Below are 128,933 nucleotides of genomic sequence, written 5' to 3'. Positions count from 1 at the left end.
GTATTCTTGTTCCGTATTTGTCGAAGGAGATAGTTGTGCAGAAAGCTTGAAATGAGAAGCCAACGGGGTACTTACAGCTTTAGTCTGCTCGTTCATGCCAAACTTCTGTAGTATCTTCTTTAAATATTGCTTCTGAGATAAACTAACTCTGCCATGAGCTCTATCCCTACATATTTCCATGCCAAGGATCTTCTTAGGTTCACCTAGATCTTTCATCTCAAACTCAAGGTTGAGTTGAGTCTTCAATCTCTCAATTTCAACTTTACTCCTAGATGCTATCAACATATCATCAACATATAAGAGCAAGTATACGAAAAATCCTTCTTGTAGCTTCTGAAAATACACGCAATGATCAAATTTACTTCTTGTATACCTTTGCCCTTTCATGAACTGATCAAATCGCTTGTACCACTGCCTTGGAGATTGTTTTAATCCATAAAGCGACTTTGTCAGTTTGCAAACCCAATTTTCTTTATCAGCAACCTTGAATCCATCTGGCTGAGTCATATAGATTTCCTCTTCCAAATCACCGTGTAAAAATGCGGTCTTCACATCGAGCTGAACTAGTTCAAGATCATATTGCGCAACCAAGGCTAGCGAAATCCGAATAGACGAATGCTTCACAACTGGAGAAAATACTTCATTGTAGTCTATTCCTTCTTTCTGAGCGTAACCCTTTGCTACTAATCTAGCCTTGTATCGAACTTCATTTTTATCAGGAAATCCTTCATTCTTTGCATATACACATTTGCATCCAATTGCCTTCTTTCCTTTAGGTAGTGTCACCAACTCCCAAGTCCTATTTTTATGAAGAGACTGCATTTCTTCATTCATAGCTTGCTTCCACTTTACACTATCAGAGTTACTTCTTGCTTCTGTGTAAGTAGAAGGAACATCATCATCTGCAATTGGAAGTGCATAGGCCACCATATCATCAAAGCGAGCAGGCATACGAATCTCTCTTCTTGGCCTTCTATATGCAATTGAATCATGTTGTTGTAGAAGTTCTTGGGTCGAAACTTCTTCATCATTTGTTCCTTCAATATTAGCTGGATCATCATTAACCTTTTCAAGCTCAACCTGCTGCAAAGTGCCACTGGTTGTGTTATCCTTTTGTGAATCATTGTTCTTCATCATGGTTGATTCATCAAAAGTCACATCTCTACTGAAAATTATTTTCCTTGTATCAGGACACCAGAGACGGTATCCTTTTACTCCACCAGTTATACCCATGAATAATGCTTTCTTTGCTCTTGGGTCTAACTTAGATTCTTTTACATGATAATATGCAGTGGAACCAAAAATATGTAAAGAATCATAATCAATAGCAGGTTTACCAGCCCACCTCTCCATAGGAGTTTTTCCATTTATTGCAGCTGATGGCAACCAATTAATTAGATGGCACGCATATGTAACTGCCTCAGCCCAAAATTCTTTGCCCAATCCAGCATTGGACAACATACATCGAACTTTCTCCAGTATAGTCCGATTCATACGTTCTGCCACCCCATTCTGTTGTGGTGTATCTCGAACAGTGAAGTGTCGTACAATACCTTCATCGTGACATACTTGTAGAAATGGATCATTCTTGTACTCAGTACCATTATCTGATCGAAGTCGTTTGACTTTTCGACCAGCCTGGGTCTCCACCATCTTCTTCCATTTCAGAAATACATCCAAAACTTCATTTTTCCTTTTCATTAGATACACCCATACTTTTCTTGAATAATCATCAACAAAAGTAACAAAATAGTGCATACCTCCCAAAGAAGCCACTTTAGTAGGTCCCCACACATCACTGTGAACGTAGTCCAGAATTTCTTTTGTATTGTGAATTGCTGAACCAAATTTTATCCTCGTCTGCTTGCCCAGAACACAATGTTCACAGAATTCCAATTTGCAAGAATTTGCACCTTTCAACAAGCCTTGCTTCGCCAAACTCTGCAAAGCTTTTTCGCTAGCATGTCCCAATCGCATATGCCATAACCTGGTAGCCTCTGAATCTGCATCTTTCGTAAAAGCTGTTGATGTTGATCCAATAACTGTACTTCCATTTAAATAGTACAGATTATTCCTTCTTGTGCCTTTCATCACCGTCAATACCCCAGCTACTACCTTTAGTAATCCATCTCTCAAAGTGATTGTGAGCCCTTTAGATTCTAGGACCCCTAATGAGATAAGATTTTTCTTCAAGCTAGGTATGTAGCGAACATATGTCAAGACTTGAATTAAGCTGTCGTGATTCTTCAATTGGATTGTACCTACTCCCATTGTCTTACAAGCGCTATCATTGCCCATAAAAACAACTCCACCTTCTAGTTCTTTAAGACTAGAAAACCAGTCCTTATTAGGACACATATGGTAAGTACATCCCGAATCCAAAATCCACTCATCTGTATGACATGCCATTGCCATGCCAACCAAGCTAAAGTCTGACTCCTCATCATGCTCCACTACACATGCACCAGAAATAGCTTTACCCTTTTGTAACTTAGGACAATTCTTTTTCCAATGCCCTTTCTCACGACAAAAAGCACATTCATCTTTGGCAGGTCTCCCTTTGGACTTACTCCTTCTACCAGATTTGTTGCTGCGCGAACGACTTCTTACTGTTAAGACTTCTGTAGTTGTATCTCTGTGATCTTTTTTATCTTTCTTTCGAGTCTCAGATCTATACAACGCACTACAGACTGCATCAAATGTGATTGTATCCTTCCCATGAAGCAATGTGGTGGTAAGATGATCATATTCATCAGGAAGAGAATTCAACAACAGTAATGCCTTGTCTTCATCTTCAAATTTCTCATCCAAATTTAGCAAGTCTGCTAAAATTTTATTGAATGAGTTCACATGGTCATTCATCGACATACCGGGTGCATACGTGAATCGATAAAGTTTCTTTTTCATATAAAGCCTATTTTCAAGACTTTTTGTTAGAAACTTTTCTTCCAGTGTATCCCACAACTTCTTCGCTGATGTCTACCTCATGACAGAGTACTTCTGCTCTTTGGCCAAACATAGGCGAATTGTTCCACATGCCTGTCTATTGATCTTGGCCCACTCCTTGTCATCCATCTTGTCAGGTTTTTCTTCAAGGGCTATATCCAGCTCTTGCTGACATAAGACATCCAGGATCTCACATTGCCACATATCAAATTTCTCTACTTCAAATTTCGCATTGGTCACAGTAGTCTTTGACGATGACTTTTCCATTTTTTCTCCTCAATCCCAACTACAGTACGTGAACAGTGCCGTGAACGATCGTATTCCCCAAGTACGAATCTAGCTCTGATACCAATTGTTGTGCGGAAGCGTGTAAAAGAGTAAAATTATTGTACTAAAAAATCACACTAAGTTCAATTCCCAGGAAAGAGAGGTGGATCACAAGGATTGCTTAAGTACCAGGTCTTTCCTAGCCAGAATATCCCTCAATCGTAATTTAATAGCACAATAAATCACTACAATCACACATACAATTCATGCAGAATAATACAATAAAGAACACAAGAATTTAACGAGGTTCAGCAAATTTTGCCTACGTCCTCGGGCACTACCAAATATATTTCACTCCAAAATACAAGTGAGAATTTACAAAGAGAGAGAGAGAGAAAACAATGCCTTAAGTAGAGAATGGCAAGTTTGAGATGCAGAATGAGAGATGGTTATGCCTATTTATAGTTGAGGTTCAGGGATCAACTTGCAAAGTCACTTTACAATTTAGGGACCATATATTGCAAATATCTCAGATTTTATTATGCCAATATCTCGATACCCATATCTTTGACTTTCCAATATTTGATACCTATATCTTTGACTTTCCATTATTTGATACCCATATCTTTGATTTTCCATAAATATGGATAATTCCCAATACTATATATGGTTTTAGGGTTGGGGCTAAAGCTGAAGTTGTTGCTGGTGAACGTCATTCAATCGATTATTGTGATTCAAGTTAAGTCTCTAACAATTTATTATATAGATTTGTAATTCATTCACTGCCATTAAATGATAATTGGTGAACGAAATATTTTATATGAAAATATATATATTTATGTTATTTGAATTTGTTAATTTTGTATTGCTTTGTAAAATAATTTTTTTTATTTTATTTAAAATATTATATACAAGTGCTAAATGATAAAAATATCTTTACAATAATATTAATTACCCTCTAAAATAAGGGTAAATTAATAATTTCAGGACTGAGTTGATATCGATAATTTATTACACCAATACAATAACGAACCATATTATATATAATAGAGATAAAAGATACTTTACCAATACTAGCTTTTTATTAAAAGATATTATTTTAGATATAATTATATTTTAAGAAAAAATTTTATTTATGGGTTGAGAGGGGCTATAAATAGTTCTAAACATTGTGTCGAAAAGAATAAATATAATCAGAACCTATAATAAGATTGTTAAAAAAAATACTTTTTAATTTAAAAAATTTACATTAACAAGAGTGAATAATTTTTCATCATTAAAAGTGGATAGTTTGAATAGGTTGTTTTGAGGAATGGATAAATTAAAAAAAAAAGCATATAACATGTATAGAAAAAATATTAGTTTGCATGTTACGTGTATTATATGTTTTTAAAGTTTTTAAATAATATATTTTATTATTTTTAAAACATGTATATTTTCTAATTAAATGAGAGCTCTCTAATTTAAAATAAAAAAAGTGGGTTAAGGAATAGGATAAAATAACTTTTCATTTGAGTATGAGTCAAAATTTCACCTAAAAGAATTATTACTAATATTTTATTACCTTTGACATAATATTTCACAACACAATGGTAAACAACATTCACAATTATGTAAATATTATTAAAATCAAATAATAATAACTAAACATCTCAAATAATAATAAAAATCACATTTTTTATAGAACAAAACCTATTAAATAATGCAAAAATATAATTTTTCTGGTAATTTTTTAGATGTTTTCAATGAAAATATCTTGTTAATGCTTATAGTTTTTATTGATATATAACTGTAACACTAATTAAGTGATAATTATTATAAAATAATAAGTGTAATTTAATATGGATTCGAAGTCTAATTAAGTGATAATAACTACTACATTTATAATGAAAGCATTATTAACAAATAAATTTATACATTATGGATTAGATTACCAATATATTGATATTATTATATATATATAATGAGGATGGATCCACTTACACCAATGTAAAATTTAAGTAGTTTTATACTCTTTCGTAACTTTTTATATGATTAATAATAACCAACATCGTATTTCATGCTCCATTCATGTAGATCATGTATGTTAAGTAGACCTGATAATGGTCGAAGGCCGACCCGAAAAGTGGGAGGGCTTGGGCAAAAATAGAGGCCCAAAAAATAGAATTGGGCAAAAAAATGTGGCCTATTTTTTAAATAAGCTAGGCTTCAGGTAAGCTTTTTTTGGCCCAAATCCGATGCAGCCCGAATTTGCAAAAAAATTGCTGCTGTTTTTTTTGTTATTTTTCCATTGTTTTACTGTCATTTCGCTATTATATTGCTACTATTTTATTGTTTGAATATTGTATAACTCTTGTTTTATTGTTAATTTTGTTACTATTTTAGAGGCATTTTGTTTGTTAAGTTGCACATAAATTAGTGTTATTTAAGTATAAATATTTTTTTAATTTATTTTTAATTTGTTGGGAAACATTGATTTCAATGTTTTTAGTGTATGTGATGTATTATATTTTTTAAAAAGTTTAATATGTGAGGGTCAAGCTCAGGTTTTAGTATTTTTATCCAGGTCGGGCTAGAGTAAAATTTTAGGCCCATTTTCCGGGTCGGTCTTAGAAAATGGGCCTAAAATTATGTTAAGGCCCAGCCCATGACATGAATTAAAATTTTCTAACTATTCATTTTACGTAAAAAAAAATTCAATGGTTAAGTATATACTAATATATACAATATTTTAAATTAATATGTTAATGATCAGATCAATTTCAAAATATATATGCATAAAAAGTACTGATATCTTGATAAATTCAACAGTTGGTTTGTTAAAATACTAACCATATAAAAAATTATGGAAGGGTGTAAAACCAATTATGTTGTGCATTGGTATAAGTAGATTCCTCCTCATATATAAATTAATCTCACACATTTGATTTTTATTAATTGTAAAAAATAAATTTTAACATTATTAATTACTATCATATTTAAAATAAATTCATATTTATATATAAAATTATATTTATTTAATTAAAAAACTTAAATTTTTATTATTTTTAATTTATCTATTTATATTCAATGATTTTATAGATTAGTTTTATTAATTAATAATATATTATGTTATTTTTCATGTAAAAATTTTAAAAGATATAACCAAATTAATTAATTTCACATTAATATACTACCATATCAATTAATATTACTTTTATTATTATCACATAATAATTTAATAATATAATTAATAATAAAAAGTATTCTGATCAATTTAAAAATATTTCTAAACTCATACTTTTATGTATACTATAAATATAGATTATAGATGATATGAAAGAGTTTCACTTATAACAAGACAAAACTCGAATAACAACACAACTAGCACGACTCGAACCCAAGTCACATTAGATGTAGTAAACACTATTAACGATCAAGCCATCGCATGGGATCCAATGGTTGAAAGTTTTTATATAAACCAAGTAGAAATTTTTTATTTATTCCAAATTTAACATAATTTATGTTAATAGCACATTAATTGTGACCAGAGGGGAAAAGCCTCCCAACTATGTATGTACCCTACGCATGCATTCTCTCTCACATTCACACAACTGCAGTTTAAAGAGCTTTAACATGGTTCACCTAATCAACTATGCAATCACTTTCGATTCTACCAATCTTCCACGAATACACCAATCCGACACAAAAGGAACTGGATTCACTGAAACATCATTATAACATATTTACACACACAACTACACTTACGATATCTAATTGTTTGGTCCCAAAAGAGAGAGAAGAAAAGTTCTGTAGTGGCCCGATGTGTCTGAGTGAACTGCATCGTTCAAGGTCTTTTTATATTTCCTCAGGTACTCGGCTTTTATATACTGCATATCGATCTCGGTTCGTGTCACAATTATCCTAATAAGTGTAGTGTCGTCAGTTCCCAGACCTTTCATTGCCTTATGCAGTGCCTACATGGTTTCATAAAGTAATAAGATCTCCAAACAAGCATTTATGGCAACAAGCATTATATAATTCCCACAAGAAACGTTACAGCAAAGTTTTCTAAAACCATATTACTCGACCAACAAAACCAAGCTCATCTCTGGACAAGAACGGAATCAGCGACATGACAATATCCAACAGTAAAAAATAAAAAAGTTTAAGGAAGAGTGCATGATATAAATCACAACACATTTCGTGAAACGGATTCTCAAGGGTCTTTTTACCTTGGAATCATATTTTGTTTTGACAATTGTGTTAAACACCTACAGTCCATGTTCATACAAACACACATCCACCAGCATTCTACAAAAAAAGATGCAATTCCCATCCTTATCTACAAAGCTACGGCCAGTCATATTATTTGGCTCATCATACACCATCATTAAAACTGAATGCAGCACAGGAAACAAATTGCTATAACCTTAATGAACAAAAACTATATATACCTTAGCAAAGTACTTTGCAGGATTCTCTGAGCATTGTAAAATAGTCAAGAGACCACGCTCAAACTTCCCAGATGTTTCGCTCTTCACTGCCTGCAAAAGTTTCAATTTCGTAAATCATCACAACAAGAATTTAAATAAAAGAGATAAGAAGACAAGGAAAATTAACCTTTTTCAAGGAACCTCCATATATGTCATGATAAGCAGCGCTAATAGCTGCTAGCTGTGCCCTACTTCTTTCACTAAATATGCGGATAAAGGTTTTCTCATCAGTTCCCAATCTCTTCTCCCCTGCTTTATAGAGGGCCTTTGCATCCTTCATAGCCATCTCTCTATCAACTTCAAGACCTTCGTAACGGGAGGTGCTTACATATGCAAGCAAAAGCTATACACAGTATGTTTAAATCGCAATATCAGTCGCTTTTATATTTTCTTCCTAAGAGTTGGTGGAATTGATAACAATTCTTTTTATTTTCCCAAATGGAGGGAAAGATGAACAGGAAGTTGCCAGGGACATGTTTTTGACCTGACTTTTGTAAGCAATCTACAAAAACGGGGACTCTATTAATCAAGACCAAGGGCTACTTGAGGATATTTAAGCAAATACTGTCATTCTTTACGACAACATGTCCCTGTAATTGAGGTTGGCTCTGAAGTCTTAGCATGCTAAAGAAGATTACAATAAGAACCAAGTATTTCCCCACTATGTAGGGTCAGCTATATCAATCATATTCACCACTATGCCCCTTCCATCCATAAAAGTGAAGACTGTTTCAATAGTTTCTATCCGGGTTGTTTTTTGTCTTACTCTCCTCATATGTATCAAGTTGATAAGCCATATACGACATAAAGGAAAGGGTAAATTGACCAAAAATTGAGAAACGAAGCAAAAAAGGTATTTTGGAAACTTTTAGACCCTTACCATGAATAAGACTACCAAGGTACTGGAAGAACAATAAATCTAGAGGAAATGCTTGATAAAAAATAGAGTGCATTTCAATGTTACCAAAATAGGGCACCAAGGATGCTCAGCATACCAAGATCAGTATTCAGAAAGTGTACCTTTTTGTGATCACCTGAGGTGTGTCTTTCAATATCTTGCTCAAGAAAAACCCCAAACTTCGCTTGGTAATTTTGTTTAATTAATTGAATCTGTGATGGTGTGCGAGAACAAATAACTTCAGTTGCAGCATCAAGATTTGTCAAATCTGGTAAAAGTGCCTGCCTAATGACTATTGCATCACGTCCTGCAGGATCATGCATCCATAGCAAGACAGCCGTCTGAAAGGTTAAAGACAGGGTTCAAGGTGAAATTCCAGCACATTCACGTACACAATGTGCACAAATATATAGATACATACACACATACATACCATTTCTTACAATTTATAATACAAAGACTAGAGGGAAAAAAATACAAAGACTGGTACCTCCAATTTTCCACGAAGCTCCGAAACAAGTCGTTTGAGAAGGTCTTCAGAATACATTGCGCTATACTCATGTTGAATTAAAGAACGCTGAGTTGCATCTCGATGGGCAAGAATATTGACCACTGCTGCAGTATCGCATCCCAGCCCTAGAAGGAAAAAGTAGAATAGGAAAAATATGAAAAAGAAACATTCTTTTCACCCTTTTGGTTGTTTTTTCTGCACATATTAATGTAAAAGCTTGATGCCAAAGTCACAACTGAAGGTTTTGCACATATTGACCACTGCACATATTAATTTTCTGCACATATTAACTTGGAGGTTTTGCATCAACTAAGAAAATTAAAGCATTATAGCAAAATTTCGTCACACAAAGATACACAGAACAAATCAAACAGTCCATAAGAAACAAACAAATTCTTAAGCTAAAATATCAAAGGGTTTTAACCTTCTTCAAAGATACACAATACTGAAGTTACCCAACGAACATGCTTATATCATAGATTAATAAATCATACTGCTTGTAAGCTGAAAATCAGAAGATTGATAAACGAGGAGCATGCTTTCATTTTTATTTGACAGTGAGCCATTCAACAACAATCTACATAATAAAGTTAGCGGAAGAAGCATAACAATAGATAAGAACTTAGCACATGAAGGAGTTAAAGTTTAACTTGGAAAAACTTAAATGTCATATCTTGAAAATTAAAAGAACAATTTGATTTTATTTAAGAGGAATCCAAGCATATAAGGACGAATAACATACAAGTCAGCAGTAAAGGTTTGTAACATGATAAATCATAAACCTTCAAGAAAAATTTTAAATGGAAAACCGTTGCTCAGACACACAATTAAAACTCAAGGTCTAATCCCTCTACTTGATGAAAACTAAAAAGTTAATCTCTTTAATTTATTAGAATTTGGTCTTCATACATTACAAAAACTGAGAAATTAGTCTGATTGGCTAATATGCCAATCCTTCTCGTTAAATCACTAATTGAAAATCAACGATTCAGCCACTAACAACTAGACTACCTTGTTAATTTTCTAACAAATTAAAGTAAATGGACTAACAATCAATTTTTGTAAAGTAAAGGGATGAAATTCAGAATTGGACAGAAACTCAAATATTCTTAAATATTTAAAAGGGCAGAAGAGAATTTCAAATTTACAAATAAATTCTTATACTTATTTCAGATTCACTAAGATACGACAAATCCATGATTTTGAAAATCATATTTGCATATGCTTTATCATACAATTTATGCTAAATTTGGAATCTGAATCCCAATCCAAGTTTGCAATCAGCAATCAAAAGTAAACTCCATAAGAAATTAATGAAGACAATGTTTTCTTTTGAAAAGGAAAATGCTGTAGAAAATGTCAATAATCATGAATTAAGAAAAAAAAACTAATAATAATGAAATTTTTCAGGAAAAGGGAGGGAAAGGAGGAGGAGGTGGAGAGAAAAATGAGAAAGAAAAGGAAGGAAAACAAGGGTACCCTTGAAAGCACGGTAAAGCTGAATAGCATCGTCTCTAGGAGATGTAAGAACCGGCGAAAGGCTTAAAGTCGACATTTGCAAAAACCTCAAAACCAACAGTCAACTGTTTCAGATTTGGTGTTTGAAATTAAAGTTTGAACTTCCTACAAGCTCCTGCTCCTCCTCTGCAACAAATAATCGTCACCCAGCGACACCTAGCGGTAGCCTAACACGGCACGAGTTAAGTTAACCACTGTCCTTTTCCCATGTGTTCTTTTACTACATCAGAGTTTTATTTCGTATATTTAATTTATTGTCGCTTTTTTCGTGTCTACCAAATGTATTTGTTCTGATCAATTAAATTTGGGGTAAACTATAGGCTTGTGTAAGGTCGTGGATCAAGGTTGCTAGCACCTTTTCTTTCACTTTTTAGCTTAGTAATTAATAATTATTAAATATGAATTATTTAATTGATTTCATTAAAGTTAACATGGGACATAAAATAAATTTTAAAATTTAAAAGGGAGATAAAATTAATTAATTTTAATATTATAGTATCAAATCGATTGATGGTATTAATGTATAAAAAAAATTTAATAATTTATTTTGATGTTTTGAAATTTATATTTTCAATATTAAAAAATAATAAATTTAGAATTTTTGGTTGTGAGATAAATAAGTACAATTTGACAATTTTAGTATAGTATTTTAATTTTTATTGCTTTTTTACTTTAACCCTTGATTTCTTTTACCCAATCAATACTTAAAAAATATTTATTGGGCAATCAGAATAAAAGCAACCTAAAGTTGATTGACTAATATGAAAATATAAATATAATGTAACGTATACAATTAATCATCGTTAGAGAGTTAATGTTTGGGTGACTAAAATGAAAGCACCCTAAAAGTCAAGTGACCAACTAGATAGTTTATTCTTAATTTTTTATTTAATTTTATAAGTAAGATTAAAAAAATGTTATGCATTTTTAATTGGTATTTTAAAAACAAAAAATTAAATAAATGAAATATATAATTCTTGATACAAAGAGGTGGCGTGGAGAATATGATGGTGGAAATCGAAGGTTGTTCACCTAGAAGTGCAAAGAGCAATAAAATGTTGAAGGAGAGATAAGGTTAAGATGAGTAGAGAAGAAGAGTGATCGAGAGAAGGCAAAGAGAGGGTCGGGATGATTTGATGGTGGAAGGGCCAATTTGCCTCTCTCAAGTTTTGGTAAAAGCATGTGATTGCATTGAATTCCTCAATTAATCTCTCTATTAATCATTGTAAGGTTTGTAAATGACAAGTAATGATTGTCTCATTTTTCTATCAAAAATAGTTATAAACAGAATCAAGTCGATTTTTTTGTTTTTACAAAAATCAAGTCGTAGGACTCTATTTAGGTTTTTTTTAATTATAGGAAAATAAAATTTATAGTTGAAAACAAAGCTAACTTCTATCTTGAAGTTGTCATTTGAGTATAATTGTTGAATATTTATATTATTTAGTTAAAAGAAATTATTTTAATGCCCCTTCGCATTTAAAATAAATTATATTATTTGAGGGTATTTTAATCTTTTATTAGAAAAATCAATAAAAATATGCGTATGATGAGATTCAAACCTATGTTAATTGGAATAGTGAAACCTTAAATTTATCACTTAACTAAATTTTTATTTTAACATTTTTATACACTATATTTTATTATACACTTTATTATCTCCATCAATTGTGTATATTAATAATGTTGTTGATTAATATGATGTCACTAATTAACTCGACACCAACTTAGGACTAATGACAATACTATAATAAATAATTGTACTCGTTTAATAATCTTAATATAATGTATTCACGTGTTTAAACTTCATTTTACTTATAATTTATTTTATTTTATAGATGATTTATTGCTTTTATAGAAGCATGTCAATGACATGGAGTCTAATGTTTTGAAAATATATTCAAAACATAAATTTTCCAAACAATTAATATTAATTGCTTAAAAGTATTTAAAATTTATATTTAATATATCAAAATATTAATAATAAGATATAATAAAAAATTTTAAAATATTTTTTTGGAATGTCATAATATCTGAATTAGTAAGAGAAATATTTAAAAATTTTCAAACAATTTTCTATATATCAAAATCCGTAAAAATTTAAAATTAAATATGCTGAAATTCTTTTATATATATATATAATCAAACATAAATTAATTTTAAATAAAATTGCTTAGTATAGATTAATACAAAGAAACCCAAATTAAAGAAAATATTTAAGTGTTGAATTGAATATTGAAATCAAATTAAAGTATCAAATGGTATCCTAACCCTTTTCTAAATGATAGGGGATTACATTTTGTCATGTTTCTTGTCAAAATTAAGGCATTGTTTGATAAAGTGTTAAAATAATACATCAATTGGAAATTAATATTTCGGGTAACTTATTTTTTTAAAACATGTTGACAACTCACAACAAAAGGTACCAGATAAAATCTTTTCTATGATAAGTAGATAATGACCTACTCATCACTTTATATGTAATATATTCAATTATTTACTATTTAATTTTTATTTATTTTAAGATTATATTATTTTTATCAAATAATCTAAATATGTTTAGTATTTAATTTTAAGTAATATATCAAATAAATTTTATAACTTAAATTCACCACTTATTTTTCCAACCAAGGGTGAAGCCAATTTTTTTTTGGAGGGGTCAAATTTAAATTATAAATTTTTGAGTGAGTTAAAAATGTAATTTTGTCGTTGTATTTGTAACACCCATCGCCCGCATCCGAAGCCTGGACGGGGTTTGAGGTGCTACCTGACTTTTACTAACACTTCCATACTAAACAGGGTCATGAAATCTCAAATAATTAAAAACTTTTCTTTTCACATGCAATCTGTCCTTTATGCGAGCTTACGAGGCCCAATACATGCATTCGGGGTGGTTCGGGACCCAACCGAGAACTCATGAAAAACTTAGGAAATCTCTTGTATCAAGGCTCCACTCGCCCGTGTAGGTATAGAACACACGCCCGGGTGTTAAGGACACGCCCGTGTCCCGAACCCATGTCCAAAACCTGGACAAATACAAGACTATTTTCCAAGCCATTTTGTCATACTCACAACACATGCACGCATACTTTTACAATAGCATACAACATGGCAAAATTAGGCACTTAAACCTTCCTAACATGACATGACCATGGTAATTTCACATGCAACCATTACAATAAGTTTTTCTTTCATCTTTACCATATTAATGCTATAGCTATCAACATGTCATCAAACCTCATGTCCATCACAAAGCATGCATAATCATATCCACAAACCATTCATGAAGCATTATTAACTATTTACCAATCACTTAATCCTGCATTAGTTATTAGCTCATCAATGAATCTCAATTCAATCTCTAGGCATACATGTTGTAAGCCACATCACAAGAGATAATAACATAAATGCATAAGAATAATCATATGGGCCCATAACGATATTAGCCGACATAGGCCAATTTACATTGACTAATACTACCTTAATAACAAGCCAATGCCTTTAGCTAAATCATAATATTACATACTCACATTAAAACCCTATACATGCCATAGACTAGAATCACTTGAGTTTACTTACGCCGATAGCGTTAACTCGACAGTGTGATAATATCTCTGATGACCTCCAACCCGAGCTAACCTGGAAACTCTAGAAAACATGGGAAAGAAGAGGGGGGTAAGCTTTCGCTTAGTAAGTTCATATGAAAACAATAAGCAACTCATTAACTTGTTTTATCAATGTTTACAACATATTCTCAAGTTCACTACAAGCTGTCTTTCTGAGCAACGGTCACTAAATTATTTATATATGGAGCTACGAAACTCTGAATTAAGTTCCGTTAATTTTCCCTGAAACTAGACTTATTTTCCTTTCTTCAATAAAATTTCTAGAATTTTTGGTTAAGCCAAATAGTACAGTTTATTCCTCAAAGTTACCCCTGATTCACTGTCTGACAGTTCCGACCCTTCTGTACTAAAGTTCGATTATCTCATAGTACAAGACTCGAATAATGTTCTCGTCTATTTCTCTTGAAACTATACTCATATCTCTACTTACTAATTTTTTTATAGAATTTTTGGTGGGGCCAATCAGTACAGTTTATTAGTTAAAGTCTCCCCTGTTTCAGGGTATGACCACTCTGAACCCTGTAGACTACAAACCGAATTTCTCCCTGTACAAAATTCCAACGACCATGCCGTTTATTTCCCCTAAAAATAGACTCAATAAGGAATCCATGCATTTAAGGTATGACTCTTAGTAATTTTTGTACAATTTTTGGTGAATTTCTAAAGTCAGAAAAGGGGATCTCGAATTTATTCAGACCTTGTTTCACAAGAATTCAAATATCACACAATATGGAATTCTTTTTCTTCCCCTGTTTCTTTCATGTGAAAATAGACTCATTAAGCTTTAATGCCATATTTTATTCTGCCTCTAACTCATTTTCCACTATTTTTAGTGTATTTTCAAAGTTACACTACTGCAGTAACTCAAATTTGTCAAGGCTAAATTACTCATTCATGATCATTGTTCACAAAATTAATACAACATCGTTTGTATAATCATCACCGAGACATTCATATCATATTTTCATTTACCATCTTACCATCTTACTTGTTCAAAGTATCCATTTCACAACATTTACCAATACGTCCCTTTCATCTCGAGTATTCCTCCATTTGAGTAGAATTTTACCCGTTGAACGCATCGGAATATAATTCGGATACATGGAAAGTTTGCACATAAGTGCCACATATGTAGCCAAGCTACCATGTAACCCGCCAATAAGTGAACTCGGACTCAACTCAATGAGCTCGGGTGTTTGCATCCATAAGTGAACTCGGACTCAACTCAACGAGCTCGGATGCCTAGTCACATCTCACGAACTCGGACTCAACTCAACGAGTTCGAACATTCGCATCCATAAGTGAACTCGGACTCAACTCAACGAGTTCGGATGCTCAACCATCCTAGTGACATGTCACTTGTATCCTAATCTATTCCTAAGGTTCAAACGAGATTTTCCTCGAACACAGATCCTTGCCATCTTCCGTAAAATATCGAAACCAATACTCGGTAGCACTTTATATTTAACAGATAATACACATAACTTGCATTTCATTCGAAAATAACCACAAAGCATATATTTCATGATAAAAATCAGCATATCATATATTTAACATCAATAACTTAAAAATAACAATTATGCTACATTATTTACACATGAACTTACCTCGATACCACAAAGGTGAAAAAAAAGACGTAATTATCCCTTAATTAATTTCTTTCCGTTCTAGGTCCAAATCTCGATTTTCATCATCTAAAATATCACATTCAACTTATTAAAACAATGTACTGATCAAATTAGTCCATTGACACACTTGAGCAATTTTTTACAATTTTGCCCATATATTTTGCCAAAATTACCAAATTACCCCTAGTCTCGTAAAATAATTTTTATCACATTTCTTTACTCCTTGAGTCTAGATGAACCATTTTCATAACTATAGCAACTCATAATTTCAACTATTTCACACATTTACAACTCATTTTACAACTTAGCAATCTAGCCATTTTTAAGGTGTTTTCATGCAATTTCTTTCACAAAAGTTGTTTATTAGACAACTAGCACTCATAATCTTCCATAAAAACACAGCAAACAACACATTTACTCTCATGGCAAAACCCTAGACTCTTCATCATTTTCCAAAATAGTCCCATATTATGAAAGCTCATGCTTTAGGGGTTTCAAAAATGTAGAAATCATCAAGCAAAGACATTAAAATCACTTACAAGCAAGGGAAATATGTTGCTGAAATTTTCCAGCTTCAAAGCCCTTTCTTTGCTGCATATTTTGGTGAAGGAGAAGAGAAAAATGATAGCTTTTTCCTTTTGATTTGTTAATAATAAAACTAGTCAAAATTGGTGACCAAATTTCACCTAATTTTGACTTTTCAACAATTTTGTCTCCCATGGCCAGCCATCACACTTTCAATGGCCTAATTTCACTTTAAATACCCCCAATTTAAGATACAAGGCAATTTAACACCTTTAGGTATTAAAACACAACTTTTACCTTTTACGCGATTTAGTCCTTTTTCGAAATTGGACTAGAAATAGCTAAAATTAACTTACCAAAATTTACATGCACTTATAAAATTATATTATAACACATAAAATAATGCTAAAATAATTTTCTCTAGCCTCGAAATAGTGGTCCCAAAACCACTGTTTCGACTTGGCCCAAAATAGGGCTGTTACATTTTTTCCCCCCTTTAGGGATTTTCGTCCTCGAAAATCTTACCAGAAAAAGTTGCTCTTTACTTTCACGAGTCACTTATATCTTTTTCTCACAACTTACAAAACAACTCAGCACAAGCTCATACTCAAGATTTCCTATAGCTTTTCCATAGTAGAGGTATAAACCTCGGAGCTCAATTTGAAACACTGGAGACTGACATTCTTGGAACTATAAACTCAGAAACATACAACTCAGTCACATCTGTCGAATAATATATCTGTACATACTAAAATAATCATGTGGACTTCCATCATCAATCTATCACAATTCGACTTGCATCCCTCCTTTTTCTTGGAATGAGAGACATCCCGATACAAAATTCATAACAATACTTTCTCATTTTCTTCCCACTGTCATCACTGACAATAATAATCTCAAATACATTTGATATTCAGCTTTACCCTATAGACAATTCAACATCCTTTGAACGAATAGACAAGATACTGCTGTGAACTCTGTACTCAATTCTCTGTATACCCAGAGTTTCTCAGTACTGAAATCTTACTCTGAATTAATAGTAATAGAAACCAGAAATCAAATCCTCCCTGCAATTCCAAATTAAAAGTCGAATCATGCTGTACTTGTTTAATTTACCACTTATAGCCACATTTCTATACTCTGATCATCAACTGTTTAGAAACTTTACTAACATGAATCAAATGATTCCAACTTCATAGATGTGGTTTCTTTATTAATTAGGATAACTATACTTATAACATCCATCGAACAAGAGAAATCCAACTAATATGTTTCCATAACATACTTTCAAGAATAAAACCTCATCATTTCTGACTGTATGACTACTTACCAAGGAACACGTAACGGTATTCTCAGACCAGATAATAAACTTAAATGCACATAACTCAGATTTACTTTTGTAGAATAACCATTCTTTACCCCAGGAATTTTAAAGAAATCTCGACACTGAAATCCCCACACTTTTATGGTCGAGCCAGAAGCTTAATCATAAAAGATTCTAATATCGCAAGTCAAAGATTACTCGTAAAGATAAGCCAAGCTTGATAATTCTCGAAACAAGAACGAGAGAAAAGCTAATATAAGAAATTCCAAGATATACTATACCAAAAATCCGAGAATATAATCCAGAAGAAAATAATATAGATGATCTGGAAAATCCCTTAGAGAAAACCAGAAAGAAACTACTGTCTGTACGCTCTAGAATTTCTCATAACAGAGATAATATAATTCTCGCATATATAAACCATAGTCAATAGAACATCAGAATAATCTTACATAGATTTTTACTGTCAACTTCATTCCAATATATCAGAATAGAAATCTGAAGAGATGGGGAAATGTAGATCATAACTAACTGGACCAATAGAACTTTTCATCTAATATCACAGTCACTAGCATTCTCACACAATAGAATTTTCAGTCGAAAGGGATAACCATACGTATTCCCCAAAATTGAGGAAAACATAGAATACTCAGAAGAGAAAGATAGCCATCACTTTTGTTTAATTGAATTCGTCATACTCAGACATCTGTGCAAGTCCAACATTATTCCTCTAACTAATTCTGTCTTCGCTAATCTCATACTATTCCATTTTTGTACTCTTCAGTTTCACTTTTGCAAGCTTATGCAACATATCTCTCGAGAATCTCATCGTATAACTCTATTCTGGTAAGGGGGCGAAGATTGTAAAGCCTCTAAACTTTTGACTCTCAAGCAAATACATATTCAACAACAACATAGCTTTACGCATATTGATTCAAACATTTCAAATTTCCAACTTGCTATAAACACATTTTCACATATCTCAGTAATACATGCAACTTTATTTCATACGAATATTAGCTGAACGTAAGTGAATTTATCATAAATAAAACTTTCATTTCTTTTTCTCAAATTACCCTTAATGTTTTATCAAATTCCCATATTTAGTCTTAATCACTTGCCAATATTTATCAAATTGGAGAACGTCTTATGGTTTTGAGTACATCGTTTACTTGATGCGATAGTTCAACTATGGTATTGTACTAGCTCTCATCCATCTGTGTCGATGCCGTGTCCCAGACAGGTCTTACACTGACACATGTAACCGTGCTAACGCATGTCCTAGACCTGTCTTACACTAGCACATCTTGTAGCCGACACATGTCCCAGACATGTCTGACACTGGCTAACATCTCGAGGCCGATGCATGTCCCAGACATGTCTTACACTAGCCCTCGTCTTAATGCCGATGCCATGTCTCATACATGGTCTTACACTGGCACACAAATCTCATGTATTATCATGGTCCAACCATAGTCTTTTCCGTCAATTCATTAGTGACCGATCGTACTCATTCCCTGCGTTCCACCCAATTTGATCTTTCATTACAACTTTCATGCTATTGTGACATTTATGATTCTGTAAGTAAGATTATAAGGCATAACATTTCAGCATCTTGACTTCATTAATCTAGACATAAATGTCAACCTCATGTATATACTAATTACTAATCATGCAATAAAAGTATTCATACATACATTCTTTCACTTCAAACAAATTTCTTTCTTTTCCTAAACACTTGGTCAAATCAAGTTGGACATTTAACATCGTATGAATACTAACATGCATAAAAGCATTTTTCACATTCTTTATCTCAAGAGTATCACATAATGAATACTAGTTCATATAAAAAAAATATGGATTTCTTTTCATACCTTTCCCAATTTTTAGCATAACATAAGCATGATTCAATAATCTCAACTTTACTCTTATCTCTATCAAGATTTGCTCGGTTGGAACTCATTCCTGTCTTAATCAACAGTTTTGTTAGGACTGAGAGATATCACACTATCACCAGTAATACTATGGCATGTATAGCTAGACTCTCTTACGCTAGGTTAGTCCGAGAACCGACTAAACCATGCTCTGATACCACTAAATGTAACACCCCTCACCCGCATCCGACGCCTGGACTGGGTTCGAGGTGCTACCTAACTTTTACTAACACTTCCATACTAAACAGGGTCATGAAATCTCAAATAATTAAAAACTTTTCTTTTCACATGCAATCTGTCCTTTATGCGAGCTTACGAGGCCCAATACATGCATTCGGGGTGGTTCGGGACCCAACCGAGAACTCATGAAAAACTTAGGAAATCTCTTGTATCAAGGCTCCACACGCCCGTGTAGGTATAGAACACACGCCCAGGTGCTAAGGACACGCCCGTGTCCCGAACCCATGTCCAAAACCTGGACAAATACAAGGCTATTTTCCAAGCCATTTTGTCACACTCACAACACATGCACGCATACTTATACAATAGCATACAACATGGTAAAATTAGGCACTTAAACCTTCCTAACATGACATGACCATGGTAATTTCACATGCAACCATTACAATAAGTTTTTCTTTCATCTTTACCATATTAATGCTATAGCTATCAACATGTCATCAAACCTCATGTCCATCACAAAGCATGCATAATCATATCCACAAACCATTCATGAAGCATTATTAACTATTTACCAATCACTTAATCCTGCATTAGTTATTAGCTCATCAATGAATCTCAATTCAATCTCTAGGCATACATGTTGTAAGCCACATCACAAGAGATAATAACATAAATGCATAAGAATAATCATATGGGCCCATAACGATATTAGCCGACATAGGCCAATTTACATTGACTAATACTACCTTAATAACAAGCCAATGCCTTTAGCTAAATCATAATATTACATACTCACATTAAAACCCTATACATGCCATAGACTAGAATCACTTGAGTTTACTTACGCCGATAGCGTTAACTCGACAGTGTGATAATATCTCTGATGACCTCCAACCCGAGCTAACCTGGAAACTCTAGAAAACATGGGAAAGAAGAGGGGGGTAAGCTTTCGCTTAGTAAGTTCATATGAAAACAATAAGCAACTCATTAACTTGTTTTATCAATGTTTACAACATATTCTCAAGTTCACTACAAGCTGTCTTTCTGAGCAACGGTCACTAAATTATTTATATATGGAGCTACGAAACTCTGAATTAAGTTCCGTTAATTTTCCCTGAAACTAGACTTATTTTCCTTTCTTCCATAAAATTTCTAGAATTTTTGGTTAAGCCAAATAGTACAGTTTATTCCTCAAAGTTACCCCTGATTCACTATCTGACAGTTCCGACCCTTCTGTACTAAAGTTCGATTATCTCATAGTACAAGACTCGAATAATGTTCTCATCTATTTCTCTTGAAACTAGACTCATATCTCTACTTACTAATTTTTTTTATAGAATTTTTGGGCCAATTAGTACAGTTTATTAGTTAAAGTCTCCCCTGTTTCAAGGTATGACCACTCTGAACCCTATAGACTACAAACCGAATTTCTCCCTGTACAAAATTCCAACGACCATGCCGTTTATTTCCCCTAAAAATAGACTCAATAAGGAATCCATGCATGTAAGGTATGACTCTTAGTAATTTTTGTACAATTTTTGGTGAATTTCTAAAGTCAGAAAAGCGGATCTCGAATTTATTTAGACCTTGTTTCACAAGAATTCAAATATCACACAATATGGAATTCTTTTTCTTCCCCTGTTTCTTTCATGTGAAAATAGACTCATTAAGCTTTAATGCCATATTTTATTCTGCCTCTAACTCATTTTCCACTATTTTTAGTGTATTTTCAAAGTTACACTACTGCAGTAACTCAAATTTGTCAAGGCTAAATTACTCATTCATGATCATTGTTCACAAAATTAATACAACATCGTTTGTATAATCATCACCGAGACATTCATATCACATTTTCATTTACCATCTTACCATATTGTTGTTATGTCGAGTTTTCAACCCCAGGGTTAAGTACATACCTGTTCAAAGTATCCATTTCACAACATTTACCAATACGTCCCTTTCATCTCAAGTATTCTTCCATTTGAGTAGAATTTTACCCATTGAACGCATCGGAATATAATTCGGATACATGGAAAGTTTGCACATAAGTGCCACATATGTAGCTAAGCTACCATGTAACCCGCCAATAAGTGAACTCGGACTCAACTCAACGAGCTCGGTCGTTCGCATCCATAAGTGAACTCGGACTCAACTCAACGAGCTCGGATGCCTAGTTACATCTCACGAACTCGGACTCAACTCAACGAGTTCGAACATTCGCATCCATAAGTGAACTCGGACTCAACTCAACGAGTTCGGATGCTCAACCATCCTAGTGACATGTCACTTGTATCCTAATCTATTCCTAAGGTTCAAACGGGATTTTCCTCGAACACATATCCTTGCCATCTTCCGTAAAATACCGAAACCAATACTCGGTAGCACTTTATATTTAACAGATAATACACATAACTTGCATTTTATTCGAAAATAACCACAAAGCATATATTTCATGATAAAAATCAGCATATCATATATTTAACATCAATAACTTAAAAATAACAATTATGCTACATTATTTACACATGAACTTACCTCGATACCACAAAGGTGAAAAAAAAAGACGTAATTATCCCTTAATCGATTTCTTTCCGTTCTAGGTCCAAATCTCGATTTTCATCATCTAAAATATCATATTCAACTTATTAAAACAATGTACTGATAAAATTAGTCCATTGACACACTTGAACAATTTTTTTACAATTTTGCCCATATATTTTGCCAAAATTACCAAATTACCCCTAGGCTCGTAAAATAATTTTTATCACATTTCTTTACTCCTTGAGTCTAGATGAACCATTTTCATAACTATAACAACTCATAATTTCAACTATTTCACACATTTACAACTCATTTTACAACTTAGCAATCTAGTCATTTTTAAGGTGTTTTCATGCAATTTCTTTCACAAAAGTTATTTATTAGACAACTAGCACTCATAATCTTCCATAAAAACACAGCAAACAACATATTTACTCTCATGGAAAAACCCTAGACTCTTCATCATTTTTCAAAATAGTCCCCTCTTATGAAAGCTCATGCTTTAGGGGTTCCGAAAATGTAAAATTTATCAAGCAAAGACATTAAAATCACTTACAAGCAAGGGAAATATGTTGCTGAAATTTTCCAGCTTCAAAGCCCTTTCTTTGATGCATATTTCGGTGAAGAAGAAGAGAAAAATGATAGCTTTTTCTTTTTGATTTGTTAATAATAAAACTAGTCAAAATTGGTGACCAAATTTCACCTAATTTTGACTTTCAACAATTTTGTCTCCCATGGGGCCATCACACTTTCAACGGCCTAATTTCACTTTAAATACCCCCAATTTAAGATACAAGGCAATTTAACACCTTTAGGTATTAAAACACAACTTTTACCTTTTACGCGATTTAGTCCTTTTTCGAAATTAGACTAGAAATTGCTAAAATTAACTTACCAAAATTTACACGCACTTATAAAATTATATTATAACACATAAAATAATACTAAAATCATTTTCTCTAGCCTCGAAATAGTGGTCCCGAAACCATTGTTTCGACTAGGCCCAAAATCGGGCTGTTACAGTATTAATGTAAAATTTTTACAATTTTCAAGGGATTAAATTATAAACTTTTTATTTTTAGGGAGGGTATAATTTAATTTTAAATTTTAGGAGGAGTCAAAATACGATTTCACTATTAAATACTTAAAACTTTATAAATGCTCAAGGGAGTAAAGAGGTTAATTTTCATTTTTAGGGGACTAGGACCACTGTTTTCCCTTTTAGCTTCACTTCTGTACGGGAGGTAGTAATGAAGATTTTTTCTCAATGGGTGAAAGCCCGATAGAACAATGCTACGTGGAGGTAAAAAGCTCATGGGTTATGAACTTTTTTTCTCGAAGAGGAAGCAATGACGGTATATAAAAAAATAAACACAGGCTAACTCAATGTCAATAGTTGTGGTAATACATAGGATGCAAACATTATCCGAAACTAACTTATTGTAAAGCATCTGTAGATACTTTTTTAAGTCTTCGTCAAATCTTTGAGCTCAACCTTGAGTGAGCGGTGGAAATCATCAAACTAAAGTATGGTAGGAGTAGAGATAATTTATGATGGATGGATGAAATAAGTAGAGATAAAAAAAGAAGAACAACGACGAAAGTATTCTATTGGGCCGATAACACTTGTGACCAAGATGTTAATGATGTCAAAAAGAAGACCAAAACTAATGGAGAGAATGGGATTAGATACACTTGTGACCAAGATGTTAATGATGTCAAAATTAATCTCGAAATAAAAACTTTCTGGCAATAATAAATCAAATAATAAAAATTAATAAATATATGATCCGCGGCCACTTGTGATAAAATTGTTTTGGTAGGGCAATCTCCTATTGGCCTTTCGCCGCATAACCGTCATGTGCTTCACCATATCCTTTCGACACGTGTAACATGAATCTTCTCGTAATTGATTTTTGTTTTTGTCTTTCACCCGTAATTTCTCGAACCGTCCATTTGGCTGACGATTTCCCCCAAGTTTTCAACCCTTATATATTCCTTTTTCCACAGTAATTTAGTAAACTAAAACGCAAACCAAGAATTTGATTCTTTTTTCTTCTTCTCTTTTTTCTCTGCCAAAAATTCTTACAGATAAGCATCCAATTCATTCCTCATTTTGGTTTTTGATTTTCGTGACTCTACGCCTTGCCTTTGTTCTCCTCCTGCAAACTGAAACGTGTTTGGTTTTCTGCTTGTACTGCTACAATTTCCCAGTTCCCGATAACCTCAGCAAATTGTAGGAATAACAAAAGACTGGGTATTTGACGATTTTGTTTCTGTTTATATCTTTTGATTTGGTTTCTCTCCGTTTATGACCTGTTCATCAACTAGAACGATTGCAATACCCAGAGAAACTAAGTTTCTATATTTTAATAAAATTTACGGACATTCTCAATTTCATGTGAAACCAAACTATTGGAAACCCAAGTGTCTATCCAAGGATTCCAATCCCTTAATCTCATCATCAGCCGCTTCTGAAAGGATGGAGGCGGTGGAGCCATTGACCTCTGGAGCAAGTGGCCGCATAAACGCCCTCTTCTCCTTACGTGCTTTGAGGAGCCTCTTGTTGCTGCTAAATGCTGTCGTTTTGTTCTTGCTTTTGCCATTCCGGGGGCAAAGACGCGCCTCCGCTATCTGTTCCGGGGAGGAAGTGGGAAAGGACGAGAAACAGGACTGCCGGAGGAAAGGGTCGTCTTCTTCGTCGGCTGTGATGAGGGTGCCGGCGGCGATGGTGCTACGTAGAAGCGCGGCGGTGATTTTGGACCAGGAGGCCGCGGCCAGGCGATCACTGGCGATCCAGAGGGTGGTTGAGGACGATGATAACGGCACAGTGAGGGAGTTTTCGCTGTTTACTAGTGCACGAGGTGAAACGTTATTCACTCAGTCTTGGACCCCAGTTTCCGTCGTAGTCAGGTTAGTTTTTGACTAACTATTCCCTTTCTTTTTGAGAAGTTGTACTAATTTATATGTCAATTATGATGAGTAACACTATTGGGTCACTTTTCTTTAAGCCGGTGCCAATGATTTATTTTCTCTATTTAATTCATTTACTTAGAAAATAGCTCTGGAACTGGGGTTTTTGAGTTTGAGATTATTTATTTGTTTTGTCTTTTCCAGAGCTTAAATGAGATACATTTCTGCTTTGAAATTTAGTTCAGAGTGATGGGATTTATTTTTTCTGAGATTCGAGAGAATAAGAACATTGCTTTTTTAGGAATCATCACTATTGTTTGTTAAGCTCTCATAAACAAAATTTCAGCTTTTGGGAGTGGCACTTTTGGATTATTATACCATTTTTTTTATTTAACCTAGGAAAAAACAAATAAAATATGTTACCTAAGCCCACTAGAAAATGTCTCTATTATTCTTAAAATAATTAAACGGTATGAAGTTAATTTATGGAACTCTGCTTCTTCTGCATCTTTGAGTCAATGGTTTGGAAATTTTAAAATACAACAATTAATTAAAGAGATACATATCTAAAAACTGTGGTTATTGTCCTCACTTGGAAAGTTCACAGAAGCCTGCAAAAATGGTTGAGTTTCCAATGACACTAGTGGTTAAAACTATGGATAAAAAGAAACAACGTGTTTGCAGGCTATAATTCCCTGCAGCTTCGATCAAAAAACAAAATCCCTGCTGTTAGAGCTATAAATGAATGGAGTGTAAAATGACCAGTTCCGTTTTTTGTTCATTTATGTTAGTTTATCAAGCTAAATAAACAAACATTGGTGAAGATTTTGAGGAACTGAGCATGATCAGAGGCCCATTTGTTTAAGCTTGGTTCATTTACAGCACTACCTGCTGCTGGAGCATGCCCCAAGGACTGCTTTCTTATGATTATTCCTGCCCTAAATGTCTAAGCTTCTGCTTATGGTTCCCTACCTCTTTTTGTCTGCGTTATGCTCTGAATGTAGCTGGGAAGGCACTTGCTGTGGAGATGATATTTACAATACTCTGCCATAGTTTTTCATGTATTTGTCAAATGTTTGGCAGTGCCTAATCAGCCCCAGAGAGTCTCATAATTTGGCATATTTTTCTATCGAGTTGAATTTTTCGAAAGGAATAGCTGATAAAATAAAATGCTTTTATCACTAGTGCTCAGTTGATAAAATTGCTTTTCCATAGTTCAAAGAATTGATATTCTTGTCAAATGCTTGAGAATTGGTAAATATTGAGCCAGGACTTTTTGAAGTGTGCCGCGGACCTTGATGTCAGTGGAAACTAAAATAAACAAATGAAAAGGTGAAAAGAAATTTTACTAAAAGTGTTGAATGTGAAAAAAGGACAACAAATCGAACTTCTATTGGCCTGAAATTAGATTACCCTTTGTGAGCAGAAGTTTCAATTCTGTCTTTGCTATAAGTGTAAATTTCTGTATGGATAAATCCTGGCTGGAGGCTAAGCCATTTATATTTGTTTGCCAAACTTTAGTCACGTTGGGCACATTGGTTTTAGTGAAGCTTAGAGGGATGAGAACTTGCTTGTGCTAATTCCTCTATAATCAATTTTATACTTTTCATATCTGAAAGTTTAACCTTTAAATGAGTTATGAGAAATTCCTTTTCTTCTGTTCTAGCAATAAAATAAAATATTTATTGTAATTAGCTTCAAGCTACAGTCCTCTACAATTTCTACCAACCTGTTTTGATTTATTGATTACATTCTTTTAAATTATTAAATTTTAGTTTTCTTTTGAAGTTCAAATTCCCACTATGTTCACCTAGATAGTGAGTTATTCCCATATCTTTTGCAGGGGCGTAGTTGTTCTTTTGCATGGCCTGAATGAACACAGGTTTGTTATTTGGATCTGAGGCCATTGTAGAGGAGGTTTTAAATTGATTGGGTAGCTTTTTGTTTCTTTTACTTATGATGTTTAGATTTTTACAACAGTGGCAGGTACAGTGATTTTGCAAAGCAGCTTAATGCCAATGGATTCAAGGTCTATGGAATGGATTGGATTGGTAAGTTTAAGTTTCATATGCTGACCATCAAAATCACATTCTGCTTTGCCCAAAAATCCGTCTTTTATTTATGTTGTGTGTCATTTATTTTTTACATAGTGCATGTGCATCCGCTCCCCTCCCTCCTCCTCCTCCTCACTTTTGCTTTCAGTGACTATTTCATATAAGTGAGTACAAAGAAATTCAGAGGTCATATTGTATGGTCTACTTGACTCATTTCTGGTGAACTGCTCTCTTTAGATTCCTCTTTTCTGTCTTCCACGCTACTTCTCTTGTTGCACTGCTTATGGTCCTCTTATATGTATAAGTTTTTTATGGTGATTTCTTTTCGTTGTTATCTCAAGTGATTAAATATTGTTGGCCACTCTTTCAGTTAAAGGAAAGAGTAGGATGAAGAGGTATATTGTTCTTGTTATGCGCTCAGAAGGTTTTTTTGTCCTTCTTTTCTTGTATATATTTGAGGTTATGTGGATTTGAAGTTTTGAACCCCGACTACTGGAACTAGGTCCAACACTCTACCTTCGTAGTGCTTTTCTGACAACAATCAAGTCAATGTATCCTTTGAAGCTAAGTGTTAAATTTATTTCACATCAAGGGAAACGGGTCATATTTAAAATTTAATAGAAACTAGAATCAGAAAAGTAAAATTAAAGCCGCTGGTGAATTTTACCATTTCATCAGACATCCTGGACATAAAGACAAGTTTCCATTTTTTAAAGAAAAAGGAAAAGCCTGCATTACCTTTTGTTGATTTGAACTTTTTTGGTGAAGTTTTGAACTGCTAAAACACAGCTTCCTTCTAATTTGATTAGCGGGGAAAGGTGTGTTCAGCCTCAACATCATGGAATTATTGATCGTCTTGTTTATTACATGTATTTCTAGGTGACTCCACAATAATACAAATGTCTGACTCTAATTAGTATGTTAAGAAACAAACGACTACTTGAGGTCCTATTTAAGTTTTACTTTAGTACATTCATGAATAGGCGTAAGTTTAGGCCTAGAGCATCATGTTTTAACAAGTGTTACTTGCATATCACTTTTACAATCAATCTGATTGTGGACTAGAGACAAGAAAAAGGATTTAGAGTGTTTGTGACTGAAGAGAATACACAAATGGTAAAAGAATGCTTTGTCTTGAAAGGCATTTTAGTTGCTTCTGCTAGTTTTCCACGCTGGTGTAAATCAATTGTAAAATAACTTTCTGCACAACCAATTTAGTCTTGTCTTCATTCCTTCAGATAATCCTTCACAGATTATCTTCTATTTAATGTTGTTCATGGTATAGAGACTCCTTTTCTTCAACGATGCATCTATATTTGGATGTTGCAGGGGTTTGAGTATTTCTATTGGGAAGCCCATTGGTGCCAAGAAGTAACATTTGAAGCTCATCTTGATAAGTAAGCTTACTTTTTAGTGTTTATAGTAAGCAAGACCCGTGAAAACTGTCTTCTTGTTTAGCTGATCTGTAGAAACAAGAAGTATGGTTTTTGAAGATATTTTCCTCATTATTGGCTACTCAGATTTCAGTTTAGATGAATTTTCCACATTACATGGAAGTTTCACTGGTAAAAAATTTCAAAGGGACAAACACGCTGACCAATGTTGAATCTTGCAGCATGGTAGCATATGCCTCAAATAATCTGAAATCATTTATGTGATAAGTCAACCGAGACCTGGGTTCCCTTCCGCCCCCTTACCCCCCCCCCCACCAAAAAAAAAAAAAAATTAACAACAACACTCTATCTGCAAGCATGATTGGTATTTGTGGTTGACAGTATGCTTTCTAACTTAATCTATTACTCCCCCATGCCATGCCATGCATGCTTGCTTGCAACTTTCTTTTAAATGGCAGTTGATTATAAGCTTTCATCTTTTGTGGTTCGTTTGATGGCTGCTTCTATTTTATTGTTGTTTTCATTCTTAAACTTATTTGTTCCTCATATCCTGTAGGACATGGTGGAAGCGATGGGCTACATGCATATGTTCATTCCCTTGATCATGCTGTTGCCGATATGGTGTGTTTTAAGGTTCAGCTACAAAAGTATATTTGAAATAAATATTGCGTCAAACTATAATGTCTTTATTTGTCTTCCACCTTGCTACAGAAAATGTTCCTTGAAAAGGTTTTAGCTGAAAATCCTGGGCTTCCATGCTTTTGCTTTGGTCATTCAACTGGTGGTGCAATTGTCCTTAAAGTAAGGTTTCATGAAGAATAGTAGTTCCCCTATAACTTTTGAATCATTTATTAACATTGTTATTGTTGCTTTTCTTAAACCTACATGTTTACACGTTAATAACATATAACATGTCTCTTGAACGGGAAAGGGAAAACGTTAAAATCTTTTGATAATGTTCCGCTAAACTTTTTAACTTTTCTGCATTATAGGCGGTACTTGATCCAAAGATTGAAGCCCAAGTATCAGGCATTATACTGACTTCTCCAGCTGTAGGAATACAGCCATCTCATCCGATTTTTGTGGTAAGGAATTCCATTAGTCATATCTCATCCGATTTTGGTGTGAAATTATGAAACAGTGCAATAATGGCATTAGTTTAATATGATGACTAAACCAATGAGTATTTTCATTCATAATCTCTTTGTTTCTTCTACCTGTGACAGGTATTTGCCTCAGTTGTATCATTTCTATTGCCTAGATACCAAGTCAGTGTCACCAATAAAAAGAACATGCCAGTTTGTAGGGACCCAGAGGCGCTGGTGGCCAAGTATTCAGATCCACTGGTGTATACAGGACCTCTCCGAGTGAGAACTGGTTATGAAATTCTTAGAACTACATCCTACTTGCAGCAGAATATGAACAGATTGAGAGTTCCTTTGCTTGTTCTCCATGGCACCGATGACACTGTAACTGATCCTCAAGCTTCTCAGAAACTGTATGAAGCAGCTGCCTCGACAGACAAAACGATCAAATTATTTGAAGGCCTGTTACATGATCTCCTCTTTGAACTGGAACGAGAAACTATAATGGATGACATAATCCAGTGGTTAAATTGTAGAGTATAGAAATAGGACTAAACACAAGCAGGAACTCTTTAGTGAGCAATCCAAAAGATTGCTGCTAGAAGGTTTCAAGCGAAGTAAGATAATAGCAAATCACGTTGCCAAATAAGACTCAGCATTTCATTGTGGTTATAATGTTCAGAATTTTAAAGGGCTCTTTAGATTAGATTTTAATTTTCCTTGAGGGTTAACTTGCTGGTCTGGGGCATTTTACTCCACGATTTGTATCTAGAGCGGTTCTGCTGTGCTGGTGATGAGTTCAAACTCAACCTTCGCGGATAGTGACTTATTGTATTTGTGTCTTATTTTTCATGGATGATTTTATCACCGTGGTGCGTGTTTCTGTCTGTGCTTCATAAGCCAACAAGACTTTCTCATGCTTCATTCTCTTTTCCACTGTATAATTTCTTGAAGCTGCATTTATGTTGTAGTTGAGTGCAGCTGACATAGTCTTAGTAAGTTGTGGTAAAATATTGTTTATGGCAGAGATGTTCACGTGCTGGTCTTGAAAGGTCAAAATATAACAAGGGGTTGGGGAATATGTTGGCACTTCGGCTGGCATCTAGGGCTGGCAAAGGGAAGGCCATTGGGAGAGGGAGATATGCTCTTCCAATACCAAATCATATGAGATGTCAAAAATTTCCTCTCCCTTAAATGATTATTTTATTTCTCAATATTTACACCATCTTATGAATCAAGATTCCAAATATATTAAAACATGTAGGGTTCATTTGGTCTGGAGGAGTAGAAGGCATTTTTTAAATCAAGAGTAGTATTGGGTTATTGTTGATTATAATAGATTTTGTAGAGATAAGATAATTAACAAATTTGTTGCGATCATCTTTCAATAACAGATTAAAATTATTTCAATTCAACAGTAATAAAAGACTTAAGCCTGATAATTGTGTATATATAGGTTGGAATTTTCACCCAATGTTTGGTTTTAATATTGGAATGGTACAAAATTAACTTTCTAAACTGACTTTTGTCCTTATATTTATTAAACTGCAGTTTATAGTTGTATGAATTTAGGGTTAGATACGAAGTTGGAAACCAAAATATGAAATAAAGTTGAGTTGATTAAAAAGAAGCAAAAAAATGCCATCACCCTCCTAAATTATTATGGGTCGTACGCTTGAATGAAGATGGAGAAATGTAAAAGGAATAAACATAGAAATTAAAGATGTACTAAACCCCCAAACCTTACACTATTTTATTTTCATTTTTATATATTATTTGGCCTAAACCGGAATTCGTCAACTTACATTAAATGTTTTAGATGCGTGTGTTAATTCACATCTAATAATAAAATTAGTACTTAATTTTATATTATATATATATATTTGTAACTTTTATAAAAATATTAAAACATTCAAAATTTTAACAAATATATATAAACATTTGTATTCTTAACAAATAAAATTTTCCAACAACACTTTAACATTAAAACTGATGGCTGATGATTTATATTTCTCCTAGATAGGAGACCTTGTAAATAATTTGCAGTGTTAAAACATCAGTTTTGATCAGTCTTACCTATAGTTGTCAAGTCAGACCAGCTTTTGCAATAATGTTATTTTACTGTTTCAGTGTTTTCTAATTTAGTCAATCGATTGCTCCAGAACTGCATTCTCATGAATAACATCTTTTTGCTCCCCCTTTTGTCTTTTTATTGCATTGCATAATTTCAACATTTCTTGCTCACGAACTGAATGGCGAGGCTGATGCTGAAGCCAACTTGGCTGTCAAACTTGCTGGTGAGGTTTGGTTTTAACCATTTTGGTATTTATCATAATCAATTAAATATTGGATGTTTATGAGATATTTCCAACCCTTGCAGAAGGTCAAATCCAGGAGGAGTTGTTATAGAATATATTTATTTATAAAACACTTCTTGGGTAGGTGCAGAATTTTGCATTCAAACCCTAAAAGTTGGTGTTATTGTTGGCCTTCAACCTCAGCTCTGCAAAAGAACAATGCAAATACCATTTTAAGTTTTGTTTGTGGCAGAGGATTGTTAACGGCGTATCAAATTCAAATGGCATAAATTTTGGTTTTATTATAAAGCCTTATTCTACACATTGTTGTGGGAACCTAAGATCATTTACAGTGAAGGGAAGGGAGTGAGTTCCTTTTTGAGAAATCCATTAAGGTCTAGATTTACCATTCTTGAGTGTTATTTTGGGTCCCTCTTCACCAGTCTAAGTTTCCATCTTATCCCCATACAGAAAGATTAGGGTGTAATTGGGTGAAATTGTTCAGGCTTGAACCCGATGGCATACATTTAAACAAATGTGTTTAATTCCGTAGAAAATGTTCTTGGAAGATTTTAATTATTTTTATAAAAGTTTTTAGGATAAAATTGATAAAAAAATATAAAAATTGAGAATTAAATTTGTTATTAAATTAATTTATTCATAATTGAGTAACAAGCGTCCGGGTGATATATTTGTTTTATTCAACTTTCATTGGTTCTGTTATGGTTTTAACATAAGGAGAGGGCCGGAGGGAGCATCCGGCTGATAAACAATCGGCGATCTTTACGAAGAAACATAGAATTTGGACATAGGTATGTTTCAGCCTCTGACCGAAAAGTAAGAATTCATTGGCATTGTGTTATTCTTTAGGGTCTACATCTTGGGAAATGTGCATGCTAACATATTATAAGTTTTGAGAAAACAAAGAAGCCTGAGAGCGTACATAAAAACATGACGGATTTGTCTATGGGGTTGTAAGAGAAGATGCATTGCAGGTAGACACAGAGGAAGCAGTGGAAGTGTTCTTGTGGTTATGCATCCAAACCTTGAACACTTGCCTACTCACCCCTATTCCTCTACAAAATTTATCAACTTGGTCTTCCTCGTCTCTCCTTTGCAGCCTCCACCCCAGTTTTTCAGCAAACTCCAACATCTTCTCCTTCTGCTCCGCCGTGAACTTTGTCCGAAACCGCTTTTTTCCGCTTCTGGCTCCCGCCTCGGTTGAGTACTCCAGCAGGACGGGTGGTCTTCCTCCGTCATCTCCATAATCAACCCGCTCTACCGGATCCCCTCGACTCCTGCTGTTGCTATTGCAATAGCTGACTTTGCGGTGGAAATTGCGGTGGCAACCGCATGCAGCGCATTGTAGGGTAGAAAAAGAGGAGTGGTCAAGCGTGAACTCCCCGCAGCCGTCGGTGGCGTAGCTGCCAAGGCTGGCTGCATGGTTTCTCAAGCACTCCCTGTAAAGATCACTTGGGTACTCTTTCTCCATCTCTCACACACACTATCTCCTTGTAATCGCAGCTTCTGCTTTATCTCTCTCTCTATATACAAATAGATATGAAACAACCATATAAACATTGGTTGGAAATGGGACGGGAGGTTTGCCTAGCTAGGCAGCCTATTTACATGGTTTTGTGACCCTTAAATTTTTTATTTTGTAATTTTTGGTTAAATTAATATTAAAATTATAAAAAAAAAGAATCGAATCAAATTACTAAAATTAACAATGTCTACAATATTCGAGTTGTGCGATACTACACCTTTTAATCTACAAATAAAAATAGAGAAAAAGGAAAAGAAATCACTGCTGACATAGTAGACACTCAAGGACGCCATGGAAACTACAAAATCAAACGTGCTAAAAGATAAAAGATATGAAGATTTTGACAGCAACTTTTGGATATAATTGCTTTGCTTAACCATGGAGTTATAAATCATTTTAGTCATACTCATTTTTTAAATTGAAAATATTATCTAAATAAATAACAATGTATGCTTAGAATAAGTAATATTTCGTCCAAATAGAAAAAAAAGATAATTTATTTAAGCCATACATTCATTTCTTTGATCACAACCCAACATTCATTTTCATATACCACAAAAAATTTTCATTTCAGGCAGACACAAAATTCCTTACCTTTGTTAAAAAATGACTGCTCGAATCAAACAACCAGATTTTGAGCTTCATTTCCACATATAGAATCAATATATATAATGAGCATTCTTGAATATGGGAATTGCATGCATGATCTAATCCATCACCATGAAGTGGGCCACCTTTTATTTTATTAATTAAGTTGGTATCATTTTGTCTATCCTACCTACAAAACCTCTGCCTGTTATATATATATATCAATTAAATATTTTAATCACTTGAAAGGGTGTCTTGAATCATCCATCCAATCACAACAGGGATGGTAAGAAATAGTAAGGCATGGGAGATTGTCGTGATACATGAACATTGTCTCAACATACAACAAGGCATTTCTCTTTCAAATTTATGCGTTAATAATGATTATAGTTGAAAGATGTCAAAAGCTTTGGATTTGGAATCCCTTAGCAGCAAAATACAGCAAATATCATAGTTTTTCAAGACCTAAATAAATCAGTTGAAAGCTGTGATGGCCCGTGAATGGTATGGGGGTTTCTCCTCAATAATTGACATGGGGAATAGTGAAAACATATATATTTATTTTTGGTGTATATATTAAAAATTATTTTTTTTTAAATGTAAGACTGAATTTTATCTAAGACATCAAGGTTTTTTCTTGATCAAATCTTTCCCTTTTCTCTTATTAAAATAAATACAGCTAATTAAATATTTTTAACATGTGGTATTATATAATTCATTCCGAATAGAAAAAACACCAAATAAACTAAAAAGAGAATAAAAGAACAAAAAATCAAAACAGAAACAGTTTTGGTGGGGATAATTTCATACCGGAACCTTTTTATAGTTTGCTGTCTGGATTCATACATTTGTAGTTTTATGTGAAATGACGCAAGAGCTGAAATTTTGGCCACTAAATAGGGTTTTAATTCGGGTTAATATGAAACGAAGATGTAATAGAAAAAGGTATAATTATGGCCTGAAATGGAGGTGGGGAAACGAGGAACAGCAGAGATGGGTGTTTTTTTGCTGGTTTCAGTTGATGTGTCGGAAAATTGGCATTTAGCATTTGGGAACATCGTTTTGTTGCACTCATCACCAGCATTGTCTTGTCACTGTATATTTGTTTCTCACCTCGGGCTCGTGGTTTCCTTTTAACGTACAATCATACCTGAGACCTATGTTTGATTCATTCCTTTTACTTTTATTTTTTATTTTTTTATTTCAATGTATTTTCATTAAAAAAAATCTGTAAAATGGAATTTATTTCAGTCAATATTTTGGGAATTTATACTTGGCATTTTACGTGTAAAGCATGTTGAGGGCATTGCACATAGAGAATGGAAAAGGGTGAGTTCCCAGTTGCAGTGTTGTAGGCAAACTTAGTTTAGGACAAATTTAAAAATGTTTTAAGCACATATATTGCTAATTAAGGTTATTAAAAATGTTAAAAGTGGATCAAAATACTAAAACAACATGTGGGGCGGTTCCTTCAATATCTCATCGGTACTGGGCTTCATGCATGCATCTAACCTAAAGTAGTTCAAATTAAACGTGATAAACTTGGGAGAAATATTCCTTCAATTAACAACGATGCTTGGAACAATGTCAAAGTGAGATGTTGTTGACTGGGAAACAGGGATGCCTACTAGATTCTTTCTAACCTGGGGCCTGGGGCACAATGATATCAACACTGTCTGATTCACTTCACTTATGGCTTCGCTGGAAAATTCATTTTGCATCTATACTATTTACATACCTGTCACTGCATTTCTATAATTTTAATCCTTAAACTGGGAGAATAATCACAGTCAAGCACCATTTTGATTTTGTGAGATACAACCAGCAAAGATGGCCTCACTCATCTTCACCACCTTCTTTGGAATATACTAGGTACATCATCAAGGCTGACAAACAAAAATATGGTTTTGGAAATACACTATTGCTAATTTCCATGTAAAAAAAAAATATACCATTACGATTAGTCACTAAATTACGGGAAAATTTTTATTTTGGTCACTTAACTAAAAAAAATTTACAATTTGATCATTAAATTTAATTTTTTTTTGTCACCCGATTGTTAAATGACATTTTTTTAATTGATATAATAATAATTTTAGTCCTAAATTTTTATACTTTTTGTCGATTTGACCTTTATTTTATATAGTGATAAAGATTAAAATTCCATTTAAAAATTTATAAAATTATAAAAACTAAAATTAAAATAAAAGTAAATAAAAATATAAAAAATAGACAAAGTGGGAGAATGTTTATAAATCCTCCCAAATTTCTAATGGTTAGTTTACCAAAAAAAGAAAGAAAAGAAAAGAAAAAGTTAGCCCAACAAGCCCACTTCACAGGCCCTCAGCTTTGGGCTCAATTCCACCAACTTCTAGTTAACTCCAAGTCCTTCATGGATTTTTCTTCTTCTATTTTCTTATCTATGTATTTATATATGTGCACCATTTTTAAGAAAAAAAATAAAGGGATTTATGAGAAAATTAAAAATTATTAAACCAAAATTATTATTTAATCAACAAATTTATTAAAATTTTCAACCAATAAATATGTAAATTTAATCAACAAATTTATGTATTTTTAAAATATGTTATAATCGTAAAAGTATTGCATGGGTTTTAAACATTAAAAATTGAAATGTATAATTAAGTGATCAGTTACATTCAATTCAATAAAAGCCATTAATTATAAAGAATATTCAAATATGTCACAAAAGTGTAATTACGAACAATTATACCTATCAATTATTATGTGATTTTTAAAAAAAAGTTAGCTGGCAATTTTATTTCATTTTAGGAAAGATAAACTAAACAAATACACAACCTGCCATGTCCACTAAAAATGATAAAGTAACTTGATAGAAGCCATTAAAACAAAATAGAAAATTAAAAGCATTTCTCAAGATTGAAACAAAATTAAAACCATCTCTTTCCTCAACCAATCCTCCAACTAAATTCCATCACCAACAAACAAACTGAAACGCCTCTCTTCGATTCTTCATATAAAAGAAAATAATTACTTTAATCAATCAGGAAAAGAGAACCATTTTTAATAAAGTTGTCGTGCCAAGTTTTTCTCTTTGAAAAAAAAATTAATAAACAATTTTCACTCTAAAAAAGAGTGTTTTTATTTTTTTTATTTTTTTTCTAATTTGTTATTAAATCAATAAAACAATTCCTTAATATATAAGCGGGGATAGAGTTGTGAATCTCCCGCTAATAATGTTACTAAAATTACATCCAATATAGTAATTAATAAATAATGAAATAAAAAGAGATATGTTTAGGCTTTAACTTATTTAAATTCGATATTTCCTTAAAAAAAAAAGTAAGCAAGATATACTATGATTCTTCAAAAATATTTCACTATAAAATCTTATTATCAAATGTAATCTCAGAAATTATATGTAAATAGTCTAAAAAAATCATAAAAATAATTAAAATAATCAGATCAGAACATGCCAACAAATAAACAATTACATTGCATCCAATTGAATTAACGTAGTTTATGGAAATCTAAACCGAGGATTGTCAATAATTTGATTCTTGGTTCACGTGTGTAGAAAAAGAATTAGAAGCGTAATCTCATTCTTCTACGAGTAGACATTGTATCCCAAAGTAAGAAAACTATCCAAGACAAGGACCTTACCCTACAACTATTTAACTTGATTGCATTAGTCCACTCCCAAATCCTTCTACTAAAATACAACACCAACGTCACCAATATAAAGTTTCAATCAAGCATCAGTTGCCCCATTCATTCTTTTTAATAATATAGAGTTTTTTTTGCATTTATTTACATGTTTTTACAGCTTTCGTAAAATGAAGGCTACAACACTGTTGCACACTTTCTTTTATAAAGCAAAGTACTTATTGATCTTTTAGATTTGGTGCTTTGACTTTTGGACTTTGCCCAAGCAAACTTCTCTTTTTGGATTTAAAAAGTGTAAGCCCCCCCTCCCCCCCCAACTCACTCACATGGTTTGTTTCATGACCCATCGCTATTCTACTTTGAGGGGAAATTTCTAAGGGTTGGGTTGTGGATCAAAACGAAAGGGCCCCAACTTCCCATTTAATGATTAGGGTTTGTTAAGGATAACCTTTTAATTTCTCATCAATCCATTAGCTCCTTCATATATAAATAAAAGAATAACAAAACCAGTTGTTGTCAGGTGATGGAAAGCCCTACATAGGTTATATCCTTAATACTCTTGCTAGTGTGTTACATGTTGCCACTTAATACTTTTTTACTCTCCCACGTTAAAGGTTTGCAAAATTTGACGGTTTGAATCCACTTACAAACCATATGCAGGATAGTAGTACCATGTTTGAAGGCTGGAGGCAGGCACATGGAGAGTAAAAGGGTCATCATCTTCCAGAAAAGAAAAAAAGGTGATGAAAAAGGAAAAAGGAAAGAACAATATCCACGCTCCTTGTCTGCCAGTAGATACATAATTGTCCTTTTAAGTAACTCATTATTTCCTTTTTTTTTTTTTTTGGTTTAAATCTTTATATCACTCCAGAAGAATTCAATTTTGAAGATATAATGCTGGGATTTTATGTCTGTCTCTACCTGAGACTTTGGCTTTATCTCTTGTTTAATTGGCTTCTTCTATTTCCACTTACAAAACACTCTGGGTGGATGAAATTTCAGACAAATTTCTTGCCATCTTGTATTAAAATATCCACAATTCTTGGTTCACATAAGTAAATGAACCATTATATACAAGTCTCTTTGGCTGGGTGGTCGTCCTGACACACTAGAAAGTAGAAAAGAAAAAGATATATCGCCCGACTTGTAACTTCTCAAGGGAGTCAAGACCAGAATATCACTTTTCCTTTCAACAACTTTGATATCTATAATTACTTTTAAATTTTAATATAGATATTCATAAAAGTAAAGTAGATTTAGATAATGATATTTGAAGATTCATATTTGGATTCATAATATCTGAATCCGCAAAAAATTTGTATTAAATATGAGAGTTTGTCGAATTTATCTGTTAATTGCATCTTCATTTGCAACTGACCTTAGTAATTGAAGAGTAACAATTAGAGATGGACACAAAAGTTGGCAATGCAATTGAGGCCCTGCCTAAAGAGTAATCAATTATCGATCTGCTGTACAAGATATGTGATTTAAGTTCAATTCACTCACTAAGCTATAACCTCACCTATATACATTAAATAGATCACTTTACCTACAAAGACTTTCCATTTGAAAACTTAGTTCCAAACTGGACATAAAAAATAGTTTGCTTATAATGAATTGGGATAAATCTCAAAATTATGTATGAATTTTGGTTTAATGTGCAATTCTTACTAATTGTTATATGTTTATATATTACATACACAAATATTTATATTTATACAATATAAAAATAAAATAATGTATTTATTTCTTTAAATGTATATGGTTGAATCAAAATTAAAATTTCATACATAGATTTGAATCATAATCAAAGTTTCATTTGTATGATAGCACTAAATCAAAATTTTGTATAATTTTAAGATTTATCCCTAATAAATTTGCACTAAAAAATGTTCCTCGCAATGAACAATCAAATGCTTTCAATCTCTCGTACAATAACAAACCTTCTCTTAAATGGACATATAATGAGTGGTTGAATCTTCAATAAATGTATACTTTAACCCGGCCCCCTTATTGTGCTTGATTGATCTTCAATAAGAAAACAAGTATCTTTTAAAAATATCATAATCTCTTCAATAATGAGCTATCTTGCATATGGCACATGCAATTAGAACAAACAATCTCTCCTTTCTCATTTTTAATATAGGACATGGACTCTTATTCAACACTTTTTTTTATTTTAATTACGTATTAATTAAAATGTTAATATTATTATCGAACACATCTTAAAAATTAAACAGTAAAAATTTTCAATAGTTGATCGAGGACACTATTTTAGTTTAATTTTAATTAGAGATTATATTATTCTTAAAGAAATTGATTTATCTAGATATTTCTGAAATAAATATTTTTAATTAATTTAATTGGAGATAAAAAGTGAGATGAATTTAACATTTGCTATAATATAGTGAATGTATCAGTAAAATATATGTTTTTAATTCACTTTGTAAAAGATATAGATAAATAAATAAGTTTGAAAAATGTAAAAGTTGATGCAAACCTTAAAAATGATTTACCACCAATAGGTTATTGACAGTCGTGGATATATTCTGGTGGGAAGTGGGCATGTAAATTTATTATATTCCACTAGCGCACACGTTGTTTCTACATAAACTGGACCCATTTGCTACCTCCATCATTTGATAAATGATTTTGACAACAATAATTTACTTTTTTTCTTTTAAAATTTGTATTTTTGGAATTTGAATTTATTACCTACGGGGCAGTATAAAGCAATTACTTTTTCTGGAGGATATACGAAGCTGAGGAAAGGAATCTTCTTCTTTCGGTTAAAATCGAATTTATTTAATTAAGTCGGAAGTTAATTAATAAATTTTTAAAATTTTAATTATCAATTAATTCAGTTTAAAATTAAGTAATTAATCGAATTAACTGAAATAAATAGTATATATTATGTATAACATATTTTTTATATCAGCAATATATTTTATCAAAGATTATTCTTAATTTTATATATTATATATAATATATATTTTAACTATTAAAAAATGAATAACAGCAATGTATTTTTTATATATTTTATAATTATTTTAATCAAAAGATAAAAAACATATAAATTTTAGTTAATTTAATTAATTAATCGAATTAATCGAAATATTTTAATTCAATTAATATACTTGAAAATTTTTCAATTGGATTAACTATTAAAACTTTTTACAAATTCAATTTGATTAATAACCAAATTGTATATTTCAGCAGTCGTAAAGGGTAAACATGTTTGGATTGGATGTGTTGGTAATTGTGGGTAGTATTATTCCCTAAATTTGGCTTTAGTTACATAATACAGTTAATTTAAAAGGGTAATTGTAGAGCACAGATATGGAGTAAGATGGTTGTGACAGTGAAGAAAGGGGTTGAATGGCAACTGCAAAAATGGAAAATGGGAGTGCTTATTATTATTATCCTGTACAACAACAGAACCGAGGGCCCTGATTCCGATGAGAAAGGTAATGAGTGAATGAAGTTTGTTTGGGTGTTTGAGAGCTACGACTGAGTCTGCCATTAATCCATACAGCTCACCTCTTGCACTGAAAAACATGGCGTTTTTTGCATTTAAGTGCGCACAGCAGGTGAAAAAGGGACCATCTCATTCCCCCTTCCTCCTCCTCCTCTTATGCCCTCTGCACCGTCCGTCGGAATCGCTTCTTCTGCCCATTATACCCTTCACTTCATATCTTTAATTTTTCGTTAATTCAAGGAATTCTTTTAATTATATATCACCTGTCTTTGATATTATTATAATACTTACTATTACCGATCTATAATTTGAATAGGTCTGGACCAGATTCTATAGTTAAACTTGTAGATCGAGTTCGCATAATATTAAGTATTCGTAGGAGGGGTAATTACACTCTCTTGTGAGATCACACTTGGAATTGCGCATGAATTACATAAATACGTGTTAAATTTAAAATAATGTCGTATATTTATATGATATAATTACTGTTCATTTATGTGATATTTTAGAACAGAAACATTTTTTTTAGAAGAGATTTAACCTTCAATCCAAAAAATTGAGATTAATGGTTTTCTAAGCTCACTACAGACCACCATTGGAGCAAATTTCCCATTTTTTTGTTAGATGATACTTGAACAAGCTTGGAAAGTCCAGGTAAACCTCAGCAATGCAATGTACTAAAAATGGCGTCCACCGTAACAGACCCATGGTCGAACTGAAAAGAATGGGTCAGTTTCCACAAAGCATATGTCTTAATAAAAAGAGCATTGAATCCTATTTTCCTCCATAATTGTTGTTGACATACTCTTCTTCCCCAAGTTCATTACCATTCATCTTTGTGCTTGCCCAACCTAAAGGGGTTAATAATTTATCCTTGAGCCGCGACACCCTATTCACCAGAGAATCCATCACCATGTCCCCACAATTACAGAATTTTGTTAATAAAATAGAGTTTTAGATTCTTTAAAATTAGAAAACAATATTTTGAACTCCTTTTAGCCTTGGGACTTGGCAGGCCGAACGACCCCCAAAATCAAGCCTATTTATTATCTAATATATTATAGCAAATAATATAATTACCCAATTTATTAATTAAATAAATAATATCAATTATATTATAATTTAAATATTATGTTATCTAATATATATTATAGCAATTTAAAGTTTTAAAAAAAACAATTTTATTCTTAAATTATACCCTTCTAATTTAATTACCTAAAATAATACGAATAGAATCATAAATTATTCCCCTTTCAAATTTACACTCCGATTTCTAATAAAGAAAAACATTTCAACTTGACTAGCAATGAAATTTACTACAATCAACTAACTAAATTTAGGAAACAAACCTTTATATAATTAAGGTGATTCCCATCATTATTGCTCAAGAAATTAATTCCGAAAAAAATAATAACATATTACGTGAACTACTGGTATATGTTAAAATATTAATAACAAAAAAACATATTTTTAATGAATAATTATCTAGGAAATTTTTTGATATTTTTATTCTTAATAAATATTATTATTTTTAAGCTCTGATCATATTTGTTCTTTTTTATTTAATGTCTAGAATTATTCATAACCCCTCCCCAATTGATAAATAGGAGGATAATGTGCTTCAGCTCACTCGATCCCACCTCATCCTGTATTAGCAACAATGTCCATACTAATTGAGCTAATTTAATTTAACTATTCTTATAAAATAATTATAAATTAGTAATCAATGCTAAACTAATTACTTAGATATAATAAAATTAAATATCCTAAATAGATACAATTATTATCATTATTTTACAAAATAACACAACTAATATAAAAAATTAATTGTATAGTACTTTACAATAATGAATATCTGATTTTCTATATTTATTAAATATTTTCACTTAAAAGATGATTTTTTTTAAAAAAAATTATTCTTATGCTTAATTAATTAATTAATAGTTTATACCATAAATGCTTCTACAAATAATCTTTTACCAAATATGAATAATAATTTAAAAAATTAATATAAGTACATTGTATATGCAAAATAATTAAACAATTAATATAAGGACATCAAACTCGATTATTTTTTTCTAAAAAAAATAAACATACTTCAACGTGTTTTTAAATCTGATAAGAATAAAAAATAAAAATAAAAATAAAAATTTCTGTACAATCTTTTGACAAATTTGGTATTCTTTGAGATTTAAATCTCTAATACCAATATATATATAATTTTTTAAAAATCTATCTTTATATACTTTCATAAAAACAACATTAGGAATTTAATTTTTTTTCCGATTTCATATAGAATAAAAACGGTTTATGTTTAAAATTTTTATTTATTTTCATAAATAGATTATTTGAGTTTATTTTAAAAAATATATATAAATATATTTTTAAATTTTTTGAAAACTTTCATAACACTAATGTAGATTACTACCTTAGTCATTTCACATAATAAGTGTTCGAATTTGAGAAAATTTTTGAATTTATATGAAAATCATTCTTAATAATCAAAATATAATATTACACAATATATAATACTAATTATTATATAAGTATCTTAAATGTATTTCCACAATAAATAAAATTATATATTATTATAATCACTAACTTATAAAATATTCATAAATCTAGTAAGTTTAAACATTCCGCCATGTTGGTTTTCACTTTAATCTTTAATATACTTTATATATACGAATTACATTGAATTTTAAATATAAAAAATATATATACATAATCGATCTGCACATCGCACCAGAATACATTCAACTATTTGTTAAAAGGGTATATTTAAGGAATTATACATTTTATCAAATACAAATCCCTTTTAAAAACTTAAATATTTTCTAACATAAAAGATGAAAAGGTATTTGGTTGTGTATAATGCAGAAGAGGAAGGGCAACCCCACCATAATTTTCTGACTTTTTCAGGCTACAAAGATCTCCAAACAGTCCAAACACAAAAATCCAAACAAGAAATCGTTTTCAAGTGCCTTTGTCCCCATATTCAATGTAATAACTAGCTTAGAGTAGGAAAACCTAAGAGTTGTTCATATATAATAAATGATAAACAATTCTTGAAAGCACACCATTAATATCAACGCCATCATTATATCTTCTCATTTATCCAAATTAATGAACAAATTACATCAGCCACAATACAATACTTTCACTAATCAACTCCAGATTATAGAAACAACCATTTTTGGTATATATAAGAAGGAAAGACGAGTATTAACACCTTATACACACTCTCACACATACACACACATATATATTGGTTTATATGTTAGTAGGTTTTGTTAGATTTGTAAGACTATCGTTTTCAACTTCACCTTCTGTTATAGCTGACGAAATGTAACTCACAACTAGAGAGTTCTCTTCGGGAGGTATTGTTGCTTGAAATCGGTGTCTACAAGCATGGCAAGTGACTTGAAAAATAGTGGAGTTGATTTGCTTGACTGCATGGTTCTTTAAAGCTTGAGCCTTTGCTGATTCAGCTTGTGCTTGTTGCCTGATTCTCTTTGCCTTGGCCAACTCGTGCTCAGCTAACTCAACCTGCCTTCTTGCTTGCTTTCTTGCCTCTTCAGCATAAGCTTTTTCTGCCATCGCCAACCTTAATTGTGCAATAGCTTCTTCCTTTAGCCTCGATGCAACAAACACCGGTTTCTCATGAATCTCAGTTGATTTCTTGGTTGCTTCCTTTTCCGTACAAGTTGATTGAAATGAGCCGATTGAGAGCTGTAACTGGATTGAATGATGATCATGCTTTTTTGGGGGAACCAAGACCTCAGTGGGATTTGATGTGGTTAAGAGTTGAAGCTCCAGATCGTGGTAGTCCGCATTTTTAGGGGAATTATCTTTGGTAGGGTTCAACAACATGGTATCTGTTGTTGTGTTTGCCAACTCCAAACTACGCCAAGGAACTGTACTAAAATTGATATCATTGGAAGGATTGGAGCTTGAAGCTGTTTGCGACAAGCAAATCGGTTGCATTGCTTGTGATTGTGGCCGGCTACGACTCATATGGCAAGCATCCTGATGTTCAATGAAACTCTCAACTCTACAAAAATGAAGTTAAACAGCTGTTATAACTCACAATTCTACGTAAAACTCAAAGTGGCACAAGAGGAACTGTTCAAAGGGCTTGGTCTAGTTGATGCCTTTATTAACGAAGATGGGATATAAAGGATTGAATGCGAAAGTTCCATCAAACTGATATTATGGATTAGAGGAAGAAATGAATAAAATGCTAAGCTAAACTCAAACTGAAAGTCACTCGAGCGGAAAAAAAAATGCACGACCAATCAAACTGATGTTGGGGAAATGTGTTCAACTGCCTATAAACACAGCTGCTAAATATTGGATTAAAAGTTCCATCAGACACGAGAAACAAAGAAATATATGTTCCTTTCTTTCTGTCCTTTAGTTTTTGGTTTTTCCTCTTCCAGCCAAAACTCAAGTCACGAGCAAAGGAAGGTGCTTGGCAGAGAATTTCAATATGCAATCATCGTATGGGACTGGTAAAAAATTTTCCTTCAAAACAAAATATTACCGAAATATGAGCCAAAAAAAAAATCTAAGGAAGCTTAAAATCCATCAGCAAAACTCCAGGATGGATCTAAAACACTGTTGATTGTGTTTTGAGGATCAAGGGTTAAAAGAAGAAGATATTTATGGTATGTGAGAGGAATGGAGATAGTAAAGAACCTTGAAAAAACTCGGCCGCAGTCACAAGAATGGCCTCTGGTGCCGCAGGTTTTAAGATGGGCTTTATAATCAGATTGAACAGCATAGCCCTTGGAACATTTCTGGCAGACCCATTGCTTGTGGTTGCTGTGCTTCCGCCTGAAGTGTTTCTTGATCCCAACCAAATCGCCTAGAGCATGGCAAGGGTCGTGGTGCAAGCAACTAGGCTCGGGGCAAACGAACACCCGCTTTCTCACCACTGGAGTTTCTCTCTTGAGTAGCTTCCATGGAACCTTGTGTCGCCGCCTGTGCATCTGTAGGTTTTGGTCTCTTTGGAACCCTTGGTTGCAGATCTCACAAACGTAGCGATCCGATTCTAATAATGTTTTAGGCGAGAGAGAAACCACTTCTGCATCTGGATCTAACATCACCCAATTATATTTTCCAATTTGACAAAAAGAAAGCCAATCATGAACACACACACACACACACACATATATATATCCATTTTGGATTATTGGATAAAAAGCTTTCATATATATATATATAATACGTACCAGGTGTTCCTGCGGGTCTTCTTTTCCTCTTATTGTTGTTATTACCATTGTCTATGCAGGTAAATGGCTCCAAAGAAGGAAGTGAGGAACAAGAGTTATCGGGCAACATGGGTAATTAAACTGTGTAATATAAGCCAAAGAGGCAAAGCAAAGCAGTATGTTTTGTTTTGCCAACTGCTGCTGCTGATCTGAGCCAATAAACGATAGAGATTAGGTGAGAGAGAAATGGATATACATATAATTCGAGGTAGAAAGAGTAGTAGAACACAACATAAGATTAGATGAGAAGGAAATGGAAAGAAAAGAAAAGAAAGGAAAAGAAACTAAAAGCCTTTTTTCTTATTGGGGTTTGATGATCAGATCAGATGAGGTTTCTTTTTTAGGCTTTAAACAATCAGCTTTTGTATCATCTTTTCTCTCTTTATAGCTTGCAACCCTCATCTTCATGAATTGTGGAGTGCAGAGTGTCATTAGAAACTTGTTGAAAAGAACGGCCAATGAAAAAGCTTGAAACTTGAACCCCACGAGCTGAGATGGGCCAAAGTTGAGAAACATCCCACAAACAAACAAACACTTCCAATTCACAGTTAAAATTCATCTCACACACCGTAACATTTGTTGCTTCGCAATTCCATGCATTAACGTTACATATGAATGATTCTAAATTACAAGCCACCCTCCCTCCATTTTCCCCAACCAATGAACCTTCCTAATTTTCTAACCCTTCCAAGCCAACCCTTTTATTGTTTTGAGTTCTTTTTTTTTGTTAGTACATGTATATACATTTCATGTTTATTCCATCTTTTATATCTATATTTTACTATTGTGCTTCACGACTCACGTTTGATTGATTGTCTACCTGTATCAAATTATATAGCTTAGTCTTTGTACTTGTATTCCTATGTTAAGGGTACAATTGGTTGATTTGCTCATTTCAATGAATCGGAACCTTCCACTATATATATTGTAAATTTATTTACCTTCATATGAATATACTTACTATTTACCAATATATATATTATTTGATCTTTCGTTGTTGAGATTTAATATTTAAAAGCACGATTTTTATTGGAATTGCAGTGCAAATTGGTGCAAAACGCTCTAAGTTTAATTATTTATTACATATGTTGTTTTAATTTAATTTACTAATTTAGATGAAAATGGAATTAATTATCATTTATTATATATTTTTATCCGTTTTTAATTTTTATGTTAGTTACAAGTTTGATATTTATCTGTGACATGTTAATTAAAATTAATTTATTGTGAATTATATATTTATATCCAAACATTAAAATCTCTACTTAAAGATTTTTTTAAAATATATTTTTAATTTTATCTACACAACACTTTTAATATTTTAAGAGAATTTGAAGAGAAATTTTTACCTTGGTATGACCTTGGGAAATACCTTGGTATGTCTTTTACCAGAGAGTCACGTCAACAACTTTTGATTTTGTGTTCAATAAGATTCGTAGTAAGTTAAGTGGTTGGGAGGTTAGGAATCTTTTGAAGGCGGGAAGAATAATTTTGGTTAAATTAGTACTTCTAGTTGTATCGAATTATTTCATGTGTACGGTTCATCTTTCACTATCGGTTTGTGGTAAAATTGAGAAACTAAATTAGGATTTCATTTGGGGTTCAAGTGAGGAATCGAGGAAACCTTCTCTTGTGAATTGGGCTGATTGTTGTAGGCCTCTAAACAAATAGGGGGCTTGGGATCAGAAGCCTCTCAGATCAGAACAAAATTTTCTTACTAAAGTTGGGTTTCAACATTATTGTTGAACCTAATATATTATGGGTTCGAGTGTTGAGGAGTAAATATAATGTTCAAAGTTTGATGTCCAATTCTATCTCAAGAGAGTGTTGTTCATTTATTTGGAGGTGTATTATGAGAATTTGGCCAGATGTCATCAAGAATATATATTGGTTGATTAGTGATGGTCGGTTGGTGAACTCTTGGAATGACACATGGATTAGGAAGATTGGGCCACTTAAACCTTTCTTTGAAGGAATTGGTCAATCGGATGAGGCGCTTCGAGTATGTGACATGATAGATGCAGAAGATAAATGGGATTGGTGTCGGTTAATTTCTCTGCTACCTAACCATGTGCTTTCTCATATTACAACTATACTCCTTCCTTGTACAAAAGCAGGAACTGACCGAGTCAGTTGGAAATAGTCAACTAATAACTCCTCTATGGGGGAAACTTAAAAGAATTTTTCTGGTTTTAGCAGCGTTGATCCATTCGTTAATCGGGAGTTGCTTTGGAGGTGTAAGGTTTTGCAACAAGTTCAATTATTTCTTTGGCTATTATGGTAGAACTGGATTTTGACAAATGATGAATGAGCTCGAAGGCACATGACTGATAAAAGACACTGCCCTTGATGCAAAAATCCACTGGAATCGAGCATTCATGCTATACGTGACTGTGGTTTCTTGAGAGCAATTTGGCAAGTGATTGTTCTGAATTGGATAAGGAACAAGTTTTTCTTTGCTAATCTTAAGAGTTGGTTTGTGTGCAACCTTACAAACCAAGGAGGAGTTATCGATATTGAGGATTGGTTGACTTTATTTGCAATACTGTGCTGGCTTCTATGGAAGAGTCGCAACAATTTTATATTTAATAACAGTCATAGTAATGTTGATGATGTTGTCACCCCAGGGAAGGCTTGGACTACAAGCATTTCGAATTCAAGGTCAAGTGAAATTTATCGTGTCCAGAGGATAGTAGGCGCATATTGGGTGGCACTAGAGCGAGGGTGGATAAAACTCAACACTGATGGTGAAATTTTAGTTTCTAATGGTTTTACTTCGATTGGAGGGATTTTCTAAGATCATTATGCTAAATGGATTAGTGGTTTCACTAGAGAGGAAACAATGTTCAAGATTGAGGATAAAGCTATTTTAGAAGGTCTAAAGATAGCGTGAGATTTTGACTTCAGACAACTAGAGGTGGAGTGTGATAGCTTTGGAAGTTGAAACTATTCTAGCAGGTGGTGCTACAAATAGTAGGATGTCGGAGTTGCGTCTGATTCATCAAATTTTGGAGCGTGATTGGAGAGTCCATTTTCGATATATTTCGAAGGACCTCAACAAAATTGCTGACCATATGGCTAAGCTCCCAAGTTTATATTGCAATGAGGTGCAGATTTATACGGAGATTCCAATTTTGATAAAAAACTTACTAAAGTCAAACATTGGCCATTTGGCTAATATCACTTGGTAGTATGTTGTTATCTTTATAATCACATTACTAAAATAAATAAATTTATATATATTCATATGCCCTTTTATAATTAAACTTTCAATTATATCTATTTATTTTTGCAACGATATGATACAAAGTAAAAAACAATAATTAATTATATATAATACATTAAAGTACATTAAATGCTTTTCATTCTTATCATCTATAATGACAACTTTTTGATTGGGTAACAATCTTTAATCATTATAGAAGTGTTAACTATTATCAATAGTAAAAGAAAATTAAAAAAAAATTTCTCTTTTTTTTTCTCAAAACCGTTTACTTCTTATCTTTTGTTTTGCCCAGTAGCGATGTCAGCTTCGGACTGGCTATTACCCACTTTTTTCTCCCTCTCATCAATTTTTTCTTTTTTCTCATTCACTCCACATGTCTTTTCTCTATTTAGTTTGCAGATCCATTTTGTGGATATCTTTATTGTCTTCACAAGTTGTGATGAAAAGATGACAAAACCAATCTACTACAGGAAAACAGACTTTTAGCGGTGTTTTTTAGCCTTAGCGGCGATTTGACAAGCGCCGCAAAAAATGCCGCTATAGAAAACGCCGCAAAAATTTGCGGCGTTTATTTGAAAAAAAACGCTACAAAAGTTAATGGCTTTTAGCGGCGTTTGTGGAAAAGCGTCGCTAAAAGTCATGGCTTTTAGCGGCGCTTTGTTACAAATGCCGCTAATTTTGGCATATTTGTAATGTACATTTTTCACCAATATCCAAACCTTTCTGCATTAAATCCAACCAAAAAAAGCAAATATAGCATTGAATCCAACCAAAAACAACAAATGTAGCATAAAAAATGCATGATGTAAATTAATAAATGAAGTATAGCTCAAAATATTCTTACAATAATGTTAAATGTGACAATGTTAAAAATATTCTTACAACGAGAAAACAAATGTCTAAGATGGCGGCTTTTGCGACTGTTGAAACATCTGCATCATATGCCAAAGCTGTAGTTGGAGCTCATCATATTTTCTACTCTGCTCTGTTGCCATCGTTGTTGCCGCTGTCTCCCTCGCTGCTGCATCCGCTCTAAGTTGTTGCTGGAGTTCTTCATATTTTCTTTCAACCTTGGCAATTTGCTCAACTGTATGTATTGCTGGGAGCCGGATCCAAAATATTGGGTCAGGGTAACACCAGATCCTTGAAATCGAATCCGACTATACTTTTCAGGACCCAAAACTTCAGTAATAATTCTGTTATCAATGTTCTCAATATTAACAGAACTATCAGTCGAAGCAATCGCTTCATACTCCGCCTTCTTCTCTTTTAGTTTCTCCTAATAAATCAATTAAAGAGTTAGAAACGAAATATATAATAAAAAGGAATGCAACATAACTTAACATTATTTAAAACTACTAACGACGAATTAAACCATTATAATTAAACATTACAAATGTTTATAATAAATCAAATTTTATTAAGTAAATATATCATAATTTCTCCAGCTTCGGATGTTATAGGAGATCCATCTTTCTTCCTATGTGTAATCTCAAAAAGCTGAAGGCATCTAACTTTTTGACCAGATGAGACTTCCTACAATATAGTAGTAAAAATATTATTTAATAGTAGAAAAGTCATTAATATTTGATAGAATTAATAAATTCATAATACCTCGGCCTCAGCAACAAAAGCAAAACTTCTTGACTCTACCGTGTGCGTGAATTTTTGTTTTTGCCTGCTACTTGTTCCAACTCGCTCACGGTCCTACATAATGTAATTATTATTACATATATAGTAAACACTATATACCGAAAAATTTATAAAAATTTGGAAGTACGTAAAACCTTTCCTTTCTTTGAATTCCAGAATCTAACCGCATCTTCCCATTGGTATCTCAGCAATCCCGGCGAGATATTTCGCAATTTTTCTTTGAGGCTTATGTTTTTCTTAAAATATTGCTTCTTCAAAGTGCTTTTATGGTCTCTCCATTTTTTACCCAATGCCTTCTTGATATAGTCACCGAGACCTCTAAAGCAAATCTCTCCTAAAAAAACACAAGTTTAGAATGTAAATATAAATGAAACTTAAACCAAAGTATTATAAATAACAATTAGATGTTTTGTTACCTTAATATTATCGAGAGCTTGATTTTTATTGCTATCAGGCATGTGATGCCATGATTCGTAATTGATGGGCAACATATTAGCAATTCGTGCTATAATGCCCAAATAGCCTGCTAAAAGTCGAGCCTCAGATCCAACAGGCTGACCATGACTGTTTCTACTTACTTTGACACGCTCGACAGAATTTAAGTCGTATAAATATTTAAGTAGAGTATGTCCTCGACCTCTGCGCGTCTCACCACTTTCAGCTGAAAAACGATACGTTATTATTTATATTATAAATGAAAAAAATCAATAATAAAAGTCAACACACATGTAAAATAAACTTAACATTACTTTGAAATTCTGCAGGCTCGTCAAGTGTCTCCGGCACATTCAAAGATCCAATAACTGTCTACGGTTCACTATTTGCTTCTTCCGAATTTGGAGTATTCTGGACAATACTTAAATCTTGTAATCTTCTTCTACGTATTTTTCCTGCAATACACATAAAATAATTGAAATTTGAGTAACAAATTACAACAATAATAGTACATATAAAATAGTGAAATTATATAACATGAGTAAGATTAAAATTATAATATTACATATAATTAAAAAATCGTAAAATCTTACGACATCATGATTCGTAAATATCTTCATCCACATCCTGACGAACCCATTGAAATTGTGTACTAGTGCTAAGGATATTTTCATTTAAGTTTTGTTCTGGAAAATGCAAAGTTTCTGATCTTTCGACGATGTCATCTCTACTTCTATTGCCCATGTCAAACAAGTCTCTAAGGGTGTTTCGGAGTACAACATACCAACCCTCATTAGTTGGATCTTTTGAGTAAAAAATTTGTTTTACTTGAGAAGAAAATACATACGGCTCGTCTATCAATTGTTCTTCAGTGTGAATCAATCGAGAGAAATTCACCATTGTAAAACCAAATTGGTCGTTTTTAATTCCGCGAGCAGTATTAACATCAGCCCAATCACATCGAAATAAGACAACTTTCCATTTTCCATAGTAATCTAACTTAATAATATCAGTAAGAAGTCCGTAATACTCCACATTTCCCTCAACGGGATTACTGTCCCTAGCACTAGCATAATTTGTAATTGAAGAATTAACAACTATTCTACAATTTTGAGTTCTCCTCAATTTCTCGCAATATTTCATATGAAATCTGAATCCATTGATGATAAAGGTACTATAGCTTTTTACTACTCTATTCGGGCCTTGAGAAAGCCATTTAACTTCGTCATTAACGTCCTTCCCACTCCAAACCTATTGAATCAAAAGTAAATTGAGTAATTATTAATGTTATGAGAAAATATTATTATTTGTCAATAAAAGGTTGAGTTGCATACCGTTTGGCTTAACCATTCATGGAAAGATTCTGTGAATAACTTATTAATCTCTCGTTGTTGTAATCTTCGGGAGCATGAACGAGATCTCAAGATTTGTTTGTACTCACTATGTTAAAAAGAGGTTTAATTGGTTAGAAAATAAACAAATAAAAACGATGAATATTTGTCATATTCTAGAACTTACTTGCGTAATGGTTCAATTGAATCGTGGTGAAAAAGAACATATCTATGTGCTTGTACCCAAGATCTTTCATCTAATTCTGCAATTTCAACTTTACCAATTGGTTCTCCATAACTTTGAAATAAATAAGTTTCGGCAAAGTTGGGATCATTGAGCCCAGCATTTCTACTTGGTCTATTCAATCTTGTTTCAACATCTTCTAAATATCTAGAACAGAAGGTCATACACTCCTCTGCCAAGTAGCCTTCAGCAATTGATCCTTCTGGATAACGCTTATTTCGACTATAAGAAATCAATTTGCTTAGGAACCTAAATACGATATACAATATTATCAAAAGTTGTAACTAAATGTATAGAGGTGAATGAATGAATACTTTACAAATAAATTAGCACCTTTCTATAGGATACATCCATCGATAGAAAACTGGTCCTTTAATTATTGCTTCACGAGGGAGATGGATTACCAAGTGCACCATAATAGTGAAGAAGGAAGGTGAAAAGATTTTCTCCAAATTGCATAAAGTCAAAGCGGCTCGATCCTATACTTTTTCAAGTTATTCAATGTTAAATATGACTCCTATTTTCAGTCAAATTTGAAAAATAATCTTTCAGTTAAACTTTGTTTACCTGTTTCAATCAAACACTGATTAGTTTAGATTATTTTATTATTATTTGATCTATGAATTTAGCCTATAAATATGTTTTTTTACAACCTTAGAAAATATACCCATTAGAGATTAGAACTCATAACACATTTAGAGAATTTTGTGTTTACGTTTTGTGGGTTCTTTGTTTTCGGGTTTTCGAGTTTTCGGGGTTTAGTTTTTATCTCCATCTTTTTGCACTCTTCGTTCCTTTGCCATTATAGTAAAATTATCTTTGCCCGTGGTTTTTTATCCTCTTTGGAGAGTTTTTCCACGTTAAATTTGTGTGTTTAATTTCTCAATTTATTCCGCTATTTTCTTGTTTGTTGCTTAATCGGGTCAAAATCTTAACAAGTGGTATCAGAGCTAGTTCAATTTTCATAGATCAGCCCGTTCAGAGATGGCAACAACAAGGTTTGAAGTTGAGAAGTTCGATGGTGAGACAAATTTCAATATGTGGCAAGTTCGGATGATGGCAATTCTAGCTCAATTCGGTTTGAAAAAGGTTGTTATTGGGAAAAAGTTTGAGAATCTAAATAAAATAGAATTGGAAGAGCTTGATGAAAAGGCTTTATCTGCAATCCAGTTGTGCCTCACGAATACGGTATTGCAGGAGGTATTGATGGAGAAGACCTTATCTGCCTTGTGGAAAAGGTTAGAAACTCTTTATGCGACTAAGTCTCTAGCTAACCGTTTAGTATTGAAACAACGTCTATTTACGTTTCGCATGAACGAATGTAAGCTTCTTAGAGATCACATCAGTCAATTCATTACTCTTTTAAATGATTTAAAGAATGTTGAGGTTTATATTGACGATGAAGATCAGGCTATGCTATTATTGTGCTCTTTACCCCCTTTATACAAGTCTTTCAGGGAGACCCTGATTTATGGCAGAGACAAACTCTCGTTCGAAGATGTGAATAGGCATTTGTTGAATAGAGACAAACTCGACAATGAGCTTCATTTGGATAGCAAGACAGATAGGCAAGCTTCCGTTTTGGTAGCATCAAAGAAATAAGATAAAAGGTGTTGCTATTGTAAAAAGTTAGGTCACGTCAAAGCAGATTGTTATAAACTGCGAAATAAAAAGCTGCTGAGAGTAACGAGGAAGATGTAGCTGGTGCTAATTTGGCCGATGAAAATGGGGATGATTTCTTGTTAGTGTCAACAAGTGATAACACTAAGCTCACGTCCGAGTAGATCCTAGATTCAGGATGTTTTTTCCACATGTGTCCCAATAGAGAATAGTTCTCCACATACAGTTTGATTGAAGGTGAAGTTGTGCGCATGGGAAACGATTCATCTAGTAAGGTAATTGGTATTGGTACTGTTAAAATTAAGATGCACGATGGGACGATTAGGACACTCTCAGATGTCAGATATGTACCTGATTTACGAAAGAATCTCATCTCCTTAAGTATTTTAGACTTGAAATGATGCAAAATCAACATCGAGTCGAGCGATATTAAAGTATCTCGTGGAGCTCTCATTTTGTTAAAAGGTAAAAGAACCGGCAGTCTTCATATTCTGAAAGGTTATACAGTGACCGGTGAAATCGGACGTCCCTCGTCCGTTATGGAGTTAAAGTCAACTTGTTTGAAGTGGAGGCAACTTGGTCATAGGAGGGAAAAAGGTATGACTATTTCGTTGAAGAGAAGTTCTCTTTTGGATGCAGGTTTTGAAAAGTTAGGGCACTGTGTTCGTGAAAATCAGACCCGGGTTAGTTTTGATTTGGCAGTGTACAAGTCGAAGGCTAGAAGTCTTCCAGTTTTTAAGCACAAATTTGACTCAGTTAATTCCCTGCATAGTTCAAGATAGGCTCGTGGCAGGCTTTGGCAAAGATGGCGTTGTGGAAATATGAGTCAAGGTGGAGATTTGTTAAATATGACTCCAATTTTCAGTCAAATTTGAAAAATAATCTTTCAGTTAAACTCTGTTTATCTGTTTCAATCAAACACTGATTAGTTTTGATTATTTTATTATTATTTGATCTATGAATTTAGCTTATAAATAGGCTCTTTTACAACATTAGAAAATATACCCATTAGAGATTAGAACTCATAACACATTTAGAGAATTTTGTGTTTACGTTTTGTGGGTTCTTTGTTTTCGAGTTTTCGGGGTTTAGTTTTTATCTCCATCTTTTTGTACTCTTCGTTCTTTTGTCATTATAGTAAAATTATATTTGCCCGTAGTTTTTTATCCTCTTTGGAGGGGTTTTTTCACGTTAAATTTATGTGTTTAATTTCTCAATTTATTCCGCTATTTTCTAGTTTGTTGCTTAATCGGGTCGAAATCTTAACATTCAACATCCAAAACTTTGCCACAAATAGCTTTCATTATATTGGAAAGTTCAATTATACAGGACGTAACCTTTTTTGACATACAGCACCGTAAAGCAAGTGGCAGTAAATCTTACATCAAGATGTGATATCATGTGATTTTAAATAATATAGTCTTCGATCTTTAAAACTCACACATCGAGATATATTTGATGCATACGCATCTGAGATCTTTACATCCTTCAACATCGTGCAGAACACTTCTTTCCCTTCTTTCGACATTGCAAAAATTGGAGGCGGTAACCGAATTCCCATGTCAACTAAATCAAGTCGACTCTGAAGATTGTCTTTTGATTTTCCATCGACATTCAAAATTGTCTCGATGATATTCTCGCAAACATTCTTCTTAATATGCATGACATCAAGATTGTGTCGTAAAATATGATGCTTCCAATAAGGCAACTCAAAAAAAATAATTCTTTTTTTTCCACAAATCCGTCTCATTAGGATCATTCTCTTTATCAGATTCATCCCTCGATCTTCTCCTTGTTTGTATGTTGGATGGTTGATTCATCTTTCCATAACTAAAATCCATATCTTTTAATATGAACAAGATTTCGGATCCAATAGTCTACATAAGAGCTTCTCTAAACTCTTTAGTACCGTCAAATAAAGTCCCCTGAAATCTAAATCTATGATTTCCGTCCAACCATCGACGATGCCCCATATAATAGAACTTCTTCCCATTATATAACCATTTCGAATATGTTTGCGCAGCGCAACAAGGACAAGCATAACATCCTTTGGTACTCCAACCAGATAACTTGGCATAAGCCAAAAAATTATTAATTTCCACAACAAAGCTGCACGTAAATTGAAGTTCTCATTTCTTAACATATCATATGTCTCAACCCCTGACCATAATTGTTTTAACTCTTCAATAAGTGACTGCAAATAAATGTCGATATCATTTCCAGGACCTTTCTCTCCAGAGATAATCATAGATAATATAAAATAAGGTTGCTTCATGCAAATCCATGGAGGCAAATTGTAAGGAACGAGCACTACAGGCCAAGTATTGTAGGAAGTACTCATGATTTTAAAGGATTAAAGCCGTCAGTTGCTAGCCCAAGCCTTACATTTCGAGGATCGCTTGCAAAGCTTGAAAATTTACTGTCAAACGATTTTCAAGCTAAAGAATCAGCAAGATGCCTTAATAATCCATCATCGGTCCATTCATCATTATGCCACCTCATAGAATCGACTATCTTTGACGACATGAAAAACCTTTGAAGTCTTGGTATTAGGGGAAAATATCGCAAAACCTTGACTAGCTTATTTCTTAACTGTGCCCCACTTTCATCCGCATTCACATCTTTTGTATTCCTATTCATCCAACGAGACTTACCGCAAACATGACAAGATTGTTGGTTTTTCTGATCACTCTAGTACAACATGCAGTCATTTGGGCAACTATGAATTTTATCTACCCAAGGCCCAAATCTTTTATTAGTCTCTTCATATCTTGACAAGACTGGGGAATTTTTGCAAACGGAAACATCTCTCTCAGAAACTCTTGCAGTATTGTAAAAGAGTTTCCGGTCCACCCTCCCTAACATTTTAAGTGAAATAGACGAATGCAGAAAGACAATTTCGAATATTTTGATCCCTCGTAAAGTTCTTCGTTCATTTCATTAAGTAAATTGTAAAACTTCGCCGCTTCTTCATTTGGCTCCTCATCAGTTGCACTTGTTCCCGTTTCGTAAAAAATATTTCCACCAATATTACAATCATCAGATGCAATAAAGTCAGGTGGAAACGATTGCTCACCATGACTATGCATATTAAATGCATCCCGCAACATACCTTCCATGTCATCTTGTCTAACATACTGACGGTAAGCAGTATCAGGATAAGTTGGATTAATCGTTGAAGAAGTTCCACGAGATGTACACTCTCCATGGAAAATCCATTTTTTATACCCCCGAATAAAGCCATCAACAATTAGATATTCATAGACAACTTCACGAAAATGCCAATTGATGTTGCCACACCTCTTACACAGGCAAAGAATCATATTCACTTGGCTTGCATTTTGAAATGCGAAATTTAGAAAATTTTGTACTCCATTTCGATAGGCGTTGCTTACCCTTGACAAATTCATCCAACTCCTATCCATTTCGTAGTTCTTGAAATCTAAAGTTGACAATAAATTACAAGGGTAAGTTGTTTATTTATAAGTATAATTAAGTTATGTAAGTTATGATATGATATATATTTATATATTATGTAAGTTATGTAAGTTATGATATAATATATATTTATGTATTATGTAAGTTATGTAAATTATGTAAGTTGTTTATCTTATGTAAATTATGTAAGATATGATATATATTTATGTTGATGGGATTGTGATTGTGTTGATGGGAAAACACAAGGGAAGTGAAGAATTGGTTATTAAATTAAATTTACAAGTTTAGGGTTAATTATTTATTTTGAATTAAGTCCATCATGTGTGCTCAATTATGGTTATTTTTTATTGAATCACATGAATGCTAAATCAACTCAGGAATGAATGGGCTAATTCCTTAAAATAAATTAAAAAAATTATTTTCCAAGTAAGTCAAGTCTAATTTTTTGAACAATATTTAAAAATACAATTTAATTTAATTAGGTGATTTAACAATAAAATAAAAGTAAACAAAATATTTTTTGTGATTAAATTAAAATAAAATAAAATATTTAAAATAAAACTTTAAATACAATTTAATTTAATTAGGTAATTTAACAATAAATTAAAAGTAAACAAAATATTTTTCGTGATTAAATTAAAATAAAATAAAATATTAAAATAAAACTTTAAATACAATTTAATTTAATTAGGTGATTCAACAATAAAATAAAATTAAATAAAATATTTCTCGTGATTAAATTAAAATAAAATGAAATATTTAAAATAAAACTTTAAATACAATTTAATTTAATTAGGTAATTTAAAAATAAAATAAAAGTAGACAAAATATTTTTCGTGATTAAATTAAATTAAATTAACATATTCAAAATAAAACTTTAAATAAAATTTAATTTAATTAGGTAATTTAAAAGTAAAATAAAATATTTAAAATAAGGTTGAAGAAAAAGTCGGCCGTTATTGTTATTTTAATAGACATGCAAGCTACAGAAATAAAGCCATATTTGTGTTATTATCCAATTTACGTTTGTATGAAAAATAAGAATAATAATAATTGATATTAAAAATAAAATAACATAATCAAATCTTTACCAGGTAATTGAAACAAATTTATAGGTAGAAGCCGTACTGTTTAGTGAATGAAATGATTTCTATGGCATCAAATTCAGTTTTGCTTCCATATTTCATTTCAAAACTATATATTATCTTGTTCACAACTAATTTGCACAAAAGAACATGGTAATAAAATTTTACCAAAATAGGACCATAGCAAACTGAATGACAAATAACAGAAAACATAAGGTAGAAAACTAGATGGCAAATATAAAGTAAGTAAAATGATCCAATATTTGAAATGGGAATGAGCTTAGACTCTTGCAGATCCTCTGTGATTTTCTTGAAGCATGTATTCTTTCTTCATTTCTTCCAAAACAGCATCATTGGTGCTGCCGAAAAAAAGAGAAACTGAGTTGTTTCAAAATCTCATTTTATATTCAAAAAATTATTTAGCTGTTGAATAATACAAATAATAAAGAAAATACACCGAGTTAATGGAAGCAGCAGTGAAAGTAGCATTGAAGTAAACCCTACAAGTTTAGCTAGTGAAAGACGGGTTCCTGCTTCAATTAGAGAGCGTGAAAGAAATGAAAAATAAACCCTACAAGTTTGAGGATTCCACAGCATTGGAGTACTGCTATTCAAACTCAAAATTTAAGATCATCATGTGTCGAGTTAATGGTATTCACCTCATGTTCTGTCAGTGTTCTAAAACTACACAGTACACATTAACCGTACACACAGATATGACTCCAGTTTGAATACCAAATTTCGCAGAAAGATTTACAAAAATTAACTCTTTATGTCAATTTGAACACTAAATAGTAGGACTCTGTTCATTTCTCTCTTACCCTGTTTCTCGTATTCTACCTCCCCGCCAAGATTAACATGAAGCTCTTACGAATTAGAACACAAAATCAACTCTTTATTTCATTCAACATACCAAACTGATACTAATACACAAATATCAGTAAATAACTTAAATCTTACCTTGAACTATTTTCTTCAACCCCAAAGCCAACTTCTGAAACCCTTACTTTTCTTAATCCTATTTTCTATAGAAAGGAAATCAATGGCCAGTGGGAAGGGTGAATTTTAGGGATTTCAAATTAGGGAAGAAGGGGTTATTTTCGGATGTCGAATTGGGGAAAAAGGGGTGATAAAACTTTACGGATTTGGGACTAAGGAAAATAGGGGAAATGAGTGATAAAACTTTACGGATTTGGGACTAAGGAAAATAGGGGAAATGAACTGGGGAAAGTAGTGAAAATGTTTAATTGTTATCGTGTGGGTAAAAAAGAACACAGCAAAACAAAGCTGTTTTGCCTAAAATAATTTAACATTTGCGGCACTTTTATCATAGCGCCGCTAAAAGTGTAAACTATTGAGGCATTTTACCAAAACGCCACTAATAAACCATTAAAACGACGACGTTTTCATTTAAACAAACTAATCTTTAGCGGCGTTTATACACTAGCACTGCTAAATCCAAACCCTATTGCGGTGCTTTACAAAAAAAGCCACTAAGAAATCCTATAAAACAGCGCCGTTTAGTTTATAACATGATGATTGCATACCTTTTGCGGCTTTTATAAAAAAACGCCGCTAATGCCTTTAAAAATTAAATTTATTTAATATATAAATAAAAAACAATATAAATTAAAAAATATTCAGTTATATACTCAAAAAACTTTAAAATTATTTTAAATAATAGTATTTTAATTTTTCATTTAAATAAATAATTTTTTAAAATTTAACTAATATTTAAAAGAATTAGATAAAATTTGAAATCTTGAAAATTTGAAATTATTTAATATATAAATTAAATAAATCAGTCATATACCCAAAAATACTTTAAAGTTATTTAAAATAATAGTATTTCAAATTTTAATTAAATTTTTTAACACTAATTATCTTAAACCCTAAACCCTAAATCCTGTCCCCTTAATGCCTTAATCCGTAAACCCCTAACCCCTAAATCATAAGCCTTAAACCCTAAACCATGTCCCCAAAACCACTAAACCACAAACCACCAAACCATATCCCCAAAACACCTAAACCATAAACCCCTAAACCCTTAGCCATTATCCTTAACTCTTGAGCCCTAAACTATAAACTCTAAACCTCAACCTTTGAACCATAATCCATAATCCATAAACCTTAAAATATTAACTCATAAACCATAAACCCTTAAACCTTAAACCTTAAATTCTAAACCCATAATCCATAAACCTTAAAATATTAACTCATCATAAACCACATACCCGGCTAAACCATAAACCTTAAACCTTAAACTATAATGATAATTAATTCAATATTTTAAAATTAATATTATCTCTTTTATGATTATATAAGAATTCATTTAATACATAAATTGACAAGCAATCAGTCATATACCCAAAAAGTTTTAAAATTATTTTAAATAATATTATTTTAAATTTTTCATTTTTTACATATATTTTTATATGTTTTTATTTTAAAATTTTTTCTATGTGTTATTATTTTTTTGAAGAATTTAAATATTCAATTAAAAATAAATTGCATTTTAAGTAATATAAATAAACCATTAAAATAATAAATACACAGATAAAATATTTTTTGCAGCGTTTTCTAAAAAAGTGCCGCTAAAGCTCGATCTATAGCGGCGTTTTTCAAAAAGTGTCGCTAATGCCATTAAGGCTCAACAAAAAATGATGTCATGTTGATGAAATATTTTGCAGCACTTCTAAAAAAGCGCCGCTAATGCTCGACCTATAGCGGTGTTGGTTAAAAAGCGCCGCTAAATGCCTCTAAGGCAAAAAAAAGACGGCATGTTGATGAATTATTTTGTGACGTTTTTATAAAAGCGCCGCTATAGATCAACCATTAGTTCTTTAAAAACGCCGCTAATGCTCGATCTATAGCAGCGTTTTTAAAAAGCACCTTTAATGGTCGATCTATAGCGGCGCTTTTGTAAAAATACCGCTAATAACACTAAAGCTCAACATAAAACGACGGCTTTCAGCTTTACTTTTTGCGACGTCTGAAAAACGTCGCTAATTTTCAATCCATAAAGGCGTTTTTTGTACAAACGCCGCTAGAAACGCCGCAAAAAACTTGTTTTGCTGTAGTGGTCGTTCGCTAAAACTCTACTGGCCTTGGAAAGTGGGTGGCTCTTCGTCATCTTTTAAATATGTTTTTATTTTGAGAGCATTTCAAAATAATAAATGATTTCATGAGTCGATTTGGACCCGTGTTGTCTTAAGTTTTATATTTTTTTGTTTGTTTTTCCATTGTTTAGTAAGTTTTCAGTTTTATAAGTTTTTGCCTGCTCTTGTAGCATATTTTTTAGTCTTGCTTATACATGTAACATTAGTTTTACAAGTGATTTTAGGGATGATTTTGTTGTCCTCTTCTCTAGTTTAGTGAATGCTCGATTCTTTTGTCAATTTTTGCTTGTCGCTTTGGACCATCCGGGATTGATTTTCTTATTGTAAGTGCTTGTCAATTTTATATTTATATTTATATATTATTGTAATTAAATTTAAACTATTTTTTATTTTCTGAACAATAAAACAGGCCATTTGGGTATGTTTAGGCAACTTAGGCCAATCGACCAATGAACACCTCTTCTTGTATAATGATATAAGAAGCATTTTTTGCTAATGAAATATCAATTTTAGTTTATACCAAATGTTAAGTTTTTAATTGAGTTAGTGTCACGAGTCAATCAAATATTAACTCAGTTCAAGTACCAACTCAGTTAAGTGATAACTAAATTTCGTTGCTTTACAAAATAAATTATATTATTTTAAAAGTATTTTTATCTTTTATATATATATTGTATATAAAAAAAATTAAAAATTGCACACATAATGAATTTTAAACTTAAAAATATTATGAATTATTTTGTCTCGTTTATATTTTATATTAGTTATATAATTTATATTTTCATATATCATAATTTAGTATTTATAATGCTTGATAAGCATTATTATCTTCTTCTTCTTTTTTTATCAACGTTTTCCTCTACAAAGAAAGCTTGAATGCTTGATTTCAATAAGAGATTACACATTCATGTTGTAGAATTGTAAAGATAAACATAGCATGAAAGTGCATGATAAGAGTCTTCAAAAGAGAAATACATATTCTTCTCTTTCACAAACCCTAACTATATAACCATAGCCATACCAACCATTCCAATAAAGCCTTCAATATGGATTGTATGGACACTATTTTTAAAACTTTTTCTTTCATTTTTCTTTTCTCTCTCGAGTAGCGTCCCTTTTCTCGTCGTGATCGCCGACACGGTCGGCCTTCTGCTTCCCGTCGTATAGCCTTCTTCTTCTCCTCTCCCTTTTTTTTTTGTTTGTTCTTTATTTTCCTCCAGCAGAATAATGTTCAGCATCCTCCCCCTCTCGTTCGTCATACTTCCGCCGGCGATCTGAGAGCTTTTTGTCAGCCATCTTGCGGAGGTTCTCCTCCCACTCACAGCTCCTGGCCTGGTGTCCCCCCTTTTATTCGGTTACCCTACTCTCTGTCTTTTAGGCGCCGCCTTCACCATGGACCTCCCTTGAACGGAGCTTGTTGGAGCCCGGGTCTCATCGTACCAAATATTGCGACTGGTGGTTGTAGTCGTTTCGGCAATGAAATGCTCCTCTACCACTGGCTCCTTTAGCACCATGGTGTTTGACAGGGCTCCTTTTATGGGTTGTTGTGGCATGGCCTTCCTCCGAAGGCGTAACATGCCAGTGAAAGGTGCATCCGTCTTTGCCGTCGACTTACAGCCTTCCCAAGCATTCTTCTCCGACGATAGTGGCCATGACGTTTGTTGCTGGTTTTGTAGCTATGTTTTCATTTGGTTTTGTTGTGGTTGGACTTCTGGCCACTGTACAAAAAGAAGAAATATTTGGTAAGATATAATTTTTGAACTATGCCTGTTCATAAAATCTCGTAGAAAAATTTAAATTCGTTTAAAATATAGGTAAAGTTGAAGCTAAAGCATTCAAGAGTTGAGCTCCGCTTAATACATTTTCTATATATATTATATATTATATATTATTTTATGTTATTTTTATATGTTAAAGTAATTTTTATATTATAAAAATTAAATCTATAGTAACTAATAATATTATAATGAAAGCATACCATAAAAATTGTTAAATTACCTATATATAATTTTAATAAATGAAAAAAGTATTTAAGATTATTAAATATTAAATTAAAAATAACAAATATGTTAAAATTTGGTATAAGTAGGCTTAAAATGGTTTGTGTTAATCATTTACAAACATGAATAAACTTAGGTAATATGTTAAGTTTATATTTTAGATCAAGTTAGGTTAGAGTAAACATAAATTGTGTCAATATTTTACTTAAAGTCAACCTAACCCATAACACCTCTGAGTGAAAATGTACTTTAAATTTATATTATTTTTAATATTAATCCATATAAAATTAAATTGATATTCATGTTAAAACCATGAATAAGGCCATTTGAAAATGTATTTAGGTCTACAATTTATCATTCAAACAATATAATTAATATTTTATTACATATTAATATATGAACTTAAATAAAAAGAGCCAAGCTTTCATCTAAAAATTAATTTTTATTAACATTTTTACGCTTTTAATTATGATACAACATTAATCATTATTACTTTTAATAATTATGGTGTTTGAAATTTTTTCATTCAAATATTAAATAATATGAAGAGTACATTTTTTAATGAAAATATAAAATTAATAAAAATATTTTAATTTTTAAATATTAATAAATTCTTTTTATATATTGGCAAATTTTTTAAAGTAAATAAACATAAATTGAAATGAATTTTTTTTCGAAAGAAATTCTAAAACCAAAATGGAAAGTATTAATTTTTAACCTTCTTAAAATAAAAACAATTAGCGAGGTATTGCCAAAGTATTGTAGTGTGTCAAATAATCAAATAGAGATTCCGATGAAATCTTGAATGAGACCAATAAATGTACTTGTTTTCATCAATGGTGGCACGAGGCTCTGGTCATACTCCCTGCAATTGGTTTCTTGGGTACAAAATGTCTAACGCTTTTTTTTTACTGGAATATTTAGATGGGCCATTAAATACCAGAAAAAGTCAATGGTGGTCATATCTTGAGACAGCAAAGGTGTTTGATCTGAGATCAAGGTCAAAGCTTGGGGATTGGCTAAGAAATACTTCATAGGATCATAATGCTCTCCATTTTCTCTTCTTGGTGCATCATTTTCAATGGGATTTGGATCTTTCTTTCTTTTTTCCCGATCATGACGAGACATGAAATGGCTTTACAGGTTTGTCCTGGACTCCAAGCTGTGCAGATGTAATGACTTCTAATAACTCTTCAAGGGTTCCATTATCATTCATTCAAAAACAAATGATTAGTAAAATTACATAGGCAGCAGTAGGCTTGGTTCATGCTTATGTTTGTTTGCAAAGTTGGTTAATGATTCACTCATGCACGCACAAATGAATGCATGTATAGTTAAAATAACAAAATATTATGCATCTTAGTGAGCCTTCTAATTAATTGATGCTCATGACAATGGAAGTTGGGTTTCCTTTGTGATAGAGGACAGCTTAGGGAATTGGATGAAATTCTTAAGAAAATAGAGGAAATTGAATAAAGAAAAGAAATGGCAAGCTAAGCTTAGCTTCAAACAGGGGTTCCTTGATTGCATCATACATGTAACCAAAAAAACCAACCACCACCCTAGGTTGATTGCATTATACAATACGAATAGCAATCATGCTAAATTTCTCATAAATAATCATAATCAGTCAATTAAAGAATGAATTACATTTTTTACACATGCTGCTAGCATAGTACCCAACCCAAATCCTCTCAAATTTATTTATTTATTTTAATGGAGCCAATTAAAATTTTGATGGTATCATAGACCAAACTTAAGAGCTGATGGCTGAATGGTCATAAATACTACATAGAAAAATAATTGAAATCATCCTATAAATAAAACCTAGGTATCAGAATTTTCACAAATGTCACCTCACATTTTGTTTTTGTTTTTCTTCTCTAATTGGAGGTAGGAGATAATACTGCTAAGGGTTGAACCAAAGATCTCGTATCACACAACACAAGAACCTAACACTAAGCCAAGAGGTTATTAGCTAGCATTTTTCAAAAGTTAATAAGTCTGTATCACGTCAGCAAACTAACGACGATATTTTCAAGAGACTGAACTACATACCAACAGTATAGAGTTTGGAGCCTCAAGAGGTCCGATATTTGGCTACTGAACAAGGAGCAAGATGGGTTGTAGCCAAAGCTTGGAAAGAGATACCAGAACCCCACCGAAAGTTGGAAAGCATAGTCTTAGTAATATAGCAAAAGGGAAATGTGATACACCTCTACTAAGTCTTTGCTTCAAAGTTTGATGACACTTGCAGGTCCAACATACACAAGGACAATATGTTGTAGTCTTGTACCATTATTGGGTTTCAATATAATTAGCAACTTCAACCAAAAGGTATGTACTTAGGCTACAATTTTTCAGTTTTTCAAGGTCCTTCTCATGGATCAATTGCCCTCTCTCTCCTCCTATCCCTAGTGGCCATTTTCTGCCCAAATCTCTCCAATATATCAGCCAAATCAAATAACCCCACTTCCCTTAATTTCTTGCCCACCTCCTCAAACATCATTACACCTTCCTCATTTGAGTAGTAATGTAAAAATTTATTGTAATCAAATCTAGGCACTTCCATTCCTCTTTTCATTGTTCTCTCCACATATTTGGTAGCCTCTACTGTCTTTCCAGCCTTAATCAAGCCCCCAACAAATATTGAGTCAAAATTCACCAATGGATCATGTCCTTTCCTCCCTTTCTTCCCCAGATGACCTTGCAGTAACATGATATATGTATGCATTATAGGCTCACACCCTCTCTTTATCATCTCTCTAAACACTTGTGTTGCTTCACTTGCATTCCTCAACCTCAAAAGCCCCTTTATTAGTCCGTGGTAAATGCTGATATCCGGATTCTCAATTCCTTCCACAATCCTATAAGCCTCTCTAATCCTCCCTCTTGCTAAAAGCCCGTAAATAATCGAAGCCAAGGTCAAATTATCAGCTTGGATCCCTCTTTGGCACATTTCCTCAAACATCCCATGGGCTTGCTCAATCTTGCCTCTCTTACACATCCACTTGATCACAAGCCTATAACTTGAAAGCCCCAAATCATGCATTCTCTTAACTCTCATCATTTGGAAAACCTTCATTGCTTCATCATATTTATTAGTCTTAAAAAGTGCCGCAATCATTGTCTCCACAACCTCAACACCAGGCTCAAACCCTTCATCCACCATCAGATTCCAAATTTTTGAGGCCTCAATCAAATTCCCCACATCACAAAACCCCCATATCAACCACTTATAAGTAACCCCATTTGGCTCAACACACTCTTTCAACTTGAAAGTAACAAGCTTTGCCTCTTCAACAAGCTTATCCTTGCATAAACTTTCCACCACTGTATTTAAAGTCTCCAACTTGTATCCGACCCCAAACCCATTCATCAAATGGAAAAAACCCACACATTTCTTCAACTCCTTAGCTAATGCCAGGGTCTTTAAAGCTATCCTAAAGGTCTTATCATTGACCAAACCAAGTTTTCCCATCTCCTGACAATTTTCCCAAAAAAGGTCAATGTTTTTGGATTTTCCAATGACATCCAACATTTTATTGAAGGTGACGGAGTTGTGAGTGAAGTGAGGGACTTTTTGGGTGTAAAGGAAGAATCGGTAGATGGGGCGCCAGGAGTATGGAAAAGTGTTGCAAACTTGAAGGAAGAATTCAGGGTTGAAAGAAGGATTATAAGAAGAGAGGGATGAGTGGAGGCGTGAGTCAGGCGATTTTTGCTGTTGGTAGAGGATGGTACAGACTTTCAGAAGAGTGGGTTGGTTTATTGGAGCTATGGGATTGAGACAGTTAGATCGGTTGCTGAGTTGATTTTGAGTTGACTCGGTGGCTATGAGACGGAGGTGAGGATCAGACAAGGGTTTAAGCAGGGTTTTTAATCTTCTTATCAACATTTTTTTAGTAAAGAAGAACTAGGTTTGATTTGAGTTCTTCCATCCGAGAAAACAAAATCAGAAAAAGAAATTTAAATTGAAAGTCCAATACATTTTTCAGGCTCGGAAAAGAATAAATTACCTTGTTTCTATGGTTTTCCTATTGGGTTGATTTTCAGCTTCACCACGAGATCTCCTGGTCCAGGCAGCTGGTACAAAAGACCTTAAAAGTAAATGTCAAACAAATTAATTTACTTGCCCTTTTGCTTCCTTCAACAAATTTGGTCGGCACCAAAGTGTAAATTGTCCACAAAATATGTGCAACAGGAAATCATAACTTACAATCACAGAACAAATCAAAGCAAGCACCTTTCCAACTACTCAACATGAAAGCTAAAATCAGAACAATTTGGGATCCCTAAAGTGTTAAACAGTACTCTGATCCCTTTGGTTTAGAAAGAGTGACTATTATCATTATGGTGCATTCTGCTTTACACAGAGGACAAATTATGCATATGAGTTCACACATATTTTGATGATCATTGATCATACTATGCAAACCCATCCCCATGGAACATCTAGAACAATGATGAGAGGAAATTTTTAATTCTCCAGATTGAAACAAAAGTTCAAAAAAGTTATTTTGAACTTTGCTAGTAAAATTTATCAACTGACTGTTAACTGCCCCCTGAGAACAAGCTGGTAAACAATGAAACAAACCACAAGGGAAAATTTTATCTCATCTCAACCATCAAAACAGAAGCACCATGATATTATTTTACTCCGGAGAATGAAACTTAAGATTTTATCAGCTTTTCATCAGAAACAATGTGTAATACCCATCATTTGCTTCGAGATAAATCTCCACAATGCAAAAAATGCTTCTTAAAATTCTCAATCCCTAGGCATACTTGATAAAAACAATAATGTTGCTATTTCAAAATTTATGACAATTTGATTGGCATGGTATATATCTCGTATTCTATATAGAAACGAGATTATTCCTTCCAAGCCTGCAAACTCTTATCAAGTTCGTAAGGTATCACTGAGTTTCAATTAGAAAAGCATTACAAAAGGTCATTACCACAAAGGACAAGCTTATAAAATTGTCATACAAACATCACCTTGTGGAGCAATCCAGCAAGCAAACTGGAATTAGTAAACCACAAAATGGAAATCATTGAGACAATATTATATAAAAATTGTGACGAATCAAATTATGTTTTTAGTAAGTCAGTTCCAAGCAATTATAGTACAGTAACATTTTTCAGACTCTTGAACACCTTATATAAACATATTCAACTGCTAAACACTTCGATTTCCTGACAAGCCTCAGTTGCTGAACAGAGATGACAATTAAAAATAAGACATGGAGAAACACTCGTATTTCCTTTTCAAAATCAGAAATTTGAATCTGTACACCTAAAATGCTTCCCCTATCGAAGCTGATTCCTATATAAATAAATTGATTACAAAAACACAACAACCATGCTGTCTATGGGAACTATTCTAGATGGTTTAGCCCTTAGCAAAAACACAATCCACATCCTAGGACGCTAGTGTTGAGATGGGAAAAGCCATCCACTCTACTAGACAATAACTGTACTATGATAAATACTTTCCCTCATGAGGTGCCTTTTCTCAAAGGAAAAAACCGTGAGAACGGTCTTCACCTTCGAAGCAGACAATATCTCATCACAGGCACAGTCCCCGCAATCTTTGTATTAACAGTCATTAATCAAGCATGCTTATTCAGATACAACATGAAAGGCAATTGCAATCAAGTAAAATTCCATCTTTCTAAGTTTATCGTTAATCATTAACCAAATTTCTTCCAGCTAAGCTTCACATGCCTAAAAACACTTAACAAGAGCATTATTAAACATAAAAAAGACAAATTATTTCATCCAAATGCCTTTCCTAGGAACCGTACACAATTTAAACAAAAAGAAAAAGGAAGGAATACCTTGTCCAGAGATGTAGCTGGAAAGAGTGTGAATCAGTTAAAGGAGATGTAAATGCTGGGAAACGAAGAGACACATGACAGTGAGGTGAGTTTGTTGAAGCGTTCGTCCGAGTGAGTCGAGGGACCGCGTTGGTAAAGCTGAAGAAGATTATAGTTATAGATGAATTTCAGGAATTAAAAACTATGGGTTATTCTTCATTAGGCCACCCGAGTCCGACTATGGATCAACAATTGGGTTTACTTCTAGGGAAGGTCCGCCTTATGGTTCATTTGATATCCATTGTCTCTGTATTTCGTTTTGGGTAAACATCTATGATCCGACTTAACTTATAATTTTAGATTAAAAAACACCATAACATTGAGTTTTTCTAATTGGATTTAATACAACATTTATTTTTATTCAAACTAATTATGAGATGATACTATGATTATATTTTTATTCAAACTCATCTTCAACAATTTAGTTTTTAAATTTCAGGAAAAACATTTGATAAAAAATTTAAGTATTCAGTTCTGTAATATTGTTTGAAATTTTTAAAGTGTTTTTCATCGACCAATAAAAAATTTCAAAAAAATTTTAAATTATAAATTAAGAGATTATTCAGAAAAAAAAAGCCTAAAACTTGTATTACATAATGAAAAGAAGAAAAAAAAAGACAAATTGGGTATTGTGCTATTTATTTTCGTGAAGTAAATTAAAACTTAAATATAAGATTTAGGTGTTCTATAATAAACTAAAAAAAATTTAAGTTTTAAAATATTAAGACTGAATTTAAATTATCAAATTATTTGATATATTATATAAAAGTATAATTAGATTGTTTGATAAATACAGATTTTAAATTAAAAAATTTTAAATTCTAAACATTTTATTTTATTTTAAAAATATTTTTTATATGATAAATATAATATTATAATAAATAAAATAAAATATACTTTATTAAATGATAAGTAGTTGATTATTTTTAATTTAAATATGCCTTAAATTTATTTAAAAGTTAAAAGCATTTAATTTTGATGATTGTTATTTTAAGAGCTGTTAACGTAATTATATATTTAATATAAATATTATTTCAGCCGCAAATAATAATAGAAGATGCCAAAATAAAAGAAAATAGTGAAAAGAGGAAAAGGACGTGGGGCCTAATTACAGATCGAAGTTATTATTATTTTTCGTCTTGGGTCTAAATATAATAATTCACAGCGCAAATCATGAACCCTGAATGTGACAAATAAAGCAAAAAGATTTTGATGACAATCATTCTCAGCTTCTAGAACCCTTTTTTGAGGGTTCATAATTTTAGCCACTTTACAAAAAGCCACTCTTGACAAATCTTGGTTCAAATACTGAAACATAATTTTAAGTTACTGATTCAAATACCTCCAGGTCTTAATCTTACTTTTCTATTTGCGTTGATTTATTCTTGTTAGAATTTTTTATTTAATTAATTTTATAATATTTTTATCAAACAGTAATTCATTTAACGTAAAAAATTCTATTACCATACATAGCAACTAAAAAACTTAATCAAACGGGACTAGTAGGTCATTATTGTCTAGAATATAGACAAAAAAAGATGGTGATTAGTATAATCAGTCAAAAATGCACATCTCCTTCTTATAATAAGAAGTCACCCAATCAACAGTCAAATTAACATATCTTCTTACAAATTCAAAATGCACATGGGGAGTCTTAACCAAGAGAAAGTCCAATAAGATAGACTTGAGTTTCCAACAATTATGCTAGTCACTCTTCAAAATCTCCTTATACACGATTAGTGAATCCTTAGCTAAAATAATTCTTTGGTATCTTTATACAAATATCCTATTGAAGTCTGAATTGTTTTGGATAATTTATTTTAAAGTACTTGGCTTTCAAATTTTAAATTGATATTTAAGGGTTTTTTAGGTCTAATTAGGTACATGAGCAATGAGTTTGGATTTTTTGTTCAAATTAGTACTTGAACTTGGCTTCATATTTCAAATTGGTTCAAATAAATTATATACTGTAAGCACTAATTTAGACTAAAAAAAGTCAAATTCAAGTACTTAACTAGACCAAAATAAATTTTAAACACCAAATTAAGTCTTAAAAACAATTTTTAAGCACCTAACTGGATAAAAGAAAACCCTGGGTAAGAAACTCAATATTGATTGTGTTAAAAAATTTGTTATTATATATTTTTACTCTTTTTTTTTTCATATAGTTTTCTTTACTTGAAAAGTATGGAAGCGGGTATATTTGCCATTTGAAGAAGAAAAGGGAGGCGAAGAACCCTCATTGATGGAGTGCATTGCTGTTCTGGAATAGGGGGCCACTGTCCCTTTTGTCAAATTGAAGGCGTTGGAGGAATCCCTTTAGGTAACGAAAATGACAAAATATCCACACCCCCACCATATGCCACCCTTTCGGTTAACTGGCTTCAAATTGCTCTTCTAGAACCCTTCTCCTGATAAGGATGGAGATTGGGGTCAGTCTTTGCTGAAAACCCTCTCCAACAAATCCTTATTGCTTTCAATTTCAGCTGACCACACACCCATTGTCGATTATACGTTTACTAAATTATAAAATTCTGTAAATTATAAATGATTTTTCTTCAACATTCTTCGGGGATTTCAAGTTTATGTTTGAAAATTCTTCCTTCATTTTATATAGGATTTGTATGTAAATTATATAAATTGCTATACCAATGAAGAGCCTAGCTCAATATAATTACTGGGTTAAAGGATTTAAATTCCACAAACACATAGATAGCACAAGAAACGAGATATCTAGATAATATGTAATTGTCAAAATTTAATAACAGCGCTTAATGATAATAAGATGATAAATCAAATAAACGATTAAGAAGCACAATTCTATTAGATAAGGACATTTGCACTAGCCAATTATGAGTTAGTCTTCACATAGAGGTACAATTCTATCGGAGATGACATTAACTAACTATGAGTTAATCTTCCCAAACCCTCGAAAATAAGCTTGAAGCTCAAAAGATAAAAGTAAAACAATGTTGATATACATATTTTAGTGCCCATAATTCTTCTTTTATTTTGGAAGCTTAACATATTTCATTGCTTATTATTATTTATAATGATTATTATAACGACTTTAGTTTAAAAGAGTTTTGATGGATGACCTTAAAAATAATCATAATAAAAAAATTAAGTCATATATGGGTTATTTTTTGGAGCATACTAAACCCAATCAATTATGTCCAAAAAGGAAAGCCGAATGCTAATAATGAGAAGTGATTTCATTTTGGTACAGAGCTTTAAATTATTGAGCCATATGTTATGGTTGTAAGGTATTCTCAATGTTTGGTCAGATGTCAAGGTTTAAGCTTTAAACATCGGGCTTTTCTTTTTGCTTTTCATGGAAACATTTGTTTACGAAAACAGCTTCAATTTTTACCATTGGGTATTCCATTTTAGGGTTAATTTGGATGGAATTTTACAAATTCTATAGCTACGAAATTTTGGAGAAAAAACATACTCTTGTTAAGCATATAAATGTGAATTTATATTTAAGGGTAAACTATAAAAATAGTTACTTTTGTTTGTCTCATATTACATTTTAGTTATTTATGCTTGAAATATTATGTTTTATTATTTACGTTATCGTTTTGTTACGAAGTGGTCACTCTGTCGTTAAGCTCTGTTATCTCTTTAATGGCAGTCTAAATAAATTTTTAATGTCAACTTAGATGTTTAGCTGAGATGAGAATAAGTTTTTTTTTAAAAAAAATAGAATATAAAATTTTTCCCTAAAACTTAATTTTCTCCTAATTATAAAGAAGCAATAGCTGGATTTTGGGAAATTTTCTCCAATTGTCTACTTTGAAAATGAATTCCTCACCCCAACTTGGGTTCAACATCTTTTTCACCACTTTGGTCTTATTTTACCTCTTATGGTAATTTTCCAAAAACCAACTATTGCTTTTTTTTAAACAGGATAAAATTAGGTTTTAGGGTAAAAATTTGTATTCTATTTTCATAAAAAAATAAATAAAAACATATTCTCATCCCAATTGAACATCCAATTTGACATTTAAAACTCATTTGAATTGCCACATAGGACAACCGTTAGAAAGGTAACAGAGCTTAACGGCAAAGGAACCACTTCGAAACAAAACGATAATGTAAGTGACTAAAACGTAACATTTCAAATATAAGAGACTAAAATGTAAACTAAGACAAACAAGAATGACTATTTTTTCAGTTTACCCTATATTTAATGCATTGTCATATAAAAGATAATAAATTAAGTTGATGAGATGAGGGATGTCATTTATAAATAAATTTGATAAATGAGAAGTTTAGTTTTTAGAGTTTTTATATATTTTTCAATTTAATTTTTATTTTTTACCTTCAAACTTTTAAATATTACATTTTTAAACATCAGAATTCATGTGTATTCGATGAATCACAAGACCACTACAAATGCAAACCAGGCCATTATGCACCTTAGTGCATAACACGAAAAGAAAGAAATGCTAATCCTACTTGAAACAAATATAATATTTTTATCTTTTCTACATTTATTTAAATGTGTGATGAATAAGAATATTTAAAAAGAAAGATAGAAGGGGAGGGAAATTTTAAATTGATTGAATCAGTGGTCATTGTCTTTAAGGTCTGGCAAATTTCGTCATCCGTGTTTGCCGTTCTTGCTGTTCTCTAGAAGATTTTACTTATGGTCGACATCTAATGCTTTCATTGTCCATTATCATTTTTTGTCACTACGGATATTAAAGGAAAAGATAAAAGTAGATTTTCAGCCAAAATGCAATGTTTCCTGGAAAAAACACTAAGATTTTGAGGAACTATGATTTCTTCTCTTATATTTTGTCTTTTCCTTCTAATATTTATATTCAATATGTAAGTTTACGTACATCTATTACTAATAATTATATGTCAAAACAAGATACAAGATACATATAGATCTAGATACATGAGAAGTAATGTAGATGTGATTTCGTCTTGTCTTTCTATTTTTTTAGTTATGAGAAAGAAGACGGGGAGAAATATTGAAGAAAACTTGAAAACAAATATCTTTGTATATTTTTTGTGTTGAAAATATTTTTTTAATATGTTATAATTATAATTAGTGAATATTGTTATTAATATAGAAAGATTTAAGTTTGAGTGTGCTGAAATTTATTGTTTTCTTATTTATAAGTTAGAGAGAGTTAAAAAGAAAAATTGGAGTAAATTATAGGTAATTAGAAAAAAAAAAAAAAGGTATGGATACCGGAAGTTGAACTGGAGTTGTTATACAACTAAGACAGATGGTAAGAAGTTTAAAATTCAAATGGAAATACAGCCACGTGCGATCCCTTAGTTTGCACTTATCCGCTCTGCCACTGCCATACCAAATAAGTCAAAATATCTCTCTACAGTTACATTAAGTCCACTGAAACGTACACGTGTCACTTATCAAACAGCTGAAGGTTTTCCGTTATCGACCTAACTGACTGTTATAAAGAAGAGATGGATGATAGCTTTGTTTCCAATGTTTCAATGGCATTTCACAAAAGCTAAACCCTCTTAAAACTTTAAGAAATGAAGACATTTGAGTTTTCAACCGAGTTGCTTCCGGGTTTACCTGAAGAACTTGGTCTTGAGTGCTTATCTCGGCTACCCTACACAGCTCACAGACTCGCCTTCCGAGTTTGTCATCGATGGCGGGAATTGCTCCAAAGCCTAGATTTTTATTACCACCGAAAAAGGTTAGGCTACACCCAGAAACTCGCTTGCTTGCTTCTAGTCTTTAATAGTGCAATCCAGAATGGACCTAAAAACCCGAGTGTATCTGTATCATCGAGTTATGGAATTGCTGTGTTCGACTCGGTGAGTCAGAGTTGGGATAGACTCGCCCCGATTCCCAAGTACCTAAACGGGTTGCCTTTGTTTTGCCAATTAGCAAGCTGTGAAGGTAAGCTTGTGGTGATGGGCGGGTGGGACCCGGTGATGTACGATCCGGTTACTGATGTGTTCATCTACGATTTCGTGACTCAGCAATGGAGACAAGGGAAGGATATGCCTTCAAAAAGATCCTTCTTTGCAATCGGGGCATGTGGAGGTCGGGTTTTTGTTGCGGGCGGGCATGACGAGAACAAGAACGCGTCAAGAACCGCTTGGGTTTACGATCTGAGAACGGACGAGTGGACTGAGTTGGGGGAGTTGAGTCAAGAGCGAGACGAATGTGAAGGTGTAGTGATTGGGGAAGAGGAGTTCTGGGTGGTGAGTGGATACAGAACGGAGAGCCAAGGTCAATTTGATGGAAGCGCTGACGTGTACGGGTTCAAGTCGGAACAATGGAGACGGGTGGAAGGGGTTTGGGAACCGGGTCGATGCCCGAGATCGTGTGTGGGGATAGGGGAAGATGGGAAATTGCTGAATTGGGCAGAGATCGACCCGGGCGTTCGGGTCAGAGCATCTGGGGGGAGGGTTTTGGTTACCGGGTCGGAGTATGGATGTGGTGCGCTTGGGTTTTACACGGTGGAAACGAAGGAAGGGCAAAACAGTAAAATGGAGAATATCAGTATGCCTAATGAGTTCTCTGAGTTTGTTCACGCAGGCTGCTATGCAGAAATCTGATGGGGTTGAGGTAAAATTTTGATATAATTTTGGTTTTGGTCCTCAAAAATATGTAATTCATTCAGCTGGGATTTCTTTTCCCGGATACTGTAAATTTTTGAATTTGATGCGTGGTTATCATGATATATACAAGCAGCTGTTGAGTTGATGTAGTCTGCATAATATTTTAGGCTAAACTATAAAAATAATTATTTTTATTTATTTTAAATTATATTTTAGTTATTTATGTTTAAAATATTACGAAGTGATCACTCTACTGTTAAAATAAATTACCTTTCTAACGGAAAATTTATGTGGCAGTTTAAATTGATTTTAAATCTGTTACCTCCCTAATGGTATTAGAGAGATAGCGGAACTTAGCCATAGAATGATCACTTTGTAATAAAACAGTAACTTAAATAATTAATGCGTAACATTTCAAACATAAGCGACTAAAATGTAATCAGTAAGTAAAAATGATTATTTTTATAGTTTATCTAATATTTTATTTGGGGTCAGTGCTAGTGATATCCAAATGAAGTTTCTTAATCAGTCTTATTGTAAAATTAAAATAATAGTATAAAATAAGTATAAGAATTATGAGATGGATTCAATTTTGAGGTCGGCTTTCAATGAACGGATATTCCTTTCTGTGCAGCAGTAAACTTGCAATTCAAAAGGGGAAAATGTGCAGCAGTAAACTTGCAATTCAAAAGGGGAAAATGACTCCGAACTGGGCCAAACTTGTAAAATCACTCGAAAAGAAAAAACGCTAGAAGGAGGGCTTGAACCTCCGACCTTGTGGTTAACAGCCACACGCTCTAACCAACTGAGCTATTCCAGCAACTTGGCAGAAAAATCAAATGATAAAGTTTTATTTCTTTTTATAAAGTATCCAAAAAGCTGATAAGGTCCTTTGAAACTAGAATGAACTAGATGCTGCATTATCTTTGGTTTTTCTTGATCTGAAACGTAAATTAACATTATATATATTTATGTGTGAAATTCAACATATTGCTTTTGGTTTCGGATTCTCTACCCAAATTTATATCTATTTTGAATCATATAGAATATGTATCTTTACCTTGTATGTTTCCACGTTGAGTAGCTTTCTATGCCTTGGTGGGGTAGTAGCAATCTTAATGTAGTGAATATGCAGCACCTTGTCCCAATGCTTGCATATGAATTCAATTTTAAAGTTATTGATTCGGTTGTTTTTTATTGTGTTAACTTTATTTTTTCCTTTGTTTTTTAAGTGATTCATTTTATCTATGTTTCTCTCATAACAATATCAAGTTAAATCGATCATAGAAATATATTTCATTTTTTGCCTTTGGTTAAAAAAAAATTTTGTCCAAGATTTCATGACACTTTGTCCTCTGTACAACAAAATTAGCTAACGATCCGAATGAAACTTGGAGACTATTTAGTACAATGTGCTCTCCAACCCATCCATCTTTTTATATATATATATATCTATATCTTTTTTTCAAATTCTTCGTAATTAATATTAATGGAGATAAAGTTTGTACTGTACACAAGCATATACTATAATAAATTACACAACAAATAAGTAATACTTTGATTTGTTATTATATTTGATGCGGGGAAATAAACTAAATGTTGCTTGATGTACAAATCTACTTTGTGGGGATGAGGTATGGAGAAAAGAGACTTCACCAAGTTTGTTTCATTTGTAATTCATGGTCTTTTATATTTATGTTAACTTTGTGAAATTTGTTATAAGACAATATTTTCGTCATTATATGAACAATTTAATTGTATCTTGCATTTAATATTCTTTATATAATTACTATTATATTATCAATTAATTTAATTATGAAGAATGTTTTAAAATTAATTAAATACCAATTAAATCTTCTTTGACAAATTTTGAATCTATGCAAATGGTAGATACCGTCAATATAAAAATTGCAAAATTGGCCTTTACTATAACGGATTTTTATTATATACTCACAATAGATTACAAAATTAAGAAAACTCAAAATAAGTTTTACCAACGGAAACCGCTCTTAATCAGTAATATATGATATAGTTATGATGGGTAGCTAGCATTGAAAACAGTTTATACTGACGGAATAGTCATCGCTTTGACTAAGGGCATATACGAACGGATTCTTGCTGTCGCTAAAAGCTTTGTCGACATATCCGCAAAGTAACGGTTTACATTTTGTCGAGGTGCCCATTTGACCGTCTGCATAGATCTTTGGGCCTTACACTGACAGAGTTTTATACTTGTAGCAACAGATTAATTCCGTCAGTATATGGCAGTTTTGTTGTAGTGTCAATCTGGTGACAAATTTATTAGGGAGAAAATCTAAAGTAAATGTTTATTTAAACAATGGAGAAATTAATGTGCATTTTAATGGAGTGATGATGCTCCATTTCAAGCACACAAGGAATCCACCCATCGCCTGGGAAACATACATAATAGCCAAGATACTATAAAATGTTTATTTAAAGAGTAGCATAATTGTTATGGAAAGCAAAAAAATTGTTGAAGAAGGCCCGTGGTGTTGGGAAACAGAGATGAAAAAATCAACAGACTCCAGCTATCTTGCGATCAACAAGGCGTTTCCAGTACCTAAAGACCTCTTCCTGAGTTTCTCTTTCGGTCTTCTTATGTTGAAGGCGACTCGGGAGGCCATCCATTTCCTTGAGGACTTGCTCAATGTGTGCCACCAGTCTTTTCGCCAGCCCATGGCTGAAATCTTCTCGGATCACTGCTCGGAGGACAGCCACGTGCTGTGCATTGGCAGGCATTGTATAAGCCGGAAGGATCCATCCGAACCTTCGCAAGTTCTCGGCTATCTCGAACACTGTATGTTTGCTGCTATCTTTTAGAGAGAAGGCCACTAGCGGTACTCCTATATCCTTTGATAATATGTTAAACCTCCCGGTGTTCTCTATGCCTTGTTTAAGCACTTTCATATTCTCCATGCAGTTCTCAATTATGTTCTTGTACCCCTATCATCATCAGCATCGTCATTAGTATTATAATTATATTGCATCAACAAATTTATTCATACTTCAAAAGAAGTTCGAAAGCAATTTACCTCAAAACCAAGGCGTAGAAACTGGTAATACTGAGCAATTATTTGACTAGAGCCTGAGATTATAATTATCATGAGTGTATGAAAAAGAAAATAGTACAAGGAAATGTATGAGTTATATAATTACCTTTGGAGAAGTTGAGGGTGAAAGTGGGTTGATCGGAGCCAAGGTAGTTGATGTGAAAGACAAGATCATCAGGCAAATCCTCTTTGTTCCTCCAAACAACCCAACCAACACCAGCATAGACGAGGCCATATTTGTGGCCACTCACATTGATGCTCTTCACTAAAGGCAGCCGGAAATCCCACTCGAGATCCGGGTAAAGAAAAGGAGCAATAAATCCTCCGCTGGCAGCGTCTACATGAATGGGGGTTCCCCAACCGGTCTCCTCATTTTTCTTCATAAGGAGGTCATTCAACGTCTTCACGTCCTCAAACTCTCCTGTCAGCGTTGATCCCAGAATAGCTGCTACACATATGGTGTTCTCATCTACTAGCTCAACCGCTTGTTCTGGGTCCATAACGTAATATCCCTCTTTCAGCTTTACTTCCTTCAGCCCTACCTCAAAATACCTTGCAAACTTCTCCCAGCAAACCTGTGCGTTATTGCATCCCATTTCATTTATCAACTTTACTATTTGACCACACATATTCATAACCAAATAATAGTTATAATAATCTCACCTGCACGTTAGCTCCCGTGACTATGTTGGGATTATCAGTGGGCTTTCCCTCTGTTTTTCTCTTATGTTGCCACCTCCTTTTAAAAGCTAATCCAGCCAGCATTATAGCCTCAGAGGAACCAACTGTTCCCACACCTACTGCTGTCTCTTCTTCCCCGACCGGAGCATGGAACAGGTTTGCAATCATGTTTACACATCGATTCTGCATTATCAGTTTTCATTTAATGAATGCTAAATTCTGCCATTATTCAGTTTCCTTTTCCTAATAGATGAAATGCACAAGTGAAGAAGGATTGATACCTGGAGTTCAGTGGTGACAGGGTATTCATCCATGTCAACATAGTTCTTATTAATTGCAGCCATCATAAGCTTATCACACTCAGGTTCCATCCATGTTGTAACAAATGAAGCCAAGTTCAACCTCGGATTTCCATCCAGCATAAGCTCATCATGTATTACTTGATACGCCGCGTCCTTTGGAATCGACTTCTCCGGCATCTTGAACCTGAATCCATTAATATATAAAGACCACAGTTTTCTTTGAATTATGACAATCTAATTGTTGCAATAAAAACAACTTTGTGGATTTACCTTGGAACAGGAGCGCGAACATATCTAGAAGCAAAAGTGGAGTGCACATGCTCCTCTGTTGGGTTTGTAGCTGCCAACATTGTTTCTTTTTTTGCAGTTGAACGTGTAGGAAAATAGGTATATTTGGGAGAGTACATATACAGGGTAAGTGTAAGATATGTAAAGGAAGACACGTTGGAGAGAAGTGGCAAACGGATCCGTCATTCGCTGAAATGACCCTTATTTGTGGGGAGACATTATAGGTATACTGGTAGAGACACAGCCAGAGTTTTACCTAGTCTTGCTCGCTTGCCTCCTCCTAAAATATGCTTACTAGGCATGCCATTGTCACATATCATCATACACCTCCTGCCTAATTATCAAAGTTACGATCCCCCATAGATAAAAAAGTTAATGACACTACAAATATAAAAAGTTTAAAACGATTTTCTTAAATTCCACATTTTAAAATTAAAAAATTATCTCAAAAAAATAATAGGTCTAAATTTAATGGAAGAATTTTAATAATTAAATTTATATTTTTAAAACTGAAAAAGAAAAAGATAAATTAAATTCTTGAAAATAAAAGTAGATGGATTAAATTCTAAATATACAAAAAAATATAGAGACTTGAAGCATATTATAACCTAAAAATAAATTTTATATCTATAATATATTTACAAGTTATAATTTATATATTATATTTAATATCATATATATATATATAACTACGTACTCTAAAAGTGTAAATATTGAAAGATGTATACAATCAACTCTCTATAACAATCTTATTTGTCTACTCAGATTTTGTCTATTACATAGAGGTGACAGTTATACACCTATAAGGCTATAACATCATGTTGTTATAGAGAGATAGTTATTGTAAACTTACCATATCATTTATGTCGTGAATTTCCATCCAATACAAAAAAATGAAAATTATGTTTAAAAAAAAGAAAGAGAAAGTGATAATCAAATCAACAAAATTAAAAGACGTATAACAAGCACATTTATTATTGCTTTTATACATTTTTTTTATTCTACATTCTTTCACATGATTAATTATAAAGTTCATAAATTTAACAAGTTCAATTAATTAATATAAGTTATCAAATTAAATTAATTAATTAATTAATTAATCATAAGTTACTAAATTCAAGTAATCAATTCATAAGTTTTTGATATTCCAAATTCATAGTAAAATATTTAATTAGGGAACTTAATAAGTTTCTTGAATTGATATCTTTAATTCCACCATTGAATATTATTTTCATTTAGTAAAATATGATTAATAGACTTATTCATGTGAAATTTAATCATTTTATTAAAATAATATTCTAATTAAGGTCATTTTCATTTAATAAATGATAATTAATAGGCTTGCTTATATGAAACAATTATGATTTTACTTAAAAATTTAGATCATATGTTGTTATAAAAAACTAATTTAATAAAGAACGTAATTTATGACTATAGATGTTGTTATAAGTGAAAAATTATTATAGAGGGTTAAAATAAAACATAAAAATCGATTTTTCTATAAACTTAGATATTATAGCAAAATATTGTTATAGCGAGTGACTGTTATAAAGAGGGTCGATTGTACTTTCGTAATTCTTAATTAACTATTCAATCTTTAATTAGTGATTTTTTATTAAATTAAAAGGAAAATCATTTGACTCCACAAGCAAGTTTAAAGGTTTATAAATTTAATTTGACAAAAAAAAAGTTGATAAAAAAGATAGAAATTATACAATTGTCAATATAATAATATAATAAGAGTAATTATTTGATATATCGAAGTTTTTTAAACTCCACCAGAACTCCGAATTGAAAGCGTAATAAGTGTCACACTTATTTGTATGATTACTTTTTTTACTACACCCTACAACACTTGCACTGAAAACAACGAAACGTATCAGAAGATATTGTATGAGATTAACTAAATTTAAACATACAAAAGGTGGCGTCTGAAACATAAAAGAGGAAATGAAAAGGGGGAAAAGGTATGCATTTTGACATATACTGTAAAATGCAATCTCCAGCACTGACAACATGTAACAGCCCAATTTTCAGTAGTGTCAGAACAATGATTTGAGATCACTAAATTCGATGAAAAAGTTAGAAATATTTTTGAATCAGTGAATTTTGTGATTTAAAAGAAATTATTAGGTAAATTGGGTCAAAAACGAGGTATCGAGACCTCGATATCATAAACTGAGCCGTAAATATTTTTATAAATATTTACAGAGTGTCAATAGGATAATATTAAAGTTTCGTTAAGAAATTTTAACGTTTCGATAGTTAATTATGAAAAAGGATTAAATTGCAATAGGGATAAAAGTTTAATTATAGATTAAAGAAAAGTTAAAAGGACCAAATAGGCAATTATGCCTTTTTCCAAAGTTGAGGCGGCATAAGTATAAAAATCTGAGATTTTATGTGTTAAAAAAATATTATTATATTATAGTAATGATTATGTTTTTATATTATATTATTATTAATATATTATATTATATTATATATATACATAAAACAGAAGAAAGAATAGAAAAAGAAAGAAAAGAAACAGAATAGAAGAGACGAAACAGAGAAAGAAACAGAGAGCAAAACGGGCAGAGAAGGAAGGAAAGAAAGAAAGAAAGAAAGAAAGAAAAAGAAAAAGGGAAATTTAAGGTTTTAAGGTTCCAAGCTCAATTGATCAAGAAGTACGAAACTCGAGGTTAGACAAAGGGAAGAATAAAGTTGAAGACTAAGTTGGTAAATTTGGCTATAATTGGTACCGAGGTAAGTTTACAGTAAATAAATGCAATATTTCAATATTTATTATTAATGCTGTTAATTTCCAGCAATTATGAATTTATTTTATGAATTTATTTGATGATGATCCAAGCATGAAATGATAGAGAATTAAAATTTAAAAGTCCCGTTGATACATAAGGATGGTACTGGATACGAATGTCATGACATTTGGGTAAAGAGATCCCATGTAAGACCATGTCTGGGACATGGCATTGGCATCCTTAAGATCATGAGAGGTCCCCTGTAAGACCATGTCTGGGACATGGCATGGGCACCGAGACGAGAGGTCCCATGTAAGACCATGTCTGGGACATGGCGTTGGCACCGAGATGAGAGGTCCCCTATAAGACCATGTCTGGGACATGGCATGGGCACCATCACGAGAACATCCCATGTAAGACCATGTCTGGGACATGGCTTTGGCATGTTATTATCAGAAGAGACCCGAGTATCCTTATTATTCCAATGTAGTTCAACGGGCTTGTAAACGAATCATGTTCATGAAAGTTCAGTTTAAAGCATAAATGGCAAGCTCAGGTAAGTTGTAAGACTTAAGAACTTATTATACTATCAATTGATGTTCAACGATGCAGCAAGGATTGAGTAAGTTATGCACATAAATATTCTAAGTAAACAAGTAAGAGAATTAGTATGAGATATAGACATTGAGTTTAATTATTTAAGTTAAATATTGTTATTTATTTGCTAGTAAACTTACTAAGCTTTATGCTTACTGCTTTTATTTCTCTTTCTCTTATAGTATTGCAAAGCTACTTCAAGGATCCTAAAGAAGTCGGAGATCGTCCACACTATCAACTACAACTGCTCAGTATTTTATATCGAAACACGTTTAAGTTATGGCATGTATAGGGATTTAGTTATTTTGTATGTTTGTAGTGATGATTTTGCTAATGAGTGATGTGTAAGTATTTGATGATGTATGGTTATTACAATGATTAAGGATGAAGGTGTTTGTTGTTATGAAAGATTAGGTGATAAATTATGCATGGAAATCATGAAAGGATAAAATTTTGCAAAGAAACAGAATTCAGGCAGCACAGTGACGTGAATTTGAAAAATCACCCAAGATAATATAAAATGAATTAGAGGGTGAATGATATATGGAATTAAAGCTTGTTGAGTCTATTTTCATGGAAAAATAACGGTGTAGAAAAAAGAAATTTATATTTTAAGATATGTGAATTTTAGTAAGATAAGGTCAGAACTGTTTTTGGAGTCCCCTGTTCTGAGTTTAGAAAATAATTACAAATTGTACAAAAATGGTTATGAGTTGAAATTTACATGCTTAGATTCCTTAATGAGTCTATTTTCTATAGAAACAAGTAAGAACTTCATATGAAAATCCTATAGCGAGAAAACTTATTTTTAGTGACTAGAGGTCAGGGCAGTCTGGTGGTGACACAGGGGAGACTTTAACTAATAAACTGTACTAATTTGCTAAACCAAAAATTCTAAAAATTTTATGGTGAGTAGATATATGAGTCTAGTTTCAGGGAAAATTTACGGGATTAAATTTCGAGTTCTGTAGCTCAAGTTATAATTAATTTAGTAACTGCTGCGCGATTAGACAGATTTGCTGCGAATAATGAAATAAATTTTCAAACCTAGTTTTTATGCTCCGAACTGGTATGATAAGCTAAGTAATGCCTCGTGCTCGACTCCGGAAACGGTCTCGGGTAAGGGGTGTTACACAACATAAGCCGTGGCTCCAGCAGGTATCAATAGATGTTAACTCAGTCATGAAGGTTTTGCGGGAAATAAATCTTTACCATTACATAATTTCATAATCAACTTCTTCTGTGATGTGTTTGTTCCTTAACTGAACTCGAAAAAGATAAAAGGTAAAATTGATCAAGTACAGAACATAGCTGCATGCAGCAGATCCAACTCACCGCAAAAATTCATGGGGGCACTACCACTAGTATAACCAATGACAACTAGTATTTATGGATTATATAGATCTGCCAGAGATTATGAGAACAAGTATGTGCATCACACTGGTCCAACCTCCCACTATATTGTTCTATGCAATCCTTACTGTTTCTTGTTCAAAACTTACAAAGGAGTTAACGAGTGAGCAACAACCAATCCCACATACCACTTCTGTATGATGAAAGTTAAACTTCCAAAAGTATTTTGTATGTTCTTACTTCCCTCTCAAACTCACACTCTTCCTCTTCTGATTCAAGGCAAAACGTCTTGCCATAGCAGGATTGTAAAACTTCCTCATATGTTCAGAAAGCTTGTGGATGGCTTGGAGGTTACCAATAGCTGAAAGCTGCATCAAAAACGAGTCAAACTTTGGGTACGGTAATTTCAATCCCTTATTTATGACATCTTCCAAAACAAAACAAGCATCTTCCACTTTATTGCAGCTGAAGAGCCCATCAATCATAATGCAATAAGTGTCAATGTCTTGTGCACATCCCCTCCTATCCATCTCTTGCCAAGTCTCAAACACCCCATCAAGATCACCTATCTGAAAGAACATTGAAATCAACATATTATAAGTTTGCACACTCGGCATACAACCCACATCAATCATTCTTTGATATAGCCTCAAAGCTTCATCGCACTTTTTATTGTCGCAAAGGACCTTGAAGAAACAATTGTAAGTAACTATATCAGGTGGGTAACCTTTATTTCCCATCTCCTCCAAGAACTTGTAAGCTTCCTCAATCTTCCCTGCTGAGGACATCCCTTCGATCAACTCCTTGAAAGTGGACACGTCAGGTAGGCAACCACTATTCATCATATGACCTATAAGCTCAAAGCATTCTTCCATTCTGTTGTTATGCATTAAAGCCACAATCATGATTGAATAAGTTTTTGCAGTGGGAGAAGACATGGTTGACCCTTTTGTTCGCATAAACTCGAAAAGTTCAGCTGCCTCAGTCACCATTCCTGCTTTGCAGAAGGCATCAATAGCAGTATTGTATGTAAAATTATCAGGAGTATGGCCCAACTGGATCATTTCTTCCAGAACGCTCATTCCTCGTTTCGGATTCCTAACCCTACACCAACCGAAAAACAATATATTGTACGAATTAGCATCTGGTTTAACTCTCCCTTTCATTCTCCTAAACAGAACCTCAGCATCCTCAACCAAACTACATTTACACAAAGCATCCAACAGCAAGTTAAAAGCGTTGATCTCTGGCTGCGTTTTCACTCTTATCTTCTTCTTCTTAGCAAATTTCTGAAGATGGGTCAAATGCTTTTCAGTATATTGTCTCAAAATGTGAAGCAAAACTTCAACGGGGACAGCATTTCTGTTGGACCTCTTCATATAATCAAGCATATCGCAGACAATCCGAAATTGTTTAACCTTATACTTTGTACTGGACAAAATGTCAATCATTTGATTATAAGCTTGAGGCTGATGGGCATAATCTTGTTGACTCGCAGCCCATGTAAAGAACCTGAAAGCTAGTTTCTCCTCAAGAGAAAGCCTTTGCAAAAGCTCAAGAACCAAAGGGGTAGTTAATGGGACATCGAGTTGGTCAAGCGATTTCTCCATATTATCATATGCATTAGAGTTATCCATTACAGTCGCATACACCTTAGCCACATCAGTAAGACTGGAATCAAAGGCAGTTGCATTGGAGCAAAATGAAGGGACTGTAAAGGGTGGGTGAATGGGCATTCGTGCAACGGTTAACAAATTCCCATAAATTGATGGATTATATTTGCAATTGCAGAGGAACGAATTAGGGGTTTTGAGAGCGGAAAAGAGATATGCGAAACGAATTCTTCTCATTTGCTGGGTAGAATACGGCAAAATCAGAACCGAGGGAAATGGTTCGAGAAATTAATTAATATAAATAAATTAAAAGAACATAAAAGGGTTTAGAGTTACCAGATGGAATAGCGATGAAGGAGCAACGGAGATACACCTTAGTCCAGCACAAGCCCCCGCGAACCAATTGCAGAGTACGGTGGTAAACACCACATAGGCTGCTAGTGAGATAGTTAAAGAAGGGTTTAATTCTGAATATAATCCTCTACTTTACAAAAATTTAGAAATTAGTCCTTTTTAATTCATCAAAATTTTGATACTCGTACTTTATGAGAAACAAAAGCTCTTGCAACTGATTTTTGCTAATTCCTTTTTATAAATTACTGAATTATTGATTTTTAAGTCTTTAATTTAACAATAAAATTAAACAATATTATACACTAGATTATTAACGTTCATATCCTACTTTAAATTTTTTTTCCTACAATTTCTCCTCTCTCTTTTTTTTTTCACTTTCTTTTAATTTTTTTGAAAAATCTTTAATATTTTTTTTTATTTTGTACACGTGTCTACACCCCAAGTTAAGAGAAGATCGCTCTCACTTATAAACACCTATGGGACTAAGCAAAAAAAAAGGAAAAAAAAAAGACCAAATCGACCATCAATATGAATCGAATTATTTGGACGATTTATGAAATGAAAGTTCAAAAATCACAATTACTCAAAACCGATTTGAAATCTAATTTTTATTTAATATATAATTAATTTTAATACTTTATGATATAAAAATAAATATTCATATTTAAAATAATGAAATAATTTAAAAGTTCTAGAAAGATTTTTTTAAAAATATTTATGAAAAAGACTTTAAAATTTTGTTAAATAATATTCAAAAGTCATAAAATAAAATTTATTTTATCAAAATAAATCTAAAAAATCAAAACTAAAATTTAATATGAAAAAACCATTAATTAATGTAGGGGTCAAAAAATCTAAAAAAGTTGACCAAACCAAGCGGATACCATCCTTATCTTCTTTTTCTCCATCTCCGCTCACCTTTCTAAATTTACCACAAACATTTTGACCTTTGCCTAACAACTTTCTACACGCCTTTCATGTGAACCATCATCCAAACTTTTACCTTTTTCTACCCTCAACAAGTTTCAAGTTACCTTGAAATTTCATAATTAGAAAAATCTCAAATTTTTATATTTTTAAATATTTATTGATAAAAATATTATAGAAGGAAACATTTATTTTCTACTATTTTTATCTTGTTGAAATTTTATAATAATATATATATTTTAAAAACCCCTTCGTATTGAAATTAAATAATTTATCATATCAACAACCTCTAAATTATCCAACTCAAAAACAGTCTTCCTTAAAATTTGATCTAAATTTACCAATATTTTTATATAACTTAAACTAAATTCATTTAAATACCTTCTTGTCATCTTTTAGTAAATATTTTTTCCTTATAAATAACATATGTATTAAAATTTATATTGTAATATTATATATTTCACTTTTCATATATAACATAAGTTACGTAATACTTAAAAAACAAAAAAGTAAAGTAACATATAATAAAATTAAAACAACTTGAATATTTGAGATGAAACCGAGATTATTTTATAATATTACTTATATTAGATTATAATATACTCATTATATGTGTGAAAAAGATTATGTAAAATAATTATTCATTTAAAATTTTAAAGAATCATCACACTTTAATTGAAATGGTAAAATTAAAATACAAAAAAAATCCTCATATTAATATTCTAACTTTATAAAAAAAAGTTATTGCTTTTAATCATTTCTCAATTTAATTAATGTGTGATACTAACTAAGCATTTAAAAAATAGTATAAATAAATATTTATCATGCACATTAAAAAAAATCTATCTTACAAATTGTTTGACTTACTCTTACAGGCCTTTTTAGCTTCTTGTGAAAATTTCTCCTTGAGATAGGATTAAGTTAGGTTTGGTCGAATTTTGTGTGCCTCTTCTAATGAAATTTTCTCCTCCATCTAGGATTGAGTTCAGTATGACCGAATCATTCCAAACTTCCATAATAATTCCATTCAGCTCCATTTTTTTTTTTTACTAATTTTAATTTGAATTTTTAGATTCTATTTTGACAAAATAAGCTTTACTTTATAATTTTTGGATATTATTTTGTAAATTTTTAACACCTTTCATAAATATTTCTAAAAGTAACATTTTCACAAAAGAAATAATTCTTTATAATTAAAAAAACAAATCCTATATAAATTTTTTCAAAAAAAACTTTATGTAGTATTTTAAATTATTTTTATTATTTTAAATATAAAGCATATATTTTTGCATCATATAAAATTAAAATTATATCTATATATATGTAAAAGTCAAGATTTGATTTGGATAACAATAATTTTTCAAATTGTGAACTAAAAATAGTCCAAACATCATGATTAAGATAGTTCTGGGCCTTGGTTTTATTTTCGCTCAGCCCTACATTGAGGGATGCCTGCTTTGGAAGGAAAATGGAAAATAGAGCAGCTATCTAATTACGTGGTTAAATTTAAAACCTATTGTTGTATGTAATGTAATCTACTCAATTTTTAATATTGGTCCTCACAAGACTTTGATAGCTACAACCTAACATCAGCTATTTTCTAATGTGCCAATAATGGCTACCTAAACCAACGAACAAGACCTACAACGACAAGCTCAGACACGAATGCCTAAAACTGCACAAAATGAATAAACTTCCACAATTCAATGAACACAACATCAGACAGATTCTACAGATCAAGTTTCATAGATGTGTTACCGTTACTTGAAAATTCAATCACTGGTACCGGTTTTGATAAACTTCAAGGTTAACTTGCCATATCTCGACAATGCATAAGGGGAAAATATCAATATACAAAGTTGGGATTTCATGCTCATAAATAAATAAATAAAAATTCTAATGTTGCTTCCTGCTTTGATTGTCAGATTAGGTCCTGGCATAGAAATCTTAACTGCTTTGGCTCCCTTCAGCATGGAAAACCATTGTTCCAAGATGCTTAAGGAAGCTTTTTGATATGCTTGAAAAATTCACAGCAGAGCGTAACCAAACAGCATATGCCAGGTCCAATATATTTTTAATTACATTTAGTAAGATCAAATGCAGTCGTCTCGAAAAATAACCATGTACTGACAGTTTCACCAACCTTCTGAACATAAAATGCATTCCCGCTATGTAATCCTGGTGGTGGAAGGGTAGAACCTCATGAGGAAACTTGAGAGTGACCAAATGCAGATAACCCCAAGGCACTGGAGTACATTCAAAAGTGTTCCCAAAGAGCTGTTTATTGCCATGTTGTATGTAGTCATTTCAGCACCTTTCACTGTGAATGACAGGGCTGTCACTAGTTGAGCAGCTCTATTCAGCTGATGCAATCTGTAAACCTGTTAATGTGTACAGAATATATTTCAATTTGTAATAAAAGTCAGTCACGATGAACAAAATCGACAAACAAGCTGAGACTTGAGATGAACTATCAGTCAAATACAATGCCAACTATAAATCAAGGCAGAACCGCCCTTACTTGGAAAATTATCGGGATGACAGGCCATGAAGGTGACTTCTGATATCTTGCATACTGCTCAAAGGCAAACTGGACAACAATACCAACCAGGTAAGGGGCGAGAGTAGCAGATGCTGCGGGACCAGTCCAGGGCCAGACTAGACCCATTGTCACCATGGGAATTATGAGACTAAGCACAAGAATGGCAACAGAAGAGATGCGTTGACCTAAGTGAGAGGCCAAGGTTTCTGCTGTAGAATCTAGTCCAGTAGGCCTCCTTAGACGATCAATTAACAGAAGAAAAATGGCAACACCACAATAGAAAAGTGCTTCTGTGAAGAACAATATCAGAAAATCTGAGGAAGAGAAGACCAGGGCTATTAGAGAAGGATCAAATATATCTCTGTACAACAGCAAAACAGGGAGAACAAGTATGTGTTCAAAGTATCATACACATTTACATCTAGAAACTACCACAGCATTAAGTTTAACAATTGAGAGCACTCTCTTATAAATACACAATATTCTATTTCCTTAAAACTTTGTTTATTTTTCAATTCTTTTGCCTCATCCATGATTTTCTGATGCCTGCTTAATATATCACATGTGCTACAATTAACAGACTAATTACCATTGGTCAGCAAGAGATCACTTTAGCCACCAAGTGTCAAATAACTCCTTTGATCTCAAAAAACTATCAGTGTTTTTAAAAGGTTACAATGTCTTAACCATTTAAAATTTTCCTTATTTTCTCAGGTTATAGCCACCTTTAAGAAACACAAAGATACACATACAACAAGACAGAAAGATGAGAGAGGTGGGAAAGGAATCAAAATAACAAGAAACTCAGCCCTCTATCCCCTGAATAACCTTGCATAAAATTGCATGTGTCAATTTTGTTCATTCAGTTGCTTAAGTGGCTCCGTATCAAATGTAAGTACAGAGCAAAGGGAGGGGGGGACAAAAGAGTAAGTTTCAATACATGACAAGGCACCAACCTGTTAATAAGGAGTCCTCAAATATCATTGAAAGTATCCTACGTAAATAAAGTGAGGGCAAAATGAAAGATGCCACAAGAACAGCAGGACCAATAAACCATAGCAAGCTGTTCTGATTCCTCTGCACATTAGAAATGACTTCATCGTCTCTTTTGTATTGGCGATTGTAAAATGAAATAAAACCAGGTCTTCCATCACTTCCCTCAAAATAAACAGATGATAAGCCAACCGGAATTATATCTTCAGGATCAGGATTGTCACTTAACAGTTCTGAATCAACAGGTTTGATCTCAGTGTACTGAGATTGGTCTTTCAAAGTAGCACAAAGTACATTTTGTCTCCTTAGAAACCCCTTCAACTTCAGCACTACACGTAAGAAGTGGCATAAAGTAAGAACTAAATACACTAGTCAAATTTCAAATCATTGCTACTATGTCCTGATCACATTGCCATTTTAAAATTTATACTGGAGGACAATATGAACCAATAGCTACAGTCAACTAAAATATAGGGGCTGAATATGTTTGGATTTAGGGCATTTATATGGTAAAAGAATGCTCTTCAAGGGCATCAAAAATGGTTTCATTCCACGCCTTGAGACAAAACTTCAGACTAGTTTATCATGCAACAAGTTACAGAAGCTACCTTTAGCATTTCTGGGCTGTTCTGTCCTCTCTCGTTGGTCATTATATGGTCTTCTAAACAAGCTTACCTGGATAGCAAAACACGAGATATTAAATGATGAAAACTACAACGGATCTCTTTCACCAAGGTCCAAGAGATATCTTTGAACAATTTTAGATAACCCTAAAATGGAATTGCAGAATGTCAAATGTAATAACTTACTTATGGAAAAAAATCATGTATTAATTACTTTCAATAGAAGTCTCAGTCAGATAATGCAAGCAGACATTCAGCAAATTGTATTAAACAGCTAGTATTTACAGAGATTTTATCTCAGAAATTAAAAAGTTTCCATTTTTAAGGAAAAAATAAATTCAAGAGTTTCTGGGTCAGAATATCGACTAAAATGGAGCACAAACACTCAATCACACATATTATTCTTTTTTATCATTTCTAACCCGCTAAATACCTGGCTATATTCGCATTGTTATACATAAAAAATGAAATAAAGAATTAACAATCGGTTGAAAGGGTATATAAAGGAATTAAAAAAAAGAAGAAGATAAAATCAAAGGATTGTTTTGAATTTAATTTATTTTTTGATGGGTAACCAAAGAGAAGAAAGAACATACCCGGAAATGAAAAGAAGAAGAAAGGGAAGAGGCGACGTGAGAAAATGGAGCAGAAGCTGAAGCACACCTAAAAGCCATAAACAAATACGTATTATGCTTGTATATTTATAGAGGAAGAGCAGAGCAAAGAAGGTAAGGTTATGGGTACGAGTGAGTCAAGCACAAGCAGCGCATGCTGGTAGTATCTGACGAATCCCCAATTGAATTTAAGGGAATTTAAAAAGGCTCTTGGCCATACCACATATAGAGGAATTTGGAGAACTTAAGTAATGCAAATATTGGGATTTTTCTTTTCGGAAGTAGAAGGCAACTGAAGAAAAATATCTTGCTTGCCAATTACCCCCTCGGCTTTTTTTTTTCAAAAATGTCCAGGAACTTGAAGACAGAGTTCGAATTTCATCATTTGCATTAATGATTTCACTAGCTGCATATAATTTGTATGGGTTTTATAATGTTACATTTTGAATTTTGTTTGATTCTATATTTTTTTTATATTGTCTTGATTGATTCTAAGTGTCATTATATTTAAGATTAAGTGATTTTTAATTTTAATTGAAAAACTAATCTTTTCAGTTTCAATTTAGTAAAGTAGGGTAAGTTAGTCAGTTTTGACATTGGTTTAATCAGTTAGTTCAATCGGTTAACGATTTTTTAATTTCGAAATTGAATCCAACAAAAAAATTAACTTATTTTATATTAATTTTAAATTATTTATAATATGTAATAAATATATAACTAGATAAACTCAGCCCAATAACATAAGTTTGGTTAACATAAGTTAAATTGAAAAAAATTGATGGATTAAATCAATTGTTCTCTCCTAATTGTAGTTTGATCAAACATGTATTTTTACTTGTACTTACAAAGTGTACTCTATCTTGTAATTGAAGTGCCTTAAATAAGTGAAAATTTCAAAAATATCTTTCTATACAAATAGTCACCCAAGTTTTAACATTATGTTTCGGTTACCCAATTTTTTTTTGTTGGTAATTTAGTCACTTCCATTAGCTCAAATTCATTTTGTAATCATTCCACGTCTAAAATGCTTTGGCCACTGTACAAAAATACTAACCTAATATTCTTTTGATTGATAAAATTAACAATTGTAGCTTAACATCTTATACTATCAATTTAGTCCTAATTCTAAAATGATTGACAATTTATCCCTTGATGCTTATTTTTTTTAAAAAAATTACTTGTAATTATAAAAATAATTCAAAATAAAATCAAAATAAAAAATACATAAAATTTTAAAAATATATAAATATTCAAAAATAATATATAAACAAAAATATATTTAAAATATAAAATTTACAAAAGGAAGATTTATAATTATTTGTAATATGTTTGTTTTTATATAAGAAATTACAAAAATAAAAATAAAAAAAAATCACCACCAGACGGTGTAGAGAGCTCGAGAGACCAACTTCTTAGTTTCCGAATCCCTCAACCTCACACAGCTCCACTCATCACCACCATCTTAAACCCTCCCACCTTCACCATCATCAACCGCCAATACCCACTCTCCCATCTTCATCATTTTCAACTCTCACTAGCCACCTATCAATCCAAAGCCCATACCCGAAACTTCAACACCATTACATTGCTCCCATTCAACCACTATCATCATTAACCAACACACACCAAGCAGCATTTGACCATTCTCCGTTAACCAATCACCAGGCCTCAAGCTTTCGACCTCTTTCAAACTTACACTCCCTTTGGGCTCTTGGTTCTTCAGGGGCCACCATCTTATCCCAACACTATTAGCACATAGCCTCACCCTTCTCTATCAACCATTACACCACAATTGGCAAACTCTCTATCAACAACCATAACCGTCATCAATCCCACACCATTGAAACCAATCAAAAGCTAAAAAAAAAAAAACCATTACAATGCACAAACTAAAAAAATCATCAAACCTTTATTTCAGGATATTTAGTCTCAAGCGTACTAAATATTATAATTATCCGCACATTCTATTTTATTTCAAATTTTAAATCAATAATTCTAAATTAAATATTATAATTATGTTTAAATGTGAATAATTATATTTAAATAATCATATTTATATAATATATGGATATATAGATACATACATAAATAAGCAACAACAAAACAATATATATTATGCATTATGAGAGGAAGAAAGAAAAAAAAATTATAGTTCAAAGTTTTATGCAATTATGTTTGAATAAGATTGATTGAGTCGAGAATCGATTGGAACATCGATTCGAAAAGAAATCATTAAATTGATTAACCTAAAATTAATAAAATGATTAAGCCAAACAAAAAATTAATTGAATCAAATTTTTTACTTTTAATTAATTATTTAATCAAAACAAACAAACTAATCCAACCAATTAGTCGGATTCAACTTGTCTAAAATCTTTGGTTTTATGGATGATAAGACACGCTTAGGGAATATCATTACCGAAACATTTATGTCTTTTCGGGTGGGAAGTGGGTCATTGGTACATCCGAAGTCATGGGCTCACGGGTATTGAGAAAATCTTTTAATTAGATTCATATGCTATAAATAGATTGTTAAGTTGAGGCTTATATCATTTAAGAATCACTTCCTAAAATTATTCTTTGGTTTAAAGCAATTCAATGGCTGGATTGTTGTATCTGAGATAAAAGGAATTATATCCTGAGAATTATATTTCTTGATCGGAAACAGTTGGGCCTTGCCTTCAATTCTGAATTTCTATATCCAGCTAAATTTTAATACAAATCTATTGTTGTTGTGAATGCAACAAAAGGATTAAATTTGACAAAACTGAAGTTAACACGAGAGCAGTAAAAAGTGCGAATCCATGAGTTTGTAGTGTCGCAGTCTCTTGAGGTATCATTTGTGGTTATAGACACATCAATGTGCGTAGACGCAAAAACAAATAAAAGGAACCCTGACCTGCTTCAATTTCTTTAACTTGAGAACGGTCCGTTCTTCTTTAACGTAGGGAACTCATCAATATCCATCAATATCATAAAGAGCAAACTAGGATCATTCCAAACCCCTTTCTGATCTTTGCAAGTTCTGGTACATCACAACAACTTGACAGTGAGTTCAACACTTGAAAATCCTGCAACTATTGGTGCAAGAAACATAAGCTATATTCACTGCTACGGGAGGTTGGGTCATCAATTTGTAATATAGTAAAAATGGTAACTCTTTTCAATAGACGGACCTCTATAACTTGAAAAAGTCAATTTCGAATTCCTGAATTTCCAAAAATTATAAACATACCCAACAACCCAGATTTTAAGGACGTAAGGTAAATGGCCTCAGTCTCTAAAGCTGATTGGTAAGGTTTCTTCTGTGAAGTATTCCTTCCTGACAGTTTCCGCGGAGCAAAATTTCACCTTCAAAACAAACAAGGCCATATAAGCTATCCCAGAAAAATACACAAATGAAATCAAAGGCGGCAAGAATACATTTTACATAAGTTCCAAGCTTCATTTATTAGCCAATTAAATGTGGCATTAATATCTTATATCTGAAACAAAACAAACACACACACATAGTCAGATTGGAGGAGCCCCTCCCTCCAACAGGTCACAATTAAGTGCCCATTATATTGAGTATTCTCAATACAAAGAAGAAACTGACAAAAGCAATTGCTTCTGCTTTTATCAGAATGGCATGGGTTAGATGACTTACGGCAGTAGAGAGATTAATATGCATCTCTAGGATGCATAAATAGATATCAGAGTTTAAGTTTGTCGAGTTTAAGGAGCTATTTGGTGATAAGACTCTATACCTGCTCAACGAAAAGAAATGCTACACAGTAGTACCCAAACAAGATCCATGAGCAGGCAGATGATAAATAAAATCAGTAAGAATAAGACACTAACAATTGATCCTCTGTAATCTAGATTTACTTTGACACTGAGTAGGGTCTTGTCAATTGTTTTGAAAGGAGATCAAAAACTACAACCTTTAGAGCAAGCATAATGTGAAAAGTAAAGCAGAAAGAGAGGGTTCAAACATCAGCAAATGGAGAAAAAAAAAAACAGAAAATAGATTCCATTGAAGAAGAGTTACAAAAAGTGTTAAATAAACATAAGAAGAACAAAGAAATAACTTATGAATCATAAAAAATATTTGATTAAAGGATTTTGTCATTTTCAAGCAGAGAGAAGGCCACTTGCAGGTGACCATAAGGGCGAGAAACATATTGAGATTTTCAACCATATATAATTTAGCTTTTAACCATACAAGTTAGCGCCTATTCTACTAAATAATCGTATTCGTACTTACCGAGATTTCCCACCATATTGGCCAAGCCATAAGCAAAATGTAACAAAATCTTTTGGTCATAGTATGAATATAGTTTCTGAGGCATGAAAGTGCTTTTGAAACTAAAGAATATTAACTTAAACTTGAACAATACAAGTTCATAATAAATATGCATACCATAGAAGCGTATGATTTTAACAAGGGCTTTGTCAGCTGCCAAATTGGCTGAAATACGAAAGGAGCTTCCACAAAGAGAACTTCACCCAACCGCTTTGGATAGTAATAGTAAAATACATCAAACTGCCAAAATGAAGAAATATTAAGTCACTTTTTTTACTTGATAATATTTTTCTATAACCTAAACTTATAAATTGAGCATACGTGATATTAGTTAATCTAACAGCATAAAGACTTTCACAACCTTATCTATCCAATTATACAAAACTATCTATCTATTCCTTCTCCCTCAATAATGGTGAATATTATTACATGAAAACACATATAGACAACAATTTAAGAAACTCAGAAATTAACATCAATGCTCTTCTTTTTCTTTATCTCTAGCCAACCAAACACCTTTATTTACAGCTTCATGCTGATATATTGGTAGGGACAAAAATACAATGACCAAGTTCCCAACAATGTTCTGCAACTAATTTATAAATTACCAAGAAAGTTAAATAACTGAGATCTGCATTTTTGGTGCCAAAGCCCCGGAGATCAACTATTCCAAGTATTTGTTCTTGCCCAGCTGGAAGCTTGCTCAATGCCTTCTCAATCAAAAACACACATAATTTCTCATTGTCACGAGGATCATGCACCTGTGACCAAGACAATAATGACTCTTGTGGGAAGCTTAATAATCTCTGAAGCATACTTGAAGTATAACAATTCAAATTAAATTCTAGTTGACTTATTTCCTACAAAACATGATCCTTGGGATAAAACAATACAGTCTATGGTCTAATTAGGGCATCAATTATTTTAAGAATGGTCTCATATCCAGTGGTACAGACTAAATAGAAAATAGTTGTCATGTCTCACCATAAACAGGGGTAATCATCTATATTTATGTAAGCAAACCTTTTCTTTCTCTTTTCTCTAGAAGTACACAAGGCAGTGATCTTCGAAACTTACATCAGGAAGGTGCTTGGATGCCACCACAAGGAGCACTGGTCTGTCATTAACATCAAGAAAGTCATGCACATAGGCTTTTCCAGTCTTGGCTATACTTTTCACAGTATCTTCAGATAAATCAGCAACTCCAAATTCTTGACGCCATCTCTAGAAAAGGGCTTTAAGGGAAACTGGATAAGGGTTTCAGGTATAGAATAAAATTACACTTCTCAACATTTTCTTCATTCTATTTCAAGAAAGCTTGCAATTGAAAAATGAGGTTCAACTGTCTAGACCAAAAGAAACAAACAAACAGATAAGTTGGTTCTTTTTTCTGAAAAAGAATGCACTAGTAGTAATGGTTCCCATCAGCTTCCATTAACTTTAATTATTTTAAAACCAAAGAAATGTATCATTTAACTGCACTAAGTTAAAATTCTAGAGCTGTAAGAGTAGGAATGCAAAGGTTAAGGATACAATAGCTTTTGTCAACTTAGCAATAGCTTCTTCGACAGAAAATCTTCTGTCCTTAAGATACCATAGAATCATGTCTTCGTCATCTCTTCCATTTTCTCCAACTGGCAGATCATAATGTTCCTTTTCAAGCTTCTCCTTAACTTCCAAAACTAACTGCAAGGTTTATGCCAAGCATTCTAAGGATCAATCATTGATTATGCATTTCAGCAATGCATAAAGAAGCTACTCTGATGCTTAGAGGTTTAGGTTTATCACTGAGAAAGTATTCTTTTGCCTTACTTTCTACGATACATGAAACCACATTTCATTCTCAAAAGCAACAACAATGAAGTGAAGCTAGGAAACATTCAATTGAACGAACCATACTACCGAAATCAAGTAAAATTCATCAAAATGATTGAATTTCCTCATGCTAAACGCAGAGATGAGCTCAAAAAAGAATGAAAAGTATTTTTGCACCAGCCTGACCCAAAATGGCACCTTTGTACGATTCCAACATTTTCCTTTTCCTAAGATTTCGCAGAAACCAAACAAAACCCAGTTGCAATGAAACGCGTTAAAAAAGAAAGAAAAGAAGAAGAAGCAATAAGTTAGTACCTTCTGTGAGTTGTTTGGGTCTCTGATACAGTTTCGAACAGAGAATTTGCAGTTCGGAGGGCGTTGAAGGGTCGACTTAGATGAACTAATCAAGGGAGGCCGACACGGACGAAGAGCTACACACGTATGGATCATCATTGCTCTGAAATCACCTTTTTTCGTCAACTAAACACTCAAAAGTTTGAGTTAAGTAACGCGCTCGTGAAAGTAGGCTGTTTGTTTCCGAGGAAAATCGGTGGTAGAAAATGGGCGGGTAGAAGTTGGAGTTTGTTACTCGGTGGACTCATCCATAACATTGAGCTAAGGCCTAAGGGTATGCGGTGAACATTCAATTTTGTGAGACCAAAAATATAGGTACCGAACCCAACCCAAGCAGACCAAAAATTTTAATTTATAGCAGTCCTAACTAGTAAAAGGAATTCGGCATGCCTCGATGCCAAAAACACTTTTGTTAAAATTAAATAGCCTTAATTAAAGGTGTTTATGAGTTGAGATTAAATTCATGTCAAATTTAAATATTAATATATTTTATACGTGTTAGAACCTGATCTAACACAAAATAAAAATTTAAAATTTTATCTAAATCTACGTATATTTGTAAATAGGTAAGTTAAACCCATTTTAGTCTTGCCCATTATTATTTTTAAATTCTTGAAAATATTAATATTACTTTTAGTTTAATATTTAATGATTTTATATATTTTATCATTATTTAAATTTTTATATATATGTAACTTAAATTTTCTAATGTTTACATGATAATATTATTTATTACTACAGATTTATTTTTTATGTGTTATAAATTACATACCATATAAAAATGAGTTAGGTCGGACTAAGCTTGGGTTTTGAATGTTTGAGCCCAAATTTGACCTATATTTTAAAGGAGACTATCTTTTTTGTCCAAAAACACTTTTTAAGCCTAATATTTTTTTACGTAAACCCTTCTATAGATTTTCGAGCTTAGGTGGATAACCAAACCCTTAAATAGGACTAAGCTTAACCCATGATATAGTCTTGAATTATATGTATTTTGAGTTTGGGCCACCGTTAAGTACCTACAACACTCAATTAGACGTTAGGATCCTTAATGACACAATTAGTCAATTTGGATCTAAAAAATGAATAAAAAGAGGTATTTATACTTATTAAATTGGAAATCCAAATTGAGCTAAACTAATAAAATATCCCTTAAATTACTTAAGAACAAACTTGTTAAGTGACATAATAAGCCTAATTCAACATATCAAATTACGACATATTAGCACCGTGAACCTAAATATTATATAGCAGATGCTAATTATACAAATACAATTTATTTTCTCGCACTATATTGTGAGGTAATGGAGCCAGGCACGAGCATCAAAAATAGCTCACAAACTGTTTAATTTGAGGTATTCAATAATTTTAAATACGGTTGAGAGGATATTTATTGTTCTAAAAAATATATCACATGTCAAGAACACCACCTTATTATAACATCAAAAGGTTGGATCGTAATAGCATATTGCATACTTCATAACTTCATTCATATGTAAAATTAAAATATCCATACTTCGAAGAATAAATAGAAGAAGGAGATCTTGATAATATTAATAATATGAATTCAGATGATGATAAACTCAATTAAGGACCGACATATAATGATAAAGAGCCTATGGTAAATGTTAAAGAGGGAACAACTCAACAATTATGGTACACTAAAATAATTAAATAAAATTACATATAATGTTTATTTTTATTTTTTTTGTTATTTTTATTAATAATTGTATTATCATGTACTTTTTTAAATTAAAATAACATAACATATTTGTACTACTAAATATAATATAAAAAAATTATGATATTATCACATCCTATCAACTAAACACAGAAAATTAAAATTTGTTATAATTACAAGAGAATGCAATTATTTTGATAAAAAAATCTATAGCTAAATAAAATATTTGAAGAACCACGTGTCCTTGTCTCAAAGGCGTAGTACGAATATTTTCAGTCATACTGATCAATTTGTCGCTAAATCATCTGTATAACAATTGATAAGGCTCTTTCAAAAAAGGGGGAAAAAAAAAACAATTGATAAAGCAAGCAAGATAAAATAAATAAATAAAGGAAAAAGAAATTGGCGGGCTAAAACTAATATCGATCCCCTTTTCTTTCATTCAAATCAAATGCTCCTCTCGCAAATGGAGATCGAAACAGCGCAATCTCCGAAGACGAAAATGGAGTCCCTGAGATCCATCTGCGACAGAGAGGTTCGGGTCCATCAGCAGAACCTAGATTCTTTTACGGCCTTGTTTCCCACTTCTCTTCATTTCATCAAGGCCCTGGCGCAGGATGCTGCTCAAGCTCATGGTCATTAATCTAACTTCTTCTGGTTTTATGGTTTCTTCTTTTTATCTGAATATTGGGGATTGTCTTGTTATGCTATGTCACAGTTAAACTCGCAAAATTGAAAACTAATTTAAGGGAAGCCGAAGATGAGCTTGTCAAAGTTTTAGCAGGTATCATTGCTTTTCTATTTTCACCTTGTTTCTCGGATTTGAATTTAGCGGAAGTAATGGTGGTTTTTAAATGGTTTATAAATGTTTTTTCAACATGTTGCTGTATAGCGAAGACCCGTAAAGAGGCAAAGCAGATGGCTACGAGGGACTCAATATCTGCTATAAAAGCTAGAGTAGAAGAATTTAAAAGAACCGTCCAAGTACAAAAAGCTAGGAGGGATGAGTACGAATCAATTATATCTCAAGAATCTCTAGGTAATTGTATACTCTTGTACGATGGTTTAATGTTTATGGTTCAAAAACTATAGTTTTGCATTTCACATTCTAATTATAGAGCTTTCATGACGCACTTTGTCATTGTTATTCTTTTATGCTAGTTATGTGGGACTATAGCTATGAGAATATTTTTTTTTGGGGGGGGGTTCTTTTATAATGGATAATGCATATCATGCATTGTGATCTTGGTGAAGACACATGGTCTTTAGGCTGCTGTGGATATATTGGCATTGCTATCGTACTACTAAGTCTCCGTTCGTTGATGAACCTGCTTTCTTCCCTCCCTTCTTTGCTGAAGTCTGTATTTGTACAATTTTATTGTCTTGATTCTTTTGCCTCTGATTTCTTATGCAATTATTGGTAGTCTGAATCTGTACAACCTATGAGTGTCAAGGAATAATTGTGGTAGGAGGAGCTCTGCTAATGCAGTTATTTTGGATCATCATGCACTTTAGATAGTCCAATTAACCTGCTCCGCAGAGAGCAATTACCAGAAAACGTATTGCTTGTGCTATAATTTACTGGAATAAATGGATTAATGATGTTGTCCTTTTAAATTGCTTGTAAATTTGTTTAATTATTACCATAACCTATATATTGCAACAACTCTCCGAATTTACTGCTTATTTTGTGCTTTCTTTCTCTCTCTCTCTCTATGGTATTACCCACAGCTTTGGCTAAATTTGAGAAGGTGAGGCATGAAATCAAAGAAAATGGTGAAATCCATGAAGCTATTTCATGGTACAATCGGGTTCTTGGTTTTCAGATCGAAGGTGGTCATGGTAAGGGAGGTAGTTTTGTTGCTTGACATATAAAATCATGGTTTTCGGTATCGTCCCAGTACTAATACCGGCGGACATGTAGGTTTTAGTCTTAACCAGGACGAATTAGTATAAATTTTGTTTTAAACAAAATTTTATTGTGTTTCGGTCCATTTGGACCGATATTTACATATACCTTTCAGGCCGCAGTTCTAATTGATACATGATTTTGATATTTTAAACCATTTTTATTTATTTTTATAATTATATTTAAAAATATATATAATTATTAAATTAAGTTATTGACCAAATTAATTATTTTATATTTTATATTTGCATAAAAATATATTTTTACATATGTAATTGGGGAATATTTGCATATATATATATAAAATTTTATTAAGACACTAGAAATTAGACTATAAATATATATATATAAAATATTGATAAATCTGATACAGTAAACCAAAACAAATTGGTAATTGTACTTACTAGTACCAGAACAAAAATAATACCTCCATTGGTAGGGTACTAATTTCTCTTAGATTCCCTTTGATTCCTCTGTTGTTATTGTGACTGGCCGTTTTTTTTTTTCTAGGAGTGAAGTTCACATTCAATGATATGAATATAGAAAATCCAAAGCAAGAATATTGTTTGACCATTCGACATGCAAATGATGCCTACTCCTGTAAGTAATATCCTTATGTGGTGGCTATATTCTGAACGGGTCTTATTATTTATTTCTTTTCTTCTCATGATCTTAAGTGTTGGATTGCGATCCACCCTTGAATGGCATCGGAGAGTTGATTAATGAGTTGAACAGAACAAATGGCTTATTCAAATTTGTTAGAATCATGAGAGAAAAGTTTCAAGAAGCGGCAGCTCTTGGTATGATTTTGTTGTTCTATTTTATTCTGCATGCTGGATGCTTAAATATGACACTGCTCAATTCAAGGGGATAGTTCCTTTTTTGTTGAATCTTAATAAAATTCTCCCATAATTTATGATTGATCAGGATTGCAGCCTCAATCAACAAGTTTTCGTCAGGGCTCTTCTGCGATCTCTATGTCTTGTCCAGCTTTGTCAGTTTCAACTGATATAAGTGAATCTTCCACGAAGAAAAATAAGCATCGCGTGCCACTTCAAGAAGTAAATAGGCAAGTCGAGGAAGTCAACTATAGAAGTAAATCTACGTCCAAGGCAACTGAAAATAAACTTTATGATGGAAGATTCAATAGATATTCCAAGAAGCCAAATTAGATAATTTATTGTCGGCCTCCTCTGCTTGAGGTATTATTTCCTAACTTCCATATTGTCTGCCTCGTTTTTACTTTTTGCTGACTGTAGCACATAGCTTTGTATCTGTTTGTCACCAGGTTATGAGAACAGATCTAGTGTTGTTTTCTTTGAAGAATATGTCTGGGTATAGTTGCCAAAGGGGAAGGATTTGGATAGCCAGGTTTCCTACTTGCAAGAAACCTGGGAAAAAAGTTAAAAGGTTTGGTGCATTGCCAACAAAACAGCAAATTTTTTCCATAACACCTTCGATGCTCTAAAATTTGTCAATGTATGGAGATTGGGGTACGTTGGATGTGGCTGGATGGAGTTTGAGGTCTAGAGTATGGACTGTCAAACTTGGCTTGGTTTTCCTTGCTTTTCTTTCCTACAAGATTTCTCATGCTTTACGGTTGAAAGTGTGTCTTACATATTGTTTTCAAGGAACTTCTGTCTTGAAGTAATATGTTTATCCATTGGTTTTCATTCATCCTCTGGGCTGGATATGGGTATTATTTATTGATAAAGTGAGTTTTCCCTTTTTTGTTTTTTTAGATTTCGTTACAAAACCTAGGCTCCCTTACCTCCTGTTATAGCCAATTTTGGCTTGGCCAACAAGAAATAAAAACCCAAATTAATTCCAAAATATAAAAGTCCCAAAACAAAGTCCATTTTACAAAAAAAGAAAAAAGAAAAAACAGCAGGCCCAATTTCCACATTGAATAGCCCAAACCCAAAATTAAATGACTCAAATAATACAAAACACTAAAGCCCACCTAGCCCACCAAACTAAACATTTTTCAGCAGCAAAAAACCTACCCACCAAGATTTCAGCCGCCACTCCCCTCTGCCCTTGGCCATCACGCGCACCACCATCACCGCCTGGGGCACCAACCACCGGCCTTCCACGCGTCTGACACCTGCAAGATGAAACTAGCACGCGAAACACAAGAAACGAAGAAGAAAAATTAGCAAACAAGATGGAATAAAAACACAAAAAACGAATCTTGTATTTTTCGGCTTTAAAAGCCACATCTCTCCTTGTAGTTTTTTTTTCACGCACACTAAAATCAAAAAAAGGAATAGAGTTTTCGAAAGGTGAATATTTTTTGGATGTTTCAATCTTCGATTTTCTTTGTTTTTTTATATATTTCTTCGTTTACGAAACAAGAATAAAGGAAAAGTAGTAAAGGGTACCTCCGATTCACTGTTTGGGGTGCTCCGACGAACCGACCGGGGCCTTTCCTCTTCTCTTCCGTTGTGGTGGGCCGCAAAGGCTCTGTCTTCGACCTCCGTTCGGAGAAGAAACAAGGGAAGCCCACCTCGTGTGATACCGGTCGCCGTTCGCGGAGCGAACGTGGAGTCACCTTCCGATGAACCCATGTCCGGCCATGGGGGAGGCTAAGAGGAGAAGAAAATGAGGGAGAGATGGAGAAGGAACGTTTTCTGTTTTTAAAATAAAAGGGGATATTGGGGCTAAAAATGAACAGATGAAATTAGGACCTTTTTTATCAGGCAATAAAACGGCAATGTTTTGGGTAAGAGGAGTCCGTGTGTCTCCCTTGAATGGGAAATTGCCCACTTTGGTCCCTCTCCCTTTCCTAGCCCTTGATTTGATCCTGATTTGCTTTTTTTTTTTCAAATAGCGTTCAATTATTTTACTTCATTATTGATTTGGTCCCCGACCTGGATTGGTGAAACGCAGCACATTTGGGTTTTGGGATAATGTCCCATTTCGTCCTCACAACTTTGAATGCGTTTTGATATAGTCCATGGCTCTTCTCTGTTATAATTTGTACTTTTCTTTCATTTTGATTTTAATTTAATCATTTCCCCTTTTTATTTCAAACTGCTTCATTATATTTTATTATATATCCCATTTGCAATTTATTTAGATATTATTTTATTTAGTTTCAAACTTGATTTGTATATTTGTCTTTTTTATTTAATGAATTGTTTTATATTTATTTATTTTAAATTTTTACATATTAATTATTTTAGTGCATACATATATAACATATTTTATTTTCATTCTTATTAGATTATTTGTTCTTTTTATATTCCATTATTTTGCATATTCATTCTTAAATCTTTTACATACTGTTTTAAATCCTTTTTTGATCTGTCTTGGGTCATTTATACTATTTTGCCTTACATTAAGATCCTTGTTCATATTAGTTATTATAACTTTATACGTTTTTACTCTAGGGTACCATTTTTATTTTTAAATCGTTGCATGTACTATTTATTTAAAATTATTTCGTTATCTTGAACCCTTTTTTATTTCTTTATTCTATTTATTTATTTCTAGTATTATATGTATTATTTATTATAAGCTTTTTCGTATTACCCATTTTTAAACTTTATGTACTTCCGTCTATATTATTTGTTATAAAATTTATATATATATATATATTTTAAAAAAAATGGTTTTATGCATTATTGGTTTTAGAAATTCATTCTTTACTATTATTTATTTTTAAGCTTATTTGCTATCTTTTTCAAATGGTTCATACGTTTTATTTATTTCGATTGATTCCACACCTTTTAGATTATATATGTCCTTATTGTTCTTCCATAGCTAATTCCAGCATGTAAATAATGTATGTTGTGAAACTATTGCTATTGCATGTATGTAAATTTGCTTACTCGTATTCATATTATTGCCATACGCTTGTGGAATATTTTATGCATGAATAATTGTTCCATGTCGCACTATACTTCATTCCATATCATTGTCTCGAATTAAACCCCAATGTATTTATCCAATAAGTCACCTTATTTTAACCTAAATAAATAACACTTGTTGTTTAAATATTGCATTCGCTACTATTCAAGAATGAAAATTTCCAAATAAGGCAATGTTATGCATTTTGAGATATCGAGGAATTGTGCCCTAACTTACGGGGTTTCGATTTTCTCGTTATTTCTAAATAGCTAAATATCCTTTTCAAGTTTTAAAACACACGAAACTCTCATTTAAATTAAAAGACAACCTTGTGCTCGGGAATTCATGGTATTGTGTCCCAACTTACGAGATGTGATACTCCGATATCTTGAGATAAGGAAATCTTTAAACAAATTGTTTTGAGCTAATTTAAAAACTTTATAGAAAAGATCGTATTTCAAATCCATTCCCGATTATCCATTTTTGATATTAAGATATTAATTAATCAATTAGGTACCAATTTTGGGCGTTACGAGGGTGTTAATCCTTCCTTGTACGTAATCGACTCCCGAACCCGTTTTCTCAAATTTCGTAGACCAAAATGTCGTTTTAGTAAACTAAAATGTTTTATTAAAACAAGGGTGATCCGATCGCACCCAATAAAGATCGATTGCGACTCCCAATTTTTATTTCTATTTTCAAACAAAGTTGATCCTCGTTTTCTCAAAAAAATGGTTTCGACACCTCCTTTAGCAAAGTGACAAGTTCATAAATTATGTAGATTAAAAAGGAATCTGTAGGATCATGGGGCTAGGCTTTTGTACGCATGACGGCGTAGTTATTCTTTTTCCTACATGTAAATTATATGATAAAGAACATTTCTAACTCAAGATATTGGAAAATAAGGCAGGTAAAGAAATTAAGGTGCTTGGGGGCATCTAATGTATCATCATTTTTCAGCAGCTGATATTTCATGTATTACCAGCCTGTTCTGCGGTTCACACGCAAGGCATAAAAACCACTCACAAATTTTGTGGACCTTAGGTAGACCAGATTGAAGTGCTTGATCATACCAAATTGTGCCACTAACCTGATAGGTCGAGCTGATGATTTCTAAAAGCTTATAGCAGTGTTAAGTGTTAATATTTTGATTGTATAATACCATTTTACAATTCCAATTGTCTAGATGATTGGCAAAATCATTCATTTTAACTTAAGGGATCCAGGTTTATATATTCTTTTACTAGGGTAATTAGGAAGTGTGTATATCAGAGATCCAAATATCTAAGTTTGTCAATTATTATATTTGCTTTCTTCGTGAACTTCATTAAATTCTTCGTGTGCTTAAAGTTCGTAATAATATAATTGGCTGGTACATATTTGATCCTTATTTTATTTTCTTACTAGTTGGTTGGTGGGTTTTACACCCGTGCTTTGCTTAATTTGTGCTATTAGTTGTTATGCAAAAAAGTTTATCTCTACATGTTTTTTTAGAAAGTGGAAAGTTCATTGATATAGAGCTAGGATTTACAAAAATTGTATGGAATAAATGTTATTGCACTTTTTAAGGGGTGAATTCAAGTTTAAACATTGGAAATGAAATTGTTAGGAAGAATAGCTATGAATCTCAAAAGAATTGATCTCTACAAACCGAACCGTGAAATGATCATAGAGGATATCTTTGTTTCAAAAAACAAAAGTTAAATTGAAGGTTGAATGGATGATTCTTTCAAATAACCTTGTTATCCTCTCTAAGGACAAAGGAGAATAAATCATGGTAATCAATGTCGTATCGATGTTGGCTATACCTGTTGGGATGTACCATTTCAACCCACCACTAATATCAAGTAGTATAGATTCTATCTCAATCAAGATTTTAGTGCTTTTTTACTGTTTGGGTGTGCTTAGGTTTGTTTTGGCGAATAGCAGTTTGTATTAATGCGAACCTATATCAATTGGTATAAAATTTTAAAACTTTAAACTTAACTTTTAAATTTTTTTTTATCTTAAACATTTTAATTTTTTAATAAATACATTTAAAATTAAATATAATTAATAAATTAATTTAATCAACTTAATTAATAATTTTAAAACATATAATTACATATAAATACATTTATAAGTTGTTATGGGGATATATTTACATGTATATATAATATATAAATTATTAAAAAAACTAAAAATTAAATTATAAATATATTTAAAAATATTTAAAATATTAATAAACCCAAGGTGATACACTAAAATACGATTTGATATATACAAATCGGGTGAGTTGAGGCGTGCAATAACATTCAGGCAATCGAATTCGAAAATAACTTCACGTCATCCTCTATCTTTAGCTCTCAAACATGCCACACAAATAGTCAGGATTGATGGATGAGGTGGTCACTAGGTCCAAACAACCACTGACAACATTCTCAAAATGGTCTCACACAACAACCCTAATACCGTACAATCCCAATACCCCAATACTATTGTAATACATTATGAGCAAAAAACCAAGAAGAGTTTTGTTTTTGTTTATAAATTTTTATCTATAATTAATTTTGTAATTATTTTTTTCTCAAATAGAATAAAGAATTTATTATTAAAATTTGAAAATTATCTTTAAACAAGGTCGAAGTGTAAATAATTGTCTATTATTTGTGAATCTTATTTTACGTATTCACAACAACTCCAAAACTTAAAATGGTACAATGTAAATAAGGGTAAATAATTGAAAAGCTCCGATAATGCAATGTAATTCGTATAATTGGGTAAATAAGGCTTAATTGAAAAGTACTCTTTATTATGTAATAGATAAATAATCCTGTAAAATATATTCTGCATTTACAAGTGATAATGCTTAGAAATATTTATTGTTGGTGGAAATTATATATGACAAATATGAAATACCACCTTCCTCCAGACAACATTGTGATGGTATTCACCTTTGAAACAGATAGTAACTCATAATAAGCACAGTCGGACAATTCTTGCATCATCAACATTTATGTACAACTTGAGGATTTTGGCGAATCTAACAAGGTGTTTGATACAAACGTCGACGGATCAAAGCTCGGGTCTGCCTCCAAAGCCTTCGTGCCTCCGATTCGTCATTGGCTAAGACTGAGCAGTTGCTCTCATTGCAGTCTACAAAGTATTTCCCGCTCATCCCTTCTACTTGTGGGCTCAGTGCTACATAGCAGCTAGTGGATGCACCCTGTTTTGTTTCCCATTATATATATGACACAAATACGCAGTTTAAATGCAAAAGAAATAAATGATGAAAAACCTCTTCTTCTTCTTCTTTTTTAGTTTGGCATCATAAAGCAGACTGTAAGATATAGAGAAAGACAAACCTGAGATATAGACTTGAGCAACTTGGAAGCAATGAAAAAAATAGAATCTGTATATTTAGAGATTAACAGAAATCAGGTTAATGTGTTATATTTTCTCTATTTCCAGACAGCAACTCTTTGCATTTGTAAATGAAGAAAAGTTTTATCAAAATCAAATGAAGAAGGAGAAAACAAAAACTTGGATTACAGGAATGTGGAGATTCTTGCCTGTAATAAAGCCCTTATGCGCTCTGAAAATTCCGGTCTTTACGATTCCTGGGTGTACGGCATTAATAGTTACATTTGCATTTTTGGCCTGCAAATTTTGTAAATTAAGTACAAAAATGAAATCAAGAATGGTGTTCCAAAGATAGGATAATAGAGAGATTAAAGAGTGACCTTGAGCTGTTTGGCTATTTCTTTGGCATGCAAAATGGTTGCTAGTTTGGATTGAGCATAAGCACGTGTGCCATTATAGCTGCAAGTGCAACACCAGCAATATATAGGAAGTATTAATACTGCATTAAATAAAAGTTTTAATGTAGAGATGTTTTCATGTGGTTAGATTGAAGTACTTGATAGGGTGGAGCATTTGATTGAAGTGGAAACAGTCTCTTCCAACCCAGCTGTGAATTACAGAAGAAAGGTTTATGATTCTTCCTTGGATGCCTGTCTGCTCTGCTGTTTCTATCATCTTTTGTATCAACATTTCTGTCAATAAATAATGTCCTGCCATTACCAAATTTACATCAAACATTAATTCAATGTTATGTTGATGAACAATGTGATTTGATGCTATTATCTCATTTCATTTCATTCACACATGTTTCTATCTATACACTCTTAATTCTTCAATGGCTGTTTTTAATAAATAAATAAAAAATCATACACTAAACATGTGATCAATAAAGAACAAAAATTCTAATCCATAGTCAATGGGGATTTTTAAATCTCACAAAGATAAGCAAAATGACAAATATCCTTTAGTCATATAAAAAAAATTAATTCAAAGAAATATAAAATGTGATAAAAGATTGTAAATCAATAAGTGGAATAAAAATAATTTAAAATTGCTGTATAAAAAAATAACATAATAACCTATAAATAGGAGAATAATACACTTCATATCATTTTATATTAACAACAATACCCATATCAATCAAATTAAGGAATCGACAATTCATTGAACAAAATTTTACAAATAAAAGAAATCCCATGGATTAAGGAGTGGGCCAGAAATTATGTGGGTGTTGGGGGGCAAGAGAAAATCTTCAACCTGAGAGAATTGGCCCGGATTTGAAGGAGACCCCAAATCTACTAATGATAGTTAATTATGTAATGTTAGTTGGTTACAAGGTTAATTATTTTAGGTTTTAAACCATTTTAAGATAAAAAGAAATTTAATATTAATTATATGCTACAGTGCATTAAATACAAATCTATATACTAAAATATTATATCACATTTATTGTATGGGTGGAATAAAAAAATAATAGTAATAGTTATTTAAAACATTGCTTTTATAGAAAAATAAATTGAGTTGATGTAAATGATAAATTAAATGAAAGAATACTTTACCAAGGTAATTTGTTGCAAATGTCATCTCAAATTTGTCCTCGGAAAACTCCAATTTCTGAGAGAATATCCCAGCATTGTTTCTGCAAAATCATCATCTTACATGATAGTCAATAAATTGTTGGAAATAAATTGATAGTAAGGAATTTTGAAGGATGTAATGTACGGACATGAGGATGTTAAGGGGCAGCCCTAGAGCCAGGAACTCATTGCAGAATCTCTTCACTGAAGCCAAAGAACTAAGATCAATCTCGCATAATATAACCTCTGCATTTGGATTATCCTTGCGAATTCTCTCCTTCAATTCAGCTGCCTTCTTTATGTCCCTCGCTGGTATCACCACTCTCACTCCTCTCTTCGCCACCGCTCGGGCTGTCTCTTCTCCGATGCCCGACGTCGCTCCTTCAACACAACCCATCTTCTTCCATTTATTATTGTACAAAAACATAACATTACAACAAAAGAGTTCAATTCATTGGTTTTTTCTTTTCTTTTTAACAGTACTAACCAGTGATAATAGCCGTTAGACGTTGAGAGTCGACCAAGTAAGAACAACTGTTTGCAACCTGTTCAGCTGTTGATTTAGAGCCATAACCACTGGGGCCTACAATGCCTGCTAAGTACCTCAGTGTTTCCTTCATGAGGGTGCCACAATTTAAGCTCAGAATCTCAAAGCAACAAGGCAACACAATAGCTACAACCAACATATATATACTACACATAGTTTGTATACACAACCCAACCCTTAAGGACTTTCTTTCCCACTTCACCCACTACACTAACTTTCTACTCTCCACAATTAAACAACGTTGATTTGTGAAAGTTTTCTCAAGATTTTCATTGGGATAATGATTGGTTTTGTATTGGTCAACTTTGCTATGGCTTATGTTATGAGGTCTAGAAAACCTAGTGATGAAATACCAAACTTTGACTTACGAATTTTTTTTCTTTAATTTTTTTAATTTGAGTTGTTGGGATATCTAATAAGATCATAATCTACCCATTAAGTCAGAAAATCATGGATTTTTCTGAAATTAAAATATATTTGTTCTTTAAACACGAGATTCACCCGGGTGATTAAAATACTTCATTTAATTATTAAGTTAATTAATGTGACAGAAAAAAACCAAAGGGAAGAAGAGCATAAGTGGAAAACAAAGAAGCCATATCCCTTAACAATGACTCAACTTTACTACTAGAAAAGCAACTTTTCGAGGTTGTTTCTCTGGCCTAGGTGGGTGATTGTTTTTGTATTGTCGAGCGTTTTGTTGGCTTTGGGCTCACTAATTTTGAGATAAAGGCAAGTATAGGTCGAGCCAATTGAACACGTATGTTCCCTTCCACAGGTAATAAGGATAATTCTAAGCATTGCCAATCCAAATCCAGTGTCCTTTTAATGTACTCGACAAGTCTTATCAATTTTTCTTTTTTTACTCTTTGAGCTCTCTCTTAGTAATTAAGGGTTTGTATTAAACAAATAAAAAGCATGAATATCTCTTATTTGAGAATATAATATTGGTACGTACAGTTATATTGTAATAAGAATTAGCAGTAAGTTTCAGAGGATCATATTATATATGATTCCAACGCTGAAAGGTTAATGCTAAATCCTGGTTTATTACCATGAGAACAGAACCCCATTTTAAAAGCTACAGGTTTTGATGGAATTGATTAAAGTTTCAGACTCACATGTGCACAGAAAATATTCAATCGATACCAAGTAATAATTTTTGGACAGCAGTAACGCATTTCTACGTTTTACCACCAACAAAAAGCGGGAAAAGTAGATTAAATTTCAGACAAAAGTGGTGACCTTTTTCTCTCCCGTGTCTCCTTTTGGTCTCCAATAGGCAAAATTACTATCCTTCACCTTGAGAAATGATGGGGGATGTTGGGCAGTTGAAGGAGTAAAAGAGAGCAATGAAGTTGACTCCTCAACGATGGAATTTGTAACATGGCAAAGCCAAAGGGTCCCATTGGTTTCCCAACCTGCAGACACCACCCATTACAGTGCAACTCGTTTGAGAAGCACTTATCTTGGTTGCTTCACATTCCATTCCTTGGCTTCATTCTTACACACACATGCCATGCCCAAAACAAGTATTAAAAGGGGAAAGGGACCAGACAAAAAGAAAAACATTTGATTGTGCTGCCCATGGTTGAAAAATATGCACGCTTGGCTGCAATCAAATTCAAAGGCATGTTTAGATTCTTTGTTCTTGCCCATTATCCCCGCCCGAAAAACACGGAAGCCAAACGAAAGGGCATCGATCTTGTTTTACTGCTGCGGATTCTAGGACGCCAGGCTTCCTCCTTATATATATATAATTCAAAATTATAGTATGTACTATACACCATATATATAAGGTTAGTTGATAATTGGATCGTGTTGATTTGATATTGGTCTGTAGTCGGGAAGAGAATGGAAAGCTCCATAACAGAAATGAGCAACTTTCTTGTCTTGTCTTTGACAAGTTGACAGTATTGCCGATCCATCTCTCTGACAATGTCTCTAAGATACCTCCTCACGTCCATGTCCTGTCTGTCTATATCATTTGTTTTGTCTGTTAAGGGGAAAGGTGCGCACATGCGCCTTTTATGACCAAATGCTAAAAGTGACAAATTGAGACAACAGATACTATAACTAAACATTTATCGTATTGTATATATAACCATAATGGTCACGCACCAAAGAGTCAGCTTTATTTTAATATTTTGTTTATGCGATTTGGTTGTAGCTGTTTAATGGGAGATTATACCATGGACGCATCAGAAAGTCATTAGTGGTTGAGCCCAAATCTGGGGAAGATATCAAGTTTGGATTCCTCTATGATGTAGTCATGAATTTTTAATGTTTTTAGAATAGGTACCATTTCAATTATTCTAATTGATTTAATCACTATTCCAATCAATTTTAATATTTAAATAAATAAATAAAGTCTAATCAAAGATAAAATCCCAGTTTTGATTCATGGGTTGATCATCAATGTAAAGATATAATTTTTAATATTCTGTGATAAATTTGTTATAATTAACGACAAATGCCCAACAACTAATCTCTTTTTACCTTCTCGATAATCAAGATAAATGTCATTAATTATTTCCCTTCACGCCTAGGATTTAATTTACCAATAGTATTAAGAATAAAAAAGGATCTTAATTCTAGCCACTAAACAGATAAACCAAGTTTATTCAGACTAGATCACATATCCATAAAATAATGAATTGCATACTTCGACATGCACAACCATGTTATTCGCTACAAATATTAAAACTAATCAAACAATTAAATTCTAATTGACAATACAAATATTCCAAGCTATCAAATGTGGGCCATATATTCAACAAACTTAAATATTTGTAATTAAAATAGAAGGTTTACAAATACTAAAGAATAATGAAATATTAAGAATAAATTAGATCTTCAAAACTTGTAGAATTAAAACATCTAAATCCCTTTGACTAGAAAAAGAGGCTAGCAACTCATGGAACAACGAAAATGCAAAAGTATATGAAAATAAAAATAAGATCAAAGATTTTGAAGTTTGTGCAAAAGTATCTTATTTATAGGTGTTTGAGTGACCTAATTAGCGCTTCTAATCATGCTTGGATATCAAGAAATGAAAGGAATCAAGTCGGACTATGCACAGTGGCTTGCCAACTGGGTGCCGCAACTTCCTAACCATGAGCTGCAACCCTTAAATCAAAGGGTTGCAACTTCTTGACCAACCTTTATGTCCTTTTTCTCTTTGCGTTTTGTTTGTTTTTGCTCTGTCCTTTCTCTTCGTTCACACTTGAATTCGTACCTCAAGCTCACATTGATCTAATTTAAACCACAAAACATTTATTTAATTACTAAATACTAAAATTATATAAAACGTAAACTAAGATAACTAAAAAATACAAGAAATGCAAATATGACAGGATTTATGCAAACTAAACTATCATTTTACTAGAAGATCAATAAAAAGAAAAAAAAGCGAGAAGGGACTAAAATATATAAATGACGAGCACTTGTCATCATTGCAATTAGTGGGTCTCACTAAATTGAGTTGCATTCTCCAATTCATAGGGGGAGAGAATTGGACAATTAGTTACACTCACATCCAATTATACTATGATTTCCCAAATGTGTTCACTCAAAAATTATTTTTATACAATAAAATTTTAGGATATATATTTTATTTTTTAAAAAATATAATCATACGTTATTTTACTAATCTCATTTAAATAATATGAAAATTTTATGGATGAGAGATAATTTTTTTTATACATTTTGACCTACTAAATAATTAACTAAATTACATAGTATTTATTATAAACTATTATTGTAAATTTAACTAAAATACATAGAATTTAAGTAATTATATATACTTGGTCAAGGGCCAATCAATGATAACAAGAAGGTTATACTTATTGTTAGAGAGAGAATAACCCAACATATATAAAATGCTGGGGTGATTAGATGAATTTTCATAGGATACTAACTTATTATATACGATAGTTTGATTTTAGATTTTGTTACTTGTTTTAGAGAATATTTTTTAAGTATTATTGATAATTTTTATAATAACTAATATTTTTTAAAAATAAAATTATGTATTTATATAATTACAATTTATGCTAGTAAGCATAATATAGTTAATTATGGTCCAATTTTACTCTATTAGTCATACACGTTTAGAGAGCTAAAATCTTAAACTCTTTAATTGACATTTTTTAAAATTTAAATTATGTATTTATATAATTACTATGACTATAAATCCGTTGAATTATTTTGTGTCATCTAATTACACACCCTAAACGTATTTGTAGGATTTATAAGTTATAAAATTATTGATGTGGCATTGAACTCCACCAAATTAGAGTAAATGACATGTTTGAGACCTTAAGCAAATGCAATTAATTAAGCCACGCCTAACCAAATAAACTAACCTCATCTTCCTTTTGGTAATCATAATAATAAATCTCAACAAATCCAGAAAGAATTATTAAATTAAGATGCAAACTTTTTTAGGAAAACAAGAAAGGAAAAATAAAAACCTAAGAAAAACCACCAAATTGTGCTGGAGACCTTTAAGGACCTAGCTAAAAGCTAGGGTAACAACTCTGTCTCCCTTCATTAACCAAGTTCTCCTACCTGAATTGATGCTTTCTATAAAGGTAACAGAAAAAAGAAGACTAGAATTGCCAATAAAACCTAAAATTGCTCAAATTTTGCTTATATCAGTAAAATTGATGGGTCAAAAAGTAAGGAGTTAAATGTCCTTTAAGTAAAATTTTCAATTCAAGTAGAGATTTTTATTTTTTATTTAGGGATCTAATTTAATTCGACTCTAAATTTATTGAAAATCTGAAATAAAAAAGTTATATTTAACTATTTTTACATCAACGAAAATAAGCGTTTGTTTTAAAAAAAAAAAAGCCTTTATATTGATGGTTTGCATGAGCGGTAAGCCCCGCACCCCACGTGCTGTTTGCAATTAGCGAGAGTGCAGCTGGCTGTTCGACCACACGAGCCAATCACGGCGGGGGCCGGAAAGTGGGACTCGACCGAGTCTTTGTCTTCCACCTTTTAATCATTCCTCTCAAAATTATTACCATAATAGTCTATGTCAAACAATAGACAAGAATAGTTTGTCATGCTTTTCCTTTTTGTTTGAGGGCCATTGATTTGTGTCGTAAGATTTCGAGAAAAGGTTGCTTGTCGTTAGGTTCATGCAAAAAATCTAACCCAAAAGAAATAATATTTTTTACAACATATCTAAGAACAATAAGCAAAGATAGATTAGAATTGAGCACTGTTAACCTAGTTTAAAGAAAAAAATATGATTAGAGATTAGGAAACTTGATTAAGACCATAGACATTTATACCACCCCATTACCGACAGTAATGTTATTAGCTGAATTATTTTAAGGACAAGTTGAGATCATGAGTTGAAAAGCGAGGGAAGGCAGTATAATGTGTTTGCCATTTACCTTTTAGTGAAATTGCCATTCACCTTAAATGTATAGTGTGAGTGGATATTATTTATGCTATTGCCTATTGCTAAGGAAGGTCCGTCGGTAGATACGACAAAGCCCAAAGGCAACAAAAGTAGTGTTTTTGCATGTGGCCAAAGTTGAGCTTCAAATGTGAAATATGATGAAATCTTGTGTTATTCCAATTAATAACTGTTTCATATTTTAGCTTCTATAGTGGTTTCCACTACCCCCTGCGAGTGAAGATAGATGGATACATACTAACCATATTTTGTTTTCTTATGTCTTCACTTTATCGATTTGTTTTGTTTTAATTCAACTCGTTAGAGTATTCCAGTGATTATAATGAGTGCATATAAGAAATTGGTCAATATATTAGTTCAGAGTATTGGGTTTAAAGATCGAGTTGTATAATTTTTAATATACATATTTTAAAATGTTAACTTATTTTATTTGAACCGGAGGGACTAATAATTGATAATTTAACTTATTCAACCACCAATTTGATTACAAAAAGTTTAAAAGAAATTAAACCTACTAAAAACGTAGGGAAGAATAATTAAGGTTGTTTTCATATCCGCAATCAACATAAATCAATTACAATAACTTAGGTGAAAAAGCTTTGTAGACATAGACTTAAGATCTACTCACAACACTACTATAACCAAAATGTCTGGTTACAAAATCGCAATATTCAGTCAAGAGTATAAATAACTTCAGCAAAGCTAAAAACAGATGATGTTAAGCAAAAATGTGAGAGAACAAGTCTTTGCTGCGGCCCAGCTTTTGCTATAGTACCCGGCTCAACTACTCCACCATTCATTTGGTCTTTTTTGTTCATTGGGCCCAATATAATTTTTTAACTTTGATTTTCCATCAAACACATACAAACTTCTTTCATTTTGTTTCTTGCTTTTATCGCATGAAGAAGATAACATCAAGCAAAACCCTTTTTTATCTTTTTATTATTAACCTTAATTACCCATTCTAATCCACTAATTCAAGCTTCTATCTACCATAATCCAAACTTCTAATAATTTAACATCTATAATCAACTTTCTAGTTTCTTAACATGCAACAATAGTGAATATACACAATTCTCATTAATCTTTCATTTCAATATATGGGTTCATCAATCCATTATTATTATTTTTTTTATTATTATTATCTACAAATTAAACTAAAAATTTAGGAAAAAACTCCCTTACCTAATGAAATTTTGGTCGGCAATCGTGATGGTCTTTTAACTCTTTTTCTCTCCTTTTCGTTCGGTGGGGAGAAAAGAAAATGAATGAAGGATATCCTCAAATCACCATTTCCACATTCCATACACCCAAAAATATAATATAAAAATTTCCTAAATTTTTTTTAGTAGTCAATTTTGACCCAGGCAAATAAACACAAATAAAATAGTCTAAATTAAAAGTCTATTTACAAACAAAGTTACTAACCCAATTACAGCTCAAAAAATTAAAACCCTAAAAGCCCAACTAGCCCACTATCCTAATTTTTTTTTTTAAAAATCAACCCTTTTTTTTGCTTTTAATTTCTGATGTGTCTGTGAAAATACAATTTTTTGTATTCAAAATCCCCCTCTATTTACAATCGGTTCCCCCTTTGAAATATAAAAAATCCTCCCCCCTTTACAAACTGATTTCTTTCTCAGTTTTATAACCGATTACAATAACAATAAAAAAAAGTTACCATTTCTCTTGTTGTTGCTGCTGTTTCTTGTTGTTTGTGTTTGCAGGGTATATGAGTGTCAGACGCGTGGAGCGTGGTGACCAAGGCTGAGGGCATGCGTGGGGCGTGGTGGCCAAGGCTGAGGGGTATGCGGCGGCTGAAGGTCTTGGTACCTAGGGTTAGTTGCTAAAAAAAAATTAGGATAGTGGGCTAGTTGGGCTTTTAGGGTTTTAATTTTTTGGGCTGTAATTGGGTTGGTAACTTTGTTTGTAAATGGACTTTTAATTTGAGCTATTTTATTTGTGTTTATTTACCTGAGCTAAAATTGGCTACTACATTTTTCATTTTATTTCTCAGCAAATATCAAGCTAATGTAAATGTAGGAAGTCATATATTACCTTATTGTAACTTTATCACTTTAACTTCAACTTTTTTCGCTAAAGCTCCATAAACTCTAGACTAAAATTAATGGAGGAATTGAAATCAATTTCAGCCTAAAATTTATAGAGCTTTATTAACGTTGAATTTTTTGAACTTCTTATATTTTTAAAATGATTTTTTGAATTCTTAAAATATATATTTTTTTAAAATTTTTATTGAAAATATTAGAAAACTTTAACTTTTAAAAAATTATTTTTTTTAAATTTTATGTACTTTTAAATAATATGAGCTAAATTGACAAAATTTGTAAATTTTTAAGACTAAAAAAGTTTTGCTACATTTTTTAGCAATTGCCACATCAAAAATAGTAAAGACAAAATTTGATGTCATTATCGATTTGATCAAAGTTTTAGGATGTTCTTGTCACCCTTTATTATTATTATTTTTTTGTTATTTCAGTCACTCCCATTAGATCAATTACAATTTGTAGTCACTCGATAATTAAAGTACCTTTGCTGATTAGATGGAATGCTAGTATAATAATAAATTTCGCCCTCAATATTTACAGATTTTGTTAATTTAGTCCTAATTTGAAAAAAAATTAACAAATATAACTCTCAAAGTTTTACATTTTGATTCTAAAAACTTAAAAAATATAAAAAATATAAATATAAAAAGTTATTAAAATTTATTTTTAAAAATATTATAAACTATTAAAAAATAAAAAATTACTTAAAACTTTTCAAGTTTAATATATTATTTTAAAATTTATGGTGCAATTAAAATTTAAGAGATAATTAAAAAATATATAACATCTATTTGGTCTTGATTAATATTTACATGTGAATGAATTTGTATATGATATTTTCTTCTATATATCATTACAAGTTTTTGTTTAAAATTTTAAATATGCACTTTTCAAATTCAATTTAGGTATAAGTAAATTAATCAATAGTACCATTCACATTCAAATTAGATGTTTTCGGTTAAGAGTCATATTTTTTCATAGTGGATGAAAAATACCAAGAATTAGTGTACGTTATTTGTATGTCACACTGGTAAAGTTAACAAACATTTATTTTTTCATTCATTTTGGGGTAATTTGATAATCAATACAAATTTAAATGTTAAAAGAGACAAAAAAAATTTAAATATAAAACTAAAATATAAAATTAGATGACCAAATATATCATTATACCTACATAAAATCACATATTTTTACACTACCTTCTATTGACATTACCAAATTATTTGCTCGGATGATCACCATGGCAGCCTAGTTACTAAAAGTTTTAATGATTAAGGCCCGTATTAGTGTTACTCGTGGATTCTTTAATATTTGGCTAAGACAATGATTACCGGAATCGGAAAATAAAAATATAAAGATGTTAAGAGCAGCTTGCGAGAAACGTTTGTCCAAGAATCTGTTAAAGAAAAAAGTGGGGAAAGAAAAAAAAAAAAAAGAGCTGTGACGTAGAATCGTTTTATATAACAAGATAAATCGTAGCAGTGATAAGGATTTGCAAAGAAAGAGTAGTGGGACACTGGGTTGAAGAAGAGGGTAAAGGGAAATGGCACCTGTGGGATTACCTCCTGGTTTTAGATTTCATCCCACTGATGAAGAGCTCGTCAATTATTATCTAAAAAGGAAAATAAATGGCCAAGAAATTGAACTCGACATCATTCCCGAAGTTGATCTCTACAAATGTGAACCATGGGAGTTAGCAGGTCTCCTCTACTTCACCTCTTTGCATTTGCTTTTATATATATATATATATCTCATATACGTATGATGGGAATAGAAATGCTCTATTTTTCCTGTTCTTCTGCTACTCGATCTTCTATAGGTCAATGCAGCTGCCATGGTATCACAGATGATGTCTGGGCAGTATAACAATGAATCAGTGCTAGTTTTGGTTTTTAATAGAAGTTGGTTTTACATTTCTGAAACATGATTTGATTTTCCCTTGTTTGAATTATGATGAAAAAAAGTGAATTTTTCATTAAATTTGGTTCATCGAATGCCAGAGAAATCAATATTGCCGAGTAGAGACTCGGAGTGGTACTTCTTTGGACCCCGAGATCGGAAATACCCGAATGGGTTCAGGACAAACAGAGCGACTAGGGCAGGATACTGGAAATCAACTGGGAAGGACAGGAGAGTTGCTTCCCAAAATCGAGCTATTGGGATGAAGAAGACGCTGGTTTACTACAAAGGCCGTGCTCCTCAAGGAGTTAGGACTGACTGGGTAATGCATGAATACCGTCTTGACGATAAGGAGAGCGAAGACTACTGTGGAATTCAGGTAGTTTGTGCATCTTACAATTTTAACCAAATTTATACATCCTTCTAATCATTCCATTCACTAATTAATCATTGAAGTCTAAGCTCTATGCAATGCGTAACTGGTAACATTAATAACATTCTCATTTGACCTTTTTTTTTTTTAATTATTGCTGTTATATATGTTTCGATGAGCACAGATCGGGATGTACTGATCACTTGGAATGCTTTATTCTTTTATTGCCATGTTAATTTTCACTTGAAAAGAAATAGATACGGTGTTTTCTCATTTTCTTTGTTTTTCACGACCTATATATATATATTTTTTCCTCTTTACATCAAAGCAGAAAAGAGAAAAGGTAAAGAAAGGCGTCGCACATGATTTGAGATGAGTAAAACCATAATTAGATCGACCAATAAGAAATGGACTGATCAAATGTTGCGTCGTGGAAATGCATGACTTGCATGGGAAGTTTGAGCATTACACGCTTTTGCTTTATCCATTAATATTTTTTTATTATTTTATTATCATATAAATATGTGGATCAAAGGGGTGCTGAACATTCTTTGCTTGCTAGGGTCTCTTATTACATCTCTCAAAGTTGCCTTCACTTTGCCTTTCGTAATAAGACAAAAGTATTATCCTATCAGACCTAACAAGCTATTATTGTTTCAACTTTAAACTTTTCGTCTCTCTCATCTAAACTTGTAGATTCTAAAGTATCTATGATAAAGAGAAACCATTGAAGCCTGTCCACATATATGCTTTAACACCGCAAGGTGTCGGCTACTATACACTTCTTTATTCCAAAACATCCCTAGAAGTAACTGCATGAACTAACTAAATTATGGCAATATACTGGCAGGACTCTTACGCACTATGTCGTGTTTTCAAGAAAAATGGCATCTGCTCGGAAACAGAAGATCAAGGGCGGTGTAATATGTTAGTGATGGAATGCTCCCAATCTGTTATCAATGATTCTGAAACCATGTCTCCAGACCTTCCCTTAGCCTCTTCTTCTTCATTCATCGAAGAGGAAGATAAAGATGATTCTTGGATGCAGTTTATCACTGATGATCCATGGTGTTCTTCTAACACTACTGCTTTGGCTGGAGATGATGTTTCTAACGTTGCATTAACAAACTAAGGGTTTAAGGTCTTGGTTGATACGGCAAGTAAATTGGTGAATAACACAAGTAAATTGGCTAAGTTTCTTAAAATAAGACGCAACATTATAAAATATATTTGTAAGATCTGACGAAAAATCTCAGTAGGAGATTACTTTTTTCATCTCTAATTGGATTGGATTGGATGTAATGTTTTGTGAGGGTTTGGTTGCTGCTTAGGTGCAGCAAATGTATGAGATGGCTCTAGGGGTTTTTGCTTTCACCTTGTCTTAAATGGTGATCACTTGGAGCTTCTCTATTGGGATATATAATAACAAGTAATTGAAGTTTGCACTCTCTTCGTCACCAATTAAATTTCCGCTGCACTTTATCTATGAATATCAGTATATTGAAAGAATCTACGAATATCAGTATTAATACTATTAATAAAACAAATGTCAATTCTTAGGTTGGGTTAAGTTAATTTACAGATCAGTTTGATGTTTACACAAGTCTAATACTAATATTGAATGTTATTCAACTTGCTACGTGGATGCATTTACTTTCATCATAAAAGGAAATAGTTTGAGATAAAATTAAATAAATTTGATACAACATCCAATTTTTTTGGTAGTAGATCTTTAAAAAAGGTTTTTTTTAGCTAGAATTTTTGTTTTTTTTCCCATGCCTCATCGGGGAAAAAACATGAGATTCAGAAAAGCAAGCTTCTAAATGTGTTGGTGGGTCGGTTGGTACACTACTTCCAGAATGGCCTCCAAAGCTCACCTAGTAGAATTCAACTGTTGAATCATCGTATTTTCACCATAAATTATGAGAGTTACATTCATGGTTTGGTGGTTCTCGATATCTTCTACAATAATTAATTATGTCTAATACTTTTTGTGTCATTTTCTTATAATTAAGTAGGTCATAGCAATTAGCATATGTAGTTGTGTAAATCTTTTTATATTGTTGTTATAAAGAGGTTTCCTTGCCATGCCTAATATAACCTCGCTCATTGTGGTACCTTGCTAACTTATAGTATACTTAACATACAGAACCTCTTCTATTAATCTTGCTAGGACAAGTGTCAGACCCTCTTTTCGTATGATCAACACGTAAGATTTATTAAAGTCCATTCACGTCTAATTGTCGCTTGATTGCAAAACTCATCAATCCAATCGCCATTTGGCTAGTAGGCTATCTTACCCCCTGAAGGGCATATTAAGACAAAACCTATAAGAGCACGTGTTAAGGCTAGGGGATAACTTGTAACTAAACTTGCCTATAAATACCCCCTCCTTCACCATCAAGGCAAGACCATCTTTTTAAGCCAAAACCCTGTTGGACTACTTATTGTAAGAGATCGATTCTTCATATAATCATCCTTTTTGTCGCTATGTCACCCATCAAATTCTCTCCTCCTCCTCCTTTATTTTTGCTTCAACAATTTGGCGTGAGAAGCGTGGACAACATGGCTCATCCCAATGAAAACAACCTCGAAAACCTCAACACCATCACCAATCTCCCCACGCAAGGCTTTCCAATTGGCCAAAGTGACCTTCCACTAGCCAAGTGTGCATAGGTACAACTTATATTAGAACCCATACCACCAATATCAAACACAACGACCCAAGTATTATAACTTCGCTTAACATAAATTGTCTAGAGACATGGCAAATCACAACAACAACAACAACAAGATGAATTTTATCATGTAATCAAACCATATAACATCTTACTCACTTATCATACCAATTCATGTCATTTTGTACAACAAAATTTTCAATCTCATTCAAACATGGGATAATGTAATCACATGTATGTTCATGACATTACTCTAATACAATATCCAAGTTCAATTCAACATTTCTATATATGAACATCAAGATCATTATATCTCATTTCAATTTCTCATTTCATACAAACTGCATCGCCCGATGAACTCTAGTAAACAGATTCAGATACACAAGTGTCTTCGTTACACCATTTGGTCATCCAAGCTAAGTATATTCATGTCAGGTTACCCGTCCGGGCTAAACCTTTATAATGACACATCCGATTGCTTGTCCAAGCTAAATGTATATACATGTCAGGTTACACGTCCGGGTTAAACCTTTAAAACGACATCAAGTTACTCGTCTAAGCTAAACCTGTTTCACATGTATTTGAGTATCCACAACAAATGTTGGACCTCAGTAATCATCTATAATCGATCCCGTACGAGTGCGCACAAAACCCTATTGACATGCCAATCGTATCCCTAACATTTACTAAGTTCACACGGACATCTATTACACATATAATCATCACTTTCAGTTTTGTTCATTTATCACCTTTTGTACCAATTCACAACAAATTTAATTTACAATCAAGCATACATATATATAATTCAAATGCATATAATCTAAGTTATAAATACCGTATGAACTTACCTAGTCAAAATAGCAAACAAGTTGGATATTTAGGGACTAATCGATAATTTTAACATTTGCCCAATGATCTCATATTTGATCCAATTCTCTATTTATACAATTATTTTAGGCAATTCATCAATACCAAACATTTTCATGTTATGTCATGATATATATGAACCTATAGAATTTTGTTTTTTGATACCCCTAAAATTTTACATTTTATTCAATTTAGCCCCTAAAATCGAAATAACTATATCTTTAAATTTTGAGCCTTGATTTTTAAACTGATTTCAGTTGCAAACATTATAGACCCTCTACTATCTATTATTACTAAAATTTCACCTCAATTTCACCATTTATACATTTTAGTTCTTAAGTAGAAAATTAACAATTAAACTTTAGAATCTAGTCCTTTTTCATAATCTAAGCTTAGATTACTAAAATTTCACCGAAGTTTCATCATTTATACATTTTAGTTCTTATGTAAAAAACTAAAAATTAAACTTTACAATCTAGTTTTTCATAATCAACAATGGCAACTTTCAAAAACTTTAAAAGTTTTACAAATTGGTACATGGGCTAGTTAGATTAAGCTTCCATGACCTCAAAAATGTAAAATTCCAAGAAAAGGACTTAGAAAAGCTTACCAATTGAATACCGAATGCTAAAGCTTTAAAAATGGTTTTCCTTAAGTTAATGCCTTAATCACCTTAATTAACTTAAATTAACTATACAATTTATTAACTTAATCCACCATTAATTAATATAAGTGGATTCTCCCATCATATCCCATTAACATATATTAGAAAATGGTTTATTTGCCATTTGGAACCTTTGATTAATTAAAAATTTAGTCCTCGAAATCGCATTTTCTAGCACCACTGAAAATTAAACTGTTGCCCAATTCTTGAGGGCTTTTGCGCATATAAAAAGATGTTAAAAATGCCTACTAGTCTTTTAGTTGTTAGACAAAAAGATGGCAAGCTCTTATGAGATTACATTAAGCGTTTTAACACAGTGACCTTGTAGATCGAAGGTCTAGCATGTTAGCAGGCTATTAATACTTTTATAGCTAACATTAATCATGAACATATGAAGTATGTCCTTACAAAAAATAAATCTTAGCGTAGATGCTAAGATAGAATAGATGAATCTGTCTAATACAAAAGTAAATACAAGATATTAGGGTTATATCGCCAAAGGCAAGATCACTCAAGTTGAAGCAAATCGTCCAACTAGGAGTCTCAAAGGACACATCCCAATCATAGTATAAGGGGGCATCTTTCTCACTCCCCTAATTCACCCAAAAATAGTTTGGCTTGTTATGGTCATGGGATCTTTAAAGCACCACTTCTAATTAAACAAAGTTGCTTTAAAAATTATTCATTCGAGAAGTGTAAGTTTCATGGCGATATGGGCCACAAGATAAAGGATTGTATTTCTTTAAAGGATAATAAAAAAAGAAATAGTTAGGTGAGGACAATTCAAACAGTTTATATAAAAAATAAGGTACACTATCATAACAAACACCTAGTTTTAAATATATGATTATCATGTTACATATTCTCGTTAGAAGATTTAACCTTTAATATCATAAAACCAATATAATCCTATGGTTAAATAATTATAATTTTATTCACTTTTCTAATATGGATTAAAAATGTATGATCATATATAAAATCCATTTAGTTTATGGTTAATTTAAATTAACCAAAATGATTCATTTTATATGTTCATCCGTACGATAAAATTTAATTTAGTGTATTCGTCACATGAATAACATCCAAACATTGATTATTAAATCATGATATATCTCAAGTTAAATATATATTCATGATACTTATGTAGTAAAAAATTTCACTAACAATTTGTATGGAACAAATTAGATTTGAACTCTCCAAACCCGTGGTCTATTTATAAGTATCACTTTCTAATCTGCACTTTTTTTATTTTAGAAACCGTTGAACTCAATTGCACAACTTTTCATTTTGGGAAGACTCTTTCAAATGGTGATGATGCTTCAATTGGATAGAAGTTTTTTCAACTAATGTTTGAAGAATAGCATCATCACTCAAAATAAAATAAAATAAAAAGTATTCTTTCAATCCATTAATACAACATTTTCCAACCATGCATTTGCATTCCAGTCATTTTCTTTTTTTCTTTCATAATTGTTATATATATGTACGTATATAATACATTTTTTATAATTTTATACCAATCATAACTATGTATGTAGAATATCATGCATACATTCATACTTTTTGCATGTAATACTTCAATAACCACATCACAAATGAAAATCTAATTTATGCAACAAGAGTAAAA

General features: G+C 32.4%; 14 protein-coding genes, 2 long non-coding RNA genes and 1 other non-coding gene across 34 annotated transcripts; 4 read left to right on the top strand and 13 right to left on the bottom strand.

The window, feature by feature from the left end:
- Positions 1–6,764: 6,764 nt before the first annotated feature.
- On the bottom strand, positions 6,765–10,906 carry LOC121206236 (annexin D5). The gene is made up of 6 exons (XM_041076917.1): positions 10,577–10,906; positions 9,077–9,222; positions 8,709–8,927; positions 7,816–8,031; positions 7,650–7,739; positions 6,765–7,169 (listed from the first exon to the last, which is right to left on the bottom strand). The coding sequence occupies exons 1-6, from the start codon at positions 10,650–10,652 to the stop codon at positions 6,966–6,968; spliced, it is 951 nt and encodes a 316-aa protein (XP_040932851.1). The 5' UTR covers positions 10,653–10,906; the 3' UTR covers positions 6,765–6,965.
- A 13,481-nt stretch (positions 10,907–24,387) lies between these two features.
- Positions 24,388–30,746, top strand: LOC121206235 (monoacylglycerol lipase). Its single transcript, XM_041076916.1, has 7 exons — positions 24,388–25,289; positions 27,133–27,171; positions 27,270–27,340; positions 29,294–29,358; positions 29,449–29,538; positions 29,730–29,822; positions 29,964–30,746. Exons 1-7 carry the CDS (start codon positions 24,688–24,690, stop codon positions 30,363–30,365), a joined length of 1,362 nt encoding a protein of 453 aa, XP_040932850.1. The 5' UTR covers positions 24,388–24,687; the 3' UTR covers positions 30,366–30,746.
- A 2,188-nt stretch (positions 30,747–32,934) lies between these two features.
- On the bottom strand, positions 32,935–33,823 carry LOC107890869 (zinc-finger homeodomain protein 9). Its single transcript, XM_016815453.2, has one exon. It carries the CDS (start codon positions 33,609–33,611, stop codon positions 33,084–33,086), a length of 528 nt encoding a protein of 175 aa, XP_016670942.2. The 5' UTR covers positions 33,612–33,823; the 3' UTR covers positions 32,935–33,083.
- Positions 33,824–44,461: 10,638 nt separating this feature from the next.
- Positions 44,462–47,094, bottom strand: LOC107944084 (protein indeterminate-domain 16). Of its 3 annotated transcripts, none has more exons than XM_016877900.2 (3): positions 46,617–47,094; positions 46,081–46,480; positions 44,462–45,433 (listed from the first exon to the last, which is right to left on the bottom strand). In XM_016877900.2, exons 1-3 carry the CDS (start codon positions 46,723–46,725, stop codon positions 44,653–44,655), a joined length of 1,290 nt encoding a protein of 429 aa, XP_016733389.1. In that variant the 5' UTR covers positions 46,726–47,094; the 3' UTR covers positions 44,462–44,652. The 3 variants fall into 3 exon arrangements, with proteins under 3 accessions (XP_016733389.1, XP_016733390.1, XP_040932849.1); XM_016877901.2 differs by having other exon boundaries at positions 46,081–46,474; positions 46,617–47,091; XM_041076915.1 differs by having other exon boundaries at positions 46,081–47,083.
- A 12,747-nt stretch (positions 47,095–59,841) lies between these two features.
- LOC121206234 (uncharacterized) lies at positions 59,842–60,939 on the bottom strand. The gene is made up of 2 exons (XR_005901288.1): positions 60,648–60,939; positions 59,842–60,046 (listed from the first exon to the last, which is right to left on the bottom strand). It is a non-coding gene; the product is annotated as an uncharacterized lncRNA (long non-coding RNA).
- A 4,634-nt stretch (positions 60,940–65,573) lies between these two features.
- Positions 65,574–71,016, bottom strand: LOC121206233 (uncharacterized). 2 transcript variants are annotated; one of them, XR_005901286.1, is made up of 3 exons: positions 70,647–71,016; positions 68,823–68,903; positions 65,574–65,997 (listed from the first exon to the last, which is right to left on the bottom strand). It is a non-coding gene; the product is annotated as an uncharacterized lncRNA (long non-coding RNA). The 2 variants fall into 2 exon arrangements; XR_005901287.1 differs by lacking the exon at positions 68,823–68,903.
- Positions 66,032–68,799, bottom strand: LOC121206232 (putative pentatricopeptide repeat-containing protein At1g26500). The gene has a single exon (XM_041076914.1). It carries the CDS (start codon positions 68,699–68,701, stop codon positions 67,187–67,189), a length of 1,515 nt encoding a protein of 504 aa, XP_040932848.1. The 5' UTR covers positions 68,702–68,799; the 3' UTR covers positions 66,032–67,186.
- Positions 71,017–75,842: 4,826 nt separating the features above from the next.
- On the top strand, positions 75,843–77,394 carry LOC121206231 (F-box/kelch-repeat protein At2g44130). The gene has a single exon (XM_041076913.1). It carries the CDS (start codon positions 76,209–76,211, stop codon positions 77,244–77,246), a length of 1,038 nt encoding a protein of 345 aa, XP_040932847.1. The 5' UTR covers positions 75,843–76,208; the 3' UTR covers positions 77,247–77,394.
- Positions 77,395–77,995: 601 nt separating this feature from the next.
- On the bottom strand, positions 77,996–78,069 carry TRNAN-GUU (transfer RNA asparagine (anticodon GUU)). Its single transcript has one exon. It is a non-coding gene; the product is annotated as a tRNA-Asn (tRNA).
- A 1,481-nt stretch (positions 78,070–79,550) lies between these two features.
- Positions 79,551–81,720, bottom strand: LOC121206230 (glutamate decarboxylase 5). Its single transcript, XM_041076912.1, has 6 exons — positions 81,574–81,720; positions 81,283–81,487; positions 80,984–81,184; positions 80,427–80,895; positions 80,303–80,355; positions 79,551–80,213 (listed from the first exon to the last, which is right to left on the bottom strand). Exons 1-6 carry the CDS (start codon positions 81,708–81,710, stop codon positions 79,785–79,787), a joined length of 1,494 nt encoding a protein of 497 aa, XP_040932846.1. The 5' UTR covers positions 81,711–81,720; the 3' UTR covers positions 79,551–79,784.
- A 4,577-nt stretch (positions 81,721–86,297) lies between these two features.
- Positions 86,298–88,427, bottom strand: LOC107933615 (pentatricopeptide repeat-containing protein At1g73400, mitochondrial). The gene is made up of 2 exons (XM_041076911.1): positions 88,235–88,427; positions 86,298–88,138 (listed from the first exon to the last, which is right to left on the bottom strand). Exon 2 carries the CDS (start codon positions 88,133–88,135, stop codon positions 86,522–86,524), a length of 1,614 nt encoding a protein of 537 aa, XP_040932845.1. The 5' UTR covers positions 88,136–88,138; positions 88,235–88,427; the 3' UTR covers positions 86,298–86,521.
- A 2,604-nt stretch (positions 88,428–91,031) lies between these two features.
- Positions 91,032–94,350, bottom strand: LOC107933673 (uncharacterized). Of its 3 annotated transcripts, none has more exons than XM_016865944.2 (6): positions 94,082–94,350; positions 93,934–94,000; positions 93,323–93,389; positions 92,678–93,043; positions 91,701–92,035; positions 91,032–91,560 (listed from the first exon to the last, which is right to left on the bottom strand). In XM_016865944.2, exons 1-6 carry the CDS (start codon positions 94,105–94,107, stop codon positions 91,348–91,350), a joined length of 1,074 nt encoding a protein of 357 aa, XP_016721433.2. In that variant the 5' UTR covers positions 94,108–94,350; the 3' UTR covers positions 91,032–91,347. The 3 variants fall into 3 exon arrangements, with proteins under 3 accessions (XP_016721433.2, XP_016721436.2, XP_016721435.2); XM_016865947.2 differs by having other exon boundaries at positions 94,172–94,350; XM_016865946.2 differs by having other exon boundaries at positions 93,934–94,350.
- Positions 94,351–96,568: 2,218 nt separating this feature from the next.
- Positions 96,569–100,798, bottom strand: LOC107933604 (CRAL-TRIO domain-containing protein C3H8.02). Of its 10 annotated transcripts, none has more exons than XR_001693672.2 (7): positions 100,370–100,728; positions 99,773–99,925; positions 99,317–99,463; positions 98,848–99,000; positions 98,357–98,479; positions 97,128–97,302; positions 96,569–97,028 (listed from the first exon to the last, which is right to left on the bottom strand). XR_001693672.2 is itself a non-coding variant. In XM_016865866.2 (7 exons), exons 1-6 carry the CDS (start codon positions 100,505–100,507, stop codon positions 97,225–97,227), a joined length of 792 nt encoding a protein of 263 aa, XP_016721355.1. In that variant the 5' UTR covers positions 100,508–100,798; the 3' UTR covers positions 96,569–97,028; positions 97,187–97,224. The 10 variants fall into 10 exon arrangements, 8 of the variants coding, with proteins under 8 accessions (XP_016721355.1, XP_016721354.1, XP_040932842.1 ...); XM_016865866.2 differs by having other exon boundaries at positions 97,187–97,302; positions 100,370–100,798; XM_016865865.2 differs by having other exon boundaries at positions 96,569–96,976; positions 97,187–97,302; positions 100,370–100,748.
- A 1,635-nt stretch (positions 100,799–102,433) lies between these two features.
- On the top strand, positions 102,434–106,153 carry LOC107933598 (kinetochore protein SPC25 homolog). Of its 3 annotated transcripts, none has more exons than XM_016865856.2 (8): positions 102,435–102,724; positions 102,808–102,873; positions 102,982–103,128; positions 103,821–103,931; positions 104,509–104,598; positions 104,676–104,798; positions 104,926–105,200; positions 105,287–106,153. In XM_016865856.2, exons 1-7 carry the CDS (start codon positions 102,541–102,543, stop codon positions 105,168–105,170), a joined length of 966 nt encoding a protein of 321 aa, XP_016721345.1. In that variant the 5' UTR covers positions 102,435–102,540; the 3' UTR covers positions 105,171–105,200; positions 105,287–106,153. The 3 variants fall into 3 exon arrangements, with proteins under 3 accessions (XP_016721344.1, XP_016721345.1, XP_016721346.1); XM_016865857.2 differs by having other exon boundaries at positions 102,437–102,724; positions 105,265–105,675; XM_016865855.2 differs by having other exon boundaries at positions 102,434–102,724; positions 104,926–106,153.
- Positions 105,834–106,698, bottom strand: LOC121206229 (uncharacterized). The gene is made up of 2 exons (XM_041076906.1): positions 106,383–106,698; positions 105,834–106,118 (listed from the first exon to the last, which is right to left on the bottom strand). The coding sequence occupies exons 1-2, from the start codon at positions 106,566–106,568 to the stop codon at positions 105,975–105,977; spliced, it is 330 nt and encodes a 109-aa protein (XP_040932840.1). The 5' UTR covers positions 106,569–106,698; the 3' UTR covers positions 105,834–105,974.
- A 3,925-nt stretch (positions 106,699–110,623) lies between these two features.
- LOC107933597 (short-chain dehydrogenase TIC 32 B, chloroplastic) lies at positions 110,624–113,860 on the bottom strand. The gene is made up of 8 exons (XM_016865854.2): positions 113,260–113,860; positions 112,922–113,153; positions 112,755–112,834; positions 111,752–111,905; positions 111,576–111,654; positions 111,405–111,492; positions 111,198–111,244; positions 110,624–111,058 (listed from the first exon to the last, which is right to left on the bottom strand). Exons 1-8 carry the CDS (start codon positions 113,471–113,473, stop codon positions 110,876–110,878), a joined length of 1,077 nt encoding a protein of 358 aa, XP_016721343.1. The 5' UTR covers positions 113,474–113,860; the 3' UTR covers positions 110,624–110,875.
- An 8,448-nt stretch (positions 113,861–122,308) lies between these two features.
- LOC107933633 (NAC domain-containing protein 86) lies at positions 122,309–124,542 on the top strand. 2 transcript variants are annotated; one of them, XM_016865892.2, is made up of 3 exons: positions 122,309–122,525; positions 122,826–123,103; positions 123,948–124,542. In XM_016865892.2, the coding sequence occupies exons 1-3, from the start codon at positions 122,369–122,371 to the stop codon at positions 124,227–124,229; spliced, it is 717 nt and encodes a 238-aa protein (XP_016721381.1). In that variant the 5' UTR covers positions 122,309–122,368; the 3' UTR covers positions 124,230–124,542. The 2 variants fall into 2 exon arrangements, with proteins under 2 accessions (XP_016721381.1, XP_016721380.1); XM_016865891.2 differs by having other exon boundaries at positions 122,311–122,525; positions 122,826–123,106.
- Positions 124,543–128,933: the final 4,391 nt, after the last annotated feature.

The sequence above is a fragment of the Gossypium hirsutum genome, chromosome A09 (genome assembly GCF_007990345.1).
Source record: "Gossypium hirsutum isolate 1008001.06 chromosome A09, Gossypium_hirsutum_v2.1, whole genome shotgun sequence".
NCBI classification, from domain to species: domain Eukaryota; kingdom Viridiplantae; phylum Streptophyta; class Magnoliopsida; order Malvales; family Malvaceae; genus Gossypium; species Gossypium hirsutum.
The sequence above is the reverse complement of the archived record's forward strand: the minus strand, read 5'-3'. Positions and strand labels throughout refer to the sequence as shown.

Coding starts and splice junctions, on each gene's coding strand:
- LOC107933615 (XM_041076911.1), bottom strand. CDS start 88,135: ATGAGAAGAATTCGTTTCGCATATCTCTTTTCCGCTCTCAAAACCCCT.
- LOC107933604 (XM_016865866.2), bottom strand. CDS start 100,507: ATGATGATCCATACGTGTGTAGCTCTTCGTCCGTGTCGGCCTCCCTTG. Junction 98,480..98,847: donor TCAGTTATTTAACTTTCTTG/GTAATTTATAAA, acceptor TCATTTTGGCAG/TTTGATGTATTTTACTATTA. Junction 97,303..98,356: donor TAAAATCATACGCTTCTATG/GTATGCATATTT, acceptor TTTGTTTTGAAG/GTGAAATTTTGCTCCGCGGA.
- LOC107933633 (XM_016865891.2), top strand. CDS start 122,369: ATGGCACCTGTGGGATTACCTCCTGGTTTTAGATTTCATCCCACTGAT. Junction 122,526..122,825: donor TGAACCATGGGAGTTAGCAG/GTCTCCTCTACT, acceptor ATCGAATGCCAG/AGAAATCAATATTGCCGAGT. Junction 123,107..123,947: donor ACTACTGTGGAATTCAGGTA/GTTTGTGCATCT, acceptor ATATACTGGCAG/GACTCTTACGCACTATGTCG.
- LOC107933597 (XM_016865854.2), bottom strand. CDS start 113,473: ATGTGTAGTATATATATGTTGGTTGTAGCTATTGTGTTGCCTTGTTGC. Junction 113,154..113,259: donor TCTAACGGCTATTATCACTG/GTTAGTACTGTT, acceptor GTTGTGTTGAAG/GAGCGACGTCGGGCATCGGA. Junction 111,493..111,575: donor AAATAGCCAAACAGCTCAAG/GTCACTCTTTAA, acceptor CAAAATTTGCAG/GCCAAAAATGCAAATGTAAC.
- LOC107944084 (XM_041076915.1), bottom strand. CDS start 46,664: ATGGTAATAACAACAATAAGAGGAAAAGAAGACCCGCAGGAACACCTG. Junction 45,434..46,080: donor TGCGGCCGAGTTTTTTCAAG/GTTCTTTACTAT, acceptor TCATTTTTGTAG/AGTTGAGAGTTTCATTGAAC.
- LOC121206232 (XM_041076914.1), bottom strand. CDS start 68,701: ATGTTGATAAGAAGATTAAAAACCCTGCTTAAACCCTTGTCTGATCCT.
- LOC107933598 (XM_016865855.2), top strand. CDS start 102,541: ATGCTCCTCTCGCAAATGGAGATCGAAACAGCGCAATCTCCGAAGACG. Junction 103,129..103,820: donor TATATCTCAAGAATCTCTAG/GTAATTGTATAC, acceptor TATTACCCACAG/CTTTGGCTAAATTTGAGAAG. Junction 104,599..104,675: donor TGCAAATGATGCCTACTCCT/GTAAGTAATATC, acceptor CATGATCTTAAG/TGTTGGATTGCGATCCACCC.
- LOC107890869 (XM_016815453.2), bottom strand. CDS start 33,611: ATGGAGAAAGAGTACCCAAGTGATCTTTACAGGGAGTGCTTGAGAAAC.
- LOC107933673 (XM_016865944.2), bottom strand. CDS start 94,107: ATGCGCTGCTTGTGCTTGACTCACTC. Junction 94,001..94,081: donor TGCTTGTGCTTGACTCACTC/GTACCCATAACC, acceptor TATGGCTTTTAG/GTGTGCTTCAGCTTCTGCTC. Junction 93,044..93,322: donor ACAGCCCAGAAATGCTAAAG/GTAGCTTCTGTA, acceptor TCTTACGTGTAG/TGCTGAAGTTGAAGGGGTTT.
- LOC121206229 (XM_041076906.1), bottom strand. CDS start 106,568: ATGGGTTCATCGGAAGGTGACTCCACGTTCGCTCCGCGAACGGCGACC. Junction 106,119..106,382: donor CCCCAAACAGTGAATCGGAG/GTACCCTTTACT, acceptor TTCGCGTGCTAG/TTTCATCTTGCAGGTGTCAG.
- LOC121206230 (XM_041076912.1), bottom strand. CDS start 81,710: ATGTACTCTCCCAAATATACCTATTTTCCTACACGTTCAACTGCAAAA. Junction 80,896..80,983: donor TCACGGGAGCTAACGTGCAG/GTGAGATTATTA, acceptor AATAACGCACAG/GTTTGCTGGGAGAAGTTTGC. Junction 80,356..80,426: donor CACCCTCAACTTCTCCAAAG/GTAATTATATAA, acceptor TTATAATCTCAG/GCTCTAGTCAAATAATTGCT.
- LOC121206231 (XM_041076913.1), top strand. CDS start 76,209: ATGAAGACATTTGAGTTTTCAACCGAGTTGCTTCCGGGTTTACCTGAA.
- LOC121206235 (XM_041076916.1), top strand. CDS start 24,688: ATGACCTGTTCATCAACTAGAACGATTGCAATACCCAGAGAAACTAAG. Junction 27,172..27,269: donor CATGGCCTGAATGAACACAG/GTTTGTTATTTG, acceptor TTTTTACAACAG/TGGCAGGTACAGTGATTTTG. Junction 29,359..29,448: donor ATCATGCTGTTGCCGATATG/GTGTGTTTTAAG, acceptor ACCTTGCTACAG/AAAATGTTCCTTGAAAAGGT.
- LOC121206236 (XM_041076917.1), bottom strand. CDS start 10,652: ATGTCGACTTTAAGCCTTTCGCCGGTTCTTACATCTCCTAGAGACGAT. Junction 9,223..10,576: donor GCTTTACCGTGCTTTCAAGG/GTACCCTTGTTT, acceptor TTTTCCTTCTAG/GGCTGGGATGCGATACTGCA. Junction 7,170..7,649: donor CTGCAAAGTACTTTGCTAAG/GTATATATAGTT, acceptor GAAACCATGTAG/GCACTGCATAAGGCAATGAA.